Source organism: Dunckerocampus dactyliophorus, chromosome 2, assembly GCF_027744805.1.
Source record: "Dunckerocampus dactyliophorus isolate RoL2022-P2 chromosome 2, RoL_Ddac_1.1, whole genome shotgun sequence".
Taxonomy (NCBI): domain Eukaryota; kingdom Metazoa; phylum Chordata; class Actinopteri; order Syngnathiformes; family Syngnathidae; genus Dunckerocampus; species Dunckerocampus dactyliophorus.
In genome coordinates this window covers 32645555-32766003 of record NC_072820.1, presented here as the reverse complement: position 1 = coordinate 32766003, position 120449 = coordinate 32645555, and the positions used below count along the sequence as shown (strand labels likewise).

Below are 120449 nucleotides of genomic sequence, written 5' to 3'. Positions count from 1 at the left end.
ATGTCACAGGTGTCCACGTCATGAAATGGGATATTTAGAAAAGTCATTCACCGTCATCCTCTTGGGAACTAAAACCACGAAAGTCCTCCTCTTCCGTGTCAGAATTGAACAGTGTCATCATTTCTTCGTCACATATGTCGTCGGTCTCGCTTTCTCTTTCGGTGTTGCTCCTCTTCATCTAGAAGTAATACAGCCTTTCGAAACCCGTTGATACTGGGTTTTTTTACACTGCTCCACGCTGTAAGGATCCTCCGACAGACTTGTGTAAAAGTTGCTCTTTGCATGCGGCCATTTCTGTGTGTAGTTGCCCAGTCTTCAAGCACGTTTTCTAGTTCAGGCTGTGGGCTTTTTTTTACCTCTGAAAGCTTTTATTGTCTTTTTGCTTTGCGTCCGCTTTTCATGTGGCTGTCTCCAACATCTCACCATACATTCATTTATGCTAGGACTATGTGAAGCAGCCATGTTTCCTTCGCTTGACAGCCAAATCGGTCACCTTTAACTTGAAAGCGGCATCATATACATTTCTTCATGTGTTTTTGATGATGGAAGATTGTGACGGTTGTCCCTGCGCATGTGCAGAATGCGTCTACATCCGGGCGACCCTCTGTGATGAAGACCACAACACGTCTGCACTTTATTCATCTCTCAGAGAACAACACAACATTTTTGTTTTATATGGTTTATTGTATCTGTATTTCTGTGTATTGATGTATAGTATACACTGCCAGTCAAAAGTTTTTGAACACTTAAATTTCTCTAGAACCTACATTTTTGTGTGTTACGATGATCTATCTTGTTTCCATTATTAATTCCCTTTTTCTTTCCATTTTTGGAGCAACAAATGACTTTCTCCAGTACAATGCTGTTCAACTGACGTTTACAAGGGTATAATACCACGGTGTGTTCTGAACACTGTTTTTATGCGGACAGAGGAGGTAGTAAGTACTCCAGAACTTGGAACACCTGTAGGAATTAGTTGCACCAACTGCCAAGGCTTGATCAACCTTTTTTGCAGAAGATCTTTAAATTGTTGACCCATTTTGTGGTCCCTGAAAAAGGCCTTTTTGTATCATGCTGAAATACACATTAGTTTTGCGGAACTTTACCATTTTTTTAACCTCTGGCACTTCACCACTTACCTTTGTACCATTTCAAGCTATTCATTGAACGACCTGAATTTCAATAAACAATTGGAAAAATTGGGGTGTACTAAAACTTTTGACTGGTAGTGTACGTGAGCGGATATGACGTGTACGCCTGTGGCGCTATGTACATTTTGTAAGTTTCACACTGGGTCAACTTGAGGAATTGCTTGGATTTTAAACACTATTTCCTGGGCACTGGAGTTATTGCTCTGGTTCATGAGAACCACGGTACAGTGAGACCAGGGGATACCAGGGTCCGCCTTTGAGTCAACAGTCCAATACGTACCCTCTTTTATATTTTACTTTCCGCTTTTGTTTTCATTCAACATAACAGACTTCGCAATGTTGGCAATATATTTATGGTGTTCATCGAATAATCCAACAGCGTTTTACATTTGCTTTTAGGGTAAATTGCGCTTGTTGTTGCTCACTGTAAACTGGAGCATGTGCATGCATACCCAGCTCCACTCAACTGGAGCGACAAGGTTAGCAAACACAGAGAAAGGTGGCTTCTCTGCGTTTTGTGGTTGTTTCTTAAACTCTTTTTGCTGTTATGATGGACTATCTTGGCAATAGCATTTTCCGAAAGAGAAAATGACCACATATTAGCCGCACCGCTGTAGAGTAGAGGCTTACACACCGGAAATTATGGTAATTTTCATTTTCATTACATTTTTTCAACAACAGACCTTCCAATTTTTTATATTTTTTATGCCCTTTTTGTCAAAAAAAAGAGGTACACTGTTACATTACAGCCTTACTTGGGTCATTCATTTTGTCATAATACATTTTTATGAATAAAAAATTACAACATTGTGCTGCAAATTACAGTATGACTTTATTCTCGTAAAATGATTATATTTTTCCTCATATAGTACAACTTTTCTTGTATGATACTTACTATATTCTAGTCAAATTGTTTTCCTTCTCATAATATTACAACTTTATTCTCATAAAAATTAATTTAAATAAAAGTACAACTATTTTCAGAATATTACTTTATGCGTAACATTTTTATGTAACTAATTAATACTTTTATGTACGGTTGTACATAAAAGTATTGCATAAACTTACCCTCACAAACAACCAAAAGGACCAAAAGAGCAAGAATGACAGTCTTCATCTTGTTGGATGACACGAGTCTGCAGGAATAAAAGCATTAAAGGGTAAGAAAGCATGCCATATTTCTGCATGAATGTGCAAAAATGAGAAGATCCTACCTTGATGTTGTTGTTTGTCTGAATGCGTCCTGTGTAGCCCTCAGGTGGTCCCTCTTTATATCAATCAGTATGTTAGCATTACTGCACAACATCAAGTTTATTATTAACTTTGTGACTAACAGGACATCACATAATTACACAATAAACACAGGGAAAAAATCACTGTGTGGAGCAATTTTGGGACTTTTTCTTCTTATCAGGCAAATAAACAATTCTCAGCCTGACACTGATGTGCCTGCTGTCTAAATAAGTATATTTTGGCAACAAATTACAGTGGTTGACTTATATAATCAGCTTGAGAGTCAGTTGTGACATTTTTCCTCCTAAGAAAGGATGAAGTGTAATAACAGATATTGCATTTTTGGTCACTTGAGAGTTGTACAAACTATTCCCATGAAAGCACACTATGTGACAGCACCACAGTCCTGGGTTTTGCAATTTTTTCCAGACATTTTATTCACAATTTTAGTAGCAGGGTGGAACCTCTTACATCTACCAAGGTTCGTTTTGTGTGGACCCCAGAAGCCTTTACTAGACCTAAAGTATTGTTTACCACTGCACCCGTACTCTCTCATCCAGATCCTGCTATGCAATTTTTAGTAAAGTTCGATGTGTCGTATACAGGAGTGGGAGCGGTCCTGTCCCAGCATTCCCCGGTCGACCAGAGGCTCCACCCATGTGCATTCTTCTCGCGTCGCCTCACCACCGCTGAGGGTAACTAGGGCAATAGGGAGCAGTTGGCCATCGTTCTTGCGGTGCGGGAGTGGAGGCATTGGCTGGAGGGTGCTGCCCTGCCAGTTGTGGTGGTAACTGATCATGAGAACCTCGCATACATACATCATTATGATGTATGATGATTTTACACAATACATCATTATGATGTATTGTGTAAAACTAAGACATGAATAACATCAAATTAAAAGCACAAAATGAATGCCGACCCACCATCCACCAGTTCAAGTTCCAGCCAAGTGTTTCCAGAGAGATGATTACATGGCTGTTTGACGTGTGTGGTAAAGGCAGTGTGCTAGCATGAATTAACTTGAGACAAATGTGCACATTAGCACTCAGTAAGTCATCCAAACTTACCTTTATGCATTCCCACATAGTATCAGCATTTGACACCAAATATGAGGTGAAAGAAAAATGGTAAAAATACAGCAGCAGTAGAGAGAAAGTTAGCACAACGGACATGCGTCAAGTGAGATGATATAACAGAGAGAATTCGGTCATTTTTCAAAATAAAACATAGTGGAAGTTAAGCTTAAGTCTGTTATCGATATAATATTACAATATCAACTTGATGCTCAAAACATGACAATATCCAGTAAAATACTAAAGGCCTCAACACTTCTATTCTGGATAAAAGACGACATGTCCTGGATAACAGAAGATCTTTGTTATCCACGTTTTTCCTGCCAAAACCTGGCTGAACAACAACAATAGCCTAGCTAGTTAAAACATAACTCGGTTTCACATCACATCATTGTTAGATTTCACATGGAAAAGGCATTTTTTTATAACCACTATCGTCCCTCGTTTATTGTGGCTAATTGGTTCCAGACCCGATCGGGATAAGTGAATTTCCGTAAAGTATGATTCCTTATTCATAAATGTAATATTTTCATAGCAAGAGCATAGAAAACCTGTTTATGACCTTGTAAATAGGGGTTTTAACATTATTAGAGCCCTCTAGACATGAACTAACACCCCTATAGTCACATTTACTGCTGTATTATGCAATATAGTAGACATAATAAGAGTAAATAAGCCATTTAAGACATAAATAAAACTCATGCTTGTGTGTGTTGGGATAAATGTGTTCCCGAGGGCAATGATCCCCAATCACCGGTCCGTGGAAAACTTGCAGGTGCAATGTTTTTTTAAAAAAAAGACAAGTTTTTAAAAACAGTTTTGTAAATAACTACATAGAATGTTATATAAATGTATATCAATTGTGGAAACACTCGCTTTTATTTTATTGGAAAAATAGGATAGTGTTAGAAAACCCATATATTTTGCATGTTTATGTCGTTTTGTTTCATTACGTTTCGCTGACGGTTTATTAATGCACCAAAAGCGCACACCCTCTGTCTGGCCAGGAAAGCGTGTGCGTGCGGTGAGCACGCCGACAAACACGCGACAGCAGAGCTGTGCTGCAAAAAAAAAAAAAAAATGTAGTAAGTATATTTGCCTTCTCCTCCAACTGGATTTGTCAGATCAATAACAAATTCAAGGCAAGTATGTATGATATGTATGACAGGCTGAATTTGCTTAATTTGCAAATCATATGCATGTAAAGCACACGTTGTGGGTGTGGAATCAAAGTGTCATAATTTGACTACGGACGGTCACGTCTCGGTAAAAATGTATACGGCAAGTAAGAATCCAAGCCGGAACAGTATGCTCAGTAAAGAGGCCACCCCAAACTGACTGACTAGCGCCCCCTATAGATTTAGACTGGCGATGTGAAGCATGATTTCATCACACGTGGTGGGTACAGCCTGAAGGTGAAGACTGCTCCTTGCTGTAAACCATCAGACTGCCATCATTTCACTTCAGATGCTTAGATTTCATTTGAAACTGATATGGGCGTTAAAAGGTTGGGATCTGGTCATGACTGGATATTGATATCGATTACAATGGCGCCACCAACTGGTGGAAATGTATAACTGTTGTAACTACCTTCCACGTGGAAAAAAAATCTGTTGTGCCTTGGGGCATAGGACAGTATGTGACTGCATGGCCATCTTGACACCAATGTCGCCCCCTTCTGGTGGAAAATTTCAACAGTCATAACTACCTTCTACATTGTCAGATAGTCTCAAAATTTTTTTATCGTGGGTTAGGTCTCCCTCAAGTCATGTGCCCGCCAACTTACAACTTGCTTGCTGCAGCTTCAATTTGATGATTAACTTTGCTTTTGGCATCGACTAACTACTGCAAAAGGTGCCGAAAACACAGGTCAGTGGTGCAGCAGGCGGCCGTAGAGATACCAGGGAAATTCATTATCAGGCAGTCGTTCGTTTTCATGCAGCCCTTAAAGTAGCTGGGAGCTGTGAAAAAAAAGCAAATGATAGAAAAAAGCCACAAATGGCACAAATTAAAAAGCACACACTGGCGCAGGCATTGGCTTGACCAACACAACTCTTCCTGGACACTGGCGCCGGCCTCCACAGCAACACCTCAAAGCTTCACCTGGACAAAGACAAGTGCTTGACTAATTAACTCGTGACGCCGCACTTTTCGCCCTTAGGTCCCAAAATGGCCCTTCTTATAAAAGTCTAATAAAAATGTTAAATAGCAATATTTTTTTCCACTTTCATCAAATCCTTAATAACAGACCTTGCAATTTTTTCATATTTCTTATGCCCTTTTTGTCATGAGAAGGTGAGGTTCCAAAAAATGAGGTGCAATGTGGATGAGGTTATTATATAATTAGGTCATTCATTTTCCCATAATACATTTTTATGATTCATAAAATGACAACTTTGTCCTGCAAATTCTGACTTTATTCAAGTAAAATTATTAGATTTTTTCATCATATAGTGCAACTTTTTCTTGGATGACTTTAGTCTAGTAAAATAATTTTTTTCCCTTCATAATATTACTTCATTTGCGTAAAAATTTGAATTGTATTCTAGTAAAAATATGATATTTTTCATGATATTATCACTTTATTCTTGAGATTTTTATTGAATATTATTTTCAGATTACGATGGTAAAAACTAAATAAATATATTTTTTTAATGAGGAGAAAGTGGAATTTTGGGGATAAGGTTACCACAGCATTGACTTGGTCAATAATTTATAACAACATACATTTTGATATAATCTTAGTTTTGGAGTGAGTGACAATAAACTTTAAAAAAAACATGTAGTTTTTGCCCTTGCAAAACGGTCATCTCACAAAGAAGTCTAATAAGTGTCTGATAAAATCTAATTTATATACTTTTCCATGTTCACAGCATCAAATCATTTCAACAATGTACCTATAGATATAATCTTTCAAATTATATTCTTTATGCCCTTTTTGTCATAAGAAACCCTGATGTGTTCCTTGGCTAGGTCAATAATTAATAACATTGATTTTGATGTATTAATATTATCAGAGCAAATGAAAATGTCAAAAAAAAAAACAACCTTACTCTTTGTACCCTTAGGTCCCAAAACGGTCCCTTTCTGACAGATTTAAACAATCCAATGTACACATTTGGTCCCCCGGGGTGAATAAAAAACAAAATGATATATTTTATTGTAAAGCAAGCATAAACTCACCCTCACAAACAACCAAAAGGACCAGAACAGCATTAAAGGGTAAGAAAGCATGCCATATTTCTGCATGAATGTCCAAAAATGAGAAGATCCTACCTTGATGTTGTTGTTTGTCTGAATGCGTCCTGTGTAGCCCTCAGCTGATCCCTCTTTATATCACTCAATGTGTTAGCATTACTGCACAACATCAAGGTTATCATTAGCTTTGTTACTGATGGGAAACCACCGTGTGGAGCAGTGTTGGGACTTTTCATCATTTCATCATTAGACGAATAAACAATTCTCAATCTCCCTGTAGAACATAAAAATATATGCTCCATTACTTTTGATTCTCGGGGCATGCAATCAATCCCAACTGGACTGTTGTTTAAGAAGACGTTTCGCCTCTCATCCAAGCGGGCTTCATCAGTTCATGCTCAAAGACTAGGTGGGACACACACCAGTCAGACTAGATAGGACAGCTCTAGTCTAGTTCATGCTTAAATAAAAAGTGATGACTGACGACTGCATGTTTAAACAAGAGAGAAATGTGAGAAAATGTTAATGCTTGTCTGAGAAAAATGTATAAAGTTTACAGTGAGGGCTTTTGCAGCCTTAAAGCATAATATAATCATTGTAAAAACATAAAGTTGGCTACTTCGCGGATTTCACTTATTGCGGGATATTTTGGGAACCTATCTCCCACGATAAACTAGGGAACACTGTATATTAATAGGACGACAAGACGTGGGCCATATTGTACGCCAGTAAACTGAGGCAAAATTGTGCCCGAAATTTTTTACCCTAACCAAACAACATGCTAACCGAGGTTCCACTGTACTTCACTTCAGATGATTAGCTGTCCTTCAAATCTGATATAGGCCTAAGGGTTACAGGTCGGGGTCTGGTCATGACTAAATGTTGATATCAGCTCGAATGGCACCACCATCTGGTGAAAATTTTCACCAGCAGATCTTGGTGATGTAACTCTGTTCCATATGGTTCGACTGTCTCATTGTGGGTTAGGGCCACTTTGGCACCGATGTCGCCCCGTTCTGGTCAAAAAATTGTAATTGTCATTACAGTTTTTCACATGGGCCAATTGTCTCAATTTTTTTTATGGTAGCTAAAGTCACCACTCAGTACCTGACCAAATGTATACACTGATTGCAGTGTAACCTCCTACTGTTATATAATGGTTATCACCACCTTCCACATGGTGGGTTAGGTCAGCCTCCAGATGGTGACTGTATGGACTGTATGCATAAATACAGATGGTTCCCTCTACTGACTAAACAATACGCGTGTGAAAATTCTGCTCGAGGCACTCCGATTTACCTTCAGATTTGGGATACTGGCATCGAGTTCTGTGTCCTGCGTGCATAGGTGTACAAGGGCCCAAAGCTCACTTTTCATCATTTTATGATTAGCTTTTCTTTTTGCTTCTAACTACTGCAATACGTGCAGAAAACACATCATAGAAAATCGTAGGCATGTATCTATTTATTGATCTGCAGTTGTAAGGTGTGTTTGACGACTGTTGTTGTCAGTTGCACAGGTCAGTGCTGCAGCAGGCAGCGGTAGCGATACCAGGTTGATTCATTATCTGGCAGTCAGTCATTTTCATGCATCTCTTAAAGTAGCTCGGAGCTGTGAAAAGATAGCAAATAACAGAAACAAGCCACAGCATGGTCTGGTAAAAATGACAAATTAAAAAACACTCACAGGGACCATGAAAGATGACACTGGCACAGGCATTGGCTTGACCAACACAAGTCTCCACATTTCCTGGACACTGGTACCGGCCTCCACAGTTACACCTCAAGGCCTCACCTGGACAAAGACAAGTTCTTCACTAATAACTCTTGAGGCCCCACTTTTTAACCCTTAGGTCCCCAAACGACCCCTCTTATAAAAGTCTAATAAAATTTTAAATAGAAATGCACCATAATTTCCGGTGTATAACCCGCACCGGAGTACATGTCGCAGGTGTCCACGTCATGAAATGGGATATTTAGAAAAGTCATTCACCTTCATCCTCTTGGGAACTAAAACCACGAAAGTCCTCCTCTTCCGTGTCAGAATTGAACAGTGTCATCATTTCTTCGTCACATATGTCGTCGGTCTCGCTTTCTCTTTCGGTGTTGCTCCTCTTCATCTAGAAGTAATACAGCCTTTCGAAACCCGTTGATACTGGGGTTTTTTTACACTGCTCCACGCTGTAAGGATCCTCCGACAGACTTGTGTAAAAGTTGCTCTTTGCATGCGGCCATTTCTGTGTGTAGTTGCCCAGTCTTCAAGCACGTTTTCTAGTTCAGGCTGTGGGCTTTTTTTTACCTCTGAAAGCTTTTATTGTCTTTTTGCTTTGCGTTTGCTTTTCATGTGGCTGTCTCCAACATCTCACCATACATTCATTGATGCTAGGACTATGTGAAGCAGCCATGTTTCCTTCGCTTGACAGCCAAATCGGTCACCTTTAACTTGAAAGCGGCATCATATACATTTCTTCATGTGTTTTTGATGATGGAAGATTGTGACGGTTGTCCCTGCACATGTGCAGAACGCCTCTACATCCGGGCGACCCTCTGTGATGAAGGCCACAACACGTCTGAATTCCAGTACTGTAGGTGGCTGTATGCACCTAAACGTTGGTTGCGACTCGCCATAAACAAAAGGAAGAAGAACGCGTCTGCAACCGGTTGCCTATTTTTCGGCTACCGGTGTTAAATGGATAGAGAGATACTTTATTCATCTCTCACAGAACAACACAACATTTTGTTTTGTTTTATATGTTTTATTGTATCTGTATTTCTGTGTATTGATGTATAGTATACACTGCCAGTCAAAAGTTTTTGAACACTGAAATTTCTCTAGAACCTACATTTTTGAGTGTTACGATGATCTATCTCGTTTCCATTATTAATTCCCTTTTTTCTTTCCATTTTTGTAGCAAAAAATGACTTTCTCCCGTACAATGTTGTTCAACTGATGTTCACGAGGGTATAATACCACAATGTGTTCCGATCATTGTTTTTATGCAGACAGAGGAGGTAGTAAGTACTCCAGAACTTGGAACACCTGTAGGAATTAGTTGCACCAACTGCCAAGGCTTGATCAACCTTTTTTGCAGAAGATCTTTAAATTGTTGACCCATTTTGTGGTCCCTGAAAAAGGCCTTTTTGTATCATGCTGAAATACACATTAGTTTTGCGGAACTTTACCATTTTTTTAACCTCTGGCACTTCACCACTTACCTTTGTACCATTTCAAGCTATTCATTGAACGACCTAAATTTCAATAAACAATTGGAAAAATTGGGGTGTACTAAAACGTTTGACTGGTAGTGTACGTGAGCGGATATGACGTGTACGCCTGTGGCGCTATGTACATTTTGTAAGTTTCACACAGGGTCAACTTGAGGAATTGCTTGGATTTTAAACACTATTTCCTGGGCACTGGAGTTATTGCTCTGGTTCATGAGAACCACGGTACAGTGAGACCAGGGGATAACAGGGTCCGCCTTTGAGTCAACATAGTGCGTAGAGGCCCCGGCGGATGCAGGTATGTGTCAATAACACGATCGCCGCACAAATTCCAATACGTACCCTCTTTTATATTTTACTTTCCGCTTTTGTTTTCATTCAACATAACAGACTTTGCAATGTTGGCAATATATTTATGGTGTTTATCGAATAATCCAACAGCGTTTTACATTTGCTTTTAGGATAAATTGCGCTTGTTGTTGCTCACTGTAAACTGGAGCATGTGCATGCATACCCAGCTCCACTCAACTGGAGCGACAAGGTTAGCAAACACAGAGAAAGGTGGCTTCTCTGCATTTTTTGGTTGTTTCTTAAACTCTTTTTGCTGTTATGATGGACTATCTTGGCAATAGCATTTTCCGAAAGAGAAAATGACCACATATTAGCCGCACCGCTGTAGAGTAGAGGCTTACACACCGGAAATTATGGTAATTTTCATTTTCATTACATTTTTTCAACAACAGACCTTCCAATTTTTTATATTTTTTATGCCCTTTTTGTCAAAAAAAAGAGGTACACTGTTACATTACAGCCTTACTTGGGTCATTCATTTTGTCATAATACATTTTTATGAATAAAAAATTACAACATTGTGCTGCAAATTACAGTATGACTTTATTCTCGTAAAATGATTATATTTTTCCTCATATAGTACAACTTTTCTTGTATGATACTTACTATATTCTAGTCAAATTGTTTTCCTTCTCATAATATTACAACTTTATTCTCATAAAAATTAATTTAAATAAAAGTACAACTATTTTCAGAATATTACTTTATGCGTAACATTTTTATGTAACTAATTAATACTTTTATGTACGGTTGTACATAAAAGTATTGCATAAACTTACCCTCACAAACAACCAAAAGGACCAAAAGAGCAAGAATGACAGTCTTCATCTTGTTGGATGACACGAGTCTGCAGGAATAAAAGCATTAAAGGGTAAGAAAGCATGCCATATTTCTGCATGAATGTGCAAAAATGAGAAGATCCTACCTTGATGTTGTTGTTTGTCTGAATGCGTCCTGTGTAGCCCTCAGGTGGTCCCTCTTTATATCAATCAGTATGTTAGCATTACTGCACAACATCAAGTTTATTATTAACTTTGTGACTAACAGGACATCACATAATTACACAATAAACACAGGGAAAAAATCACTGTGTGGAGCAATTTTGGGACTTTTTCTTCTTATCAGGCAAATAAACAATTCTCAGCCTGACACTGATGTGCCTGCTGTCTAAATAAGTATATTTTGGCAACAAATTACAGTGGTTGACTTATATAATCAGCTTGAGAGTCAGTTGTGACATTTTTCCTCCTAAGAAAGGATGAAGTGTAATAACAGATATTGCATTTTTGGTCACTTGAGAGTTGTACAAACTATTCCCATGAAAGCACACTATGTGACAGCACCACAGTCCTGAGTTTTGCAAATTTTTCCAGACAGTTTATTCACAATTTTAGTAGCAGGGTGGAACCTCTTACATCTACCAAGGTTCCTTTTGTGTGGACCCCAGAAGCCTTTACTAGACCTAAAGTATTGTTTACCACTGCACCCGTACTCTCTCATCCAGATCCTGCTATGCAATTTTTAGTAAAGTTCGATGTGTCGTATACAGGAGTGGGAGCGGTCCTGTCCCAGCATTCCCCGGTCGACCAGAGGCTCCACCCATGTGCATTCTTCTCGCGTCGCCTCACCACCGCTGAGGGTATCTAGGGCAATAGGGAGCAGTTGGCCATCGTTCTTGCGGTGCGGGAGTGGAGGCATTGGCTGGAGGGTGCTGCCCTGCCAGTTGTGGTGGTAACTGATCATGAGAACCTCGCATACATACATCATTATGATGTATGATGATTTTACACAATACATCATTATGATGTATTGTGTAAAACTAAGACATGAATAACATCAAATTAAAAGCACAAAATGAATGCTGACCCACCATCCACCAGTTCAAGTTCCGGCCAAGTGTTTCCAGAGAGATGATTACATGGCTGTTTGACGTGTGTGGTAAAAGGCATTGTGCTAGCATGAATTAACTTGAGAAAAATGTGCACATTAGCACTCAGTAAGTCATCAAAACTTACCTTTATGCATTCCCACATAGTATCAGCATTTGACACCAAATATGAGGTGAAAGAAAAATGGTAAAAATACAGCAGCAGTAGAGAGAAAGTTAGCACAACGGACATGCGTCAAGTGAGATGATATAACAGAGAGAATCCGGTCATTTTTCAAAATAAAACATAGTGGAAGTTAAGCTTAAGTCTGTTATCGATATAATATTACAATATCAACTTGATGCTCAAAACATGACAATATCCAGTAAAATACTAAAGGCCTCAACACTTCTATTCTGGATAAAAGACGACATGTCCTGGATAACAGAAGATCTTTGTTATCCACGTTTTTCCTGCCAAAACCTGGCTGAACAACAACAATAGCCTAGCTAGTTAAAACATAACTCGGTTTCACATCACATCATTGTTAGTTTTCACATGGAAAAGGCATTTTTTTATAACCACTATCGTCCCTCGTTTATTGTGGCTAATTGGTTCCAGACCCGATCGGGATAAGTGAATTTCCGTAAAGTATGATTCCTTATTCATAAATGTAATATTTTCATAGCAAGAGCATAGAAAACCTGTTTATGACCTTGTAAATAGGGGTTTTAACATTATTAGAGCCCTCTAGACATGAACTAACACCCCTATAGTCACATTTACTGCTGTATTATGCAATATAGTAGACATAATAAGAGTAAATAAGCCATTTAAGACATAAATAAAACTCATGCTTGTGTGTGTTGGGATAAATGTGTTCCCTAGGGCAGTGATCCCCAATCACCGGTCCGTGGAAAACTTTTTTTTTTAAAAAGACACGTTTTTAAAAACAGTTTTGTAAATAACTACATAGAATGTTATATAAATGTATATCAATTGTGGAAACACTCGCTTTTATTTTATTGGAAAAATAGGATAGTGTTAGAAAACCCATATATTTTGCATGTTTATGTCGTTTTGTTTCATTACGTTTCGCTGACGGTTTATTAATGCACCAAAAGCGCACACCCTCTGTCTGGCCAGGAAAGCGTGTGCGTGCGGTGAGCACGCCGACAAACACGCGACAGCAGAGCTGTGCTGCAAAAAAAAAAAAAAAATGTAGTAAGTATATTTGCCTTCTCCTCCAACTGGATTTGTCAGATCAATAACAAATTCAAGGCAAGTATGTATGATATGTATGACAGGCTGAATTTGCTTAATTTGCAAATCATATGCATGTAAAGCACACGTTGTGGGTGTGGAATCAAAGTGTCATAATTTGACTACGGACGGTCACGTCTCGGTAAAAATGTATACGGCAAGTAAGAATCCAAGCCGGAACAGTATGCTCAGTAAAGAGGCCACCCCAAACTGACTGACTAGCGCCCCCTATAGATTTAGACTGGCGATGTGAAGCATGATTTCATCACACGTGGTGGGTACAGCCTGAAGGTGAAGACTGCTCCTTGCTGTAAACCATCAGACTGCCATCATTTCACTTCAGATGCTTAGATTTCATTTGAAACTGATATGGGCGTTAAAAGGTTGGGATCTGGTCATGACTGGATATTGATATCGATTACAATGGCGCCACCAACTGGTGGAAATGTATAACTGTTGTAACTACCTTCCACGTGGAAAAAAAATCTGTTGTGCCTTGGGGCATAGGACAGTATGTGACTGCATGGCCATCTTGACACCAATGTCGCCCCCTTCTGGTGGAAAATTTCAACAGTCATAACTACCTTCTACATTGTCAGATAGTCTCAAAATTTTTTTATCGTGGGTTAGGTCTCCCTCAAGTCATGTGCCCGCCAACTTACAACTTGCTTGCTGCAGCTTCAATTTGATGATTAACTTTGCTTTTGGCATCGACTAACTACTGCAAAAGGTGCCGAAAACACAGGTCAGTGGTGCAGCAGGCGGCCGTAGAGATACCAGGGAAATTCATTATCAGGCAGTCGTTCGTTTTCATGCAGCCCTTAAAGTAGCTGGGAGCTGTGAAAAAAAAGCAAATGATAGAAAAAAGCCACAAATGGCACAAATTAAAAAGCACACACTGGCGCAGGCATTGGCTTGACCAACACAACTCTTCCTGGACACTGGCGCCGGCCTCCACAGCAACACCTCAAAGCTTCACCTGGACAAAGACAAGTGCTTGACTAATTAACTCGTGACGCCGCACTTTTCGCCCTTAGGTCCCAAAATGGCCCTTCTTATAAAAGTCTAATAAAAATGTTAAATAGCAATATTTTTTTCCACTTTCATCAAATCCTTAATAACAGACCTTGCAATTTTTTCATATTTCTTATGCCCTTTTTGTCATGAGAAGGTGAGGTTCCAAAAAATGAGGTGCAATGTGGATGAGGTTATTATATAATTAGGTCATTCATTTTCCCATAATACATTTTTATGATTCATAAAATGACAACTTTGTCCTGCAAATTCTGACTTTATTCAAGTAAAATTATTAGATTTTTTCATCATATAGTGCAACTTTTTCTTGGATGACTTTAGTCTAGTAAAATAATTTTTTTCCCTTCATAATATTACTTCATTTGCGTAAAAATTTGAATTGTATTCTAGTAAAAATATGATTTTTTTCATGATATTATCACTTTATTCTTGAGATTTTTATTGAATATTATTTTCAGATTACGATGGTAAAAATTAAATAAATATATTTTTTTAATGAGGAGAAAGTGGAATTTTGGGGATAAGGTTACCACAGCATTGACTTGGTCAATAATTTATAACAACATACATTTTGATATAATCTTAGTTTTGGAGTGAGTGACAATAAACTTTAAAAAAAACATGTAGTTTTTGCCCTTGCAAAACGGTCATCTCACAAAGAAGTCTAATAAGTGTCTGATAAAATCTAATTTATATACTTTTCCATGTTCACAGCATCAAATCATTTCAACAATGTACCTATAGATATAATCTTTCAAATTATATTCTTTATGCCCTTTTTGTCATAAGAAACCCTGATGTGTTCCTTGGCTAGGTCAATAATTAATAACATTGATTTTGATGTATTAATATTATCAGAGCAAATGAAAATGTCAAAAAAAAACAAAACCCTTACTCTTTGTACCCTTAGGTCCCAAAACGGTCCCTTTCTGACAGATTTAAACAATCCAATGTACACATTTGGTCCCCCGGGGTGAATAAAAAACAAAATGATATATTTTATTGTAAAGCAAGCATAAAGTCACCCTCACAAACAACCAAAAGGACCAGAACAGCAATCTTGTTAGATGACATAAGTTTACAGACATAAAAGCATTAAAGGGTAAGAAAGCATGCCATATTTCTGCATGAATGTCCAAAAATGAGAAGATCCTACCTTGATGTTGTTGTTTGTCTGAATGCGTCCTGTGTAGCCCTCAGCTGATCCCTCTTTATATCACTCAATGTGTTAGCATTACTGCACAACATCAAGGTTATCATTAGCTTTGTTACTGATGGGAAACCACCGTGTGCAGCAGTGTTGTGACTTTTCATCATCTCATCATTAGACGAATAAACAATTCTCAATCTCCCTGTAGAACATAAAAATATATGCTCCATTACTTTTGATTCTCGGGGCATGCAATCAATCCCAACTGGACTGTTGTTTAAAAAGACGTTTCGCCTCTCATCCAAGCAGGCTTCATCAGTTCATGCTCAAAGACGAGGTGGGACACACACCAGTCAGACTAGATAGGACAGCTCTAGTCTAGTTCATGCTCAAAGACTAGGTGGGACACACACCAGTCAGACTAGATAGGACAGCTCTATTCTGAGAACGTGGTGCAAGATACGGTGTATTTATCTAAAGGAGGAGGTAGGTCGAGACAGGAATGGTTTAGCTCTTATGTAATGTCAAATGATGGTTGTTGGACTTCTGCCTACCAACGATGGTCGAACAGTAAAGAGTGTAGAGTGATTTTTGATGAAGAACAAATTTTGCTTTACTCAATATTGAAGTACAGTCAAACTTGTCTATAGCGGCCACTAGAGGGAGTCTGCAAAAGTGGCCGCTATAGACAGGTGGCCTCTATAGACAGCTTGGCGTCCAGTTTGAATGTTGACCAGTAGAGGAAAAAAAAGAAAAAAAATAATAATAATGTTGACCAGTAGAGGGCACTGCGGACTGCGGATAAAAGTTGTACAGCACTACTAGGCTTGTTATTATCATGGTTCATGGTTTTAATCCTGAACATGCATATGAGTCAAACAGTAGCACATCACATAGTACAATTCACAATTTTGCATGTCCAAAAAGGAGTAGGAAGAAGCAAAGCTTATTTAATCCTACCCCTCATCAGTTTCACATCAGTTGCAATACATTTATTCACCTCTTGTTCTTCCAAGTGTACTTTGTAGGTCTACATGACAATGTAGTGCAATCATAGCCAAGGTTTTTACTTACTAAAAGGAAGCTAGAGGCTTAATAATAACTGATAGAATATATCCACGACCCACAGAACAAAGCTGTGTTGGTAATGTCTACTGTAACGCTTGTTTTTAATATTTTACTTTTTATACGGCAGAGTGTCATTACAGCTTTAGTTCATCAGGAAGTGACGGGAAGTGACGGTGGGCGTCCCGAGCAGGAGAGCTAGGCTCAGTGCTAGCTGTGAGTTTGGAGAAATTTGGGAAGTGTGTTTATGTTGGTGTGGATGTAAAGTCCTGCAGTGTTCTCCGCTGTTAATAAAGCCATTAAAGTGCATCGGCGACGTGAGTCTCTCCTTCCCCACAACAAGCGGCATTACAGTATTGACCAGTGCACACCAGGAAATAAACGGTGTCATTTCTTACAGGCATTGGCTGGACAGCTATGTAGTGGGGCTTGTTTAACCTTTGCCTTGTGGGCAAGCAGGAAGGAGAGACGATGCTGAGAGATGTGTGTGTGTTCTGAGCTGCTGTCTGGTGGCCGCGTTCAATAAATAAAGTTGGCAGAAGCAACAGGAGAAGTTTCCTTCTTTGCTTCGGAGCTGAATAACACTGACAAGTTAACAGACTAGTAGCGAACGGAAAAGAAGACGGCTTTTTTTGTGTCGAATACAGAAGATGAGGACTTTGATGGATTTGTGGATGAGGATTGCTGAAAAATAACGTGAGTACATTCTAAAATACTTCAAGTACAACCGAGCTTAGTTTTTCTCCCGCTGCCGCATGCATGCTAGCATATTTTTTTTGTTATTGTAGCGTCGCTGGGAGCACGTCCTGTTCCCAGCCTACTTTGCGGTAATGTTTTGGTGCAAATGCTCTTAAAGTTACATGTTTGACCAGGAAATAGCAAGCTCAAAAGAAGACGGCTTTTTTATGTGGAACAACTGACAGTTTGTGTGGATCTTGTGAATGATTGTGACTGAGCTAGGACTCAGTAATTAAAGTCTACACACGACGGCTTCATTGATTGAAAAACAAAACTTTTTCGTGCATGAAGCTTCTACTTGAGTCGGTAATTTGGCCGCTATATGCGGTCAGATATTGACCAAGGGAGACAAAATGGGTGGCCGCTGGCCGCGTTGGACAGGTGACTGCTATACACAGGGTCTATAACATGTAAATTTGCTGCGGGGGATTTTTCAGTGGCTGCTATATCTGTTATCTGTTCTATAAAGGTGGCCGCTAAGACAGGTTTGACTGTATTTATATTTTTGATATGAGATTTCCAACTCGTTTTTTCGTCTATTATAATTCCCAGAAATATATTTTCTTTCACTCATTCAATATTCACTCCATCTATTTGTATTTGATTGTACATATCCAATATTGAATAAATTGAAATTGATCCTCAACCAAAAATCACTCCATACTCTCTCTTTACTGCTCTCAAACAATAACCTGCTACCCAAAAATGTCATACAATTATTTTCAACAAAAGAGGAGAAATATGACTTCAGGCAAAAACTAAATCTTAAAACACTTAATACGCGAGGACAACGCTAAAAGCCTACAGCATCTCAGTATGTGGAATCAAATTATGGAACGGATTGAACAAGGGACTCAAACAATGCACCAAATGAGTGATTTCAAGAAACAGCAGTTGATGTTTGCAAAATATAAGGAAGAAGAGTCCTGAACCACTGTGTACAAAATGCTATGTCCAATCACTACAACACTTACTACTAACTCTTCATTCCTGTGAGTTTATTGTCTGTACTCACCTATTATTACAACCATGTTCTGTAATGTCTATTTATACTGATGATTATTTATTGTGTTTGTTATATTGATTATTCATAGTGACAAAACTTTGACAATTATATTACCACATTGTTACGTTATCTTATAATTTTTCTGTGTATCATTCCTGTGTCATCACCTTTTCCCCCACAAACAATGCTGTCTTTTCATCCCTTCCTAAAAGATTCAATCATTTAGCAGTCTAACAAATAAACAAGGCGCAGCCACCTTTGTTTCTGGTGGATCCATGCCCGTCATTACATCTGGTGGGCCCAACGGCCGTTATTTGACACCACAAGGGAGCGAAAGTATTCTTCTCTGGACATGCACCCTCCTTTAGAAGATAAATACACTGGATCTTGCGCCACATTCAGGCCAGAGCTGTCCTATCTAGTCTGACTGGTGTGTGTCCCACCGAGTCTTTGAGCATTAGCTGATGAAGCCTGCTCGGATGAGAGGCAAAACGTCTTCTTAGACAACAGTCCAGTTGCGATCGACTGAATGCCCTGAGAATCCGATGACCTGGATGAATGAGAATAACCACAGGCATTACATTTGATATTGCATTTTGGCAACAAAAAGAACCACGCTGATGTTGATGTGCCTGCTGCTTCAGTAAGTCAAACAACACAGATTTAGGCAACAAATAGATAAAATGTTGGCTTATATAATCAGCTTGAGAGTCAGTGGTGAGAGTATTGCTCTTAAAAAGGGATAAAGTGCAATCACAGATTGCATGTTTCGTCACTTGAGAGTTCTACAAGCTTTTCCCACGAAAGCACACTACAGTCATGGAAAAAATGATTAGACCATCCTTGTTTCTTCAGTTTCTTGTTCATTGTAATGCCTGATACAACTAAAGGTACCTTTGTTTGGACAAATATAACAATGACAACAAAAATAGCTCATAAGGGTTACATTTTTGGCAGTACAATGCTATAGCTATTCATGTAAGAACTTAAGTGATTTAGGTTATTATCAAGAAAACCATGGAAGTTGCTAGATATCAGCTCTTACATTCAACTCTTATGAGCTATATTTGTTATCATCGTTATATTGGTCCAAACAAATGTACCTTTAGTTGTAGCAGGCATTACAATGGATCAGTCAACTGAAGAAACAAGGGTGGTCTAACCATTTTTTCCATTATTGTATATGACAGCAGCACTTTCTTTATTTTCCTTACAAAACGAGGCATTCAGAGTTTTGTAAATTAAAGGGATTTTTTTTATACTTTCTTATACAATTTGACTTGGTGGGTTTTATCGTATTCACGAGTCAGTCACTTACAAATAAGCCATGAAAGAAAAACATCTACATGTGTTGCCTTCATCCAAAAACGCCCCCAGCATTGTAGAAATACACAATTACCTTAGTTTGTCATGTAGAATGCTTTACACATTGATGTTACAAACCTTTTCCTTAGGAAAAATAATATTTTACCATGCAAAGTAAATAACACGCATCACGAGCTGGAAGAAACTATACTATAGTTTAGATACACATCAGTAAATGCTGAGATAATGCACAAAAAAACCCAACATGCCTTTGCATAGTCATGGTAAAAAAACTCAAAGTGAGTATTAGGCCCACACTCAGAAGAAAAAATATGTTATTATGAGAAAATCAGTTTTTCCATTAAAAAAAAATTACAAGAAGAACAAAGCTGTTTTATTACCAGAAAAAGTATTTTAAAAAGAAATAATTTGGAATATTAAAAGAATAAATTACATTTTATAGAAAATTGTCATAATGTTATGGGAATAAAATATGAATTATAGTGAAAAAAAATAATACTAAGACTTTATTCTCTTACGATGATGACTTTTCACATAATATTACAACGTTATTTATGTCAAATTATGACTTTATTCTTGTGAAATTATTTCTTTTTTTCCTCATAATATTCAGATATTTGTAATATTTGTGTATAAACATATTTCTATCAATCTTCTGTTAATCTTACCACTTTATGTTCTTTTTGTAAAATTGGGAGGCTTTTCTCATAACTTTATTTTTGTAAAATTATTTGTTTTTTCTTATAATATTTTGAATTTATTCTTGTATAAATTACTTTTTTTCTCTTAATATTATGTAATTATCAGAAAATAAAAGTGTTTTCATAATGCTACGTTATTCTTTTAAAATTATGACTTAATTCTAAATGTATTTTTTGTCCGTAATATTTAGACTTTATTCTTGTAAAATGACAACCTTTCTTCTCTTAATTGCCTTATTCTGGGAAAATAATTAGGTATTTCTCACAACAACACAACTTTACTCATGTAAAACTATCACCTAATTATTGTAAAATTATGACTTTATTTTTTGGAAAATTATTATTTTTTTCCCCCTCATCATATTCTGACTTTATTCTTTAAAATGGCATCTTTTTTCTTTTTTTTAAAAATTACTTTTTATTAGTTTTTTTTCCACAATACCACCAGTTGACTTTTGAAAAATTATGATTTAATTCTTGTAAATTGCTTTTTTCTTATTATATTCTGACATTTTTGTATTAATATTACCACTTTATTCTCATTTTTTCTCATAATACTGCAATGTTATTCTTGTAAAATGATGACTTTATTCTTGTAAAATTACAACATTTTCTCTTAATATTATTACTTAATTGTCATTAAATTACAGGGTCTTTATTCTGGTAAAATTAACACCCATCCATCCATCTTCTTCCATTTATCTGAGGACGGGTTGCAGAGGCAGCAGCCTAAGCAGGGAAGACCAGACTTCCCTGTCCCCGGCTACTTCGTCCAGCTCCTCCTGGCGGATCTCGAGGCATTCCCAGGCCAGCTGAGAGACAGTCTCTCCAACGTGTCCTGGGTCTTCCCCAAAGCCTCCTACCAGTCGGACGTGCCCTGAACACCTCCCCAGGAAGGTGTCTGGGAAGCATCCTGACCTGAATGCGGAGGAGCAGCGGTTCTACTCCGAGTTTCTCCCGGATGACAGTGCTTTTTATCCTATCTCTAAAGGACAGCTAAACTGAGAGCTTTGCCTTTCGGCTCAGCTCCCTCTTCACCACAACAGACCGATGCAGAGTCTGCATCACTGCAGACGCTGCACCAATCTGCCTATCGATCTTGCGTTCCATCCTTCCCTCACTCGTGAACAAGACCCCGAGGTACTTAAACTCCTCTACTTGGGCAGGATTTCATTCCCGACCTGCAGATGACACCCTTTTCCGAGCGAGAACCATGGACTCTGACTTGGAGGTGCGGATTATCATCCCAGCCGCTTCACACTCGGCTGCAAACTGATCCAGTGAGAGTTGAAGGTCACGGCTTGATTAAGCCAGCAGGACCACATCATCTATAAAAAGGAGACACCCAATCCTGCCCATCAAACTGGAACCCCTCAACGCCCTGGCTGTGCCTAGAAATTCTTTCCATAAAAGTAATGACCACAATCGGTGACAAAGGGCAGCCCTGGCGGAGTCAAACCCTCACTGGAAACGGGTCTGACTTATTGCTAGCAAACCAAACTCTGACACCGGTCATACAGGGAACAAACAGCCTGAATTACTATAGGTGGTCCGGTACCCCATATTCTCTGAGCACTCCCCGCAGAATTCCTCAAGGAACACAGTTGAATGCCTTCTCCAAGACCTTACTAGGAAGGCTAAGAAGTGTGATCCCACGATAGTTGGTACACAACCTCCGGTCCACCTTCTTAAAAAGGGGGACCACCACCTCGCTCTGCAAAGCCAGAGGCAACGCCCCAGTCAAACAATTTGTTCAAATCATGCTGCAGAGTCGTGTCAACCAAGACACGCCCACAGCATCCACAGCCTTCAGGAACTACGGGCGGATCTCATCCACGCCTTGGCCCCTGCCACCAAGGGGCTTTTTGGCTAACTCAGCAACCTCAGCCCCAGAGAGTGGAGTGGACTCCCGTGGAGTCCCCATACACTGCTTTCTCATTGGAAGACATGTCGGTGGGATTGAGGAGGTCTTTGAAGTATTCCTTCCACCGTTCCACAACATCTCACCACCCTCCCCACCGTACATGGTGTTGACTGTGCAGTGCTTCCCTCTCATGGAAGATGGCAGATGGTGGTCCAGAATCTCCTCAAAGCCGTCCATAAGTCGTTCTCCATGGCTTCTCTGAACTCCTCCCATGTCCGAGTTTTTGCCTCAGCAACCGCCAGAGCCACAGACTGCTTGGCCCTTGGGGTACCTGTCAGCTACAGCCCAATAGGACTCCTTTCTCAGCTTGACGGCATCCCGCACCAGTGGTGTCCACCAATGGGTTATGTGATTACTGTCACGACAGGCATCGACCACCTCACGGCCACAGCCCCAATCAGCCATCTTGACAATGGAGGCACGGAACATGGCCCAGTCAACATGGTCATACTGCTCTCAGAGGGAGTTAAAACTCCCTCTGACAGGGACTCTGCCAGACATTCCCAGCAGACTCTTACAACGTGTTTGGGCCTACCACATCTGACCGGCATCCTCCCCCACCATCGGAGCCAACTCACCACCTTGTGGTGATTGGTTGACAGCTCCACCCCTCTCTTCAACCGAGCGTCCAAAACATGTGGCTGCAAGTCTGACGACACAACCACAAAGTCAATCATCGAACTGCGCCCAAGTTATCCTGGTGCCAAATTCACATGTGGACACCCTTTTGCTTGAACTGAACATGGTGTTCATTATGGACAATCTCTGACGAGCACAGAAGCCCAATAACAAAACACCGCTTGGGTTCAGATCAGGAGGGCTGTTCCTCCCAATCACGCCTGTCCAGGTCTCACTGTCGCTCCCAACATGAGCGCTGAAGTCCCCCCGCAGAACAAAGGAATCCCCCAAGGGAGCACTCTCCAGTACTCCCTCTAAGGACTCCATAAAGGGTGGGTATTCTGAAGCGCTGTTTGGTGCGTAAGTGCAAGCAACCGTCAGGACCCGTCTCTCCACCCAAAGGCGGCGGGAAACTACCCTCTCGTTCACCGGGTTAAACGCCAACGTACAGGCCCTGAGCAGGGGGACAACAAAAATTGCCACCCCTGAGGACTGGTCCCAGAGCCCTTTCTGTGTGTCGAGGTGAGTTCGACTACATCTAGCCAGAACTTCTCCACCTCACGCACCAGCTCAGGCTACTTCCTCACCAGAGAGGTGACATTCCACATGTGAGCTAGCTTCTGCACCCGAGAGTCGGACCGCCAAGGTTCCCGCCTTCGACCACCGCTTAGCTTCCTTTGCACCCGACTTTTTTGGCCCATGAGTGGTGAGCTCATCGGAGGGGGGACCCATGTTACCTCTTCCGGCAATGCCCGGCCACCCGATGCTCGCCATCGTGCCCCACCTCCAGGCCTGGCTCCAGAGGGGGGCCCCGGTGACCCACGTTCGGGTGAGGGAAATATAGGTCCAACGTTATTTCTCATCATTAGGGTCTGATGAGCCACTCTTTGTCTGGTCCCTCCCTTAGGACCTGCTTGTCATGGGTGACCCTACCAATCTCCTCCACCACGATAAGATGGTGGCTGAGGAAAATTTTATTTTCTTCTTATTAGTATTCTTATATGACTGCAACATTATTGCTGCAAAATGATGCTGTAATTCTTGTAAGTCTTTTTTTCCCCACATATTACAACTTTACTCACACAATATCACAACTTTATTTTAACAACTCTATTTTAAAACGAACACTCTTTTCTTGAAACACCACTTAATTATTTTTTTTCAAAATATTACGACTTTATTCTCAAAATAATTACTCAATTTTTTTTTAATGCCTTTACTCTTGTAAAACTATGTAGTTGTTTCCCTCATAATATTACTATTTTATTGTCATCAAATTCCTTTTTTCATGTGGTAATTATGACAATATTCTCCTGGTAGTGGTATTTTGTCTTTGTGTGGCCCTAATACTAAATGAAGTTGGACAAACATGAGATCTTGGGGGACTTACAGTAAGTGGGCTTAAGGGACCCTGCAGGTTGTTTTAAACACTGTTACAAGCTTCAAACTTTAATCTATGATGTCCAGACACCTGGACTGCTCGGTGATTCCTGTGTCTGGACACCGATGCTGGACCTTGGCAAGGACCCACCATCCCTGCTGATCCCCAGTAGGCAAGCGGGCGTAGAATCTGGGGGTAAAGGGGGACGAGAGACATCCGTTTGCGTGTCCTCATGTGAGGTTTGGGCTGAACTGAGATGGGAATGTGTGTGCAGGTTGAGAAGAGGGTAAGAAGAAGTGGTGGACGGAGCCAGCAGGCTGTCTGTGGATGAGCCCGTACGAAAACAAACACGTTTGTCGCCATCGACGGGGGGCTGCAGGCACAAAGTGGGCTGAGACTGACTGATGGTGGTCGGGCTCGCACTGAGAGGTCTGCCGAGGGGGTCCGCATGTCCAGAGTGAGGTACCAGGCCTGGGCTGTCACTCTGGAAGCCTCGTCTGCTGTTAATAAGAGAGGACCCGGTCCATGAGGGCGTGGCCAACCTGGAGCTATGATGCTGGGGTAACCCTGGATGAGGAGTGGAGGTGTGGTGGCTCCAGTGGCCACAAGGGGGCACACTTGGTATGCTGTGGCTGTCATGGCTGCCCACGTTGAAGGCTGACGCCCTGGAGGGGTTGGGCACCATTTGGTGGATATGATGGTATGAGTACTGATGTGTGGAGGACACGTGGGCTTGGAGGAGATGCATCATGTGCTGCAGGCCCTTGGTGAGCTCCGATATTTCCTGGTTTAACGTGCCCATCTGCAGAGGCAAAACAATGAACTCAGAGAGACAAATGAAGCAGCCTCTGTCTCCTCCTCCAAGCAGCTATCGCTTCAAATCCGCAGGGACGGCACTAACTGACGCAAATAGGTGAACAAGTAGACACCTAGTGGGAATGACGCACGAAGGAGGGCGGCGGATTGGTCAAAAGTAGCAGCTGGTCGTCATGAGCTTATTTTGGTTCTTTATGATGCTGAGTCAGCTCTCTGGGCTCTGCATGGCACACTGCTGATGAATTAATGGTGGTCTCACTCAGCAACCTACCTAAGTCCATCTGGATGCACCGCATGCATGTGACATCTGCCTAATTCAATTCACAGCTACACAGTACGTGCATCAACTTGACCTATTTTCATGCTTTAGCATTCAATTATAGGCCAACGTTTATACAAGAGAAATCCTTGATTATGAAAAACTGACTTTATAATGATACTAAAACAGTATTACGGGCAGCAGTGCTACTCAACTGGTTGCTCGTGTGCTGTTATATAGAGAACCTTTGACTGGCGTTTACCCTGCCCCAGTGCAGGTTTTCATCACGTCATGATGGGAAAACCTCTTTCCTAATGGAAACCCCGTGTATACACCTAACACTCTGCAAAAAAAAAAAAGACAGGGTTCGCTACACATCTTAAAATAAAGCTCTGCAACTAGCCCTATCACGATAATCAATAAATCACTTAACCGCAGGATAAATACAAACAAAATCAATATTTTTGCTGGCCTCTATATATTGACATGTGCATGCATATTTATTTTCCTACTGTCTCTCTACCAAATAGGCTGGATGGCAAGAGAGTTCACTCTGGGCATCTGTCTCAACAACTTTGGGCGCGTTGGTTCTATAGCGGAATGAATGCAGTGAGTGAACCCTCCTGTAAGTCATTCAGTCTCTTTGTCCCAGTGGAGAGAGGTGGGGCGCTACCGAGTGTACACAGTGTGTGCACTTGCTAGCTGTTCGTGTTGTGTGCTACACGGTTGAATACTTTCTTTGTGCCTGTTGTGTATAAAACATGATCTGATGTCAGTTTCAGCCCCTTTGCGTATCGTCATTTTGTGACATAGAAAAGTCTGTGACAAAGACAATGAAATAAATAATACAAAACCGTGGAATGTACGTTTTAGCTGCCCTGATTCCCCAAGTATAACACCTCATTGTGCATCAAATGCATTTTGTTGCATCCAAAAGATGTACTTTGACCAAATTCTCACAAAACCTTGCACCTCATTAAACGTAAACAGCATATTCCACACAAAATTGTATATCCCAGGGGTGCCATTACATCGTTCACAAGCTACTGGTGGATCGCGAAGGTAGTTTGGGTCGATCGCATAAACGTCACTTTGTAAATGCTCCCCTCCTGATTCACTCTTGCTCCACCACGATAATGGTAAATAGATGTCTCAAACTACACATGGAGTTGCAACTTTCATGTTTACTATTCCGATTATGGATAAACTAACTCAGCGGTAAGATGCTTATATCTATTATAAAAGTTATCCGTTCACTTGTAGAGGCTAGTTATGTAGAAAAAAAGTCAATTGTTTGATGGCTTTGCTTTGTGTCCTGAACTTCACAATAGAAGTGTGTTTTCTACACGTCCGCTTGTTAAACTATTACAGTATTTCATTATTAAATGGAAAATGTGGCCATTGCTGAAACCTTTTTAATATGTTGCCTTGACTTTGGCTGCATGATTTTTTGCATAATCATTGTCATTTCTTGTATGTCGGTAATGGTTGACAGAAAATGCTAACTGGATGTAATACATGAACTGTACATAGCTATTTTGACTGACATACTACTCAGGGTATGTACACAACTATTGAGGAATTATGTGTAATTATCTTATGTGTAATTATCTTGTCTTAGTATATGTCTCCTCCTTCCTGCCTCCACTTGCGCTCCTGATCAAGACATCTTGTGAACGGTATTGTTTTTGTTTTTCGGTTTTATTTATTTACAGTACTCTTATTTATTACCTTATTTTATATTGGAATGTTACTCTACTATGTTTATGCTAATGTTTTCTTATATTTTCCCACCATATTTGGTGGAATATTTTGAAGTGCCAAAGGTGTGAGTTTGGGAAGATCTTGGAACAGATTAGGCTATTTACATGTATTTTACACTTCGTATAACATAAAAACCCTATAACATAAAGGTTCTCGGAAGGGATTATTTACGTTGTAGGGGCATCTACTGTATCCTGGATGTAAAAAAGTAAAGTACAAAATAGTGCTTCTTGTAGACACACACAAAGCCAAAAACAGCTCATTAGCATTAAAGCTACAGACACACAAAACAGCAACACACTTCCAGTCCACTATTGTGGCACCTCTGAGACTTATTTTAAATTGGCAAAAAATAGGCTAGTACTGTAGTGCACCTTCAACAAATGCTGCTACCTACCTTTTGGTGGAGTTTGCTGATGCTCTGCCGGACCTCCTCGGTCTCCAGAAGTAGATGAGAATTCACCCTCGTGGAATCTGGGAATATGAGCCCCCACTTAGAAAACAGTTCACCTTTCAGGCCTCCTTTTCTCTTACTGTTACATGGATGCAATGATTTTACTATGAAAAGATGTGTGAGGAGTCTTGTGCAATACAAAGTGGGTGCCAACTTCCAGCTTCCAAAAGCTCCATGGCTGCCCCCCTCTTGGCCCTATTGCAGAGCAGACTGGAACCAAGCAAGGCAAACCTAATGTGAACATTGTGATTGACAGTAAATTTAAGTATTGTTGATGATTATATTTTTTATATCATATTGTGGATTTTATGTATTATAATTTTTTAAACAAAAAAATAAATATATTAGTTATGCAACTTCATTCCACATTGTGATCTTTTCTAACTGTGACTTTGAAATAAAAAATTTGATCTGCTTTTTCTTGTAACATTATAATTTTTTCCTCATAATATCATGTTATTCTTGTAAAATGATTACTTTATTCTAGTAAGATTAAATATGCCCCCATTTTTAAAAAAACAACAACAAAAAGGAGTAATAAATAAAATAAATAAATGACCACAGTGTGTGTGTGTGTGTGTGTGTGTGTGTGTATTTATTTTTATTTATCACAATAGTTTCTTGTAAAATTATTCTCAGTGTTTTTTTTGCCTCATAATATTACATCTCTATTCTCATAAAATTACTTTCTCCTGGAAAATTATGACACTATTCTGGTAAAATTCTGTATTTTTTTTCTCATCATATTCCAGCTTTATATGATATGATATTTCTGTTACTATTAAGACTGGATATGTCACTGCAACCACAATATTAAACATATTGTTGAATGAATGAATAACAGAAGTACCCTTACTTGTTGACTGGGATAAAAGTGGAAGTCATCCCATAATGACTGTGATATTCTTTTGACCTCGCTACTTTAGATGAATTAAATTGGGGCTAGCGTCTCATGTTTCCCCACAAGGAGGAGTGAGGTGGGGCTTTGAAGTGGTAAATTGACCAGGAGCCATCTGGCACCCGGGTAACCCCTGGCAGGTGGTGCTTTGGTTTACCTTGGGTGCTGCCGCTGCTGCTGCTTCCTGTTCTGGCTTTGGGCCCGGTGTGCTCCACATTGAAATGGAATGCGTGTCCATTGTCCTCAATGCCGTCCACAACCCTGAAGTAGAGAGGTGAAGAGTAACACTAGAGTAGCCTTTTAATTAAGACTGAAGTCAGCAGGCCGCTCAGAAGTGTGCCATAAGAGAGGCGACTGGAAGAGGCGCAGGTGGGCATGAACACGACCGCAGAGCTCTCTGAAGCAGCAACCTTCTGGAAGACGTGAGCACGTGAACCAACAGTTTGTCGAGAGGAAGTTGATGGAATATGAGGAAAGGCATTTAAAACTGGACAATGGGAAAACATCTACAGTACATCTAAACATACACGTCATGGCATCAACTCAGAATTCAACCTAAAGATGTCAGGGTTTTTTTTTTTTTACAAGCAACATGCGAGCAACAACGGAGGTGGACAACATTATCCTGTGTTTACTTCTGTCAAATTTTATCCAAAAGAAGACTTAGGGCCACTGCAGCAAAGTGGAGACTGTGGAATAATACTGCAACAACAGGCTGGGAACATTTTACAACCAGTACCACCTCAAAAATATTTAGATTGATCATAATATAAATTATAATGTTTTATATTTACCTTTAGCTACGTGGCCTGTACTCGCAGGTAATTGGCTTTTTTCAGTGAATCCTATAAATTGATTTTGTATTTTACTTTGTATTTGTACAATTACTTCATATGTATATGTCTCTAATATAATTTTCTTTTAACTTGTGATATAGTATATGCATTATTTATTAGACGCAATATTTGTAGTTCTAATAAATTGTAATATAACCATAACTATCTATATGTGTAAGAAACATGTTATAAATATATTTCATATTAAATATATTTATTCATTTTTATATTGAATGAGAAGTTTCTCAAGCCTTGTTTTTGAAAAATAAAAATGCATTTTATTGGATATTTTATTGGAAATATTTTTTGATTATAATTTATTTTTTGTAAACATCTGCACTTCCTGAATACTACTAGATCAAAGATGGCGCCCTCCGTGGCAGACGTCTCTGTGACACTCTCCCGTTTTTTTCTATTTTTTTTCTATTTTTTTGTTCATTTTGGGCATTCAACACACTCACGCAGTACATTACAACAGAGAGACACTTTTGAACATCGGCAGGGTTCACCATGAACTTTCATTTAGCCTCTCAGGTGAGCTGAATACCCGGCGAGCAAAGCATCCGAGGCGTAAACGAGGCAAGCGGGCCGGCCTACATGCTAGGCTAAAAGCTAGAGCGACTAGGCCACCGCTACCAAGCCTGCTGCTAGCCAACGTCCACTCCCTCGAAAACAAGATGGACGAACTAAGAGCAAGGATTACAGCTCAACGTGAGATCAGGGAATGCTGTGTCCTCACCTTCACAGAAACCTGGCTGACGGAGGATATACCGGACTCGGCGATCCAGTTGGAAACATTTGCTGCTTACCGGGGAGATCGGACTTTAGTGTCTGGTAAACACAGAGGTGGCGGCGTCTGTGTTTACGTAAACAAACGGTGGTGCACAGACGTACAGACGATGGAAAAGCACTGCTCGCAGGACATTGAGCTGCTGATGGTAAAATGCAGACCTTTTTATTTACCTCGTGAGTTTAGCGCTGTGTATTTAACTGCTGTTTACATCCCACCACGAGCTAACACCGCTAACGCACTAGGCCTCCTGCATGACATCATTGATAAACACGAGACCACGAGACACCCGGACGCTGTATTTATTATATCTGGCGATTTCAACCACTGTAACCTCAGGACTGTTCTCCCTAAATATTACCAGCATGTGAGCTTTCCCACAAGGGAAAATAACATCCTGGACCAAGTCTACAGCAACATGAAAGATGCTTTGAAGGCTGTTCCAAGACCCCATTTTGGAAAAGCCGACCACATCTCCATATTCCTTTATCCAACATACAGACAACTTCTTAAACAAGCTCCCCCTGTAAGTACAGCTGTTAAAGTGTGGAATGAAGAAACTGATCAAGTACTTCAGGACTGCTTTGGCTGCACAAACTGGGATGTGTTTAAAACTGCAGCGGGGAGGGAAGATTGTACTGTTGATTTGGATGAATACGCGTCTGCTGTTACTGGCTACATTAGCACATGCATAGAGACTGTTACCACCACCAAGTATTACAGAAAATACCCTAACCAAAACAGTGGATGAACTGTGATGTAAGGGCTAAGCTACGTGCTTGTTCGACTGCATTTGTCATGGGCACCGCTGAGGACTACAAAAAGGCCAGATATGACCTGAGAAGGTCCATACGAGAGGCCAAAAGACAGTACAGACAGAAGCTGGAGGGCTACTATTCCACCTCAGACCCTCGGCGCGTGTGGGCGGGGCTCCAGCACGTCACAGACTATCGACAGCGGAGTAGCGTAGCCACGTCCAGCCAAACCACACTTCCAGATGAGCTGAATGAGTTCTATGCCCGCTTTGACACACAAACTCCTGATGAGCAGAGAGGGTGGCTGGACTTGGGGAGCACACAGGACTCACCGCTCATGGTGACATCAGCTGATGTGCGCAGGGTTCTGAACAAAACAAACCCACGAAAAGCAGCAGGCCCAGACAACATCTCAGGAGGTTTGCTCATCAGAGCTAGCTGATGTGCTTGCTGACATATTTAACCTGTCGCTTGCACAAGCCTCTGTCCACCACCATAGTGCCCGTACCCAAGAAGAGCAACGTGACCTGCTTGAATGACTATCGCCCTATAGCACTCACTCCTATTGTCATGAAGTGCTTTGAAAGAATAGTCATGACCCACATCAAAACGAGCATCCCGGCGGCAACTGTGGACCCTCTACAGTTTGCATATCGCCAGAACCGGTCCACGGATGATGCACTCAACACTGCCATCCACACAGCCCTTTCTCACCTACAGGGCCAGGACACATATGTCAGAATGCTATTTATAGACTATAGCTCTGCTTTTAACACAGTCAGCCCCCACAAACTCACAGATAAGCTCCTCACATTTGGCCTGTCACCCTCCCTCTGTAACTAGGTGTTTTAACTTTCTAACAGGCAGGCCCCGAGTCAGTCAGAGTCCACAATCGCACATCCAGCTCAAGAATTGTGAGCACTGGGACCCCACAGGGGTGTGTGCTGAGTCTGCTCCTCTACACGCTCTTCACCTACGATTGCGTGGCCTCCCAGAACAACACCAGCATCATTAAATTTGCGGATGACACTACAGTCATCGGACTGATCACTGGTGGTGTTGAAACATCATACAGAAGAGAGGTGGCGGACCTCATAGCTTGGTGTCGTGATAACAATCTCCTTCTCAATACAGATAAGACTAAAGAGATGATCATCGACCCAAGAACAAGGGAAAAGGAGCCGCATAGACCCCTGTTTATTGATGAGACTGAGGTGGAGAGGGTGAAAACCTTCAAGTTCCTTGGCACACACATCAGCGAGGACCTCACCTGGTCTCACAACACCCAACAAATTCTGAAGAAGTCCCAAAGGAGACTGTACTTCCTGAGAAGACTGAGGAAATTTGGCATGTCCACCACAATCCTGAGTTGCTTCTACAGATGCACTATGGAAAGTGTCCTTACCGCCTCCATCACTGTTTGGTACGGTAACTGTACAACACGTGATAGGAAGGCACTCCAGCGGGTGATCAAGACCTCACGGAACATTGTTGGGGCAGCCCTCCCCTCACTGCAAGACATTTATAAATCTAGAGTCCTACGAAGAACACACAACCTCATCAAGGACAGCACACATCCACAACACTCATTATTCACACTCCTACCGTCAGGCAGACGCTACAGGAGTTTGAAGTCCAGGACCACAAGGCTGGCAAACAGCTTTTACCCACAGGCCATCAGGCTTCTCAACGAAGCACTCACACACGCCGCACGCAACACACGCACACACTCATAGCACTTTTATTTATTTACTTATTTATTTAATCATTTATTTGTATATTTATTTGTATTAATGGCTCTTCTGTTGTTGTTGTTTAATTTATTGGTATTAATGTTTCTTATGTTCTTATTCTTTTTCTTGTGTTTTCTTTCTTTTCTTGGGAGAATGAACAGAATAAGAATTTCATTGCATAGTATAACTGCTGTTTTACTATGCATATGACAATAAAACTCTTGAATCTTGAATCTAGATGAAGCCCGCGTACCACCAGTGATACTCCAACCACAGTTTGAAAGTCAGTTGGCTAAGCTAATGTTAGCATGTGTGTTTATTCTTATCATTTTTTGACATATATTCTGTTGAGTCATTCCTTGCCACTGCAAATTTCGCGGCTTCAGTCTTTCACAGTTTTTCAAATATACTGTACATGAATTCATAAATCATGCTGTTGCATCGTTGAATATGGCCTATTATTCGTCAAAAAAGATGCATCTTTAAGCAAATGTTACATATTTTATGCCTAAATTAAGCATTTTCAAGCATAAAAATGGCTAAATGAACTCAAATACAAATATAAGATATTCAGGAGACACATTCAAAGCCGATGAAATGTCTACACCGCTGGTGTCAGTAATTTTACTGTCATGTTTGGTGAGACACAGAAGGACTTGATCACCTGAACAACAGGCTTTTATTGCAGGTTTGAATGATCTCACAAAAAGCACAATAATCCCTAATAAAAACAGGGGCTACTTTTGCGGTCGTTACCCATGCAAAGCTGAAACTCAACTCTGAACCCCCGACATCACTTCCTGTCCACCTCTCTTTCAGGTCCCCTAGGGAATATATTTATAGATTCAAGATTCAAGAGTTTTATTGTCATATGCATAGTAAAACAGGCACTTATACTATGCAATGAAATTCTTATTCTGTTCATTCTCCCAAGAAAAGAAAGAAAACACAAGAAAAAGAATTATAGTAACATAGATGAGCACAAATCTTATTTATGTCCTTAATGGCTTATTTATTCTTATTACGTCTACTATATTGGGTAATAGGAATGTAAAGGTGGCTATCGGGGTGTTATTTCATGTCTAGAGGGCTTTAATAATGTTAAAAACTCTATTTAGAAGGTCTTGAACAGATTTTCTATGCTTTAACTTTGAAAATATTAAATTTATAAATAAAGAATCCTGCTTTATCCCGATCGGGTCTGGAACCAATTAACCGCAATAAATGAGGGATTACATTATATGGTTTACGTCAACCATATGGTATCTGTTCAGCATGTTTGGAACCCCTGCTTTCTTGGAAATAGAAGAGGTACCGTGAAGAGGTACCATGCAAATGTGGTCCAATGTGGTGTAAGAGTACCTGGGACTAAGATCCGGGGGTCCAAAACAGGTGACAGTCGGGATAAGCAGCTTCGATGGTTTCTGGTCCATCCCCATCTCACCCTGGGAGGACGTGGACGCTGCTGGAGAGACGACATGCTCTCTTTTCGGAGGCGGCTGAGGTGACGCGCTCTGACCATGGAAGCCGCGGCTCAGGTTCGGTGAGCGGCAGCGTCGCAGGGCGTTGAATTGACGCAGCTCGTCGCCGAGGAGGTTGCCCAGAGATGTCCGACGGACGGGGCTGCTCAAGCTGGGCAACAGGAGGTTACGGCGGGAGCGGGTGGCCGGAGAGAGGTGGAACGAGTCGTCAAGATCCTCGCTTTTGGTTTCCACGACAGGAGTCAGTCTGGGCTCCTGGTAAACAGGAAGTGGAATTAAATCATATATTCAGGCAAAAGTGAGTGCATAAATTAATATTCAGGGCTATTCACAGGGCAAATCTGGTAAATTAACGGTCGGAATCAGATGGGTTCAGTTCAAAACTGTGATGCAAAAATGTTATTCTCTCCCAGAATATCACTTTTGCATCACATCCCTAAAACCAGCAGAGCACTCTTGCCATACAGACATCTTCCACTAGCGCTTTAGTGGCAAGTACTTAAAAACAGCAGCGCCTCCTGTCACATAGAGAATCTTTGACTAGCATAAACATGTTGCTTTAAAACATGCTGTTTTAATTTATGACTGATTTCTTTTTGTTGGGGTATTTTGGAATCTGTCAATATTCATGGCAATTTATTGATTTTTTTAAATCTTATGTGTGTCAAACAGGATACATATTTGCTTTTCTTATCAATAAATTATTTTTAAGGGAGAAATCATGTCAATTTGGACAGTGTGCCGAACAGGGCGCCAAGCAGACAATACACAGTGAGAAAATTAGCTTTCCTAATAGGAACTATTAACAGTTAGTGAGCTATGACGCTAGGGACCTTCTTCTTCGTCTCTCCACTACAAATGAGTTTCAACCTGGAGGGGAAGTCCTTGTACCCTCTCTCAGTTTGCCATGTCCCAGAAAAAAACAGCCTGGAGTTACCTTTACAGACAGTCCTTAACAAGTATGTGAGAAGAAAAAACAGACACTTGCATTGCCGTGAACTCACATGGGGGATCCTGGGCGACCTTGAAAACCTGCTGAGACCCTGCAGAGAAGAAAAGGAGGCAATTTACAGCCTGCAAGTGATAGCCGACAATTCACTGTATTTGGACATTAGCAATAAAGTTAGCTTTATTTGCTAAATTAACCAAAATAACTATTGGCTTAAAAAATCTTACTCATTTATTATAATACAAAAATAAATAATAATAATAATACAATAATACATTTCTTTCTTTCTACAAGTCTTTGCAAAGGAATTATTTTTATACAAAATGACTGACTTCTTTGACTGACTTTATATATATATATTTTTTAGTTGATGCTCTTGAATTACAGCTCGATGACATGTGTATACTTAATATAAAACAATACAAACTATATATCATATACAGTATTTGCTGCTGTGTACGACGCAGAGGGGAAAATCGACTTTAAAGCAGCAGGGGACGACTTCTCCTCAGAAAGCCAAGCGTCCCTGGAGCTACAGTATGTGGACTTATTATTAATAACCACAAAGTGACGTTAATTGAACGTCCTTACCCCTCTAAGGGGAATGAATACCACCAGTGTCCCACATTGCAAAGTAGGACTTCAGTGTCACACAAAGTTGTACATATTTGCTCACATTTTGTGCACATCATCTAAAATTATGGCGAGTTTCAACTTACTTTGATTTTACAATAAATAAAGAAAAGCACCATCTCGTGGGGCTCTGCTGTTAGGGATGACCTCCTGGGATTTCTTATGGGTTGAAAAGCTTGTTGTGAGTGCACTGATAGCTTGTGTTTGGCTCCTGCTAAAGGAAGAGCTAGCGTTTCCTCGCTGACTCACAAGCGGCACACTATTTAAACAATTAGTTATAAGTAGTTCTGAAGTAAAGCGGATGTCACAAGATTAGAACTTAGCCACAAATTAGCCGCACCGCTGTATAAGCCGCAGGGTTCAAAGTTTAAGAAAAAAGTAGCGCCTTATACACCGGAATTTACGGTAATTCATTGTATTTCTACAATATGCTGGGGATCACTAAAAAATGAGCAGCAGGCCGAAAACAGCCTGTGGGCCGCACTTTGGAGACTCCTGAGGTATGGTAGGTACAGTGTTCCCTCGTTTATTGCGAGGGATAGGTTCCCAAAATAGCCCACAATAAGTGAACTCCGCAAAGTAGCCAACTTGATGTTTTTTACAATGATTATATATCTTTTTAAGGCTGTAAAACCCCTCACCATACACTTTATACACTTTTCTCAGACAGGCACTAACATTTCTCTTTTGTTTAAACACTCTCAAAAAAGTTCAAACCTTTGTTTGAATTTTAATGATCAACCTATCAGGTTGGACACAAGAAATTATTAAGTGACTCGCTCCTCTGACCGTGCCTCTTCATCCTGGCACCGTTCCACTGTAGTGTTTTTGTATCCTTAAACATATTGCTCCTGTTTTCGTATTTTCCTCCTCCTTGTCCTCCTTGAACCAAAGGTTAATTTATTCCGTAACGGCACCCTACAGCCGCAACTTCTACCTTCCCTCAGCATGTCCACAAGTTCAACTTTTTGTGCAATGGGGGGCTTCCTTTGCCTTTTGGGTGCAGAACCTTTTACAGACATTGTGGGTTTTGTCGGGGAGAAAAGTTGCAAACATACATCGTTCAGAGTCACACGGTTAGCGTTGTCTTCTTCTTCTATTGTGTATTGGCGGTTGGCAAGCAGCTCACACGGTTAGCTAGTTTACTAGTGATGAATACAACAGGAAACGGCACAAAGGATATTGATTGAAATGGTCTACAGCCAGTCAGAACGCAGAAGACCATGGGCGGTGCGGACAGAAGAGAGAGAAGAGAGAGAGACACAGCCGCCTCCTGCTGAAGTACAAAACTACAACACTCAACTTCCTACAATGCAATTCTTCTTAAAGGGCCAGGCTTGGCCTGTAACAGCATTCATACGCTGTAAAAAAAAAAACCCACTAAAATTGCCCTACAAAAATCAGAAAAAGAGGCAAGCTGTGAAAGGTGAACTCCACTCTTAAAGCTGTCCTAGCGTGTTCGTCTATACTTACAAACTTGATGAAAGTGCGTTCAGGAGGGCCCCTGTGGGACAGCGCTCACGGCCCCAGCTCCTGCCCAAACTACCTTGTTCTCCACACTCCACCACAGCTGATTATTCGGCTCCCCCTGCAGAGGCGCCGCCATTAAATGCCATGCCACTCGGACTCCACACCGGCGCCCGGCTGGGGGTTTGACCTTCCCACACCGCCCACGCTCTTTTTTCCTCTTCCTCCAAACTCATCTCCCATGACAAATAAGTCGGTGCAGATGTAATAAGATGCAGTGTTATTATCACAAACACTTAAAAGTCAGCTTGAAGCAAGGACTGGGTTTTTCCCACTGCTAAAAAAAAAAAAATGTTTTATCTGCCATAGGTTTCCTACAATCTGCTTCCTTGGCAATATTGAGCAGTGTTTGACTAACTGCTGCACAAACTGGACGCCATCCACAGAGTGTAAAGGAATTCCTGCCCTTGAATACGATTGGGCCCAAGCCTCCCACTGTGTCAGCGAAGGAGGAGGCCGTGGGATTGAGCTGCTATGTTGGCATGGCGGCGTCCTGTTTCTTTTTTTTTTTTGCCCTCAAACTGTGAACAGATGGCGTGAGACAAGTTGGATGCTAGAGCAGCATCAACTTTTGAAGATGCTCTGTTAAAAATAGGTGAGGGATTATTTTGTCTAGTAGCGCAGTGCCCCACCAGATCCAGCAGATGGCAATATGGTGGATTTATACAGGGTAGTGACTGAAACGTGAAAATAGTGCAAATAAATAGCCTGCAATTTAATTTAATGTAAAGCAGTTAAATAAAAACTACATTATACACAATAAAGTCTGTTTTAATTCAGTTTTAATCATGTCAATAAGAATAAATAAATAAAAATGTAAAAAATCCAACATTAGATTTAATTTAATGTAATAATTCAATTTAAAACATGTTATTATTATTTTATTTACACATTATAAAGGTGTAATTTTGCATGGCTGTTGCTTCTTTCTGGTCAAACCTGCAGCATTGTGAATCTTGCGTTCCCCGCCTAGCTTTTCCAGCAGCGGCTAGTTTATACCTTTTGCTAAGGTTAGTTCCTGCTTGGTTTTCAGCAGCGCTTTATGTTTAGTACCCCACTTAGTTCTCAGCAACGTCCTGTGGTTAGTATTAATTTCTTGCTATTTTTTTACTTGGGCCCCGTGTCTTTTTGCTGTTGGACTCTGCATTTTTGTATTATTGTGCCCTTTCCTCCTGTGGTGTGATTTTTTGTATTAAACATTTTTTTGTTCACTACGAGTGTGTTCTCTCTATATCTTGGGATCCACACTATGGCATCACACCATTTTGTGACAATAATAGTAATAGTAGTAACTAAACATTACCTTTTGTGCAGGCAGAATTTTGGTCAAAATTTGCCAAAACAAAGTTAAATTTAAAAATATAATTAAATTTTAAAAATATAATAAAAAATAATACATAATAATAATAAAATATTTTTTCTCTGGTTGTGTATCTTCTAATTAATACAGAGTACTGACTCAAATGCAAAATATCGTTCTTCCTGTTCCTGCCGACTTTCCCTCTCCTTTCTCCGCTATGTGTGATCCAGCAAAGCAATCGGCCCCAAAGTTACTAATAATGTGCAGTTCTTTTTTAATGAATTAAAATTGAAAGTACATCTGTGTTGTTCAGAGCCATTAAAGGAGTCGTTGTTCGATACCTCATCTTGGCTGCCCTCCCGGAGGTTGTAGGTCAGATTGTTGTGAATGTCGGAGGCAAAGACGCTGGCATACTCGGGGTAGAGGTCCAGCACTTCCCGCAGCCCACGCACACTGATGTATTGGAGGTCACAGTAGGTCAAGGCCTTCACGTCAGCGTTTGTCTTGATCACCTGATCGGTTGCAGGAAGGTCAGACCCTATCAGGTCTCCTTTCCCTTAAAAATGCAACACATGCTTGCTCTTATTAAAATGGCATTTGGTAAATAGGAGTGATATTATCATACCATATCACTATATATTTAACAATCAATTACTTAAAATACAAATTAAAATCAATGTAGTTCTATATGACTGTCTTGAAATGATTTTTATAAAAATGACATGAAATATTTGAGTTAAATCAGTTACCTATTAAGACCTACAGCATTAATAATAATAATAATAAGCAGCATATCCCGTTTTAGTAAAATTATGACAAATTTTTCATTATTTTTTTATTAGAATGTAGTAATACTGTAGTAAGTAGTATCATGACACTTCAACCAGTGGACCTACTCTTGAATGACTCGAATTTCGGTTAGGCGACCCCGTAATTTTCCATCTACGGCTGGCTGGGATGACTTGATTCATTATTGTCAGGTGATAGATTTAATCGTGGTGTGTGGTAGATTTAGGTTACCCAATTATAATGACAGCAGTCATATGATCCTACTTGTATGCACACATGTGACCAGAATACCAACCCAGTATGGCCAGCACCATGCCGTCCTTCAGCACCTCCAAGGAACCCGAGCAGACAAAGTAGTTGGCGTGTAGCGCGTCACCCTGGCGGATCAGGTACTCCCCAGGGACGCAGAAGGAGGTTTTGATGTGGAGGGAGAGCGAGCGCAGGCACCCTCGGCTGGCGCCCTTAAAGACGGGCAGCTGCAGGATGTCTTTGTTCAGATGCATGGCTATGTCGGCCCGCAGCTCGTCGGGGAAGTCGTGGAGGAGCTGGTATGCAGATGGCGACACAATAAAATTGGCTATTAGGGACCAGATGGCGTTGCGGCATATCAGCTGCTAGTTGACAGGCAGGCTTGTGTGCTGACATTTATTTGTAAATAAGGGCCGAAATTACAAGCCAGCACGCCACAGACAATAATTGAGGCCTAGAATGCTGGTTAATACGTCACATCATATCATAGCAATTCCCAGATACGATGGTGTAACATCCCCATCCCTGTCCCTCACTCAATGTGTACTGTACCAAAAATCTGATCACATATACAGTACATGTACTGTTACGACCCTACCAGATACTCTTCAAATATGCCCCCTAGTGGCTATGAGCAGGGATGACATCAGACTTTTTGGTCAGTTGAATTGCAGTCATACCTCGTTGGCATCTATTCCATTGTTGACCGACCACGTTGTCTGGAAGTATTCAAGCATGCGCTGTTTGAGCTGCTGAGGCAGTCCATGGACGCGGATGAAGTCCTTCAGGTCCTTCATGCGTGTGTGGTAGAGGGAGCGCCGTGAATACATCCTCTGGATGATGGCCGTCACGTTCCCAAAGACCAAGGCGTGCATTAACGCTGCGGGAATCCAACCAAAACAATTCAAAGCTTCTTCCTCCTGAATGTTATTCCGTATGGGGGTGTCTGACATACCGCCGATAAGCATGGTGCAGATGGAGAAGATCTTCTCGGCGTCCGTGTTGGCGCACACGTTTCCAAAGCCCACACTGGTCAGGCTGCTGAGGGTGAAGTAGAGGGCGGCGATGTACGAGCTGCGCACCGACGGGCCGCCAACCGTATTGTTGACGTAGGGCATCTCCAGACGTTTGCCGAGCTCATGTAGCCATCCTTGGGCAATGGGAGGAGAGGCCGACAAAGTGTCAGAGTGACAAATTATATTGGTTTATCTCATCTAGATATCTATATATGATTTTTGAACAATGATTATTTTTAAGGATGTCTGATATTGCCTTTTTTGCCAATAACCAATATGCCGATATTGTCCAACTCTCAATTTCTATTTATCTATCTATCTTAACACATATCTGTTATGAAGCTAATGGATACAGCATCAGCAATTAGCTTCTCGACGTGGCTGTAAACAACATTGTACAACTCGCGTAAGCAAACACCTGAGAAATACTTGCGATTGGGCATGTCAAAGCGTGGCGGAGGAGTCTATTACCGCGTCTTTCTGCCGCTATGCGATTTTTTGGATTCCCGCTACCCTCCTCACCATCACCGGTGTTTTGACAACAGCACTTCCTGTGTCCCAGCGTGCTTTGCTGTACCGTTGTTGTAAATGGCTGCTAAGTTACATGTTTAGAGCTTAAATAGTTGTTGGTTGGGCCACACGGTGGCCTAGTGGTTAGCATGATGGCCACACAGTCAGGACATCGGGCAGATCTGGGTTTGAATCTCTGTTGGGCATCTCTGTGTGGAGTTTGCATGTTCTCCCCGTGTGTGTGGGGGTTTTCTCCGGGTACTCCGGTTTCCTCCCACATTCCAAAAACATGCATGTTAGGTTAATTGGAGACTCTAAATAGTCCATAGGTACCAGTTCAGGGTAGACCACAGCCCTGCCTCCACCCACTGAGGTTAAGAGATTGTATGACTAACAAAAGGGCTCACTCCGTTCATGCCATTTTTCTATGGAACAAACGCGCCAAGGCGCTGAAACCAATGCACAGAGTGAATCCTCTTACTGCCTGTTTGGAGGCGGGGGACGAGGAAAACAGACACGCATGCACATGGCAATATATTGAGGCCAGCAAAATTATCAAGTTCATTTTAATTTATGATTAATACATTTACAGTATTTTTCATCCCGGGCCTAGTGCCCACGAGACATTTTTTATTCTGAATGAGAAATCTTGTCACATTTTAATCTTGCGAGAGCTTGTGACACAAAATTTTTAGACACCCCTAGACTTTACAGTAATTTATTTTCACGCATAGCGGCAGAAACCCAAAGGTCCTACTCACCTATGTCCCAGGAGTCGCTGGTCTCGATCTCCTTGCGTCCAATCATGTACCAGATGCAGGCCATCCAGTGCGCCAGCAGGGCGAACACAGACATGAGCAGGGTCAGCACCATGGCACTGTACTGCGAGTAGCGGTCCAGTTTCTGGAGCAGGCGCAGGAGCCTCAGCAGACGCACGGTCTTGAGCAAGTGGACCAGCGAGGTCTGTTTTGGGAGAAGCGGACATTTACTTTTATCCATCCTGCACATTTTCTCCACTTGCAGTACTGGTTGAAGACGACTGACCACTGTGATGTTGAAGGCATACAACAGGTCAAAGGGCAGAGCGGCCACCAAGTCCACAAAGAACCAAGTAGTGGCGTAGTGAATGCAAATGGAGCGCGACTGGTACACCACCTGGCCCGACTGGCTCACAAAGGTAGTACGGAAATTTAGGATGATATCTGGAAGAGTGAAAACAAAATGAAGAATAGATAAATAAATGTGCATTTGGGTGACATTATTACACAATGAATGCATATTCCTAAAATGACCAAGGTACCTGAGATCCATCACGGTGGCTTGAAATATGCACTCACTGGCCACAACTTTAGGTACAGTACACCTGCACTCTCTCTCTCACTCTACCTCTAATAATGACATTAAAAATAACATTTAAAAGAATGAGTAATAATGAGTAGAACGTTTTTATTTCATCCATCCAATCCATTTTCTATGCCGCTTATCCTCATTAGGGTTGCGGGGGTATGCTGGAGCCTATCCCAGCTGACTTCAGGCAATAGGCGGGGTACACCCTGGACTGGTCGTCAGCCAATGGCAGGGCACATATAGACAAACAAGCATTCACACTCACATTCATACCTATGGACAATTTAGAGTCTCCAATTAACCTAACATGCATGTTTTTGGAATGTGGGAGGAAACCGGAGTGCCTGGAGAAAACCCACACACACACGGGGAGAACATGCAAACTCCACACAGAAATGCCCAACGGAGATTCAAACCCAGGTCTTCCCGATCGCGTAACTGTGTGGCCAACATGCTAACCACTCGGGCACAGTGCGGCCCAGTTTTTATTTTATTTGTTTAAAGTATGATAAAAAATATTAAACAAATGATCAAATATTTATTAATAAAACAACATAATTCACAAATTCCATATCTAAATTAAATAAATGAAAAAGATGATTGGAAACAAATAAACTCATTTTTGCAGGACTGCAATCTTTTTCTGCAGAATTTGTTAATGAATTATTTTTTAATGTTTTCATTTTTAAAATTTTGTAATCAATAATGAAAATAAAAAGTAATTTAAATTAAAAAAATGTAATTAAATAGAAATTTGGGGACTGCGTTTTAAAAATATATTTATTTGTTTTCATTTGATTGCAAGTCATTTGGAAAACAAACGTGATTATTTGTTTATAATAAAAACAACATGAAGAATTTATTTTAAAATTATGACATTAGAATACATTTGAAATGACTATTATTTTTTTAAGGGGATGCTTTTGATGGTGTAGATAATGTCGTGGCCAATGAGAGCTGTACTTCAGGTTAAAGGTAGAATAATGATGATGTCAACAGTGTGTAGAAGTTGATCCCCAGGGTGCAAGAGGAAGGTGCGGGGGTTGCACCCAGGTGGTCCAGAGGGGGACCAAAAAGCCCATGTTGCCTGGCAATGACGGCTCTTCCTGGGGAAAAGGATGCTCGGGTTGCCATAGCCGGAGGCTAAGAAGCCAAACTCACCGATGATGAAGAGCATTTCCACCGCGATGTCGCTGACAATGGTGGAGCGCGCCGCCGTCAATGTGTCGTGGTATGGTGTGAAGCTGACGTTGTAGGGCACAGTGACGGCCACGTAGAAGGTGGCCAAGAGGATGAGCCAGTCCCACAGCGCTTTGGACACACTGTAGTGCAGCAGGATGAAGCGGGACTTCTGGACCGCCGCCACCTTGTACTCTGGCACTGAGGGCCTGTCAATCATGCTCTAAACAAAACAGAGACTCCGTTCAAACACACACAACATAAGGTACAATCTCATGAGATACCAATACAATGCCTACTAAAAATTTGCCTTAAAAACTGCAAATCTATGGCTGTAGATGACCACAATGTATCTCACTGGGCATTCTCCAAAGGTGAAACACATGGCAATACAACTCTTCCTTTGATCTTTTTTTTTTTCCTTTTGCATTCGTTCAGTCGGGCAAACTTACTCATGTTGACCAACTGAGGAGTCAATCAGAGGCAAATTGTATATTCAAACATACTTGCTCCATCAGATGACACTGGCTAAAAAAAAAAAAAAAAAAACTTACATAAACTTATTATAATGTAATTTATTCTATTTTACACATTATACAGTATATACAGTCATCCCTTGCAATATTGTGGTTCAATTATTGCTCCCTCTGTATATCGTGGTTTTTCAGAAATTAATTAATAAATGATGACTGTTTCGTGGTAGACTGTGGTCTATTATTAGTCAAAACATACTGAAATACATGTGAAATGTAGTATTCTGGTCACCAGGCAGCAGTAATGACACACATTACATTACCTTAACACTGCATAAAGTCATGGAGTCAGAAATGGCATGTCTGACATGACAAAGTGAAAAAGTTCTCCTCCCATTTTGTGTGGAACTGGTAAGTTTTTGGCTTCTTAAGTTTATAAAAAAAAAATTGAGGCTAACTAGTTAGCTGCTAGTTAGCAGCCAATCTCCAGTCCCTGCAATGTGTTGTAAAGAATGAATAAGAGGAGTGTAAAGGTGACTATAAGGGTGTTATTTTATGTCTACAGGGCTCTAATAATGTTAAAATCTGTGTTTAGAATGTCATAAAAAGGTTTTCTATGAACTACAACAATATTCCATTTATTTACATTGAATTCTATATCACGGAGATTCATTTAACGTGGTCGGGTCTAAAACCAATGAACCACTATAAACACTGCAGTAAAAGACTGCAGTGTTTTGTAGCAAATTCGTCAGTTTGTGCAGGCCAACTCTCCCTGTCCTTTCTCTGCTTTGCAAAGCAGCGGAATCCCCTGTCCCAAATTTCTAGTAAGCTTTTTTTTTTTTTTTAATTAGACACTGAGCCACAAATTCTGCGATAAGTAGCTGGGCCTGCTATATAGCTACAGTTTTATTTTTTTAAATGAATCTCATAGACTTTTTGTGCACATCATCCAGAAACAGCAAGTGTCGTGATCCGTACAAACTGCAAAAGCTTCCGACTTTCATCAACAGCTGCTGATGCTCTAACAAGCGTTCAAGCAATGTCAACAAAAGCTGTTGCTGTTCTCTCTCTCTCTCTCTCTTTCTCTCTCTCTCTCTCTCTCTCTCTCTCTCTCTCACTCTCAAAATCTCTCCTTTTTAATTTGCCTTTCATCACAGAGGTCACGCCACCCGGTCGACCTTTGGCAGGCAAACACATCCTAGTGATTAGAAAAACAAGAGGTCCGCAGCTGTGGGGACACATGAGGCAGCGGTGTCGCCCACAAGTTCATCCGTGCTCTTCATTAAGTCACACTGTGGCTAAAAATGACATTTCCCAGTGGACCTTGCTAAGTGGATATCGCTCACACTTTAGATTGAGTATTTGAAGGAGTCAGAAATGAAAATAATGCAAAGAGAGAGAGATGATATGAGACATGTACCAATTCATTGAACATTTGCACTACTAAATAGTATAAATATGTTCTGATTGTCACACTCGTGCCGTTTACTGTGGAAGAGTGCAGCGTATCAGCAACTTGTTACCTCTGTCCTTGTGTTTTTTTATGGCTATTAAAAGATCAGTGGCATACCAACACTTACATGTAGAGTGAGGAAAGTGAAGGAACCATGGAGGAGGCAAGAGAAGCGAAGGAAAAGAGAACAGCGTGGTGGTAGGAGGATGGATGTGTGGGACAGACCATTGAGAATTAGCAGTCTATTCAAAGCAGTTACAGTATATTTGAATGTAAAAGTACTATGATGTTATAGTGGGTGGGTGGACTGCAATACAAACAACGAGCAATAACAAGGTTGGAAATCTTACAATGGATACTTATTTTATTAGGTATGTACGCATTTATACTCACTGGCATTTAAATTACATGAAATTAAAAATGAAGATTTGTTTTTGTTTTTTTTAGATTTGTGTTTGAATATTCTAATTAAAAGATTGAAAATGCATTTGTGTATACATTTTGTGACTTTTTGATTTTAATTCCACACATACCAACATCATTTTTGTTCATATTTCTATTAGGGCTGTCAAATGAATAATTTTTTAAAATCAGATTAATCACAGTTAATCACCTTATATTACTATCATATTACCTGATCATTTTCCTATGTATTTTAAACTAGCAAAGAGTACATTTGGAATACAGAAAGTGAACAAATGCATTGTAGTTGATGTGAAACGGATGGGGGCAGGATTAAATAAGCTTTGCTTCTTCCTACTCCTTTTTGGACATGCAGAACTGTGAATTGTACTATGTGATGTATTCCAATGTAACTTGTATGCATGTTAAAAAAAATCAAATCATTACCATTACCATGTCTGAAATATGCCCATTTTTATTGTATTTTATTGAAAGAAAGATGAATGACAGCGCAGGATTTTATATATGTATATATATATATATATATATATATATATATTTATATGTATTTACAGCGCCAAAAATTTACTTAAAATTTAAATCAAGTTAAGAGATGGCACACATGTTTGAAAATCTATTTAACACTGGTTTCTTTAATAGCAGAATATTTGAATCAGACTTTTGAGTGGCTGGTGACCAGTCCAGGGTGTACTCCGCCTCCGCCTCTCGCCCAAAGTCAGCTGGGATAGGCTCCAGCATACCCGCGACCCTAGTGAGGATAAGCGGCATAGAAGATGGATGGATGGATGGATGGATGGACTTTTAACTGTGTTATTATGAACAAATTATGAGTGGCGTTCAAAGACACCATGTGATTTAAATTGAAATTATATATTGTGAGTGAATTTTCTGGGATTTCCGAGCACCCATAAAAGCAGCAAATTGTAGTTCCACATTAAGAGTTACAAAGTGAGTGATAAGAATATCCACTTATTGATTTTCATTGCATTTGTGTTGATTTAGACCGCCCATACACGCATCATAAAGATGTTGTGATGTTCGGAGTGTCAGTGAACGCATCTTGCGGTTTGTCTCGTGACAATGAGGAAGTGTTGTTGCAATGAATGGACGGGAGATGTGTTTGTTTGGAGTTGGAGAAACATACAGTATATGGCGTTGGACTGCACAGCTGTTGATGTGTTCAGGGAAGAATAAAGTTGTAAAAGAGCGTCAGACACTATGTGATTGTGGGGAGCTACACTGTGCCGCCGTCTGTCGACATAATAGAGAGCCGTGGCTTGCCATCATGCGTGTGCGTTAATTACGCTTAAAAAATTCAATGAAGTATATTAGTTACCGCCGTTAACGTGCTATTGTTGACAGCCCTAGTATATATATTACTGTACACTCAAAAAATGTCTTGACATTTTCATGAATGGCATGAAATGCATGGTTGGTCATGAACATAACATGTATATTTTTGTGGAAAAGTAAATTTAGTATAATGATTGTGTAGCTATGTAAACATAATTACTGTATACTGTATGGGCATTTTTGTTATAAAGTATAAAGCTAATTGCCAGCTGTGCTGCCTAAAAAATGAATATTAAACAGTTTTGCTGCTGTTACAATGTCATTTTGAGACAAGCGCAATTATATTTGATGCCTTTTCTGTGTTTGGCAGGTGGCGAGATGTTACCGCTCATGTTTGGAATCAATTAGCACGTGCAACGAGAGGTGTCTGCTGCCAAAGTAGGAAAAGTTGAGGATGACGAAACACGAGTGAGGCTGTGTTTATGTGTGAAGAGTGTGAACATACTGTTGTTTTTTAAAAATTAGTTTTATTTTTTTCAGCTCAGTGCACGTGGGAGACATGGTTAAAAAAGGTGAGAACGCAGCTTTCACGCAGGGAAGAACATTTGAATAATGAATGTGTATTCATTCCCTGTGTTGACATTTTTGGCATATGTGCTGTCCTCAGAGGGCGAGCATCATTTACTGTCAGATGTGAGAACGCGTGCGTGTGTGTGGTAGCGGTGATGCTTGGCGTCGGTATGTGGGATTGGAAGCAGACAAGGAGGAGGAGGTGGATCACATTGATGCCCAGGAGGGACGCTACCATGCAGCAGCAACCACGCATCTTAAATTAAGAGAATGCATCTCATTTGCATACTCAAAATATTTAAAGTGATGACGATTTAGGACTTTTATGCTTGAGGATCAACGGACTGAGCAAGGAACGTAAACAATGTACCCATGTACCACTTTAAGAAACAACAGTACAGGCACATCGTGTTTATTAGCTATATGGGAGATAAACTGGTATCATTTAGCCTGATTTCATTCCTTTATCATTATTTAATAAGTTATTGCTTAAATTATATGCTGCATTTATTTATACATTATACCAGGGGTGTCCAAAGTAAGGCCCAGGCCCATTATTTTTTTTATTATTATTTTATTTTATTGTATTTAATGTACAAAATGTATCAAAGTGGCCTCCCACATCCACCGGCCTATGTGTGGAATGTTATACTGTGTTCCCTCGTTTATCGCTGGGGATATGTTCCCAAAATAGCCCGCAATACGTGAAATCGGCAAAGTAGCCAACTTTATTGTTTTTTTACAATGATGATATGTTTTAAGGCTGTAAAACCCCTCAGCATACACTTTATACACTTTTCTCAGACAGGCATTAACATTTTCTCACATTTCTCTCTTGTTCAAATACTCAAAAAAGTTCAAACCTTCGTTTGAATTTTAATTATCGACCTACTAGGTTGGACACAAGAAATTATTAAGTCACTCGTGCATTTTTCCACTCCTCTGACCATGCCTTTTCTTCCTGGCGCCGTTCCACTGTACTGTAGGGTTTTTGTATCCTTGTTAAAACATATTGCTCTTGTCGTCGTATTTTCCTCAAGCGGTTAGCTTCTTCTGTTTCCAGCATTGTTTCCAGTATTGGCGGTTAGCAAGCAGCTCACACGGTTAGCTACTTTGGTAGCCATGACCATAGACATATATAGATGCCGCATCGAGCGCTGAGCTGTAATGTTGCCACCATGCTGGATGTGTCAAGGCTGCGCTGTAAATGAATACAAGTACTGTAAAAGCAACAACAATGTATTTGATCTTCACAAATGTTTGGTGCCTAACTGTTTCCCAATTACATTAGTGCGTGTGTGGGTGTATAAACGAGAGGCACTAACTTAAATTTCTTTGTAGAAAGGCGCTTTATGAAAGTAAGTACATTTACTTGTATTCATTTACAGCGCGGCCTTGACACATCCAGTATGGCGTCGACGTTGACGTATTGCAACAGTGGACAAACCCACTTGATGTGGCGTCTATCTTTGTCTGTGGCCATGACCACAACAAGAGACGGCACAAAGGAGATTGATTGACAATGGTCTACAGCCAATCAGGATGCAGGAGACAAAGGGCGGTGCAGACAGAAGAGAGAGAATAGAGAGAGACACCGCTGCCTGTGATAAAGCACAGAACTACAACACTAAACTTCCCACATTGCAATTCTTCTTAAACGGCCTGGTTTGGCCTGCAACAGCGTTCATATGCAGTAAAAAAAAAAAAAATAATAATAATAATAATAATTTAAAATTAAAATTGCAGTAAAAAAAAATTGAGAAATGGCGAGTCTGCAAAAGGTGAACCGCGATGGAGCGAGGGAACACCATATTGTTTTTTTTGTTTTGTTTTTTTTACTCCTGTATTTATTTATTTATTCATTTATAGTTTATTTATCATTTATTTATTAAATCACTTATTTTTTTCTTCCTGGTTGGAAAAAGATTGGGCAATGTGGCAATGTTGGTGTCAGTTTTTCTTACTCTTAAATTTATTAATTCATTTATGTATATTTAATATTTGTATTTATTTTAATTTTCTATGTATTTTAGCACTTTTTTTCCCTTGTCGGAAAAGGTTTGGACAATGTTCCAATGTTTGTGTCAGGTTTTTTTTCTGTATTTATTTAAATGTTTATTTTATTTTATTTTATTTTATTTTATATGTATTTATAATTTATTTACATTTTCATTTTTAGTTTTATCACGTCTTTTTTCATTCTTATTGGAAACAGTTTGAATCATTTTACAACGTTTGTGTCAGTTTTTCTTACTCCTGAATTTATGTATTTATTTATGTATCTATAATTATTTATGTATCTGATATTTTTGTTGATTTTATTTTTATGTATTTATTATTTGACATTTGCATTTTTTTTATTATTATTATCACTTATTCTTTCTTCCTTGTTACAAACAGTTTGGATAACATTTGTGTCAGATTTTCTTATTTATTTATCTTTAATCTTTGTATTTATTTAATTGTATTTTTATGTATTTATTATTTGACATTTTCATTTTCTTTTTAGCAATTCTTTTTTCTTCCCCATTGGAAAAAGTTTGGTTACGATGTTTTTGACCGTATTTTGTTGTGTTTATTTATCAGTCAATTTATCTTTAATCTTTTTATTTAGTTTATTTTCTATTTATGTATTTAGTCATATTTTTCATACTCATATATTCATATTTAAATATTTATTTATAAATGTACTTGTTTATTTTATTTGTAAATGTACTTATTTATTATTTTATTGCTGAAAACCTTTTTCTTTCTTTCACCACTGCACAAGCTGTCTATTTATTGTTACACTTTCTCTATTCTTTCCTGTCCTTAGCAGAAAATGGTAACATGTCACAAAGGAAGTCAACAAACTGTCTGCAATTCCTGAAATATGGAGCAGGGTAGGATTAAATAAGATCTGGTCTTCCTGGGCCTTTTTGTACATGTTGAATTGTGCAAATGTAAACATGAAGCACTTCAGTGTAACTCTGTTAAGCATGTCTGGAGCAAATAAAACCATAACCAAATACTGCCATAATAACTGTATAGTGTATTGCAGCCATGTTGGCAGTGTCCATTTTGGAGAATGACAATGCCACGCAAACAAAATCCTCCTGGAGACTTAAAAATAGCAAAGTCATTTGATGAATGTTCCTATGAGATAAACCACGTTGGGAATGTGGGTCAAGACTTCATCTAACATTGTGTTACGGGGGGAAAAAAGTCAGTCAAGTCAAATAAGGTGAAAAGGATGGTGGTACTCACACTGCCCAGATTGACCTCCCCTTTGCTTCCCCTGGAGAAGTGGTTGGTGAGCTGGTACAACATGTTGCGCCCTCGCTTTCTGGCCTCGCTCAGGTGAGAGCTGCCCTTCCGCCTGCGCCGCTTGTCCTCTGAAACATGGCCTGAGCTGAATTCTGCCATCATTGAAGCATGTAAAGATTAAAAAAAAAACTTCTTTTAATATATGAAAGATTACACAACTAAAAAAAAATGTGGTCTTATTGTTCTTAGTGTGTCTGGTTCCGACACAGCACACTGGCAATATGACACCTGATGTACTACCTGGACTGACCTGTGGGGGGCAGGAATGAGCCACAGGGTACCCAGACTGACAGAATATAAAAAGAAGAAAATAACTTTGATCTGATCTTGTCTGATTTTTTTGCCACCTCTATTGGGGTAAGGCTTGCATGACTAACATGCTGATTAATTAAGACGTGGATCAGCTGTCCTCCATCAGGATTTTCCTGTGTTAACATTCACCTGTAAGAGGCTTTTATGCTCACACTTAACACTTTATGTTCTCCGTTTGTTTAACATCAAAACATTCCACCAAAACCACGCTGCACTTATCAGTCAAAATAAGACATGCTAACGAACAAAAACAATGGAGGACGGTCATAACGTCCTGTATTTTCTGTACTTGGCATCACTACAGAGATCGATATTATCCAAGAGGAGAATGAGGGCAGCAAAGTGGAGACTGGAGTTTAATACCGCACAGCATCAGGGTAAGCAAAAATGTTACAATGACAAGTGGGCTGGACGAGTAGTGGCTTACAGCTAACAGCTATTGGTTGGGAACGCTGGAGGACATGCTTTTGCCAGAAAAACAGTGTCGGAGTTTGGTTTTGTGGCCTACCTTCCCTCCTGCTGTTATGATGGCTTTTCCCGTGGCTGTCTGTGATGTCCTTGAACGAGAAGAGGAAGAGAACCATCTCCCCCTTCTCGTTCTTTATGGGCACAATGTCCAACAGGCACCAGAAGGCTACACCTGCAACGAGAACAGAACATGACTTTTTCCTCTGTACTTTCTAAAAATACACCCGATATGCTGTATGTCACGCATGGGAATGTGGATGAGTGTGCAGCAAGGAGAATGCGGGGGTGTTGTCGTGTTGTAAGTTAGCATGCGCTCATTAGAGAGTGTGTCGGCAGTGTTGTCTGCCACCAAGCCTCCCACTGGGTCCCTTGTGTGCATGATACGGGGCATATTGTACATGGTTGTGTTGATGGTGATGCTTGTAGTTACTCTAAAGTTATTTGGATTAGTCTACAAAATACACATATGGAGTGCTCTGAAGGGGACTGTACACTAAAGGGGTGTCCAAACTTTTCCACCGAGGGCCACATACTGAAAAATGAAATGATGCAAGGGCCACTTAGATACTGTACTTTGTAAACCAGCACATGTTGATACGCAAACAAGTTATATATATTTCAAGAAAAAAATGCATCTCAGCTTATACAGGAGATAAAGCCTGTTATTTGTTTTAAAGCCTATTTTTTTCTCTTAATATTTTGACTTTATTCTAGTAACATTATAATTTTTTTTCACAATGAAATTTTCCAAAAATTACAACTATATTTGTTGTTTTCTTTGTTTATCATGATATTATTTTTAAAAAATGTATTTTTTCTTCAATATTTCAACTTCATACTACTAAAATTACGTTATTTTTCCTCATAAAATTAGGACATTTTTCTCATTCATTTACAACTTTTTTTCTCTTAATATTTTCACTTTATTCTTCTACAATTACTGCAAAATGTTTAATTTGTCATTTTTGCTGTGGTTTTTTGTTTAGTTTTCTTGTTAAATTGGATTTTTTTACAATAAAAATACAGCCTTGCGCCGCAAATGGTCCCCGGTCTGCATCGGATTGGTAAAATGTGCCATTTTTGTCATGTACACCTGAATTTTTGGGCAATTCAAACATTGATGGTATGACAAAACCATTTTAAAACATTCAAATACATCCCTATTTTCTATCTCTGTATAAACATTTCAACCATGTTTGTATTTTATTGATTCATTTTTTCAATTTGTTTTTTAAATTCTACATTTTTTATTTAGTTTTTAACAGTGTGCACTGTGAAGGTCATAAACCACTTTTAGTAATGAAAATAAACACCTATTTTCTGTATCTATGAATGTTAAACTTTGGTCTACTTTTTTAATTCAGTGGCTTGAAAAAGTATTCATGCACCTTGAGCTTTTCCACATTTTGTAATCATTGGGATTTCTTTATGTGAAAGTCTAACACAAAGTGGCACACAATTGTGCAGAAGAAGAAAAATTATACTTGATTTTCACTTTTTTTTTTTTCAAATTAAAAACGGTGGCATGCAGAAGTATTCAGCTCCCTTTAGTCTGATGTGCAATCAATTGCCTGATGATTTCTGAAGGATGGAATGTTGACCTAATGATTAAATAGAGTCCATCCGTGTGTAATTTAATCTCAGTACAAATACAGCTGTTCTTTGACAGCCTCAGAGGTTTGTTAAGAGAATATTGGAGAGCAAACAGCATCATGAAGTCCAAGGAACACACCAAACAGGTCAGGCATAACGTTTTAGAGAAGCTTAACGTCGCTAAAAGAATATCAGCAAACACAGACAAAAGAGTAAACAGTCGGACATCTAAACAAAACAAATCTTCCGGGTTGCTCCAATATCATACATGCTATGTATGATATGTTACAACAGCTGCGTTTGCTGATATTCTTCTACCTACTATTGGGACAGTCCTTTTTGCAGGGCCAAAGTCCCCACAGATATTTTTATTCTAAGGAGTCTAAGAGTCTCAAGGACAGTTTACAATTTAATTCAAACTGGAGTAGATCCAAGCAATTGCAATGCCAGCGCTGGAGAGAGCGATTAGCGGTCAACAAAGGTTTAGAGAAGTCCAATCGATCTCAGACAAGGAACTCTGTTCCACTCCGTCAGAGAGGTGCTACAATGGGTGTAAATGTCCCTTCTTTAGTTGTTTGAGATATTAGCTTAGGAAAATTTAAATGGGGCATATATAGAAATTATTTGTGTGTGCAGATAAAAACAGGGTGCATTTGTTCCAAATGAAAGGTCTTGTGAGTGTGGAAAAAACAAGGTGAAAATATTCCAGTCCTAACACTACATTTGCTGATAGACTTTTGGCGCAGTTGCATATTAACGCAAACAGAACTCTGGTATTGGAATTGTATCAGGCTTGGGTCAGTGCATCACGACTGCAAATTTGTAGAGACATAGCCAAAAAGAAACCCAGTTCCACAAGTACTGAGTCAAGGGAGCTGAATACTTTTGCACGCTACACTTTTCAGTTGTTTATTTGTATAAAAAAAACAAAAAAAAACAGAAAATTGTGTATAGTTTTCCTTCTACTTCCCAATTGTGTGCCACTTTGTGTTGGTCTTTCACACAAAATCACAATAAAATGTATGTTTGTGGTCGTTGACAAAACGTGGAAAAGTTCAAGGGGTCTGATACTTTTTCAAGCCACTGCAGTATATCTTCATATTTTTCAGTTTGTACCCATCTTACTGGCATTTACCAGGAGATAGCAGCTTTTTCTATCTATATATTTTTGTGTGGATGTTTGAGCGAGCACACAACAGAATATTTTCTTGAATTTTCTTCTTTTTTATGGGGAAAAATGACAACAGCTGTGGTAAGCACTTGTATTTTATATAAGCATTTCTATGAATTACGTCACGCTTACACAGAACAGGACCTTGGCATGGAGTAGGCACTGCATCACTAAACCGCTGCTGTCTATACGCAGAATTCAGCTCGTGCCGAAAAAGAATCCACCACAGGAGCTGGAATGATAATGCTCAGCTTGGCTGTATCAATTTAACTATAAGTATGTCACTGTGGTGTAGAACTGTGCTGATATTTAACACTTGTCTTATTTAGCGCCACGCACCATTCTTCCTGTAGAAGTGGACATCGGCCTGGTACTCCTCTCGGCTCTCGAGAGCCTTCTCCATCTGCTGGGCCACGTGCTCGCTGGTGTCGGCGCCGTACAGGAAGCGGCAGCTGCAGTTCTTCTGCATCACCTCGGTCCTCGTGAAGCCAGTCAGCTCGCAGAAGCCGTCCGAGCAGTAGACGATCGGGTAGCCACGGTGGCCCTGAGCGTTGCCTAACAGGAAGTTACTGTCTGTCAGGAGGGAAGGAAAGAAACTGGATGAGAGTGTAAAACATACTCAGAATTTCATGAAAAAGCACTAAATGATGTTCATAAATGTTTCCCCATTGTGAGCTTTCCTGGAAAAGGGACAAAACAAGCAATAGACTGACATGTAAATGCTGTTTTGTCATCATTTTAACATAGATAGGATGGGATAATGGCGATAGAGTTTCAGCATATTATTTTCAAAACATTCATTTACAAAAGGCAGTAATAAAGCTGTCAGTCACAGCACTATCACTACATGTATTTGTCTGCAGTCTATTAGTGTGGCAAGCGTAAATAACAATGGCTTCCTTACGAATGAGTAGGCGTGACGCTATGAGCAATACACACACAGAGAACGCTACATTAGGCAGTAGTGTGAAGCGGCTGGGATGAGAGTCAGCACCTCCATGTTCATGGTCCATGGTTCTTGCCCAGAAAAGGATAGAGTGTCATCTCCGGGTCAGGGATGAGATCCTGCCCCAAGTGGAACAGTTTAACTACCTCGGTGTCTTGTTCACGAGTGAGGGAAGGATGGAATGCGAGATCGACAGGCGGATTGGTGTGGCATCTGCAGTGATGCGGAATCTGCATCAGTCCGTTGTGGTGAAGAAGGAGCAAAAGGCAAAGCTCTCAATTTACCAGTGGATATACGTTCCTACACTCCCATATGGTCATGAGCTTTGGGTAGTTACAGAAAGGACAAGATCGTGGGTACAAGCGGCCTAAATGATTTTTCTCCGTAGGGTGGCTGGGCTTTCCATTAGAGATAAGGTGATAAGGACTGTATCCGAGAGAAACTCGGAGTAGAACCGCTGCTCCTCCGCATTGAGAGGAGCCCGATGAGTTGATTTGGGCATCTGGTCAGGATGCCTCCCTCCAGGGCAAGTCCAACTGGTAGAAGGCCTCGGGGAAGACCCAGGACATGACTATGTCTCCCAACTGGCCTGGGAACACCTCAGGATCCACCGGGAGGAGCTGGACGAAGTGGCGAGGAAAATCTGGGCCTCCCTGCTTAGGCTGCTGCCCCCGTGACCCGATCTCGGATAAGTGGTAGAAGATGGATGGATGGATGGATGGATGGATGGATGGATGGATGGATGGATGGATGGATATTGCCAACATCACAACATAGTAACATCCTGGTTAACTCAGTGAGTTATGTGGGGAAGTACGTATGTACTGGGAGTGTGCATATGTACGTGTGTACAGGTATCTATGTGTGCAAGTCGTCATGTATATTAAATGTGCGCGAATGTGTGAGCTGAGAATGCATGAAAGGAGAGGGACTCCCTCAGCAAGCTCTGGCCCACACAGCCAGGCCAAGCCCCCACCACCAGAAAGCCACTGCACCCACAGGGGCGGGCAGCACCAAGACCAGCACCCCAAGAGCCAGCCCACAGAGCCCTCCCCCCAGGAAAGACCAGCAAGGGGCCGCAGAGAGGCAATTCCAACCAGAAAGAGGGCGCTGGCCGGCCGGAGGACAGCCAACCCCCGAGACTGGCGAGAGATCAAACCCCACAAGGGCAGACGAGCACCGGGGGCCACATACCAGCAGGCCCCGAGATGCCCCCGCAACCGGAAAGGAGCCCACCTACAGTGGAAGTGCCAGCAAGGCAGACAGAAGAGCAGGCGAGGAGGAAACCCAGCAAATGAGCAAGTGGGTGGGCAAACGGGCGAGCAGCAAGGCAACCCACCACACAGCTGACACCCACGGGGCAACAAATCCCCGGAGTGCCGCGTCCCTAAGCCGCGGAGAGGCCGAGCACCACAGCCGAGAAGGTGAGACCAGCAGCAGACCAGCCACCGGACCCCACCAGCCACCGGAAGACAGAGCACCACACACCCGGCAGACCTGGCCCCAGGCCGCACGCTCCCCACGGTTCCCACGAGCAAGACCAGGCCCCACCCCACCAGACCGCCTGGCCCCCCAGCAGCCACCACGGGCCAGCAACGACAAGCCACTACGGCGGCATGCAAGCCACCAGTAGCACGGGCACTGCCCCCTGAAGACTGCCGAATCCCCCCCAAGCGCGCAGAGGTGCCCACAGCCCTGGCATCAACCGGCCCCAACGGGCCACCGCAGGGAAGGGCTGGCGAACCAGCCAAAAACACCCCAAAAGCCGGGCCACCCCGGGCGAGCCACTGCGCTGCGACAAGTCCACAGCCACATCCCCGACCCCGCCCGGCGACAGGCACCGCGGACCCCTATCCAGCCATGGATCTGTCTATTATGCAATTAAAATTATAAATAAATAAAAGAGGACAGCTCTGGAGGGCTGATCTCTGTGTCCCTTTGGGGTCCCTGACTCTTATTAGTGGCAGACCTTGATGATGTTACGTTTTCTCGCCTTATTATTAGACAAAAGAGCCGCCAGATGATGAGAGAAAGCAATAAAGCAGCCGGGCCTGATGAAATTCCACAGGAGCAATACATCTAAATGTCAACCTGCGCCAGTGGAGGATTATTAAGTCTCTTTTTGTTGGCCGTTGACTCCGTTACTGCACACACAGCAACAAAACCAGCACACTTTTGCACTTCAGCGACGTTCACCCGCTTACGCTCACAGCCTATTCAGTCTTTTCACTTGTGATATATTACAGCCTCATGTTAACATCATCAGCAAAATATGCACTAAAAGTTGCACAAAATGTATCGCCATACATGACCTCATGCAAATCTTTTGCTTTTTGCAACACTTATTCCAAAGGAAGGGAATATAGCTCTAGCAACAACGTACCCTTTGTTACTTGTAATCAAGGTGAACTTCTTTTTACACTTTGTAGGTTTTCTTATTACCAGTGGTTTAAAAACACTTTAAAAAATCAAACTTTTACATATCACCAATATTTTTTAATTACACAAAAAATACATACAAATACACAGTATTTTTGCAGGGGGAGTTTTTGCTGAGAGAATTTAGCTACTGTATAATAAAACTAAAATGAAGTGAAACAACTCAGCCATCTACTGTAGTGGTGTAGCTTCACATGTAAAGCCTTGTGATACTTCATTAATATCGCTGGTGTTGTACTGAGCTGCCTGCACCCTTCACTATGTGGCAGTAACTTTCATCACAGTTGTAGCCGGTCAGGCACAGATGTGCAATTAAAGACAAGGCGCCACTCGAGCACAATCTCCATGAGAAGATTAGAGCCTGAGAATTGTCGGCATTGTCACACATGCTCTCAGCACGCTGCTTAGCATCACGTTTCGTCAAAAACATCTGCAATGAAATAAAAAGCAAATGTACACAAGAAAATGTACGTATTTGTTGTGTTTGTTGCATAGTCTAGCATAAAAGCATGAGCAGGGAAAACACTATTATATATAATAACAAAAATAAACATAATGTCTTTTTAAATGTTCATTTGTTGTACAGTATCTTAAGTTAAAACTCAAAGCAGCACATAAACAAAATTAATCTGTGTTACTAGTTTCAATTTACAGGCGGCATAGAAAATAGATGGACGGTTGGATGGATGGATGGATAGTTTCAATTCATTTCATTTTTATTCTGTTAAGTATTTCTGTTACAACTATTCTATTATAGTAAGTTGTACATTTTTATGAATTAAATATGATTAATAATGTATCATTTTGAATTATTCTTTAAATATAAATATACAGTATATTAATGAAAGTTTTTTATGTCATTTATTTTGATAAATGTTTCCTAATCATGCAAAAAAATAAAAAAGGGTAGTTTAATGGGGTTAATATAAAAGCTTTCCCGTCCTGGCTTGTAGCTTCAATAAATACTTAAAAACAGTAACTTTACTTTGGGGGACAGTGAATAAAGGTATTCTTTGGTGAACGTTATATAAACAGGAGATGAATGCAGTTGTAGGCTCGCGAGACCATCGAGTTGGAATTTTCTCCCCTTCTCTCTTGTCTCCATCGGCTATTTCTTTAGATTTCTTTTCAAGGGTATTTCTCAGGAGTCTTGTGTTATTTCTTTGAGAGAAACAGTGAAGCTCCTCCGCCTACTGATGGATTTAACTCATCTCTGTCTCTCGTCCTGTATTATTGCACGCTTAAGACACTTGGAGGTGTCTCATGGAGATTTGTGAGCACTCTCGCATCCGCCGTCACACTCTGCTGTGATGTACTCGTTCAATTTTACAAACTCTACAGGGTGCAATGAAGTCTTAATTGTGCCACACTGAGATGAGGGGAAGCGCGTTTGACAAGCAAGACGAGGAGATGCTGGTTTATAGCCTCTACGGCCTCTGCTCCTTGAAACAAATTCTTTTTTTCCATCATCCATTCCAGGATGCTCAACACATTTTTCCCATAGGAAATCATGTAAATAGATCACATGGGTTCCAGAGTCTCGTACCCCTTCAGACATTTGGCTTGAAGCCATGCACCCCCTATTCCTGCACACCTAAAAAACACAAACTGCTTTTAATCTTCATTAACTTGAAATATTGAACATGATGGTTGGTTAATAATACATTTTATAGTAAGTAAGTAATTCTGGTACAATTTTTTTTTATTTTAGATGGTCAGATTTTGATAAAAGTTTTACATGAGCACTGATAAATAGATAAGTATTCGTCCTACATACAGTGGTGTCAAAAAGTGTTTGCCTCCTTCCTGATTTCTTGTTTTTTTGCATGTTTGTCACACTTAAATGTTTCATCAAAACATTTAAATATTAGTCACTGACAACACAACTGTACACAAAATGCAGTTTTTAAATTAAACTATTTTATCATTAAGGGAGAAAAAAATCCAAACCTACATAGCCCTGTATGAAACCCACCCCCACCCCCACTCCCCTCAAAACATACCTGAAATTAATTGAGATCTGTCAGTCTGGAAAAGCTTATAAAGCCATTTCTAAAGCTTTGGAACTCCAGCGAACTACAGTGAGAGCCATTATACACAAAGGCGCAAACATAGAACAGTGGTGAACCTTCCCAGGAGTGTCCGGCCAACCAAAATGACCCCAAGAGCGCAGCGATGACTCATCCAAGAGGTCACAAAAGACCCACAACAGCATCCAAAGAACTGCAGGCCTCACTTGCCTCAGTAAAGGTCAGTGTTCATGAATCCACCATAAGAAAGACACTGGGCAAAAATGGCCTGCATGGCAGAGTTCCAAGATGAAAACCACTGCTGAACAAAAAGAACATTAAGGCTCGTCTCAGTGTTGCCAGAAAATATCTTGATGATCCCCAAGACATACTACATAATGCGGTCTGACGAGACAAAAGTTGAACTTTTCAGAAGGTGTGTGTCCCATTACATCTGGCGTCAAAGTAACACCACATTTCAGAAAAGGAACCAACAGTAAAATATGGTGGTGGTAGTGTGATGGTCTGGGGCTGTTTTGTTGCTTCAGGACCTGGAAGACTTGCTGTTATAAATGGAAAAATTCTGAAGGAGAATGTCCAGCCATCTGTTCATGAAGCTGAAACCAACTTGGGTTGGACAATAGACAAAACACACCAGCAAGTCCACCTCTGAAAGGCTGAAGAAAAACAAAATGAAGACTTTGGAGTGGCCTAGTCAAAGTCCTGACATGAATCCTATTGAGATGCTGTGGCATGACCTTAAAAAGGCGGTTCATGCTGGAAAACCCTCCAATGTGGCTGAATTACAACAATTCTGCAAAGATGAGTGGGCCAAAATTCCTCCACAGCACTGTAAGAGACTCATTGAAAGTTATCGCAAACGCTTGATTGCAGTTGTTGCTGCTAAGGGTGGCCCAACCAGTTATTAGGTTTAGGGGGCAATCACAGGTAGGTTTTCATTTTTTTTCTCCCTTAATAATAAAAGGTTTCATTTAAAAACTGCCTTTTGTGTTCAGTTGTGTTGTTATTGACTAATATTTAAATTTGTTTGGTGCTGTGAAACATTTAAGTGTGACAAAATAAGAAATCAGGAACTTTTTCACACCACCGTATATGTCATACTGAAGTTGTTTTAAAAGATTTAATGGTTTAAAGTGGAACAAATACAAATACTGTATATAACATTTTTGGGAAGCTGACTTTTTTGTTGTTTGGGTCAAATGTGCAAGTGAATTTTAAGGACGTCTCAAGGGTTAATGAAGGGATTATAGCCACATTTTAACACAGGAACAGATAATTTCACCAGACAGCAGATTAAAAAAACACTTTCAAACTATACTTTGCTGACGCTACCGCTTTAAGAGCCAATTGTGGTGTGTATGTATGGGCGCGTGTGTGTGTGTGTGTGTGTGTGTGTGTTGCTGCTCTCCGCTCTCATTTTAAGTGAAAGGTGTTAGCTTGTGAGGTGGGTAGGGGGTGTAAAGGGTCTTCTTATCTCACCCTACAGATGCCTTGTGGTTCGAGCATCACGCTGCTGCTGTCACTGTGTTAAAGTTACAAGAATCACACACATGCACTCACACACGCACACAGAATGCGAGCATGAGTGGCAGCACAAAACGCTCTAACCTTTGACCTGGGGGGGCAACACAGACGTAGACCTCACTTAAGGACTGCATCCCACTTTTTAAAACAAATTGCTTCAAAGACACAATTAATGTTTTTTTCCCCACAAAAAATGAATTGGCATTTAAATAGCTTTTTACTTTTTTTTTTATTTCAATAATGCTTTCGCCCACAATGTGGAAACAATGAGGGTAATTAAACCAACTTGTATCATTATGATAGTTGGACTATCTACTGTCAAGTATGTCTGTGTTGACACTTTGACTGCGTGGCTGCTTTAGTCAGCACTTTTACTTTGGGGTTTTATTTTTGCTGATGTAGCGCCTTTTTTGGACTTGACTGCCACCAGCATTATTCATATATTGACTGTATCTACTCCAATAGATGCCCAGTTAAACACCCGGCAAAATAAAAATAATTACTATTATTACTACAAGTAATAAATAATTAAAATTCTCTGGGGTGCTCCAATCGATTGGCCACCGATCAGTTTCGGCCAATTTCCGTGATGGTGGCATAGTGGTTAGCATGTTGGCCACATAGTCAGGATTTGTATCTCTGTTTGGGCATCTCAGTGTGGAGTTTGCATGTTCTCCCCGTGGGTGTGTGGGTTTTCTCCGGGCACTCCGGTTTCCTCCCACATTCCAAAAACATGCATGTTAGGTTAATTGGCGACTCTAAATTGTCCATAGGTATGAATGTGAGTGTGAATGGTTGTTTGTCTATATGTGCCCTGCCATTGGCTGGCAACCAGTCCAGGGTGTACCCCGCCTCTCGCCCCAAGTCAAATGGGATAGGCTCCAGCATACCCGCAACCCTAGTGAGGACAGGTGGTACAGAAAAGGGATGGATGGATGAAGAGACATATAAACAGAGTAAATTTTTGAATGTAAGTACCAGTTGATGTTGGGAGTGAAGGAGGATATTAATTTTAGACAGTAAAAGAGAGTACTGTAGTTGTAGTACTAAACTAACCAGGGACACTTAAACACTGCAATGTGATCCGATGCAACAGCTCTCTCATTAATTCGACCTTTACCACAACAAAAACAACCAATTTGTCACATGTCTACTATTTCCCTGCCAGTCAACGTGATGTCAGACATTAAGAGTCAAGCATCTATGTGCTCATTGAGATGACAGAGGCAACAGAGAAATGTCCAAACATGACAGGCCAACACACAAATACACACACGTATACCAAAACATACACACGCACACACACTTGTCCCAGCGGCGTGTGCCTACAACGAGCCACAAGCTCCCCCGAGGTGGCAGCAGCTACAAAACAAGAGAGTGCCACGGCAGCTGCCTAATGGTCGCCACAGCTGCCTTGGCTGGTTTGAAGCTCAACTGTGTGAATATTTGTATTATTTTATTTTGTTTTGCCGCATCCAAACAGCAGCAGCGCTTTGGCCAAAAGAGTGAAATGTGGTGCTTGAGGTCAAGTAGAGAAATAAGGAGAACTCTGTGTAAAAACAGAGAAAAAAAAAACGTAAGCCTTAAAAAAAGGCATGATTTTGAGACCAGATTCTTCAGAAGCAACTTACTGGTGACCCTTATTCACGTGTTCAGACCCACTGTAAAATGAAAATGTCTCCTGAATGATGCAATGAGTACTTTCTGGCATCATACAGTATGTGAAAAAGGTTTAGGCCAGCAGTACTGTATTATTGGACAGTTTTTATTAGAATACAAAAATAGAGCCTCTATAACAAGGCTATTCAACTGGCGGCCTGTGAGTTTCATTGAAAATTGTTGCAGTGGACTCCTAAACACACCAAAGTGCAGTCATATAGAGGATCTTTGACGATCGTTTTTGGACCTTAAAAAACAGCAGAGCACTCATGCTGTATACAGAGGGGGAAATAAGTCTTTAATGATTTTGTAAAGCAGTGTCACAAGATCTCGTGAGATTAAAATGTGACAGAAAAAAACTGTCTCGTGGGCACTGGGAATGGGACAATAATACATAAATTAATTAATCACACAATAAATAAAAATTAACCCAATAATTTTGCCGGCTGGCCTCAATATATATGCATCTATATTTATATATGTGCATTCGTGTTGGTTTTCCTTGTCACCCACCTTGGCTCATTTTTTCCATAGGACAACGCCATGAACAGAGTGAGCCCTTTTGTGTGCCTTATGAGGAGCAATATAAGGTATGGTAGTACATAGAAATTAAATTAGTTGACTGCAATATAGTGTCATATATTTTTCATTGTACTTTTCTTAAAAGGAATGTTAAAATCTCGTCTTGTTCTTGTAGATACAGTTGCTGACTACAGGACATCTCTTTGGGCATTGTGATTAGTTATTAAGAGAATTCACAAGGAAGATCAAAGAGGATACAGAAATTACTTGAGAATGACCCCCGACTTGCTCCAAAAGGTGGTGGAAAAGTTAACCCATTGCTGTGAATGAGACACGCTTTGATATGCGCCGCCCGCATTGTTTGCATGTCAGTTGTGGTGCATTCACAACAAGTTCACGTAAATTACGCGTGCCACAAATTTTGAACATTTCAAAATGTACTTTGCGCACCGGCTCGCAGCCCCCCGCAGTTACATGTACTTCACACCAGTTTACCGCCAATTTACTCACTGGCACGCAAAACTGCATACCGTTGCAGGGACCAAATGCATGCAACTGGGAACTAGACTTAAAGGAATAGTTTGGATTTTTTTACATGAAGTTCTATGACATCCCCATCAGCAGTGTAGTGCATCAAAATTGACTTACCCACCGCTTGGCCCTGTAAACCCAGTTCTGATCGGATTTCGTTGAAGAGGAACGGAGTTCCAGTTCATTGCTGGGGCACTTAAGTAAAAAGTTTTGCTCCTCAAAAAGATATGCATTCAAAAGAGTAATACATTTGCATCACAACGATGCCTCCTCTAAAAAAATCAGACCTCACAAATCGCTCGTTGTTACTGTCCGTTCGTATCAATGCTCGCTATCACCTGTCCATTGTTGTCTGTGTGATGAAGATGGCTGCGACGTTTGCATCTTCATCCGCTGTTGAACACGTACGTAAACAAGATGCGATGTGAGCGTCGCAACCATCTTCATCACACACACAACAATGAACAGGCGATAGCTTGCATGGACACGAACAGAGAGAAAGTAACTCCAAGCGATTTGTGAGGTCTGTTTTTTTCAAGGAGGCATTTTTGTGATGCAAATGTATTACTCTTTTAAGCACATGTTGTTTTGAGAAGCCAAACTCTTTACTTTAGTAGCCCCAGCACTAAAGGCAACTATGTTCCTCTTCACCGAAATCCGACCAGAACTGGGCTCACGGGACCAAGTGTGGTGTAAGTCACTGTTGATGGACACTGCTGTTGGGGATGTCAGACACCTTCATGTCTATCCCTTTAAGTGTACCCCTTTACAAAGATATGTAAATAAAAATATAAGTCCAGAATTTTTAGGATAGGGTTCCTGTTACCACAACTTTGGAGGCATTTTGGTTAGAGAAACATCCCCAAAACAGAATGTTTTCACCTCCATGTTTGACAGTAGATGGATGATGGTGTTGGGCTCATATTCAACATTTCTCAATCGAGATGATGCTAAAGAGCTCCAATTTGGTCTTGTGAACACAACACATTCTCCGAAGCTTTGTCTGTGTCTTCTTGAGCAGGGGGATCTTGCAGGCACTGCAGGATCTCAATCCATTACAGCAAAGTGTGTTGCTAAAGCTTCTTGACATCGGTAACCAGGTCCTTTCTTGTAATTCTCGGCTGGTTCTTCAACTTCCTCATCATCACCCCATCATCCTGACCCCATCAGGTGAAATTTTACATGGTCTCCTCCTCACCAAGCTTCTTACTGATGGTCTTTGAGTTCATTCCAGTCTTGTGCAGGTCTACAATCTTGACCATGAGGTTCTTTGACAGCTCTTTGGTCTTGCCCATGGTGGTGGAGAGGTTTGAATGGAAGAGCTTATGGGCACATAAGCGGTCTGTAGGGGGCAGAATGTTTACTGGCTGATACTATTAGTATCGACTGCATATTTCCCCCAAATTTCAACTTAATGTGTAAGCTTTATGAAACTGATTTAGTCTACCATAAAAATTCTGGACTGTTCAAATCTCTGTGAGGGGGTGAACTTGCAAAATCAGAAGGGGATCCAATATGTATTTTCCTCACTGCAGAGGCAGAGGCTCTTTGGCTTTGTTAACATATTGTGTGTGTTTTAATGTATGGCTATATTAGTCATTTGATGGAGTAAGAATTGCCATTGCTGCACAGACATTGTGTACACAACAGGAATAGTAAGAATAATAGTCTTTAGTTTTCTAATTTAGTTGAGTAGCCCTGTTCTATAGGCTAAGGTTCACTTTTCACATGAGCAATGAACAGGAACCTCAGGGCTAAGACCTCAAATGTACAGGTACAGTTACAAGCTAGACTACTGGTGGCCGAAAACTTTTGCACAGTACTGTATTTTCTAACAGAGGGAGCATACATGAAAGCGAAGTGGTTTGGACTTACGGGTGCCATCAAAGCGAGTGGCGATGTTGTCCAGGAAGGTGTTCTGAGGGGCCAGCAGCCCCTTCATCACCGGCATCTTCACCCCGCTTTGGAAACGGGGCGGTCACATCATTCCAGAGGCGCAGCAGCGGCAGCGGGGGAATCCATGGTGGCGATCCACTGCCGGGACGCACATTTATAAGAAGAAAAACATTTAAAAAGCAGCTCACTCCATAGGTGATGCAGAGAATTGAGGAGGTGGAGGAGAGTCAAAAGTGAGATCCAAACATGTTTTCCTCAGCAAGTTGCGCTCAAGTCAGTGACAGATGCATCCGCCCCAGCTTCCTGGCAGACACCTCTCCTCCTGCATCCCGCTTGCATCCACTCCTGTGAGGCTGCAGCCAATCACATGCTTGCATCCTCTGAAAGAAAGAGAGAGGGAGAGAGGGGTGGAGGATGGAGGCTGCAGCTGACATTGAAGCCACTATCAGCGCATGGCTTTTGTGTGCACGTCTGCGAAGCAACAAGAGATGGATGAGCTACGTGTGGGTCGACGCGCTCTATTGTGTTCACCTGCCCTTTTCCTCACCGGAGTTGCATTCAAAAAGCAAACATTCCCATTTGCAGTAGCTGTGACGCTCCACTGTCACTTTACACAGATTCCACACTGTGTGTGGAGCCTTTCCAAGACTATAAGTTACAAATGGGTCTCAGTCCAGCACCCCCCCCCCCCCCCCCCCACGCCCCCACCCTTCTTCCAGCATCCTCGTGAGAGAATTAAGGCTCCGCGCTGAAAGCCGCTAAAAGCGGATTACACGGATAAGCCAGGAGATGTTTTTCATGAGGACTTGATGCTTAACACACCCAAGTAACACGTCGAAAGTCAAACAGACACGGCAGCTGGCTCAGCACAGGGTGTAATGCCTACAGGTAGTTCCGAAAAAAACACCATACTAATGATGTAAATATTGAATATTAAAATACATACTAAATATTATATATATGTACAAATATACAGTGGTGTGAAAAAGTGTTTGCCCCCTTCCTGATTTCTTTTTTTCCTGCATGTTTGTCACACTTAAATATTTCAGATCAACAAACAAATTTAAATATTACTCAATGACAACACAACTGAACACAAAATGCAGTTTTTAAATGAAACTTTTTATTATTAAGGAAGAAAAAAAATCCAAACCTACATGGCCCTGTGTGAAAAAGTGATTACCCTCCTGTTAAAACATAAATTTACTGTGGTTCATCACACCTGAATTCAATTTCTCCACACCCAGGCCCGATTAGTGCCACACCTGTTCTCAATCAAGAAATCACTTAAATAGGACCTGCCTGACAAAGTCAATGTAGACCAAAGGATCCTCAAAAGCTAGACATCATGCCGAGGTCTGAAGAAATTCAGGAACAAATGAGAAAGAAAGTAATTGAGATGCATCAGTCACACATACACGCACAATAAAGACGTTGTGATGTCCGGGGTGTCTGTGAATGCACCTCACAGTCTGTCTAGTGACACTGAGGAAGTGTTGCTGCAATGACAAATAGACTAGAGGTGTATTTCTTTGGAGTAGGAGATACATACAGACCCTTTCAAAAAAATTAGAATGTCATGGAAAAGTTGTTTAATTTCCATGATTCCATTCAAAAAGTTAAACTTTCATAGATTATAGATTCAGGGCCCACAATTTAAACGATTTCAAGTGTTTATTTTTACGTAATTTGGGCTTCCAGCTCATTAAACTCACGAAAACAGGAATTCAAAAAATTAGAATACTGGGAAGAAATCACCATTTACTTCTCAGTTTTGCAGGAAAAAAAAGAAATAAATTAAGATCACATCAAATCAATCAAAATATGGTACTTTCAAAACGATATGTCAATCTTCAATACTTGGTTGGGAATCCCTTTGCCTTAATCACTGCCTCGATGCCACGTGGCATTGAAGCAATCAGCCTGTGGCATTGCCTGGGAGTTATGGAAGCCCAGATTTCCTTGATGCTTGCTGTCAGCTCTTCTTTGTTGTTGGGTCTGGTTCCCCTCATTTTCCTCTTGAGAACACCCCATAGATTCTCAATGGGGTTTAGGTCCGGTGAGTTGGCTGGCCAGTCAAGCACTGTGGTGGCATGGGCATCAAACCAGGTTTTGGTGCTTCTGGCGGTATGGGCAGGGGCCAGGTCCTGCTGGAAGATGAAATCTGCATCTCCATACAGATCCTCAGCAGAAGGAATCATGAAGTCCTCTAAAACATTCTGGTAGACTGTTGCGGTGACCTTGGATTTAAGAAAGCAGAGTTTACCAACACCTGCACCGGACATTGCACCCCAAATCATGACGGACTGTGGATATTTCACACTGGACCTCAGGCAGCTTGGGTTCTGTTCCTCACCCGTCTTCCTCCAAACCTCTGGACCTTGATTCCCAAATGAAAGGCACACTTTACTTTCATCGGAAAACAGGACCTTGGACCACTGGCCAACAGTCCAGTCCTTCTTCTCCTTGGCCCAGTGGAGACGCTTCCTACGTTGGCTCAGGTTCAGAAGTGGCTTGACCCGAGGAACCCGACAGTTGTAGCCCATCTCCCGGATGCGTCTGAATGTGGTGGTTTTTGAAGCTGTGACTCTTTCTGGATCTCTGCCAGATTCTTGAATCTTCCCTGTTTGATAATCCGCTGAAGCCCACGGTCATCTCTTTTGCTGGTGTATCTTCTCCTGCCACATTTTGCCCTTCCTCTAGACTTTCCATTGATATGCTTGGACACAGCACTCTGTGAACAACCAGCCTCCTTAGCTATGAACTTTTGTGGCTTACCCATCCTATGGAGGGTATCAATGATGGTCTTCTGGCCAGTTGTCATGTCTGCAGTCTTCCCCATATTGAACCCAACTGAGACAATTGAACCAAACTGAAGCAATTTAATGACACCTGGGGAAGCCTGTGCAGGTGATTTGACTTTAGTAGATGATTAGTGTGACACTCAGTTTAAAACATTCATGCCCTGCAAAATTTGGGCTGATTTCTTCACAGTATTCTAATTTTTTGAATTCCTGTTTTCGTGGCTTTAATGAGCTGGAAGCCCAAATTATGTAAAAATAAACAAATAAATACTTGAAATCGTTTAAATTGTGGGCCCTGAATCTATAATCTATGAAAGTTTAACTTTTTGAATGGAATTATGGAAATTAAACAACTTTTCCATGACATTCTAATTTTTTGGAAAGGGTCTGTATATGGTGTTGGAATTGCACTGCTGTTGATGTGTTCAGGTCAGAATGAAGTTCTAAAAGAGTGTCAGACTGTGTGTGACTATGGGGGGCTACACTGTGCCATCGTCTGTCGTCATAACAGAGAGCCATGGCTTGCCATTATGGGTATGCATTAATTACGTTCAAAAATGTAATCTAATTAGTAAAATTAATTAGTTAACGCCATTATTGCGCTATTTTAGAAATATTCATAATTTCAATAGTTATATAAATTCAAGACTTAAATCATTAAAATAACTTTGTTAGACTATTCATATTTTAGAGTTTCTTAAAAGTACAATACAATAATTAATGCATATAAAATTACAAAATGAATTCAACAATTTTTAAAATTATTTTCCTTATTAATATTTGTTTTTACTTTAAGTATAGCTAGGACACTCATTAAATAAATTAAATAGTAATGGTAATTAATTACAACAATTGAAAAATACTACAATTAAATACAATAATTTTGTTAGATAAAAAAAAAATATTAAATATACTGAAACTGATATTTCTTAAGATGGCATAGACAAATTAAATACATATTAGTAATAATATTGCCAAATTATATTTCATGTTTCTTTAAATTAAAAAAATATATATATTTATAACTGAAATTGTCCTCAAGATAAACGTAATATTAAAAACTCAATTAAAAGATATCATACAGCAAATATGCCTTTTAATATTATTGCTGTTTTTATTACTGCTATGATGCTTTATGTTATTGTGGTTAAAACTTCATTGTCACGTTCACTTAACACTATTATTATTATTATTATTATTATTTACATACAAGTGTCAAACACTCACATCCTGGTGAGTGAGCTTCCTATGTGTCTTAATTTAATCTCGTTAAAAGTGCAGGTATACAAGTGAGCTTGCTATTAGATGAATAATGAAGTATTAATGTGGTAATTAATTAGTGGATGTGGCTCATGACAGGAGATGACTTGGCTGCCAGTGAACATACTTCATAAGATAATTGGCCATGAGGTGAAAAGGGTGGAAAAAGAAACCCAGCGAAAGTGCAAGAAGAGCTGCTCTCAGATTGCATTCAAACGCTGGCCAGCCGCTCTTCCCCAGCTTTTTTTTAATTTTTTTTTTATCTCCACATACAGTATGAATGGCCTCCCATTGTCCTACCTCTTGTACGCCATCCATCTCAGCTTGTCGTTGATCCATTAAACATGCTGGCTATCTGTTCCTCAGTCTGATAGGACACAAAGAGCAGCACCTGGCTCAGTAAATGAGGTTCATGGAAGATGAATATTACATGCAGAAGACTGATGCAAACCGGGAAGTAAAATAATTTCAGTAAAATTGTAATTTAAACAGCTTTAAAAAAAATTAATATCCATATTTTTTTCATTTATTCAACTATGATTATACATGACTGAACTGTCAAAAATGAATAGAACATAATGTAATGTAACTTAATGATATAAATGTACACATACATACATACATACATACACACACACACACACACACACACACACACACACACACACACACACATACATATAATTTAACAAATAAATTAAAATCACAGGCCTATGCAGTATTTATATTAGATCAGGTGTGTCCAAAGTGCAGCCTGGGTGCCATTTTTATAGGACATCCTAAATATATAATTTAACAAGAAAACAAGAAAAAAAGAAAAAAACAGCAGCAAAAATGGAAAAATCAACAGTAAGAATAAAGTCAAACCCTTAACAGAAAATGTCATTTTAGCAGAATGAAGTTGGAAAATTAAAGAAGTTAAGTCACAATATTATGAAAAGCAAAAAAAACAACAAATAAAGTTGCAATTTTTGGAAAATTAGGTTGCGGAAAAAGTTGGTTATAGGAATAAAGTAAAAATATGATGGGAATGAAGTTAAAATTACGAAAAAAAAAATTACAAGAAGAAAGTTGAAAAAGTTGGAAAATAAAACAACAGCAGAAATGAAAAAAACAGCTGTAATTTTACAAGAATAAACTTATAATATTGTAAATATTAAATATTTTTTTAAAGTCATAATATGAAAAACCAAAAAAACTAAATACAGCTGTATTTTTTGGAAAATTTGGTTGGGGAAAAACAAGAATAAAGTCAAAATATTATGGCAACAAAGTCTTAATATTATGGGAAGAAAATTTACAAAAAATATTTGAGAAGAAAGTTGAAATATATATTTTTTTAAATAATTGAAACCCAACTAAAATGAGGGGGAAAAAAAACACTTTTTTCCCCTTTATCACAAAGCTGAGATGCAGTTTTTTTCTTAAAATATATATGACTTCTTAGCATGTGTTATATGTTGCTTTCCAAAGTATCAAAGAGGCCATTGCAGTCTTTCATTTTTCAGTATGTGCGGTCCTCACTGGAAAAAGTTTGGACACTTCTGATTTAGATAATCAGGAATCATTTATTAACTAACTTAAAAGTGTCGAAAAATGATTATTACCAAAACAATGAATTAAAATAGCAGATTTAGGCTGCGTTCACAGTTATGGTTCAGTACTCCTATCCAGACAACAAAAAAAGCTACTTGGTGTGCAGTTTGGTGCGGTTCGCGTAGCGTTGATGCTGGTATTTTTGTCATGGCATCAAAGGCTGCACAGTGAAGAACATACGTGTAACATAACATATTACATATTACATATTACATAAACTAACTCAAATATTTCAAACCAAAATGCCATCGCTCGATTGAACACGTACCTGATTTTTTTTATTTTTTTATTCTGCTATATTTACCAGCTTAGTTTTCATAAAAATGTATTTTCTCTTACATATTTGTCATTTCTGGATGCTCTTTCTAACACTGGTCCCTGTCTTTGGTTCGTGTAGTGCTCACATTTGAACTGCAAGTTCACTGGCAAGCGGACCAAGACCCATGTCTCAAGCTTTTTGGTGTGCCACAGGGTTTGGAGAGCTCTTTTTAACCAACCCAAACATGACAAGTGTGAAAGCACCCTAAGAGATCATCCTTGACTCAAATCAATTCCTCAGAAAACAGTATTGTCCTCTATTTGAGTTGTTTTCCCTTTCTTCAACGCTACTAAACTGTATCGCAGTGGCTCGCCAACCTTTGACAGTTGTTTGACAGCCGTGTACTCCCTACTCCCCCACACTTAAAAAACATCAACCTTTTTATCTTAATGAACCTGAAATACTGAACATAATTAATTGGTTAATTAATTTTATAGTAATTCCAGATCAAAAATGTGTCATTTGCATGGTCACATTTTGATAAAGTTTCACACGAGTTCTGCTAAATAGATAAGTAGTCATCCTAGATGTTTTTCATTCCAGTGTGATGTTGGTATCCTTCCATATGAATGGGTTTGAGCTTCACTTTTTTTGTCCACTCACGATGGCTGTGGTTTAAGTCTGCAAATTAATTTAATACCACGGGGAAAGTTTAAAGTTTAAGATAGAGCAGTATTCAAAGTACAAAAAAAGTACATACAACCAACGATTGCGATTAAGTCTCATTTTTAGGGCAATCCCCACTCACAGTGACAGTTTCTCACCTCTGCGCCGTGCGGAGACTGGAACACCAATATGAATGAAATCTTCAAGATGAAACATGCTTAATGCCCAAAATAATGATCAAACGTACTTATTTGTTATTATGGACACAGAGTAATGAACAACTTCACGTCCTGTCTCCTTTCTGCTCTGTTCTCCTTGCGTTGTGAGGCATTCAGGCACATTCGTAATTGGGAGTAATTGTTTTTCCATTTTTATTCACGTACCCCCAGTGACAATTGGTGTACCCCTGGGGTACACACACCCCAATTTGGGAACCTATGCTGTATAGCATATCTTGGCCTATATTGGGTTGGTTCACATCAGGGGTTTTCAAAGTATGAAGTGCCAGAAGACTTGGGGAGGTGCAGCAGCTTGAGAAAATGAAGAACACCCCCCACTCCACCGCAAAACCTGCTTTGCTAACGTCAGTTATTTTAAGATTTTAAGCTCCTACGCTGACACAGAAAGGGTGAACGGAGAACGCCACAAAATATGCGCAAGAAAATCCGTTTTTGGGGGGAGTAGAAGAGCCCTATTTGTATTTGAATCTCTGAGATGAGCATTCACTGTGCCACAACCTGAAAAGCCCTGCTTGATGTGTTTAATGGACACAAAAATGCCTCTTTCTACATTTAATCTTTCTGTAAGACTAAATTGAACGATTAAGTACATATTCTATGAATGGATGACTCATGTTTGAGTGTATGTAGGTTTGGAAACCACATACTTGATACTGTGAGGTCGCCGTCATTCACTCCACATGCGCATCTTCTCAATTAAACGCGTCCTCATTCCCGCTGCATAGCCATTGACAAATCAGGCCCTGTCATTCTCAAATCTGGGCCCAGCTTGCACTGAATTGACTCGTGACTGCAGCAGCAGATGTGCACACAAGCTGTGTTTATCCTTCAAGCACGAGGGGACGACACACGCCTCCAACTCATCTTAAACCCAGAGGAAAAATCTGTGAACGAAAAAAACCGGAAAGATTGCATTGATTAAGTAAAAAGACAAATGTTGGCCTCTAGCTCTCTCTCAGCAAAATACAGTACAAGTGAGTGTGCGCGGCAATGTCAAATCTCAGCAGAAATAGGACATGGCTGCTATAAATACTAGCCCACTTGCAAGCAGGGAGACCCGCAAGAGAGAAGCAAGCTGTGTAACAACACACACTGACTTATGCAACAATCAAAAAGTGCAACAGCAGCGAATGTCAACTTTATGGATTATTTAAGCATATAACTCCCCTTGTTGTAGTACACTATAATATACTATGGTACAGTGTATTGGTTGCTTGTGGATATCAATCATAGCTGCTAAAAGTAAACATTATTAAAAGTCATCCACACTTTGCGCAAGTATTGAGACAAGACAATGTCAGGCCAGTTATGCACTAGCGCCCTCTAGCGGTAAATATGTATCCTACCACTAACACTGTTAAAAATGTCCTTTACTTTCTGGAACGTCGTGATTTGATTTATACAAATTTAAAAGGCAGGATATTAAAATTGCAATCTGAAGAAGAAAGAAAACCTAATGAGAAATCTTTAAGCTCACAAATGTGCTATCTTGTTATTTTAAGTTGTACAATAAGTGATAGCCATAACAAAAAATATAATTTTGACTTTTTTTAAATAATTAACTTTCATTTTATGGGTGGCATTTTTCAGTCATATGATTATTGAGCTATTTTTTGGATCGTGTGGACTTAAAAATCACCAAAAAGACATAGAAAAAGTTCCACCCATCCATTTTTGAGACCGCTTGTACCTCATTAGGGTAGCAGGGGTATGCTGGAGCCTATCGCAGCTAACTTTGGGCAAGAGGCGGCTTACACCGGAGAAAACCCACGGACGCATAAGAACATGCAAACTCCACACAGAGATGCCCAAGCGGAGATCGTCAAGATCTCCTGACTGTGTGGCCAACATGCTAACCACTAGACCACCACATGGCACACAGAAAAAAACATTAATGACAATTAATACAGAAAAACCAAAAGAATGTGAAGGGCCCCTATTCATGATATTAAACACGCTAAAATGTAGGTTCACAAAAAAAATCTAACAGGAGCTTTCTGTCACGGTTGTCAAATTAAATACTTACCAGTGTTAGTGGGATATCCTTTAATATTTGATTTTGTTGTTGCCACAGACCAATTAAAAAAAAAAAAAAAAAAAAGCACCCCCAAATTCCAGGGCACCCCTGCGTTTGGAGGGTGAAAGCTGGAAGTCAAATAATGAACACATTGAATTAAAAAACAATTGAAGTCATTCAATTTAATGTAAAATAATTAATATAATGAATGGGACAGAATACTGTAAATATTTACAAATGTTTGTAGACAACCACTATGTATCCCGCCAGGGATCAGTTGTTCCACCTATCATAGTACATTTTTCCAAAGTAAACACGAAACAATCCAATGGATGCTGTACTAGTCAGTGTTATGTTGAAGGCACGAGCAGTGAAATCCCCTTTTACCACCGTGTATGATGTGATTTCCCACAATGCACTTACGCCGGCAAGTGTTCAGGAAACCGTTTTCCCCAAGAGAAAGTCAGCATATTCCTTCCGCCGCAACACTCGGTGCATTTTGAAGGTGTTGGGCGAGGTGTTGGAAAAGCTCATCATCTGCTTACGGAGTTCCTTGAATGCACCGTGGGCGACCAGCTGCACCCTCATTGGTCCGATGCTGCCTTTGATGCGGTAGGATCTGTACACTGCCGAGTCCTGCTGGAGGCACACGTCCAACTAGACGAAAGGAACAACAACAAAAATCAGTGATCCCCAGGCTTTTAGAGCTTGTCACTGCCAAACCTCTGATGGAAGTGAAAGGTGCGCCAAAGTCAACACTGATTCACCATCGGTGAGAGACTCCCAAACTTTTTACAGTGGCGTACCCCCTTCAGACATTTGATCTGAAGCCATGTAACCCCTACTTCTGCACACTTAAAAAACAAAAACCTTTTTATCTTAATTAACTTGAAATATTGAACATAATGAATTGGTTAATTAATTAATTGTATAGTACTTCCGGGTCAAAAATGTGTATTTTGCCTGGTCACATATTGATAAAGTTTCACATGAGCACTGATGAATAGATAAGTAATCATTCTACATATCTTTTATTCCTGTCTGATGTTGGCATCCTTCCCTTGGTTGGTTGAATTTGAGCTTCACTTTTTTTTTTGTCCTTTTTTTGTTTTAAGCCTGCATATTCATTTAATACCAAATTGAACAGGAAAGTTTAACAATCATGATGAAGCAGTATCCTGAAGTACAAAAATACATACAACCAACTATAAAGCCTCATTTTTGGGGGAATCCCCACTCGGTGACAGGTTTTCACTGCTGTGCCGTGCGGGAACTGGAACACCAATATAAATGAAATCTTCACAATGAAACACTCTTAATGCTCAAAATAATCATCAAACTTATGTGTTCATATAATGCACACAAGCAATAAACAACTTCATGCTCTGTCTCCTTTCTGCTCTGTTCTCCTTGCACCATGAGGCGTTCAGGTGCACTCATAATTGTGATTGTTAGGTGCTAATTGTTTCTCATTTTTATTCACATACCCCCCATGACAATTGGTGTACCCCTCTATATAATTCCTTTTAACTCTAATCCACAATGATGGAACAATGACCTTTGAATATTAATCCCAAACGACAGAACAACGAACTCTGAACTTTAATGCACAATGACAGAACAACAAACTTTGTACTTTAATCCGTAATGACGAAACGGCAAATTTCACACAAGGGTTCATAACCCTTTCTTGAAACAACAAAACCATATTTTAAGTACGTACCAGTCATAATTTAGGTTGAATTTTGATTTCTTGTCTCGCAGATAGTTATCCTCATTGATCTAGGAAGTGTTTTCAACCCAGTGAGAAAGCTTGTTAACATAATGTATGCACTGGAAAACTTTCACCACAAAGGGGTGTCAGAGTAAAGTAAATTGATTGTAAATTAAAGCACATGACTTCTACATGGGATATACTTTCACATTTAATTCCATAAAGTTGCTTACCAAAAAAGGTTTTAAATAAAACATTTTTTTAAAGGGTGTTTTTCTACTGTGTCTGAAGGTTTTGCGACTTGCTTTAAAATATAAAATAGCACAGTGTGAGTCACCTTGTAGCGTTGCTCCTCTGTGAGGTTCCTCACGCCTTTCAGCTCAATGAAGACCTGGTAGTGAGGATCACAACCACCAGTGGAATCTCCTGCAAAATGCTTTCATTTTAGCACTACAGGAAACAGATTACTAATACAGTATGTCTTTTCTTAATTTGTTTTACCCAGAATGCCGCTCTCTGCACAGCAGTAATCCACCAGCTGAGCGCCAGGCCACTGAGCAACAGCTTTCTTTAAAGCATCCAGGAACACCACCTCTGACACCTTCTCCCCACGTACGTTCAACATCTGGCCACGCCTAGTAGGACACTTGTTTTTGTTATATTCACTGGACACAACATTAGGCACACCTGCACCTAATACAGTATGTACTGTATAAGAGCTGGTTAAAACATCTGCATAGATAAGAAGAAATGCATTGTGCTAAATTACAATAATGTATCCCACTTGCCATCTCCTCATACCTTCCAAAACACAGGTGGATGAACTACTAGATCCCAGGTTCCAAAAGTTGGGGTAAGCACATTGCTCTAGGGGGTACGTGAATAAAAAAATGGCTTGACTATATTAGTGCAAAACTCTTGAGATTTACGTAATGTGCTTGAACGCCTCATGTGAACAGCCACAGCAGGCAGTACAGTGCAGAAGAAAGGTGACAGCATGAAGCTGTTCATTGTTCTATGTGCGTTAGATGAACAAATAAGTAACTTTGATTATGACGCTGTGCATTAAAAGTGTTTAATGTTGAAGATTTTTCAAGATCATTTTTATTGTGTGCCTAATGAGAGCTGGTCTTCTTACGTGGTGCTGTGACTAATTAGTGCATTTTCTGAGCGGCATGAGCTTGTCATTTGTTTGTTGACTGAATGCACTGACTATGTTAGAAAGCCTGCAATTTTGCACCTTTATGTAAATGTATGCTTTCACGAATAATGTGTCTTCTTCAGGCATTGCGGCCACTTGGTCCTGTGGTCCTTGAACATGCAATGTGTGACACAGATTGAGACTTACTGTATTTGTATGAGTTAGAAATACTTTACTGAGCTTACCAAAATATTAGAAACATTAAAAAAAATAGCATTATTAACTTTGTCGAGGCAGAATTTATAACTGAACTAATAATACAGAATATCAAAATGGACCACAAATGGTTATCTACTTCAACTTTGACTTATTTATGACAATAGATGCGTAATAAAACTAATATACCAAATTCCTCACTGCAATTGTGCTTCCATCCATTAAAAACAAAAGGCAGGAGCTGCCTGGTGGGATACATTGTGACTGTCTACAAGCATGTATTTCTGGTTCTTTGTACAAGCAGCTTCTGTATTGGATGTCATCATTTTGTGCACCAAATGAGATTGTTTACCTGTATTGAAACTCAACAATTGGACATCTGTTGTGGAATCCAACCACTTTCACGACGTCACCGATGCGATATCTGCAAACAAATATCTTTCATGACCGAATGTACGTTCCTAAAGCAAGCAGAAGAGTCCCAGTAAGCTCACCTGAAGAGCCCTGCAGCGTTGGTGATGACCAGCTCGTAGCTTTGCCCCTCCTTCACCTCCTCCATCAGCAGGGTGGGGGGCATCTCCTCCTCCAAGCTGCTCTCCGGCAGGAATTCGCAGAACATAGAGCGAGGGCACAGCAGGTACCAACGCCTCGGCTCCTCGGGCCACAGGTTCACCCCGATCAAACCTGCAGGTGCCCAGGCTGCACTTTAAACATGTATGTGAAAACATGATGTAATAATACTAAAAAGTATTAAGGCCACAATGATAAGAAAAACTATGTAAATACAGTAAAGTTGAAGAATTATGAAGAAAAAAGCTATAATATTGTGAAATAATACAAAACATATAGAAATATTACAGTAAAAACTAATACATTTTATGAGAATAAAGTGCTAATATTACAGTCAAAAAAATAAAATTAAATAAAGTCTTTATTTTATGGTAAAAAAAAACATTTCAGGTAATTATTAGTTTGTGATATCATCAAAAAACCTCATACTTTCAAACAAATTATTTAAAAACAATTCATGTAACGGGCCGCACGGTGGCTGAGTGGTTAGCATGTCAGGAGATCGGGAAGACCTGAGTTCAAATCTCCGCTTGGGCATCTCTGTGTGGAGTGTGCATGATCGCCCCGTGCGTGCATGAGTTTTCTCCAGGTACTCTGGTTTCCTCCCACATTCCAAAAACATGCATGTTAGGTTAATTGGAGACTCTAAATTGTTCATAGGTATGAATGTGAGTGTGAATGCTTGTTTGTCTATATGTGCCCTGCCATTGGCTGGCGACCTGTCCAGGGTGTACCCCACCTGTCGCCTGAAGTCAGCTGGGATAGGCTCCAGCATGCCCCCGCGACCCTCAAGAGGAGAAGCGGTATAGAAAATGGATGGATGGATGGATATTACAAATTAAAAATATATACAAGAGTGTGAAAAAGTGTTTGCCCCCTTCCTGATTTCTTTTTTTTTTGTCACACAGATCATTATTCAATGATATCACAACTGAACAGAAAATGCAGTTTTTAAATGAAACTTTAATATTATTAAAGGAATAAAAAATCTAAACCTACATGGCGCTGTGTTAAAAAGTGATTGCCCGACCCCTAAAAACATAACTGAGATTAATTGAGCTCTATCAGTCTGGAAAAGGTTATAAAGCCATTTTTAGAGTTTTGGGACTCCAGTGAACCACAGTGAGATCCATTATCCACAAATGGCAAAAACATGAAACAGTGGTGAACCATCCCAGGAATGGCCGGCCAACCAAAATTACTCTAAGAACGCAGCGACGACTCATCCAGGAGGTCACAAAAGACTCCACAACAACATCAAAAGAACTGCAGGTCTCATTTTCCCCAGTCAAGGTCAGTGTTCATGATTCCACCATAACAAAGACACGGCCTGTATGGAGTTTCAAGACGAAAACCACTGCTGAACAAAAAGTACATTAAGTCTCGTCTTAATTTTGCCAGAAAAGATCTTGATGATCCCTAAGACCTTTGGGAAAATACTCTGTGGTCTGACGAGACAAAAGCTGAACTTTTTGGAAGGTGAGTGTCCAATTACATCTGGCGTAAAAGTAACACCGCATTTCAGAAAAAGATCATACCAACAGTAAAATATGGTGGTGGTGGTGTGATTGGTCTGAGGCTGTTTTGCTGCTTCAGGACCTGGAAGACTTGCTGTGATAAAAGGAACAATGAATTCTGCTGTCTACCAAAAAATCTTGAAGGAGAATGTTCGGCCACCTGTTCATGACCTCAAGCTGAAACCAATTTGGGTTCTGCAGCAGGACAATGATCCAAAACACACCAACAAGTCCACCTCTGAATGGCTGAAGAAAAACAAAATGAAGACTTTGTTGTGGCCTAGTCAAAGTCCTGACCTGAATCCTATTGAGATGCTGGGGCACAACCTTAAAAAGCCAGTTCATTAGGGGTGTAACGATTCGTTTTAATAACGATTCAACTCATAACACGATTCATGGTTGCCACGACTCAAGCACGATATTGGTTCATTTAGAACGATACGATCCGAAACAATTCAGTAACTGTAAATTGATTCAGTAACTTCTTACCTCCAGGTGTGCACAAACTATAGTTAAATCTAAATGTTTGAAAAGTAAATATAAAAAAAGTATGTTATTGGTATCATATCGGTGTTGAGAAGCAGAAAATTATCGGCATCGGTTTGAAAAAAATATATATCGTGCATCTCTAAGACTATTATGTTTTTACAGTGTGCCCCCAATACTTTGTCTTTGTATAATACATCTGCTTTGGAACAATAGACTGAATACTTTGTCAGCATTTTTCAACTCTTAAGTCCATTGAGTGTTTAGAATTTCCACAGTGCAATCATACTGTATGTCTTGTTTACCTTCAGTAGCAGCATAGAACGGTGAATAGAAAGGGATTCCTTGGCAGTAATTGGCCCTCAACATCTCCCCGTAGATCTGATTGGAGCCAGAATCCACGGCCAGAACCAGGTGGAGGTCAGGCCAAAGGCGCTTGGCGATTCCCTGGAAGCCTGCCTGGAAGTGCACCCGCAGTTGAGCGGCTCTCTTCGGGTCCGGCTTCATGAGCGCTTCAAGCTTGACTCTAACGACAGGCTCCAGATTCAGAGCAGTGCTCACCTTCCCTCGCTCGATGTCCTCCACCAGCTCCTGCCAGCGCTCCTGAGAGAGGTGTGCTTGATGTTTAGGCTACTTTTGGACTAGATTCAAAGCACAGCATGTACCTGCAAGGACTGGAAGGCGTAAAAGACAGTGGAGGTAAAGTTGGACTCCAGCGTGCCCACACTTGGATCTTTGAGTGAAAAGAGGAGATGGAGATAGAGTGCGTCCTTCTCACTGGGAACCTGAAGTGACAGGTGGCGTCACAATGACAAAGAAAATAAGAGAAGGGTTTTCGTTGTGTATGTGGCACCTGGAAGGCCGGCGAAGGTGTGGTGTAGAGGTTGAGCATGTGACGAGAAGAGGCCGGTGTGGAGGAATTGGGCCCGATGGGAATGCCTGCCTCAGACTGGTGGAAAGTTGGCATGTAGAAGAACTTTGTGGTGCGTTGAAGGTTGTCTGAGGCTGGGAATGCTTGCCGCATTGCATCGAGACACACAACCACACCCTGTAAAAAAAATGTTGACAACTTTGGACCATTTCAGCATACATTTAAGATCCACTACTTTCATACCTGCAGGAAGAACTCAGAGTTTGTGTCCTTGGTGCTGAGCAGCATGGCGCTGGGCCCAGATGTCCCAGAAGTCATAGCCAGGATGAGTACCTTCCCTGCAGTGATCACCTTCTCCTCCCCCGCCGCCACGCGGCCTATGAGCTCACGATAATGCTCGTATGTAGTGATGGGATGGCGTGCCCGGAAGGTTGCGCTGTCTGAAAATATGCGTAGAATGCTTCAGTTTATGCCTCTCTTTAATTATCCGAGTCGCTGGGTGGGTGCGAGGTGTACAAAAGCATGTGGCTCTACTGCCGGGTCATAAACAAAACATTGCTGTTAACAACTGATGCTAGTGTGGTTAGGAAACTCCTTTTTTAGTTTTAAACATTAATTCCACAAGATAGCAGTGGCAGTATCATAAAAGGTCAGTATCGAGCTTTATCTACCTCTGCATCGGCTTTAAATTGTTGCTACTCTGCTGATGGTTTGAAACTCACTTGTCGTACAGTTGTTTACAATGAATGCAGGCAAAACACCCACTGTAGCTTTAGGGCCTAACGTTACAGTTGGGTGTTTTACAGATTTAATAACAGCGCCACCATGTGGTGTACGTGTCAGAAACATAATAGCACAGGCAACACAGTGGGGTGGGTGCATGTTTTGACAAATGTTCACCCTTTTGTGTACTGGGTTCAGGAGTAAAATTGGGACGGGGTTTTCCTCATTTTTTCAAATGACAGTTGATTGTAAAGGTGTACCTAATGAAGTGGCAGAGGTAAAATGTGGTGTCAGAAAGTTGTATTTTCACTAACCTTTTATTGAACTGAAGTTAAACAGTCTCCCGTAAATCGTCTGCTCGTTTTTCCTAAGTCGTCCCATCAGTGTGTCCTCCTGGACTCTCCTCACGTCCACGGTGTCGCCCTCCAACTTGGCCCGCTGCCGCCTGCCCAGCCAGCTCACTACCTTCACGGCCACGTACTGGCCAAGCAAGCTACTTAACATCCGGCCTTGCCCTCTCACTTTGGATCGGATGTCCTTCCAGACCAGTGCCATGCCCACCAGAGAGCAAGCGGTCACCGCCAGGCGAGGCGGCATGGCTGCGGGGATTACACAAGCCGGGTAATTGTGTCAATAGAGGAGTAAGTGGCCAGGCGATGGTGCTGTTGTACTTACCCTCGGTTTGTATTAGTATGGCGACGAGAACTGATGTAGCCACCAGAAAGAGCGGCACAGCAGCTCGAAATGCCGACACAGTCATGTTGAATGTGAGCAAACACTTATCGGTAGCGTTTACTGTAGGTTTTAAGACGGATGATGACAGTTAAGGTTAATATGCAACGAAGGCGCTTCGAGAAGTACCCTTTCTTTGTAGCTGCCCATGTCACTTCCGTGTTTGGGTCCAAGTTCGTCATTAAATACAAACGTCTTGCTAGCATCATGTGACCCAGTGGCGCAGCCAGATTTTTTTCATTGGGGTGGCCAAGGTGAGACCATTACTCACATAGGGGTGGCAAAAAGTTAACACCTGAAAGGTGTAGATGGCCAGTGGGGTGGCCGACGAGTGACCAAATATACGTACGTAGCTCCTCTCCAAAGTCGCTGTCTTCACTGCTGCGATACGTCAACGTCGCCGCCATATGGGATGTGGCAAGGCTGTGCTCTAAACTAATACAAATCTACTTCATAAAGCGCCTTTCTACAAAGGAATTTAAGTGAATACCTCTCATTCACACACGCACTAATATACTTGGGGAAAAAAACAAAAAACAATGTATTTGATATTCTCAGATGGCCAAGAACTTATATATATATATATATATATATATATATATATATTATATATATATATATATATATATATATATATATATATATATATATATATACACACACATATATATATATGTGTATATACACACATATATATATGTGTATATATATACACATATATATATATGTGTATATATATACACATATATATATATGTGTATATATATACACATATATATATATGTGTGTATATATATATATATATATATATATATATATATACACATATATATATTATAGTAAGTATAGTATATATATCTGTATAATATATAGCAGTTTAATGCAATATACTTTACATTTTTCTTAAATTAAAATTGTTGTAAAGTAACAATACTCTTAAATGAGTACAGTTGTTTTGTTGGCTACTCCACCCACCTTCGAGTAGATAATGTATTACATATTTGATATAATACATTTGTGGTTCTTGTGCCTTGATTTATTTTTGTTAAGGTTTTTTAGTTAAAGGGGTATCGTTTAAAATGCATGAATTTGCTGATCATTACTTTCATTGATAACTTTCATGTTCTTGACAAATAAATAAGACGTCACCCAACAGCTTCTCAGTACTTGAGATGTTATTTCACCAAATACGTATTTGGATGACTACTTTTTACTTGAGTAACATTGTTCTAAATATTGCTCTTCCTCCTGTTCTTTTCCGATTACAGATGTGTAAACTGAGTTGTTAATTAGCTGTATATGTTCTGATGAAATATACATACTACCTTGAGCATAATTACAATGAATTGTGCGTGGGAATAGTGTTTTCCACCACTTCGGCAAATTATGCTCTCAAAACGATGTTCTAATGGCCAAATCATGCAGTCTATCGGCCAAGTACTATCATAGGTAATTGTTAAATCTTGCCTGTGGAAGGTTATTCTCCGTGATTTGGTTTTGGCCAGTACAACGAGTCGTACACTTCCATGCAGCACATGAATGAGGCATCGCCGACTCTTGCTACATGCAATATGGCGGCGACGTTGACTCACTGCTCGGCGCCTGTTGCTGTGTCTACGTACATCCATCCATCCATCCATTCATCTTCTACCGCTTATCCGAGATCGGGTCGCGGGGGCAACAGCCTAAGCAGGGAGGCCCAGATTTTCCTCCTCCCGGCAGATGCCGAGGCGTTCCCAGGCCAGTTGGGAAACAGTAACGTGTCCTGGGTGTTTCCCGAGGCCTTCTACCGGTCGGACTTGCCCTGAACACCTCCCTAGGGAGGCGTCCGGGAGGCATCCTGACCAGGTGCCCAATCAACCTCATCTGGCTCCTCTCAATGCGGAGGAGTAGCGGTTCTACTCCGAGATATTCCATGATAGTTGGAACACACCCTCCGGTCCCCATTCTTTGGACCACCACCCCGGTCTGCCAATCCAGAGGTACTGCCCCCAATGTCCACGCGATGCTGCAGAGTCGTGTCAACCAAGACATGCCTGCAGCATCCATGGCCTTAAGGAACTCCGGGTGGATCTCATCCACCCCCGGGGTCCTGCCACCGGGGAGCTTTTTGACAACCTCAGCCCCAGAGATAGGAGAGCCCACCGTGGAGTCCCCAGGCTCTGCTTCCTCATAGGAAGACGTGTTGGTGGGATTGAGGAGGTCTTCGAAGTATTCTGTCCACCGATCCACAACATCCCAAGTCGAGGTCAGCAGCATACCATCCTCACCATACACGGTGTTGACTGTGCACTGCTTCCCCCTCCTGAGACGCCGAATGGTGGTCCAGAATCTCTTCGAAACTGTCCGGAAGTCTTCTCCATGGCTTCTCCGAACTCCTCCCATGTCCGAGTTTTTGCCTCAGCGACTGCCAGAGCCGAAGACCATTTGGCCTGACGATACCTGTCAGCTGCTTCCGGAGTCCCATGAGCCAAAAAGGTCCGATAGGATTCCTTCATCTTGACGGCATCCCTCACCACTGGTGTCCACCAATGGGTTCTGGGATTACCGCCACGACAGGCACCGACCACCTTACGGCCACAGCTCTGATCAGCTGCCTTGACAATCGAGGCACGAAACGTGGCCCATTCAGACTTAATGTTTGCCACCTCCCTCAGAACATGGTGGGAGTTCTTCTGACAGGGGACTCTGCCAGTCATTCCCAGCAGACCCTCACAATATGTTTGGGCCTGCCAGGTCTGACCGGCATCCTCCCCCACCATCGGAGCCAACTTACCACCAGGTGGTGATCAGTTGACAGCTCCACCCCCCTCTTCACCCTAGTGTCCAAAACATACATGTCTACGTACAGTACAGTGTATTTACTACATCTACGCTGGCCACCCCGTAGCTCCGCAACTGATGTGACCCAAACACGCACTAAATATGGGACTTCCAATCCATACTTAATTATTGCAGGCCCCTCAAAAATCCAAAATCAACAAAATAGTTACCGAAAAATATATATTTTTTTAAATTACCTAAAAATATAAAATCCCAAAAAGAATTAATCATTTTATTTATGTCGGACTTCCAATTCATACTTGCTTATTGTGGCCCCCTCGAAAAATATAAAATAAAATAAAAATTAATCATTTATTTACACATCTAATGATGACAATTGTGCTTTGCTTTCAGAAAGCCAAAAAAACAAAGAACAAAAACACATTTTAGTGGCTGGTGATTCTTGTCATGTTATCTGGTATATGTTTTAACATTACAATGCACAGTGGTTTTTTTTCTTATTTATGATTCCCACACTGAATTGTTAACATGCGCAGACACACACACACACACAAACACAAGAACAAGACAGTGCATTAAAAAAAAGATACCTGCTCCCATGATACAGGCGTTTTGAAACCCTACTTACTAAGGTATGTGTGTTTGTTTAGTTGCTCTTGACTCAGGTAGTTTAATGGACAGAAGTATTTAGACACACACATTGATTAAATAATCAATAGAGACCCCCCCGTTTTGCCTAACACTTCACCTTCCAATTTGACTTCCTATGGATGTCACAGCTCTGAGCGCCAATACTTTTGTCCGCACCAAGTCAATACAATCACAATGCCTTTTTCAAGGGGGGCAGATACATTCAACAGGCTCCTCAGCATAACAATTCACATTTGGACTGTAGAATACAATTCAAGAGATTACCTAAAGTCTACAGCAGGGTTGTCCAAAGCTGAAGCATACAGGGGCCACTTTGGTATTGTATTTTGGTAAATATATTGAAAGAATTTGTTTAAGTAAGAAAGCACTTTTTCTACTCAGTGTGGCCCTAATCCTCCTTTGCCATGTTTATTTAATTGTTTTTAAGAAAATGACCAATGAAAAACACACTGTTGGCCTCAAATGGCCCCTGCGCCAGACTTTGGACACCCCCTGTCCTACTACAGTAAAGTGTTAACAAGAGCAAACATGCAGTACAGCACTTAAGAGTGGCATTATCTTGACAATGATCCAGCTCCAGCATTCACTGAGATGCCACCCTGGCCACCATTCCAATGTATTCATTTTTTTATGCTCTTACGGATCTACATTTCCCACCATTCACAGATTAACAAGTTCTGCATGAACACATGCGGGTTTAAAGATTTAAATAGACATTATGCTTGGCAAGAACCATTTCATTGCCTTGAAATACAACATAGCGTCTCCTCCAGTAGTGACTTACTTTAACCTTTATACTGTTCTCCTCCTACATTTTTTGTCCCAAACCTAAAAAAAAAAATCTGATTTTAGAGCCAGTGTGTCTGGGGGGGGGGAAAACAGTAAACAATTAGTTGTCTTTACAGCTCCTATAATAACTATTTAAGAGTAAACAACTCCAAAGACAAGGGAGCTAAAGGCTTTTTTCCCGGTATACAGCGCGTTCACATTCATAATACAGATATAATCCCATAAAATGTCACATCTCTTGCTTTCCCTGTAAAACACAGCAGACAAGTTTCTGCTGTTGCCATATAAGTTGAAGTGAATGCACTTAAGATGCACATGAAACTAAGTGCACTCCGACTATATAATATAGATGCTGATTATTGTGGTCTATGGCGGGTGGTTGTGATTTGCTTACTTGTGTACATGAAAGGCAGCTTGCTTTTGTTTGAACTCAAACTGATTCTTAATCACAGGCCTATAGGATAGATTAAAAAGTTATGGAGGAACCAAAGTACGGAAAACCACTACCAAGTGTTTTTTTGTTGTTTTTTTACGCAAAGGCACTTCCTGGTAAAGCAGTCCGCAGTGTTTAGCACCTGGGATCAGTCGCCAGTGGAAGCCCTTTTAACAGAGGGAGCCTCGAGGAGGCCTTGTCGTTCAGGTCACAGCAGGGTGAAGCCTAAAATGTAGTGCAGGAGTTTGTTGCGGTTGGCCTGAGGTAGAAAAGTGGTGCTCAGCTCCAGCGTCGACACTCGGTTCTCTCTCCTCTCCTTGAGGACCTGAAGGAAAACCAAAATCGTTTGGTTGGACCTGCGCCCAAAAAATCATTCAAAATTCCTTTGTGGTTGATGAAAGCCTTGAAAAGTTACCCCAAGCTCTTTGAATGTCCTCACAGTGTTCTTCACAAGGTAATGAGTTGCACTTTCCCCTGAGAGCAAAAAAATGACCTCATACATAAAAGTAGAATGACCAGAAAATGTAGTATTATTTAAGTAATTAAAAGTATTATTTAAGTAATAATATGATTTCTATACAATATATATATATATATATATATATATATATATATATATATATATATATATATATATATATATATATATATTCTACTGTATATGATTTTTTTTTATAATTTTGTATATAATTTTTGTACAAGAATTGTATATATATATATATATATATATATATAAAATTTGAGTACAAAGTACAATTTTGAGTACAACTTTGAGTACAAAAAAAGCATATATGTTGGCAGGTCTGCAAATTGCATAAATTATGCAAAAATGTCCCCTCTTGAAATGCTAAAAACTGAAAAACAATATTGGATTCACACCTTTATCTGGATTTGCACCAAAATATAATTTGGTTATTAACCATTTCCCTACCATTCAGAGAATATAATATGGTTGGGGCCTACCCAACTCCACAACAAATATTTGATTTTCTGGGTTGTTTCGTAATTTTTTTCAAGCTGCGCCTTCCCTGAAGTCTTTCGGCCCGCATTAAGATAAAATGCACAAGAGGAAATGTAGGCAAGTCACCATAAGCAGCCACTCTCCTCTCGGTGCGGGTCAGCAGGTATCTGAAGAGCCGCTGCGTATATTCAGACTCGGCCATGGGCTGACTCAAGCTGTGCACAAAGATGGCGGCGCCGCTGTATGCCTCCAGCACGGGGCTGAGGAGCCGCTGCAGGAACACGAAGAACTCCTGGTGCTCTTCTGAGAGGCTCACCTGAAAGGTTAGAAGAAGAAATGTAATAAAGACTAAAGCAGTGTGAGGATATGGATGTTTAAAAGAGGGACAACTTTTAGGTAGCGATCCCGCTGCTCCTCTCCAAAGTCGCTGTCTTCATCCTCCTCGTCGCTCCTCCAGGAGAGCGGCTCTGGGAACTTTTTTGGCCAAGGATCTTCTGTAGGACTGGGGCTGAGTTCCTCCTGGTCCTCCTGACACACACACATTCATATTGCCATTTTTAAACATGCCTCCCTTCATATTTCACCAAGCATTTTTTGGCATATCTTCTCAAGGGACAATACTACAGAAAGCAAACATGGATATACTTATAGAGTAGTCCATGTACAGCAGTGTAGATTTGCTATCCACAAAAAATGACTCAAAACACAGCCATTATTGTCTAAAACTATGCGTGGAAACTGACCTCCGCTATGTAGAGCACTCCATATTGGATGAGGCGGGTCACTGCGTCGTGGAAAACCTGGTAAATCGTCTGACAGGGCTGAGGGACAGAGATGGCAAAATAGTTAAATTACGGTACACAAGGTCTGGTTGAGAATTATAAATACACACAATAAGTCGAAATAGAACAAAATGAAGGAATACTGAAGGTTAATTGAACTAAGTCTCAAGCCCATGGGTGTCCAAATTGAACAATGCAGGGAGCCACTGCATTAAAGATACTAAAACCAATCCAATGTATGCAAATATATGCTAAGCTAAACATCCCCATTGTAGCTTCATGTTATAGATGACAAAAAAAATTATTGCGATATCTAATAATATATCCTATTAATAATGAAGTAATTTATTTTGGCAATATGTCGAGGGCCAATATGGAGCCAGAAATGGCCCGTGGGCAGGACGCTGGACACCCGTGGTCTAGCCCAAGCTACAGTAGAGTGTAAAAAAACAATTATTGGGAATAGAATGGCACAAAAATATTACGTCTTACATCACTTAATAGCTATAATAAATTCCACAAGCCCATGAAACTTTAAATAGAGTCACAAACAACAATACATATTCAGTATGAATGTTTAGGTTTTTAGCCACATAGTATAGCATAGTATAGCAACGTAGTAGCAGGGTACCAAAAGGGTGGAGCTGGTCAAAAGAGATGAGGATGGAATGACAAGAACACCAGAACTGCTTATTGTCGTCCTGTGATAATTAGCAACATGCAAAGAGGAAAGAAGGCAAATGGTGTGCAACTCTGCTATTAAAATATGATCATTATTACTGACGGCATCGCATTCTTGCTAATGATAAGCTCATTTTGTGCAAGCTATCCAGACAAGAACTTACAGAGGCCACGGCCACCTCGTTGACCAAGAAGTGTGAGAGGCCTGCGGCTTTGCGGATAAGCTTCTCTTGACTGAGGGGGAAGCCGGCGCTGCCACTTGGCTGCTTCCCTGACTCCGATTCCATCACCTGCTCTCGCTGCAGTGATAGCACGCTGCAAGCTGCATGCACATAAATACAAGTCTGCATCAGAGGTATGGGGCTGGCTGGGTGGGTGGTTTGGAGTAAAGAGGAGACGATGTACCAATGATGGCGTCGGGAATAAAGACGTGGAACAGGCCATTGCTGTAGAAGTTGAGCTCGAAGAGCGCCGGCACCGTTGGACTGGGTGCGATGGTGAACTCGCCGTTGCGGTTGGCGCTGCTGGTAACGGCAATGCAGTTCTCCAGCAGGTGCAAGGCACGCATTACCACGTCCTCGGAATTGCCTGAAAAGCCCAGGTCGAAATCCCGCGACAGCACCTCCTCCTTCATGTTGAAGAAGTCCTCAACCAGCTTAGACAGCACCACACCCTGCAGCCAAGACATGCTCACTGTTACGCAAAATCACACAAATATCACCATTAACTGGACACTGTAGATTGAAACGCAAACTACCCTGAATGCGTAAATGAATTACCGTAAAGCAATTACCATGTATAAACCGCACCCGCACCCCCATTTTCAGGCTCACGGCGGGGGAAAAAACATTTTTTGTTTATAAATGCTTGCCAACTCTTTCATGTCTAATTAACATGCGTAAAGGCACTAAGCAATTTCAAAAAGAATAAAGGAGAAATCTGAACTTCGGCATCTAGATCTTTAATATTATGGCTAAGCACAGATTAATAATAATAATAATAAAAAATCAAAATAAAGAAATTTGCAATTTTCAGAGATGTTTTGATATCTTATCTTTCACTGCTTCTCTTTTTCTCTATTATTTTATTGCATTGCTTCAGTGTGAATTTGAATAAACTCCAACGTTGTATTGTATTTTACAACATCTGCAATGTTTTAATGGAAGCTTAGGTTAGCTTCAGTGTATATAGAGATGGTTTCACTGTGTGAAAATACAGACAGCCGTCAGACAAGTTAGTTGCATACACTAGCATTTTCAGCAACTGTACAGCAGAGGGCGCTAAAGTCAAAGCAACTGTCTGACCCACAGACGGCTATTCTAAAATGGACTTCTCGTCAATTTCTGTGTCTGGTCACAGACCTGTCATCGTGTATAAACCGCACCCCGATTTTTTGCTTCTTACCAGTGGAAAAAAAGTGCGGTTTATACACGGTGCTTTACGGTAATGCTTAGATTTGATTTCCGCCAAGCCTCCTACAGTTGCGTTCTACCAATGGTGTCCTCTAATTAAAAAACTGTAATGATTAACTGTGGCTGTAGGCAGCCTGCTGATGTAGTTTGTTAAAATGAATTCCATAAGATGGCAGTAGTAGTAGTAGTGTTTGAAGTATCACGAGTGGTCAGCATCCAGAAGCTTTTTCTACCTCTGCATGCGCTTTGAAATATTGCATCTGCATGTTACACTCGTCATACTGTTGTTTACAATTAACTCATCAGCAGAGAGGTTTGTTCTTTCCTGCTGTTACATTGGTTCTGTTGCTGCTATGTTGTACCATGACCTGGGTATGACAATAAACTGCAGCTGCTGGGAAGGCTCCAATTCGGGAGTTCTGGAGTTGTTGGGAATGTGAGGTTACCCCTTAGCGCCCAGTACTACAAGGTCCACTCTGGCCCCGAGTGGTAGCACCTGCTTGGGCCCCAGCTATGGGCAAATAGCATGCAGCCTGAGTCCCAAAAGGCAGCATTGATCTGGCAAGTCCTGCAATGTCATTGGAACCATGCGTACTGGCTTCTGCCTTTCCAGTGGATCATTCCTTTGACGTGGGAGACTTGTTGCATGTGTACCAACCTGTCTCCTGCATCTTCCCACCCAGGTTGTACCAATATGCTTGTTAATATATGCCCAAAGAGTATATATACAGTATTTGGTATATAGTTACTTTCTCATGCACGCCAAATAATTACTAGTTATGAACAGTAGTTCTAACAAAGTTACAAATAGAAAAATAATAAATAATATTTTATAAAGGTGAATAAATTATATAAATGTACACAAGTATTAATAAAAAAATGAAAAATATTTTTTGAAAAAAAGTTTTAAATTAAATTTAACAAAATAAATACCTGTTACAGATAATGTGTTAAGCCCCGCCTTCTTATAGTATTTAAGTATTTAAGACAGCATTACACGTACACATGCAGCATTCCACCAGCAGGGTGTGCTAACGTGTAAAACTGCAGCGCTGATTCATAAAGAACTTGATCTGTGGTTCATTACCATGCAGGAGTGTGTGACATTTGCTTCACCTTGGCTGGTGTAAGGCATAGGCAAGAGCAGAGGAAGTGGACTCATTTAAATACATACTTCAATGAGTGGAAGAAAAGAAAGAAAGGATGTAAATGTACATGCCAGATTTTACCTGTCTGTGTCTGTAAAGCAGCAAACAGGCCACAATGTGGGTGGACATGATGGCGGACGACTTGTTAGCCGCTGCGGGGGAAGATACAAAGAGTGATGAACACCACACTAAAGCAACAGTAGCACAATAGAAGTCTATGCAGATGGAAATGGGACTGATGAGGTGGCATTGATGGTTACTATTAAATTCAGTAATGTTCATCATGATAAGTTTGGCAGGTTGTGGAGAGCGAGGGAGTGATGATGAGCAAGGGTTCCGACAGGGGTTACTCCAGGTCGTGGTAAGCATGGCTCATTTGAAGGGATGAAAAGCTCTGGCGCTGCATTCCAACCCCTCTTTGGCTCCCCCATCCTCCCTTACGTCCTATTGGCTGAAAACAACATGCCATGCGGCTGTAGGCATTGTGATTGGCTGGGGGGCGGAGTAGTTACAACAAAAAAAGAAACTGGGCAAGTGTAACAGAAGCTGGGGAGAACCGGTTTTGTGCTTCTGCTGCTAAAAGCACTGATGCTGTGAGAATTGATGTTTCGCGAGCAGCGTACACTTGCACGTGTTTGGACAGTTGAATGTGTTTCTTACTGAAAAGCACATGCTTGGCAAGGTTGTTGATGAGCTGTCGTCTGCAGAGGTCTTCAGGAAGATCTCTGTCCTGTTGGCCTTCCTCCTCTTCCTGGCGATCAAGCAGCTGAGCATCAGGCCTGCGGGCCGATAAGTTTATTATGGTTTGCAGCGGTGTAGAAATACACCGCGGCTAAATAAGGGGCAGCTGCACTCAGCAGTGCAGCGTTGTGGAAATGTTATTAGTTTATCAAGAGGGAGGAGAGAAGCACTCTGAACTGAAATGACCCCCACTAATGTCAACTAACATGTGGTGTGCAAATGTCAAATGACGGGGCCTGCTGTGAGGCAGCGTCAGAGGAGGGCTATGCTGTTCATTAAAAAAAAAAAAAAGTATTCTCCTGTTGCACAATACTTACTGCGCTTCTATAATGGTAGGCATTAAGGCGTGCTCCAGGGAGACTGGTAGCGGAATGTGGCGGCTTCTCTGGCTATCCAGGTATTCCTATATTCAACAGATAGCAATCAATCGTGCTTCATTTATATCGAAAAATCAGGCACTTCCGCCAAAAAGAATACAACAAAACATCCAATACCCTTTATCATCAATGAAGAACACACGAGAAAATGTAACAAAATCAAGAATAAGGATGGTAAAAGCAGCCTCACATGCACAAAGTCTATTATATTAAAGTCTATTATATATCTGATAATTCATTTGTTCACTTCCTATGTTTAAATGTTATCTTCTAATGAAAGAGAAAACAATAGCGCGATATGTGTAGCAATGGATGGATAACTTATGCGGTAATGCAGGAAATAAAAGAAAAGGTGTAGAAAAAAATACGGTACTAACAAACATATATTAGTAAAAAAGAAAAAAAATAAAGATGTTAAGTTTAAGTTTAACAAACAAATAAAATCAATAATATAAATTAAATAATATAAATAAATATAAATAAGGTCAAACTAAAAAATATAAATAATATTAAAATAAAATGTAATAACAGTAAATAAATATAAAAGGGAACAGTAAGAGTAGATAAATATAAAATGTTAAAATAAGGATAATGGACAAAAACAATAAAATAAAAAAATATTTCATAAAAATCAGCATGAACAGCACAAAACATTAGAAACACCTCTCTATATAATCTACTGCAAACCACAATAATAAACATATTATACCTCTCTGTGTCAATCGTTATCTTTGTAAACCCTCATTTGATTGTGCAGGTGACAAGGGAGTGCTAGTGTAGGTTGTTAAAATAGCCTAACCTTTAGAGAAAAGGGTTGGTTGAAGTCAACTCGGACACAGCCGTAGTTCTTTCTCAGCATCCGGAAGACGCCGCACGCTATACCCCACAGGCTCTCATTCTTCTTGGGCTTGCCCTTGTATTAGAGGATATCATCATCAACATCTTAAAATCTTCTCTGAAGTCGCACCTAAAACAACAAAACAATCCTCACCAGCTGCTCGCTGTTGTAGTTGCCTTCGATAATGCGGTCGTACGAGATGCCGACCGGCACCACCAGCACGTCGCCGATGGAGCCCGTGTGCAGCGCATCCACCACAATGGAGAGCATTCCTGCGCGCGCCGGCGACGGCTTGCCACTGCGGGAGCGTGTCCCCTCCAGGTAGACCTCCAAGAACTGCTGCTGGCGTAACAGCTCCTCTGTGTACTGGAGGATACACCATTTTTACAGACCTTTTTGTGTGGAGAGGTCAAAGGTAAGTCATTGCCCTGGGAGGAGGGGGCAAAGAGGTGAAAAAGTTAAAAGTGAGACACACTATATGGAGCTGGGCATGTGCCAATGCTGTGTTGTGTAACTGCAGCAGTCCGCAGCTGTCTCTTGCTGTCTAGGGACTTTTACACAGGAGATGCTTTGTCCTTAAATATACTTGTAGACCCTCAGCTTTGTGTCAGCTGAAAATATGAGAGGCCTTAATTACATTCATGAGACTTTCTTTTGTTAGGCTCTCAATCATTTCTGCAAGACACATTGTTATATTTGGATAAATACAGTATCTCACTGAAGTGCCTATATCCCTCACATTTCATGGGACAATACTGTAGAAACAACACTTGGATGTACTTTAGCTTGTATAGCAAGATATATTTACTATCCACTGAAAAGAAATCACCTCACCGTGTCCAAAGTGTAAATATTTAATGTGAGCACCACTGTTATCTAGCACTGCCTTGATAGTCTTGAGCATGGAATTCACTGGCTCTTACTGAAATCCTTAATACTCCTCCATGATATCATTGATGGAACTGGAGCTTCTCCTCCTTCCTTCCTTCTTTCCGCTTGAGGATGCCCCACAGGCACTCAATTGGGTTCAGAAATAGAGGAGACATACTTGGCCACTCCATCAGCTTCCTCAGCAACGCAATTGATCATCTTGGAGAGTTTTCATGTTGGAAAACCGCCGTGCAGCTCCGTTTCCCAAGAGAGGCGATCACACTCTGCTTCACAATGTCACAGTACATATTGGAATTCACGTTTCCCCTCAATGAACCGCAGCCCCTCAGTGCTGGCAGCACTCATGCAGCCTCAGAAGACCACGCTTGACCGTCGTCACGACACAAATTACCTTGCTGCTCACTACCAATGCACTACTGTGTTGAGTCATTTTCAGTGGCAAGTAAGTATACACTGCTAGGGGTATCGCAAGATCTCACAATATTAAAATGTGATTTTTTAGTTCAGAAAATTACAGTCTCGTGGGCACTATGCCTGGGACAATAATGAATTAATTAATGAATCACACAATAAATGAAAATAAACTGGATACTTTTGCCAGCCTCAATACAAGTATACTGCCATGTGCATGAGTGTCGTTTTCCTCATTTCTCGCCTCTTAACAGGCAGGAAGAGGTTCACGCTGAGCATTGTTTTTCAGCACCTTGGCGCATTTGTTCCACAAGACAACAGCATGAACGGAGTGAGCCCTTTTGTCAGTCCTACAAACCTTGTCTCAGTAGGTGGAAGAGGGGCCGGTAGCATACACACAAAGAGCACAAGGGTAAAATGTAGTAGCAATTAAATTGGTAGATTGCAATATATTGTCATATTTTTTCATTGCACTTTCCTTAAATAATGTAAAAATCTCCTCTCGTCCTCGTAGATCAGGGGTCACCAACGTTTTTCCTTGTGAGAGCTACTTTTACAAAATGAAAATGGCCAAGAGCTACTCATTTTTGTAACATTTATTTTCAGAGCTTATTTTAAACCCAAACAAAGCAAATATGCTTGTTTTACCAGAACATTAACAAAATGCTGGTGTCCACAACTCACATTTTGTATTTCAGAATGCATTTCTTTCTACTGTTCTTTCATTCTTCTTCTTCTCCTTTAGGCTTTTCCCTTCAGGGGTCGCCACAGCGAATCAATTGCCTCCATCTAAGCCTGTCTTCTGCATCCTCTTCTCTCACACCAACTACCGTACCTTCATGTCCTCTTTCACTACATCCATAAACCTCCTCTTTGGTTTTCCTCTAGGCCTTCTGCCCGGCAGTTCAAAACTCAGCATCCTTCTACCTATATATTCCCTATCTGTCCTCTGGACATGTCCAAACCATCTCAGTCTGGCCTCTCTGACTTTATCTCCAAAACTGTTCTTTCATTATTAACTGAAAACCTGAAAGAAAAGCAGGCTTGCGGGCACCTCATGTGGTCGTGGGGGGCTATCTGGTGCCCGCGGGCACCACGTTGGTGACCCCTGCCGTAGACCCAATCTCGTGTATCCTGTCTCATGACACCCCGATATAGCACTATACTGTACAAGCCGTACGCTGATTACTCTGACGTACATACAAGTGTTAGTATTGTTCCTTGAGAAGATAGACTGCTTGAAAAGGCTTGAGTATCGGGACAAATGTACTGTAAGTCCATGGAGATAAAATGTAGGCCATTGTTTTTTGCACGCACGCACACAAAACTGTCCTCAGCTGATACCACTTATCTTAATGGGACAACACACACTTATTTTGGCGGGGGAATGCACAATGTAGTGTGTATTCCATTAATTACACACCACAACAACAAAACTAGAACAAACCACTAATCCTGACTCACTGCTGTATTTAGAGCACATTTTTCCATTCTTGCAGGTTTGAGGAATGCTACAAGTAGCTTAGCATTCACAAGCCACAAAAAAAGCTCTTAGATTTAATCAAATCTAGCCGTTGCGATGCAAGTGAGTATTAGAAAGTGGATTTCTACGCAAGGTGAAGAAATAGGAAATCACTATTAGCATGAAAAGTGTGCATGATTAGTTAGAGAATTCCGTCTCAAGTATTAGGACACCATGAATTTGGTACCCTCAGTAATAATAGTAGTAAGTGTGCTCCAAAACTTTTGTCCACTGGATGTGTAAATGAGACTCACTGCATGTAAGAGTGATCTGTACAAAATGTCTTTCTTCCCGTCGTTGGACTCCTCCATTTTCCGCCGTATGAAGAATCCTCCCAGTTTACGGATCAGGGTGCTAAAAAAAAAAATAAACAGTGTCAGCGGCCTCTAAAATACGAACAAAAAAAATATGCGTGTTACACAATTACTGTATATTATTGTGATGCCATCCCTCACCTGAGGATGGGGATGCTGAGGTTGTTTCCGGCAGCAATGTGCGGCGCTTTGATATTGTGACAGAAAAGAATGAGCGTGATGAGAAGGTAGTCGATGTGGGACTTGTGTACGGGTAGGAAGACCATGGGCACGTTCTGCTGCACAGACCAGACAAGTGACTTGATATTGTCTATTCAAAGAAGATGCTGGATTCTACACCACGTTGTTCTGTGTCCTGACCTCTGCAGCTGCTTTCTTGACCATCTCCAGCTGCCCCTTGTGGATCTGAATGCTCCAGAAGAAACCGTTAAAGAGCCTCAGGAGAACCCAGCCCGTCAGCCTAAACAGGACAGCAGATAAAGAGCGAGGACTCCAAATTTAGTCTATTTGTTTACTTTACCCTAAATGGCCATTACGACTACAGGAAGTAATGGAAATACGCAGGAAGTAAATACAGTTTGCAGTGTCCACTGTTATAGGAAGACTTTCTGCAAGATTTTGAGGGAATTGAAGGGCTTCTTCTACACCAAATGCTTTCGTGGACCTTGCTTTGTGCACTGGAGACAGATGCTGTGCTGTTTCTACCTGATGAAGGCTGGGGAAACATTGGCCACCATCTTCTGGAGGAAGGTCCTGGTCTTCTGCTTGACCTTCCTGACAGTTTTGTGCTCAGAACCAGGCTGGCTGCCATCCAGATCGGCGGCCACGCTGAAGATGGCACTCGTCACTCTGCATTAGACGCGCAGATCTCATTTCCTTTCACGGTTCTGAATGGTTCTCCCATATGCATACCTGTCGTTGTTGAGCACATTCTCCACCACGTTCCTGGGGAACATGTCCTTGTGGACATCCCTCTCCATGACAAAGAGAGCGTAGCTCAACTGGCGTGCCAACCAGCCGCGCTGCCTGCACGCGGGAGCACACACGAGACCTTTCATTCACCGGGAACACACAACACTGCCACATGTTCTCTTACGTTATAAAAGGTAGGTCCAGCTGTACTACAAAGAAGATTTCTGTTTGCTTTCTTCTCAGCCGTATTATTTACACTGGAGCAGTTTTTGTTACACCTTGATGAACGTTCACATAACATCACGCTCGTTGTGCTACGCCTTCCATATTTAAAACCATATTCCACCAACCACTGCTAATGTTAAATGCTAGTTGAAGCCATTTTTTTGTTGGTACTGCCAATTACATTTTATGTATTTTATATTAAAATAAATGCTTAGAGAAATACTTACACAGTGGAACCTCGGTTTTTGTCATTAATCCCTTCCAAAATGTCAGACGAAAACCAATGCAATAATTAGTTTTACATGTAGAAAACAATGCAAAATAAGAAATGACAAATTAAATTGATAAACAAAATACATTTTAAAGAATAAACAGGTAGAGCTGTATACTTGCTCACATGAACTTCAGCAGCAGGTACAATCCCCATTACATATGCCGGCCCAGCCCACTTTCTTTTATGTGTCTCCTTTAAACCATTCCGCCTGCAACCTGTGTTAACTAAGAAACCTTCACAGCACAATCCTATTGTAGCAGACGCTACAGTCATACTTTGCTATGACTTCTTTCTTGAATTTAATAGTGTTTCTCACCTTCTTTATCCAAGTTCTGGCACTAGCAACTTTCCTTGGCGTCATTTTGTAGCCACAATATATATATATATTGTTTTAAAAACACTTAGAAATATAGCGTGTGCCTGAATGCCTCATCAGTGCTTGGCGCAGAGTGCTTTTAAGAAGGAAGAAAGGAGACAGAAACGGAGTTATTCATCATTCTGCATGCCTTCATTCCACTGTATTGTTTTGTGCTATACAAGAGTGACTAATACCAAACAAACCTCTGCTAAGAAAATGACATTCCTTCACTTTTACTTGTTATTACATTTGATCAATTATTGTAATTCATTTAGCTATTAATCATAATTTTCATGTGTTGTTAAGTTCAAGCCTAAGAGACTGACTGATGAGACAATCATTTAATTACTGTAGCTATTGTCCGTTGTTAATGACAATGAAATCCCTTCTCTTTGATATAATTGCTAACAATTTTATTTATATATTCGATAGCTTAATTCCAAGTGATTCACTATCCAAAGGCTGATAGTTGTCATGTCTCAACTGTAAAAAAAAAAAAAAAAAAAAAAAAAAAAAAAAAAAAGCCAAAAAACAGTGGTATGTTCATGTCTTAATGACATTCAGACACATGATACAGGTGTGTCGGCTGTCACTTTAAATTATTCACCAGTCCAGCTCCACAGACTTCATGACAGGTGTTCTGTACTACTACTACTACTTCTACTTCTATTCAATGGATTTGATTCTACATCGTATTCTGCTCAGTGTACCTGGTGTGCGTCTCATTGATGTAGATGACATTGCGCAGTCCCAGCGATGGAATACTAGGGTTGAACAGCTTCTCCTGCGGTGGAAACAAATGAATCATACGGGAATGTTCATCATAACTTCACTTATTTAAGGAATGTTCATGTTACTTCAGAGAGGTGTTTTTAATACTGTAGTTGGCTTCATCGGAAGATCATATTATATACTAGAAACACAATATTAGAAACAGCTCTCTGTGTGATGGTGAACCACAATAATAAGTGTTGCTCTTGCATGGGAAGAGTGTAAAGTGAACGATGCTAATTGTGCTCTGGCTAGAGTTAATTATCAGTGGTGTAAGCTTACCCAGCTCTGTGGCGTGCACGAGTGACAACAGCGGCCCACAAAGGGCCTCTTCCTGTTCAGCAGCCCTTCCTTCCACGTGGTGGCCACGCAGCGCAGCACTGACGGACTGGTGCTTCGGTCCTGCATGTATACAAACAAAAATATGAATGATTGCACAGAGATAGTACAACATACTAATGAGATTTGACACTTACGGAGTCGTCATTGGGCCGCTTCCAGCGGTTGCACCACTGCTCGCCGTTGTTGACTTGCAGCAACAAGCCGTCCGACGACTCCATCGTCCCCTTTTGTTCACTCTTCTCCCTTCAGACAGAATACCTCTACCTGAATGCCTGGTTAGGAGATGAGGATGATTGCTTTAAATGGCTACGGCCTTATCCGATCACCTTTTAACCTGTATGCAAATATTACTCATTCAGCCAACAAAGAACTATCACAACTCTCACATGCTAGACGCAGTTGTTTTATACAAAAGCAAGGCAGGGCATCTAGTAGAGCAGATTTCTTACAAAATATTAAATGCCTCTGCTCCAGCAGACGTCATGCCCATATAAACTGCATAACACTACTACGTTTTTTCTGAAAATATTAAATCGTAGTCTCAGTGCTAGTAGACACCATGCCTCAATAAATGGCATAAAAACTACAGATTTTCTTAAAATATGAAATCATAGCCTCAGCGCTAGCAGACACCATGCCTAAATAAATTGCATAACGCAACTACTGTTCTTCAAATATTAACTTGTAGCTTCAGAGCTAGTAGACGCCAAGACTTAAATAAATTGCATAACTCAACTACTGTTTTTCTTCAAATATTAAATGGTAGCCTCAGAGCTAGTAGACGCCATGCCTAAATAAACTGCATCACAGTACTACTGTATTTCATCAGTTAAGGGCCTCCCACTCAAAAAGACGCCACGCCCCAATAATTGCATCTTCAAACTGCGGATTCTGTTGTAATAGATATCATTCCCCAATAAACTGTTGAACACCACTACCTTATTTTTCCAAATGTTAAATAGTGCCTCTGCTCTAGTAAGTGCCATACCCCAACATGTTGCACACCACAACACTAATAACACTAACAACTATAATTGACACCATGTCCTAATAACCTGCAAAACACTACTACCGCATTATGTCAACTATTAAATAGTGGTCTCCACTCAATTAAATAGACGCATTACTCCAGTAAATTGCATAACACTACTACTATTCTTCAAATAGTGGACTCACTCCCCAATGAATTGCACAACACCTTACCCCTAATAGACACTTGCTACTCTCTGCAGTTGAATAAATGAACATTTCTGCCCACTATATGACGTAAAACTGTATTTTCCCCCTGCACTTTTACACACAATTACCAATAAATGAGCGTACAAATTCACGCAGTTTGCAAAATCAGAGCAACATGGAGGCGTTGGATGTCACGGTTTGCTGGCTAACCTTTTGTTCCAGCGCTGGATAACAATGTGTGGGCCCCAAATGTCCACAAAAAAGCAAATCAGACTTTATAAACACCAACCAGCTAACCCTTTTGTCCCACCACTTTCTGTACAATTTATGAGCAGATTATTACGAACAACATATGTGCAAAGGTGCAGTGGGATTATAGTCTAGCCTGTGTTGAAATAAATTAGTTGAGTCACTGGAAGCTGAACACAATGTCAATCAGCAGTGGAACTCTCCTTTTGGCAGACAACATGTTCCATCACTAGTGACCAGCGGTAGATATCACGTGCCCTGCTAGTGGATGGCATGCGCACCGGTGAGTGGGCTTTTTAAGAAGGGGTCATTGCCCGAGAATACTCCCCCTGCATAGGGTGACTTTGTCGGGAGCTAAACAAAGCAGATTGAGAATGAGAGGCAGTGGACGATTGGGTAACAGTGGAAGGTTGCCATGACTCCATGGAAGATTTACAGTCCATTTAACCCTTCAGGAACCTTGGAGGACCAAATGTGTACATTCTGCAATGTGATAGTTTTGATTCTCTATATTCAGTTTCAAGGCTAACTGTATGAAACTTGGCCTTTATTTATTTGATTTTTTTCAATTGTCATAATGCCTTCAATTGCAAGGTGTATGGATTTACTCATGCCTACACTCTTTGACCTCACGACTGATTTGGTCCCATTGACATCCATTATAACCAAATATTTTTGATATGCTGTAATCCTGAGATGTTATAATGCCAGTCATAGGCTCGATCAAGAAATGATGATCTTCTATTGGATGGGTGGCAAAGCATCTTAATGCAGTTATGGTGTGTTATGTTTGTAGTCTACCAGAACAGTCTGCATTCGCAGTTTACACAAAAAAACACTTCCTAGCTACGGTGAGGTCTGAAGTTGTTGAAAAGATTTAATGTTGTGAAAGCAAAAAAATAGTATATATTTTTTCAAGACTATGAGAGGGATGTTTACCTGAGCCAGAATTTTTTTTTCAATAAACTCTGAAAAATAATAATGCTTAAAAATCCATGTTATGAGACATTGACTTCAACCCAAATATTCTACTTACCTATACTTAACAACATAGTTTGATGCATCTTTTTAAATAATGTGCCCAATGTGCTCTTCTGTCTGCTCATTGTAAAAGTGTAATAAAAATGTAATATGGAAATATTACATTTACAAATATCAGCATCCCCATCCTCAGGTGAGGGATGGCATCACAATAATATAACTTTCACCACATCCAACCTTTTCAACAACCTAACCATGGATGTAAATATATTTTTATATAGATAAAAAAAAATTTTTTAAATATATTTGATTAAGCTTGAAATTGGTCCAGATTTAATGCAGTGAAAGTGAAAACTGTATTACCTTCATATTATATTTTTAAGAGTAAGACCATTAAGGAGACAATTGGTAACATGTGTACATTTTAAAAAGGGGCTTTTGCTTCAAAGCCAACAAAGAAAATATCGTGCTATGTCTCCTGGAACACAAAGGAGGCATCATTGTTGTTGTACGTGGTCCCTGTAAGATGTGGACATCAGGGATAAGCAGGTCAAACAAGTCTCCGGGTGACAGATGGGGCTCGCAGATAACTAGCCTCACAGACAACAATGGCTAGCACCAAGCTATGCATGTCTGGCTTGGACTAGCAACTATTTATAACCTAGTTAATGGTATTGTAAGGGTTGTTATCATTCACAGCATCCCAAGGAATGGTCCATACCTCCATTGGGTGCTTACTTCTGTCATCGCCACACGTTTGCACCATCAGAAACATGTCTAGCCGCATGCTAACCTCGTTATATGTTGCCCATTGTTCCATTAATGTGGCTCTTAGTTGCAGCCTTTAAGGTAACGGACTAACGCCGCCATTCAAGTCACTAACGTCATGCTGCAGTCACAACCTGGATGGAAGACGATATGACTAAGCTACGCTAGCTTGTTTCCATGACAATGCCCGGCAAAAAAGATGAGGGATGGATGGAAAACACTTACCTTCAAGGTTGCATTATGCTAATTCTTAATTTTTAAAAAGGTAAAAACAAAAAACAATAACTCCGTGGTGTGCTAGCAGCAAGCTGGGCTGTATGATATTTTGGTAGCAACCGTGCTCATGCTAGTTTAAAGCCGCTCTGACGTTCCTCGCCGGTAGCATGCTGCAGCGACTAGCTTGACATTCATTGGCTCAAGGTTGGACACGCCTCATTAGAATATCGATCAAAGCCAGTGCAGTCTGATCGGCTGAGAGCAGACACGAAACCCAATCACATCGCAACAGTCATGAATATTATAATGAGCTACTCACACAGGACTTTGATCTTTCATTCATGCAGCAGAGCTTCCTTTCCTTCTGGGCCTTTATCCTGAAACAATCGTCATTCAACGGTGAGACGTTACTGCCACCCTCAGGTCAGGGCCAAAACCTGCATCTACAGTGCAATTCAATACTTTGGTGAAATCCATTTTTTTTAAGTCTAAGCAGTTGTCAAAAACACACACGCAAAACTTATTTTTCTAAGTTCAGTTCTTTACACAAAAAGTAATGTATTTTTTTGTCCTTTTCCCCCTAACTAATCCCATATCACTGGTAAGCACACGATGTCCTTACCATAGCACAATGTTTTTATTCTTGTGGAGGGTTTTGCATTTTAAATAAAACTGTGGACAGTCCCTTACAAAGAACACAAATCCATTGCAAGGTCTCAACAGGAGGATATTTGGGTTCTGACAGCTTGTTGTGTCGGGATCCCCAAGATGTCAGGACACATCAACATAATTTGTATGTATCTTATTCTATCACAATAGCGACTACACAGTACTGCATACAATAGTGTATAATGAAGTAAAGTGCGGCCAAGATCACTTATTACCGCGCGCTCTCTATTGTTGAAGAAAATAATTACATCAAATTAGAGTGTACCATTTGCCCCCAGTCTTGAGGGGGTGTTTAAATAATACGACTGTTTTTAACACGTTAATGTTGTATATATTGAATAAACTATTTAATTATTTAGACATTTGGATAAAAGTGTACACACTCTGACTTGAAAATGATGGTTATGTTAAGCTGTTGTAACCAGAAGCGTGCGTGCGTCACCTCTGCCGATTGCTATAATGGTTGCGACTGGGTCGTTCTACTTCCTCCAACTTAGTCAAGCTAGCGGCATCCATGAGGTAAGTTTAATGTTCGACGTCCAAATGTAGGCTTTTAAAAAGAACTAGACGTTTACATCAACATTAACTGAATTATTTAAGACCTTAGTAAAGATGTCTCTTTAGTTTTAATGTGAATTTAAACGAGGATTTTGCCAAATGCGCATTTAGGCCCAATGCTAGTGTTAACTAGCTAGCTAGTAACTTCAGACATGTCACAACATAGCCACAGTTTGACACTTAAGAATTTAAAGAGGCGTGTTTACAGTCACTTGTCAGTATTATACACTTTGACATAAACTTATTCAAGAAGAAAACTTCTAGAGGTAGTAATGCAGATAACACATAGCCACATATGTCAGTGGTAGTAATGCAGGTAACACATAGCCACGTATGTCAACATTGTGACCATAACAAAATTAAGTAATAGGTTTAAACCGTTGCAAGTTTTTTTTTTTTTAGAATTAGCGTCTTTATGTACCTTTTTTGTATTCTATCTTTTTACATCTCACCTTAAAACTATTCATTTTGCTTCAGCTGGTTTCCTTGTTTACAGTACAACCTCACGTGTGGCTGTACAGTTATTTTTTTCCATTTTGACATAGTATGTTAACACAATCGGCGTAAAATCACCTTAAAACCCCCAATTTTATATATATATATAGCTCATGACGGTAAGGTTGCCGGCCCCTGGTGCAGGCTATGATGTGCAACCAAACTGCCTGTAATGCTTTGATGATGGCGAGATTTTTTTTCCCCCACAGCTTTACTTTCGCTTTCAAAGCAGGTCCTGCTGCTTTCTTCCTGCACTGCAAATGTGTACAAATGAGCAATAAGTGTGATGACAATTACACAATTACAGCTAATATGATTGATAAAGTCTTGTTTTACTTGACCGATTTACACCATTTTAACTAACTGAAAGTCTCTGTGTGGCTGCGCCACCTATCATGCTGCGCCAGGGTAGTCTGCGGATACAAGGCTGTGAACTTCTGAGAATTAAACTCTGAATGCACCCAGGAGGTGTTTGCATTACAGTAACGTCTGCAGAGGGCTGTCATAATTGCAGGTAATAACAAGGTGCCTCATTAAACTTGTTTATCCAGTATGCTCAGGCTGCAGAAGCGCTTGGCGTCCAGCGTCTTGCGATGCGGCAAGAAGAAGGTGTGGTTGGATCCCAATGAGACCAATGAGATTGCCAATGCCAACTCACGTGAGTTGATTACCGTACAGCAGAAGTAGTTTGGCTACTCTGTCCCCATTTAATCACAGCTGTTGCCCAATATTTGTTGGACAGGCCAACAGGTCCGCAAGCTGGTGAAAGATGGCTTGATCATCAGGAAACCAGTGACAGTCCATTCCCGCGCTCGCTGCCGCAAGAACACACTGGCACGTCGCAAGGGACGTCACATGGGCTATGGTGAGTAGCTTTTCCTGATGGCTTAACATCCAGCAAACTCCCACATTTCTACATTTTTAACACTTCCTCCCGCGTCCAGGGAAGAGGAAGGGTACCGCCAACGCTCGTATGCCAGAGAAGCTGTCATGGATGCGGCGCATGAGGATTCTGCGGCGACTCCTGCGCCGCTACAGGGAGTCCAAGAAGATTGACAGGCACATGTACCACAGTCTGTACCTGAAGGCCAAGGGTAATGTGTTCAAGAACAAACGCATCCTCATGGAGCACATCCACAAGCTGAAGGCGGACAAGGCTCGCAAGAAGCTGCTGGCGTAAGTCACAGAGACCTTTTCTCGTCCTGCAACTCAATTTAGTATCCGATGCACTCAACTGTTTTTGGTGTATTGACTTGTCCAGTGACCAGGCTGAGGCTCGTCGTACGAAGACAAAGGAGGCTCGCAAACGTAGAGAAGAGCGTCTGCAGGCCAAGAAGGAGGAGATGATCAAGAACTTGTCCAAGGAGGAAGAGGCTGCCAAGTAGTAATGCCTTTAAACCGTTTTTTGTTATTAATAAATTGGGTAAATATAACTGGATTGTGTTGTCCTTTTATCTGGTATTGGATGAAAGCCTCTCAATATGGATCAGGCGGACACACTCTTCTGTCTTTTCAATCTTTTAGTGATAAAATTGGCTGGAAGATGTCACAAAGTACAGCATGCTGGACCTCTGCCCTCAAAGTAGGAAGCAGGAAGCCCTGAAACTAGGAAGGGCCTACCATGTTATACTACTCTCTCCTCAGTGCATCAGCGTGTCAGGCTATGGCTGTGTCTAATTTAAGGGTCTGCAGCCCACAAGGCCAGTAGCCTACCCGGTCTACGACAAGTCGCGAACCAGCCTTGTGAATTCAGACGGTCTTGCCTTTCTCACACTTCCTGGTTGTGTCACGTGTTGTCATGTTTACCCTGACGTCATGACAGAATATCCGCCTTCAATCGCAAAAGGAGAGTGATAACCTAACTAAAGTGATGGAGAACAAACAAAACGTGACATTATAGAAGCAAAGTTAGTTTTTAAAATACAGGTTTTACAGTAGAAAGAAAGGATCTCCAGCTCAGCTAAGCCCAGCAATGGTAATATTAATAACTAATTTGTTAGTCTTTGGCTACTTCTTTCATTTGTACAACACTCTGATGAGCAACAACACATTATTTATGAAAAGTGTTTATAGATGTGAGCATTTAAAGATCATTTGAATACCTCGACCAATTTGCATAGTATTTATGTTTTAACAAATGTATTAATTGATCTCATAAATGACTTGATGTAACAAAACAATGTAGCATCCTGCACAGTATCGAGCTGGAGGGCAGGTGAAATAATATGAGGTGCAGGAGAAGGTTTGGAAGGCCATCAGTGATGTTCCGTGGTGGTACCACATACCCGGCTGTCCTGGCGCTCCATCCTGATCACGACTATCTTTAGTAGTTTAAAACTATCCTATTCTATTTGTGTTCTTTATAGCAAGAGAAATGTAAACATCCATAAAAGTTAACACACAGAATTTCTCAATAAAACATGTAGGTGATGTACACAAACACTTCATCTTGTTCCATTTATGTACGTACAGTAATATGAAGTGTTATGTATTTACATAATCACAGCAGTAAGATCAAAGTGAAACTTTCACCTCGTAGAAAGATGCTTGCACAAATAAACCAGTAGTTACGACTTACAGACAAACCAATATTTATTAATAAATCAATACTTGCGCTTTTCCCACTTTGCGCCGTATTGTTGACAGTTTTAAGCCTGGACGGAAGCGCGCAAAGAAAGAATGGTTTGAATGCAGACTTCTTTTCAATGGAGAAGGAGTACACATTTGTCGGCCGCATTTGGAGGAGCCTTTGCGGACTTTCCAAAGGGCGCCACACACGGGAGGTGACGAACGACTGCGATTGGCGAAACTCATGTCCAACGTGTAGCAAACCATGCACACCGGAGGCCACGAGCGACGTGTCTATATCCAGAACGAATTGTACAAGTCTCCCACGGTGTTGATTGGCTGTCAGATGTGGAGGGAATTTGGGGGTATCAAAGTAGTTCAGAGGAGGAAAAGCGGCCCGTGTTGATCCAGTACTCTTGCTATACTGGATATTGCTAGTATTGATGATAAACCAACATAAATGTCCGTGTAAAATGAATGTGAACTTAACCGATATGTTTACTTTGGCACAGACGAGTTCCCATGCCGCTTCTCTATATTCTTTTTTTAGAAATGTCAAATAGATCCGGGAAATCTGACACGGCAAGTATAGCGTACTGATTAGCATTCTGTCCGCTCATTGGTCGAACAATGAAACATCCCACTCATTGGTCCTCGTCTGGGCGACAGCGATGACAATTTGAAACTTTTTCAACTTCCTGGGATTGCGTCGCAAGCCAGTGTGTGTACGTGACACGCACGAACACAAACTTTCACACGCACGGATTTCCTGTGTTGCTTGGCTGGACGGTGACACGTTATAATGGCCCTATGGCGCAGGCTCCACTGAAAATGAATGGAGTAGACGCGATGTCGCCTCCCGTGTGTGGTGCCAATAATTTGGACAGCCTTTGCGCGGTGTGATGACGTCATGCAGCCCACAAATGCAGACAAGTAAGACGCAGACCCCAGATTTAGACACAGCCTATGTGTTATCATTTAACTGGCTCAAGCTTGTGTCAATTAAGTGTGTGTGCGTGTGAGCAAACATGGCGGCTGGCTTGATAAGATTGACAGGCAACCTGTCTGTGCAAAATCCAAATAACAGTGCAACCATTGTGTAAGTCTACAGTACTTCTGTTGTATAATTCTAGTCAACTTTAACACTGGCTATGACAAAATGGTTCCATCTGCAAGTGAACTAAAAAACATTGCAATAAGACTTCAATATTACAGTAAGTTTTAAAACTAATAAATGTACAAAACTATCTTAGCCTGATCTTACTCCGTTGCACCGGTACTCCGGTTTCCTCCCACATTCCAAAAACATGCATGTTAGGTTAATTGGAGACTCTAAATTGTCCATAGGTATGAATGTGAGTGTGAATGCTTGTTTGTCTATATGTGCCCTGTGATTGGCTGGCGACCAGTCCAGGGTGTACCCCGCCTGTCGCCCAAAGTCAGCTGGGATAGGCTCCAGCATACCCGCGACCCTAGTGACCGCAGCTCTAGATTGCACTCTGCTTATGGTTGTTTACATTCAAATATCATTGCATTTTATGTATTGTTTTATTGTATTTATTTATGTATGTTATCCAAAACCGAATATGACGTTTACGTTTGTGCTACTTGCTTCTGCACATACGTTGAACCCAGTAGAACCGATTGCGTTGCGGGTACGTATTGCGTAGTGACAGACAGACGTTTAACTGATGGATTCTGATTCAATGGACAAAGAAACTATTTTCAACTTACCTGTAAAGTCAGAAGTGAAATATTTAGGAATTCATTTATCCAAAGACCAACTTCATTCTCAACAAACTGACATAGAAAGCAAAATTAAAGATTGTAAAACCAAACTAAATGTGTAGCAGCAAAGACATCTGTCAATTCTTGAACGTATCTTTTTAACTAAACTGGAAAGTTTATCAAGACCCTGCTTACTCTCATGCCATACCTACAAGAATCATTAAAGACATACATCTTAACTTGAATTTTATCTCTAAACCCATTACATCAAAAAGGCCAATATGGCCAAAGAATATAAAGATGGAGGACTTAAGGTCATAGATTTTGATTGTTTAAATGGTACACTGAAATTGAATTGGTTGAAATTACAGATCAAAAAAATTGTGATTCCTTTTGGTATTGCAGTCCAAAAAAGGACTAGAATTCCTGCTGAGATGTGATTTTCATATTGAGAAGATCCCTGTCACTTTATTCAACTTGCATAAGCAAATTGAATCCTTTTGGAAGATGTTGTATAAATACTGTATAACTTTTTCCAATCTGGAATAACAGGTTTATTTTACGCACAAATAGATTGTTATATTATGAATACCGGATGAAGAGGAACATATGGTCTGTTACAGATATTATGAACGAACACGGTCACCTTCTTAACTTCCAACAATTCTGTCAGAAATTTCACTTCCACCCACCAATATCCAAATTTAAACATTTGCTCAAAGCCTTGCCAGAAGCGTTTTTATTTTCGGTTAGAAACAGCCTTCATCACTGTGCGTCTCTACCATCACTTCCACAACTTATCATACACGGCCTGTCATCAGCTGACAAAAAATGCACCAATTATTTCATCAGATCATCTTTAACAGCACACCCCCATCCAGAGGAACAAAACAATAGTCATATAGTGGCAAAATTTGACAAAGAGACAATCTTAAAAATATGTACAATGTATTCTTCTCTCCCTCTGCCACCAAAAGTAAAAGATTAATTTTAAGACCATAAAAAACAAAGAGTTTGAGACTACGATTTAACCTGGAGGACAATGTTTGTACATTCTGTTGTGGTGAAACAGAAACTACACAGCATGTGTTCTTCTCAGGTGTGAAATTTTGAATCTTTTTGGACTGATGTTTATACATGGTTAACACCACTTTTTCCTTCCCCCGCAAAGGACTTTTGTTGTACTCATATTTTATTTGGAGTGATTTTGTCAAACAAAAAACAAGGACAAGGTCATGTAATACAATATTATGTCTAGCAAAATTCCATGTCCATAAATCCAAATATTGAAAAACCCCACTAAACATAATTGCTTTTAAAAATGACCTTAAAAATTGTGTCTGAAATCTTTAAAAAAACGATCAAGACCAAAAATGTGCATATGATATACCCAATCTGTAACTCTGTCTTGTGAAAAGGCTTAACCTTATTTTTATTTTATTTATTGTTACCCCCTGTCATTTATTTTTATTTTCCAAAAAGGATTATGATTTATGGTCCGGTTTCCTCCCACATTCCAAAAACATGCATGTTAGGTTCATTGGAGACCCTAAATAAGGGATCTCAAACTCGCGGGCCATTTGCTGCCCGCCAGGTCACATTTTGCGGCCCGTGACTTGACAGGAAAGACTACTGTAAATGCGGCCCGCAAGGGCTAAGTCAGTGGTCTCAAACTCGTGGCCCGTGGGCCGTTTGCGACCCGCCGAGTCACATTTTGCGGCCCGTGACTTGTCTTCAAAGATCATTGTTATACGGCCTGTGACAAGCCAGTGTTACTAGTAGGAGTCACACATAAGCCTACACTCAACTAAGAGTGAGAAAAATTCCACCCATTTTCTATACCGCTTGTCTTCATTAGGGTCACGGGTAAGCTGGAGCCTATCCCAGCTGAATGCAGCAAAATATAAACTGTGAAATTATTTATTTATTTGATTCACCCTATTACTGTATCAAGACATGATTGTTATTGTGAGCCATGTATTGCGTGTCATATCGTGAGGTACCCTGAGATTCCCAGCCCTCCTCCCAATACTTGATGCGGCCCAGCCTCACTCAGACTCTCGCTCCAGCGGCCCCCAGGTAAATTGTGTTTGAGACCCCTGCTCTAAATTGTCCATAGGTATGAATGTGAGTGTGAATGGTTGTTTGTCTATATGTGCCCTGTGATTGGCTGATCATCAGTCCAGGGCCTATCCGCTGGGATAGGCTCCAGCATACCCCTGCAACCCTAATGAGGAGAAGCGGCATAGAAAATGGATGGATCTATTGATTCTGATCCAATGGGTGCCGCCATTTTGTGACGTCACATTAATCCCCGGATGTAAATTGAGTTGCGTGCCAGTGCACTTTTCGTCTTAAATTTATCTGAGAAAATCTTAAAATGATCCCAAAAGTCTTAAATCTGTCAAAAACAGTCCTACAAGTCTTTACATGTGACGTATTGAGCTTGGATCAACCCTGACAAGTGAGTGCGGCTGCTCTCCAACAGGTGGCAGCAGAGAGCCAGCACAAATGAATTCCTTTACACATGACTTTATTTCATTAAGCGTTACACGAAAAACAAAGAAAAAACTATACAATACAAATATGTGCAGTCGTGCTTGATTGACAGCAATTACATGGTAATTTCCACTTCCTCACTGTAAATGTACTGTTTGTACATCACGCATATAATAATACATCTATGCTCTTTCAGGTGGCCGGAATATGTCTGTCAAAGGCCTCAAAGAACCAAATATAAATTTAAGCAACACCACCACATGTAAAAGACATCTAACATAAGCAATGATGATTCAGGGATTACTGGAGGAGAAAACAGGGCCGGGGCCATTTTGTCGCTTGGTTAATCAACTTCTTCATTACCGGGAGGCGCTGTTATTTCCTGAAGCGTGAGCCTTAATGGGATTAGATGAGGAAAAGGAATATGAGCTCTGATGCTCTTCATTACGCTTGGCCTTAACTAGACCGCCCTCTATAAGTTAACAAGACCCCCACAAACTAAAGGTTTTTATAATCCAATAATGTAATAATGGTTTGCCACTCCATTACGTACTAGAGGAAAAATCTTTAAAAAAAAAAAAAGTGTGACACTAACCATAGAACCAGTAGTGGAACTTAGTTTTATTTGATTTGCTTTATTTTACACTGTGGCTGCTTTTAACAGCTAAAAAAATAGAGACAGTTTGACCCTGAAACAGATAAACACACTTTACATGATTTCCTACGGGAAAATAGTTTGAAAATGGGAAGAAATTGGGTTTGACTTTTGAGTTTCCCCTAAATTTGCCTTTTTTCTTGAACATATGTCCAATCAATAAAGATGTAGTTAAAGGCAAAGCTTTAAGGCAAACATTAAATAACAAGGAAAGGAAAAACAGCTGGAAGCAGGCTTTCATCAACAACCAGATTAAAATGCTAAACATGCCGCCATGATTCATTTTCTCACTGTGGCAAGAAGTGGGGGGACCTGAATGAATGCCGGGGTGAATTCAATTGTTTATGGCCGTTTGTTCTTTTTTTGTGTGCATGTGTGTGTCTGAATATCAGACCAAACAAATGGTGAGAAGAATTTGAATTAACACTTCACACACACAATGTACTAACAGCAATGACTGCTGCTCGAGAGACACTAAGGCAAATAAATGCAAGAAGTGGAAGAAGTTATACATCAGCAACCAGTCACTTAGTGTATCAAGTCAATTCCTCACAGCTAACAATGACTTGCATTTCCTTTACATGTGAGCATAAAAACATGCAATAAAGTACACTAAGGAACAAATGCGTGTTTTTTCTTTGCCGCCAGGCTCCCCCGACTGTTATATGCTGTCATTTACGTTGAATAAATCAAGCATTTGCCTTTGAAATAATTATTTCCAAATGATATGTACAGTGGTGTGAAAAAGTGTTATATTTGTCACACTTACATATTTCAGATTATCAAATAAATGTAAATATGCCAACACTACTGAACACAAAATACAGTTTTTAAATGATGCTTTTTATCATTAAGGGAGAAAAATAAATCCAAACCTACATGGTCCTGTGTGTAAAAAGTGATTGCCCCCTAAACCTAATAACTGTTTGCGCCACCCTTAGCAGCAACAACTGCAATCAAGTGTTTGTGATAACTTGCAGTGAGTCTCTTACAGCGCTGGGGAGGAATTTTGGCCGACTCATCTTTGCAGAATGGTTGTCATTCAGCCACAGGGGGGTTTAGTGTGAATCACTTTTTCACACAGGGCCATGTGGGTTTGGATTTTCTTTTCTCCCTTAATAATAAAAAGTTTAATTTAAAAATTGCATTTTGTGTTCAGTTTGAATTTTCGCTTGGGCATCTCTGTGTTCAGTTGTGTTATCGACTAATATTTAAATTTGTTTGATGATCTGAAACATGTAACTTTTTCACACCACTGCTGAAGTAGTTTTACAAATGCGCAAATAAGATGCAATAAAGCACACTAAGGAACAAATGTGGGTTTTTTTTTTTTGCTCCCAGATTTCCACTACTGTTCTATAGTGTAATTTATGTTGAATAAATCAAGCATTTCCAAATGGTGATGTTAGCATTCATGCTAGTGCTAACACAATATGAGATGTCCTGGCTTGTCCACCGATAAAGCAAGGGTGCCTTGGATTTTTACAGCCATTTTTGGGAAGGTGACTTCAATGTCAAGTGTGAAAATTGAAATGCTTGAAAATCAATGTCAGTCTTTGACCCATTTGAAAACTGTGACGTTAGCATTGACGCTAGCGCTAACACAGTATGAGATGTCCACACCTAAGGCAGGTTATTCGGGGTCACGTGGCAACTCCAGAGGCACTATCCTTCGCAATGAAAGCCAACGGAGTATTCAATATACTTTGAAGCTGTTTTTCTTTTAGTACGTATCCAACAAAATGCTGTATGGAAAATAAAAAAAGGTAAAGCCAGGAGGCTTTATGATTAATGTTGCATTTATGAGCAAAGGGAATTAAAGCCAGAAGGCAGATATGCATTTTAGAGGATGGCAGCTGTTGTAAAACCCCACAAAAATACTTGTAACAAGGATTTTTAGAAAGTTCTATCCAGAAAAAGGGCAAACTAGTTGTTTGCTTTTTTGCTTCTTCCATCCCAATGATGGTCTTATTCCTGTGCCTTGCACTAAAGTGGACCCAAACTTCACATTGAATGGATTTGTTTTGCAACTTGACTGAACCCAGCCCGTCATAAAGAACAAAAAACAACAGCTGCATCGTAAAGTCAAGTGTTGCCATATATAAACTGGATATATATTTATAAATACAGGCCCGAGAAAAGAGCTTAGGCGGAGAAGTTGAAAAATTTATATCTTCACATCCAATGTGCCGTGACATGAACCACAGAGCAGAAAAAGAAAGAAAAGAAGGTGAAAAAAAATACCGCCTGCTTGATTTTTAAATCCCTTTCTCAGCGACTTAATGGATTTTCAAATACGCTTCCAAGATTTTGAGAATATGTTTGGAAAGTGTGTAATGTCACGCAGAGCAACAGCGAAGCAAAGACAGAATGCAGACGTTTGACAAAACAAAGTCTAGTCCTAAAAATGTTGTCGAAAATGTGCACACATTTGAAAAAAACAATTTTAATCTTAGAGTACGAAGCTTGCTATCTAAACCGAGCGTAAAAGTTCATCAACTAATCTAATATTAAAACTTTAATCTTGTGTATGCTTACAGTGAATTACATCACATGATTACATTTACATCATTCAACATGTCCAAAAAGGAGGAAGAAGAAGCAGAGCTTGGTCTTAAATCGTAGTCTAAAGCTTTTATGCTAGGCTAAGCTTCATATTTACCCCAAAGGGATCCGAGGAACATTTTGTGACATTCAGTCTTTCATTAAGTCGTTGTGGCCTCGTTGAATGAACACAACCAAAGGATATTCATTTTAAAAACATTTTTGAATGGTCTCTTGTCCTTAAATTGGCCTAAAATGGAAAGGGTGCACAAAAATGTAAAAAGGTACATTGTGACCAAAAATGTCAGATGAAAATTATATTTTTGAGCTATCTTACGGTACCATAAACTAATGTAATCCTGTTGTTATGTTAAGATTTCAGTATGGGCTACTGGCCGGCTAGTTTTAATTGTTGTATTTATCCACCAGATGGCGCTACATTTTCCCATTCAAAGCATGCAGCTAAATTTCTCTCTTTTTTTAATCGTTTTCTGCAAAGGGGCCTTGTTTAATTACAGCAATTTTTGGGAAGCTGACCTTTTGTGGCCTAAAGACCTCAGGTGTGAATTTAACTTCTTTTTAAAAAATCTGACCCTGCAAACAAAATAATGCTTGAAAGTCTGTTCCAGTCATTGACCCACTACAGGGCCTAATAATGTACTTTATGGAAATTATCTTTGTTTTTTTTAAATACAAAACAGTTTAAACTATGTAACTTTGTAAACACACTGGCCTTTAAAGAGTTACACCCCCCTCTAAAAAATATATCTATAATTAATGTGAGATTCATATTTCAAGATAAAGTAGTTTTAAAAGCCCAACTTGTTTCAAGTAGGAAGTATATATATAAATATATATATACTCTTCATATATATTTATATATACTCTTTCTTTAAAAACTCTTATGTCAACATATTGGCATTTAAAGGGTTAAAAAACAAAATGTTAAGATTTTACATGTATATGGGGAAAAAAATAATACATCATATTTTTACAGCAGTTTATGGTGTTTACCTTTTACCTTGAGCGTGAGTTGTTTTTTAAAAAAATCGCTTAGTGAATTGACCAAACACTAAAATGGGCATCACAGATACTTTCACTGAGTAAATATATAACTAGGAAAACCATTAGGCAGGTAAAATGATTTTTGTAATTCTGCAGCGAGTAGCATGGTAGCTAAGAGATAAAGAACTCAATCCCTGTAGTCATTAAAAGAGAACATGAAAGATGAAGCTAGCGTGAATACATGAAAAAACACTCCAGCCTTGTCCTCATTAACCTTAACAGCATGTTCTTCACCTTCATTCTTGAGTCGAGGGGCTGACGGCATCACCAACGCAAAGGGGAGGGTAAAGATGAAGAAAAACATGATGAAAGCGCACATTAAGGCCAAGATTTGGGGGATGCTGGAGCGTCTTGCAGGGTTGAAGGTAAGCAGGTGTGGAGGTGGGCTGCATGCGCCAGACAGACAGGAGAGCTTAGTGTTGACTTCTCACAACGCCTCAAAGGCTTAATCCAGTGAAAGAACATCTGGCACAACCACTGGAGCCCAAAGCAACTTCACCCCCAGTTTGAGGACACACTGAAGACCTGTCCTTAAAGTGCCAGACAACATTTACATCTCATACTCTCATACAACCATACTTAAAGAAAAACTGCACTTTTTTTTTTTAAATTTTGCCCATCATCCACAATCCTAAAGTGAGAAATGAACACATACTGTATCTTTCTCTTTTCTGTGCATTCTAAAGATAGAAAAACAGACGAAAAGAGACAGTTCTTTACTGCACGTAATGGGACGCACCTCGGCCGCCTACAAAGACGCTATTCAAACACCTCCCAACACCTCCAACAAGGTTGTATGGTTTTATATACATGCTGTAGCCATGTAGTTACAGGTACATTCATGATAACTTGGAATACTTGCAGTATTTTGCCGTATTTTGGTCCTTTAACGCATTACTGGAACTTCCTTCCGGGGGCGCATTGATTTCACACAGCAACACAGAAACGAACGCATGCACCAAGCATGAACTTTTCCAAACTCAAAAATTAAAACACAGCAGTAGCTCCAATATATACAGTAGCTTTACCCTTTGGTAGTCGCCGAAGGCGTTGTGAGCAAGTTGTGACGTGCTGCCGGCGAGTGTGTGGTGAACCTAGTCACTAGCTGGCTAGAAGCTAGGTGTGGCAACGTGTGTGGTGTGGCAAGGTGTCAATACACCAGTAATGTAGTTCAATCGGTGTAACAATGTTAATAATAACAATTGTCATGCTCCACAGGACTGAAATTATCACTTCCTGTCCTGTGCTCTTATTTTGGAATGCTGCACTTCCTGCTGGTGGTAAGATGCACCCGCTTTTCCCCAGTGGAACTGTGTGTAGCTGTGTGCAATTCCAATTAGTTGGGTTCTAAGCCCAGAGTCGTCACAGGGAATGTTCTCCTCACCTGTGCGGTTCCTTACTTGTTGCTACTTCCCAAGACTGCCAGTTGTGTTTTCTCACAAGCCTTTCGCCTTTTGTTGTTGACGTCCACAGTCATCTCCACAGTCTTGAGCAGGTTCAGCTCCAGATGGTTCTGACCACACCAGACGACCAGCTGATCCACCTCCCGTCTGTATGCAGACTCCTCGCGGTCCCGGACACGACCGATGACTGTCGTGTCATCTGCAAACTTCAGGAGTTTCACAGAAGCGTCCCCTGAGGCGCAGTCATTAGTGTAGAGCAGTGGTCAACAACCTTTTTGAGACCAAGATTCCTGGTCTCGGCCTTGAACATTCGCAAGATCTCTTCCCTGACCTACCTAAAGTCTTTGGCAGCGTCGTCCTGTCACTTTCCCCCCAATCATGTCTGCCAGGTGGAACTGAACTACCAACACATGCCACGGAAACTATCTTGGGGGGGATAGCGAGTTAAAAAGCATTTGACGGAGTATGGTGACTTTTCAAGGCTCACATGTGGCTTATACTTGTGCATATGTGTGTGTGTGTGTGACAGTCAGAAGGCGAAGGTAATAACCCGAAAAGTAATTGAATTCATCGGATGACCTGAGCAGCCTTTCTCAGCAGTGGAAGACACAGAGTTCGCCTCGTGCTCTCTCACGTACCTGGAAGTTCCACCAACGTACTTTCACATCCAAAGTCTCCTTTAAGAAGTCGTGTCATCCTCTGGGAGTGCAGTGATATATGTTGTCTTCAAAAAGTAAGTCGAATATGTTTTTGTCTAAATGAAGGTGATTTTATGGCACCTTTTTTCATATCATATAGCCAGTAGCAGGGGAGCAGCCAGGAATTCTGGGTCCCATGAAAAAAATCACGTTGCCCCCACTTTATGAATTAATTACTCCTTTTATTAGTAATTACCTATTTTTTGGGTCCCTTTGCAGTCAAGGGACCTTGGAATTGTCCTGACTTTTCCCCTTTGTACTGCACCCCTGGTAAATAGCACTCATTATAAATAAATTGAAAAATGTAAAATTAATTAATGTGCTCTGTATCGGTCGATTTCAGTCCTGGATGATCAGTGTCGGAATCGGCAGCATAAAACCCTGATCGGAGCATCCCTAATAAATATATATACACACACACACGTTTATATGCCTAGTAAAATGGAAAAAAATATTTCAAACTTTATAAATACATTATATATGTAGTATATATAAAGTATGCAAAGTAAACAGTGCTACATATTTAAAGCTTTGTCTTTATATACAAAGCGTTGTGTTATTATTGCTTCTTGGCATCAACATTTCAGCTTTTTCTCATTGTTCCTTTTGCTCTATTTTTAAAATTTTTGCTGTTTTTTTTCATTTTATTTTGTTTGTGCAGTGATGCTATGACAAATTAGCCACCGGCCTCAGATGGCCCCCAAGCCGCGCGATGTGGGAGGAAAGGAGGAAGATTTCCTACCAGACGGACATCTGCAAGTACTTCACCAAGGTGGAGAGGCCAGTAGAACCTGCACATGCTTCCTCAGCAATATTTCTCACCTCCCCTCCTTCTTCTCCGTCCACCTCTCAGCAGTAATGGTAAGTACAGCATCTTATTTTTTATTGTAATGTATTTTAGTTTTTTTCATACAAAGTATTTTGACGTAAATTTCGACGGAGAAATGCGACTTACGCGGTAATTTGGGTTACGTCACCGGCGTAGAAACGGAACTCGTTCGTAACTCGAGGACTTCCTGTATTTCCTATGTTTTTTTGTTTGCAATTTCCCATCCAAACTAACCAGTATTTTTACATATTAGTATACTATTTCCTTTTTATGATTTATGTCGATGCTCTCAAAGTGTTCGTAAGAATCCGCAAATTGATGATGTCACAATTTTGTAGAATAATTAGGGGTGTCACGAGACACTCAGTTCACGAGACGAGATGATACACGAGATTGGGTCAATTTTTTTTTTATTTAAATTATTCAATTATTATAATTTCATTATTTAATGTTATTTTATGTTTGGTCGGTATTCTTGTATTGTAAATGTAATGCATTCCTATACCATTAAAAATAATATAATCAAATAAACAGAACAAATAACGTATATATTGTGTATGTATATATATTAAAAATATGAATATATAATAAAAAAAAAACTAAACCTTCCCTAAATCCTATTTTGTAAATATGAAAAAACAAACAAACCAAAAAAAAAAAACGCAGCTTCCTGTGTTACTTTGGCATGCATTGGACAGATCGTGAACACATT

The 120449-nt window shown here is 40.5% G+C and overlaps 4 protein-coding genes and 2 long non-coding RNA genes across 14 annotated transcripts; 2 read left to right on the top strand and 4 right to left on the bottom strand.

Annotated features, from left to right (window-relative positions):
* Window positions 1-8458: 8458 nt before the first annotated feature.
* On the bottom strand, window positions 8459-11229 carry LOC129177806 (uncharacterized). The gene is made up of 3 exons (XR_008569666.1): window positions 11159-11229; window positions 11013-11080; window positions 8459-9204 (listed from the first exon to the last, which is right to left on the bottom strand). It is a non-coding gene; the product is annotated as an uncharacterized LOC129177806 (long non-coding RNA).
* A 3844-nt stretch (window positions 11230-15073) lies between these two features.
* kcnh4b (potassium voltage-gated channel, subfamily H (eag-related), member 4b) lies at window positions 15074-73818 on the bottom strand. Of its 2 annotated transcripts, XM_054769293.1 has the most exons (18): window positions 73677-73818; window positions 70570-70636; window positions 66185-66585; window positions 54998-55231; window positions 51935-52066; window positions 51055-51206; window positions 43576-43816; window positions 42112-42269; window positions 41829-42030; window positions 40497-40691; window positions 40222-40421; window positions 39588-39837; window positions 38845-39059; window positions 35099-35137; window positions 33976-34349; window positions 28657-28760; window positions 27545-27621; window positions 15074-25110 (listed from the first exon to the last, which is right to left on the bottom strand). In XM_054769293.1, exons 3-18 carry the CDS (start codon window positions 66258-66260, stop codon window positions 24382-24384), a joined length of 3378 nt encoding a protein of 1125 aa, XP_054625268.1. In that variant the 5' UTR covers window positions 66261-66585; window positions 70570-70636; window positions 73677-73818; the 3' UTR covers window positions 15074-24381. The 2 variants fall into 2 exon arrangements, with proteins under 2 accessions (XP_054625268.1, XP_054625267.1); XM_054769292.1 differs by having other exon boundaries at window positions 41829-42269.
* On the top strand, window positions 47042-50817 carry LOC129177807 (uncharacterized). The gene is made up of 4 exons (XR_008569667.1): window positions 47042-47236; window positions 47609-47706; window positions 47779-47810; window positions 47906-50817. It is a non-coding gene; the product is annotated as an uncharacterized LOC129177807 (long non-coding RNA).
* On the bottom strand, window positions 73767-83438 carry ghdc (GH3 domain containing). Of its 3 annotated transcripts, none has more exons than XM_054769295.1 (12): window positions 82960-83437; window positions 82599-82883; window positions 81805-82001; window positions 81544-81738; window positions 81356-81475; window positions 80996-81293; window positions 78612-78801; window positions 78470-78541; window positions 77262-77395; window positions 77098-77186; window positions 75470-75703; window positions 73767-73913 (listed from the first exon to the last, which is right to left on the bottom strand). In XM_054769295.1, the coding sequence occupies exons 1-11, from the start codon at window positions 83042-83044 to the stop codon at window positions 75482-75484; spliced, it is 1887 nt and encodes a 628-aa protein (XP_054625270.1). In that variant the 5' UTR covers window positions 83045-83437; the 3' UTR covers window positions 73767-73913; window positions 75470-75481. The 3 variants fall into 3 exon arrangements, with proteins under 3 accessions (XP_054625270.1, XP_054625272.1, XP_054625269.1); XM_054769297.1 differs by lacking the exon at window positions 73767-73913 and having other exon boundaries at window positions 75150-75703; window positions 80996-81149; window positions 81252-81293; window positions 82960-83438; XM_054769294.1 differs by lacking the exon at window positions 73767-73913 and having other exon boundaries at window positions 75151-75703; window positions 82960-83436.
* Window positions 83439-86137: 2699 nt separating this feature from the next.
* On the bottom strand, window positions 86138-104432 carry gpam (glycerol-3-phosphate acyltransferase, mitochondrial). 6 transcript variants are annotated; one of them, XM_054768807.1, is made up of 21 exons: window positions 104346-104432; window positions 100768-100905; window positions 100574-100693; window positions 100231-100304; window positions 98664-98777; window positions 98457-98600; window positions 98112-98211; window positions 97893-98029; window positions 97692-97791; window positions 94767-94979; window positions 94575-94688; window positions 93716-93801; window positions 93318-93436; window positions 92739-92809; window positions 90503-90770; window positions 90262-90419; window positions 89378-89455; window positions 89025-89162; window positions 88761-88950; window positions 88089-88147; window positions 86138-87998 (listed from the first exon to the last, which is right to left on the bottom strand). In XM_054768807.1, the coding sequence occupies exons 2-21, from the start codon at window positions 100849-100851 to the stop codon at window positions 87882-87884; spliced, it is 2484 nt and encodes an 827-aa protein (XP_054624782.1). In that variant the 5' UTR covers window positions 100852-100905; window positions 104346-104432; the 3' UTR covers window positions 86138-87881. The 6 variants fall into 6 exon arrangements, with proteins under 6 accessions (XP_054624782.1, XP_054624778.1, XP_054624779.1 ...); XM_054768803.1 differs by having other exon boundaries at window positions 100768-100876; window positions 104346-104364; XM_054768804.1 differs by having other exon boundaries at window positions 97893-98026; window positions 100768-100876; window positions 104346-104364.
* A 722-nt stretch (window positions 104433-105154) lies between these two features.
* LOC129176795 (60S ribosomal protein L19) lies at window positions 105155-107186 on the top strand. Its single transcript, XM_054767203.1, has 5 exons — window positions 105155-105214; window positions 106300-106406; window positions 106491-106613; window positions 106693-106924; window positions 107010-107186. Exons 1-5 carry the CDS (start codon window positions 105210-105212, stop codon window positions 107131-107133), a joined length of 591 nt encoding a protein of 196 aa, XP_054623178.1. The 5' UTR covers window positions 105155-105209; the 3' UTR covers window positions 107134-107186.
* Window positions 107187-120449: the final 13263 nt, after the last annotated feature.

Excerpts from the sequence above, each read along its gene's own strand:
- kcnh4b (XM_054769292.1), bottom strand. The coding sequence starts at position 66,260 with ATGCCGGTGATGAAGGGGCTGCTGGCCCCTCAGAACACCTTCCTGGAC. Across the intron at positions 42,270-43,575 it reads GGAAATGCTCTTCATCATCG|ATATCATCCTAAATTTCCGT; the intron begins GTGAGTTTGGCT and ends TCACTCTTCCAG. Across the intron at positions 39,838-40,221 it reads ATGGAATAGATGCCAACGAG|CTCCTCCACGACTTCCCCGA; the intron begins GTATGACTGCAA and ends TCTGCATACCAG.
- ghdc (XM_054769295.1), bottom strand. The coding sequence starts at position 83,044 with ATGACTGTGTCGGCATTTCGAGCTGCTGTGCCGCTCTTTCTGGTGGCT. Across the intron at positions 81,294-81,355 it reads ACGCCTTCCAGTCCTTGCAG|GAGCGCTGGCAGGAGCTGGT; the intron begins GTACATGCTGTG and ends CACCTCTCTCAG. Across the intron at positions 78,542-78,611 it reads AACGCTGCAGGGCTCTTCAG|ATATCGCATCGGTGACGTCG; the intron begins GTGAGCTTACTG and ends ATTTGTTTGCAG.
- gpam (XM_054768807.1), bottom strand. The coding sequence starts at position 100,851 with ATGGAGTCGTCGGACGGCTTGTTGCTGCAAGTCAACAACGGCGAGCAG. Across the intron at positions 92,810-93,317 it reads TGCCAAGCATGTGCTTTTCA|CGGCTAACAAGTCGTCCGCC; the intron begins GTAAGAAACACA and ends CTTCCCCCGCAG. Across the intron at positions 90,771-92,738 it reads TGCTTTACAGACACAGACAG|GGTGTGGTGCTGTCTAAGCT; the intron begins GTAAAATCTGGC and ends TCTTGGCTGCAG.
- LOC129176795 (XM_054767203.1), top strand. Across the intron at positions 106,614-106,692 it reads GGGACGTCACATGGGCTATG|GGAAGAGGAAGGGTACCGCC; the intron begins GTGAGTAGCTTT and ends TCCCGCGTCCAG. Across the intron at positions 106,925-107,009 it reads GCTCGCAAGAAGCTGCTGGC|TGACCAGGCTGAGGCTCGTC; the intron begins GTAAGTCACAGA and ends TGACTTGTCCAG.